Source organism: Dipodomys merriami, unplaced genomic scaffold (assembly GCF_024711535.1).
Source record: "Dipodomys merriami isolate MVZ:Mamm:240054 unplaced genomic scaffold, mDipMer1.0.p SCAF_11, whole genome shotgun sequence".
Classification (NCBI taxonomy): Eukaryota; Metazoa; Chordata; class Mammalia; order Rodentia; family Heteromyidae; genus Dipodomys; species Dipodomys merriami.
In genome coordinates this window covers 28887112-29009007 of record NW_027202382.1, presented here as the reverse complement: position 1 = coordinate 29009007, position 121896 = coordinate 28887112, and the positions used below count along the sequence as shown (strand labels likewise).

The window sequence follows — 121896 nt, the reverse complement described above, 5'->3', positions numbered from 1 at the left end:
GGGGCTGCACAGCTGGCAGGCTCAGGGTCGAGAACCAGAGTGCCAGGGCCGCGGCTGCCCGTTGCCCAGCATGGGGGGAGGGAACCCAGCAGCCACTGGCCTTGCTCCTGTGGACACAGGCCTTCCACCAGTCCCCAGGATTCCTCACCCCCGGTGCCCAGGCAGAGGCCTGTGCCCACACCAGCCCCATCTCCAGCCGATCCCCACCAGCCTGGCTGCCAGGCGGCCCTTCAGGTCAGCAGCACAAGGTTCTCTGCTGCTCTGACCTTCAGCAGCCACGACCAGCTGTGGCCAGCACACTGGTGCAAGACCAGCATGAAGCATCTTAGGACGCTCTGGTCGCAGCCTGGCACCACATAGCCGAGGCTGAGGCCTGCTCCAGCCGGTCCCTTGTGCCAGCCACTGCCATGCTGCATGCAGCCATCGGCTCAGGCATCCAGTTGCTAAAACATCTCCTTAGGCTTCATAGAGCAATGCCAGGAGGACTAGAGAATACTCAGGATCTTCCCACCCCGGGGCACACAGAACACTCCAACCAGAGGCACAGACCAAGCCTCTGCTCAACCAGGACACCGTGGCCTCTGACCCTGCTCTGTGGCAGCCTAGGGTGAGGAGACTCCCTCTGGCCTGATGGGATTGGGGTTGGGCGAGGGGGAAACGCTGCGCATTCCACCCCCGGATGGGGAGGGCTGCAGCTCCCCACTTCCTCCACCTGAAGGGGAAGCCTAGCCAGAGGCCCTGCCTCCAGTGGAGGACAAAACACTTCCTTTGGGGAGGACATTGGCCAGCTGTCCCGGGAGTCCTGGGCAGAGCTGCTGGGCATTGATGCAGCCTGGAAGCCAGTCCCTCGGTGCCCCTGCCTGTTCCCTGGGTCCCCACAGAACAGCCGGGCTCTGTGACTGGTGCATGGATGGGACCAGCCGTGAAGGCCCGGCCCCTCTTCAAGCCCAGCTGGCTCGCTGCAGCAGACCTGGCGATCCACGGGGCCTGCAAGGTGCCCACACTTCCACACTCCCCAACCCCAGACGGGGCAGGGCCACCTGCCACCTCCCAGGCCTCCACGCGTGAACTCCACACACACATGTTCGTCATACAGGTCACATGGCTGCAGGTGGGCCTCGTGAGTGGTCCTGTCACCCTGCACATGAGGGAGAAGACCAGCAAAGGCCACGCCCAGGCCCGGACAGTCAACTCAGCATGGCACTGACTGTGCGGACTGGCCCTTCCCACACCCCCATGGAGGCTGAACTCTGAGCCAGCAGCTCAGATTCACACCTTTGTCACGCCTCACCCTGACCAGCCCAGCATCCTGACCACAGGGCTCGGTAGGAGTCCAGACATTCAGCTGCTCTGCCCACAAGGCGCAGTGGACAGGCACGGGGTAGCGGCCACGTGCATCCTTGGCTGAGCTGCGGGGCGTGGGCACCCGCTCCCTGCTAGGCCTGTGTCCTGTCTGTGGTAGACCCTTGCCTGTGGCAGCCAAGGCTCCGCTGCCTGAGCCTCTGGAGCAGCCGCCGGCCGCTCCTTTCTGGGCCATTCCGTCCCGGCCATGAGGACGCGGCTTCCCGATGCAGCCGCGAAGCAGCCCTGCGCCAGGTTCTTCCCGCTCAGCAGCGCGCATGAGCCCACAGGCTTCCCTCAGCTGCCGCCTCTTGGTGCTGCCCACAGCACAGCGACTGCAGAGATTCGGCCGGATGACAGGCCTGTGCACCTTCTCTTCAGGCATCAACACCACCCAGCCCACAGGAGGGGTGCCAGCCCAGATTTACTTCTGGGGCAGGAAATCCCCCTCCCTCCTCCTTGTCCCTCTTCACAAGGGGCATAGGCTCTTGTCCTCCACCCACAGCTGGCCTTCGGCATGGACAAGCCCCCCACCCGGCGTCTTCTGTGGCTCAGCACAGCCACATGGGGCGGGATGGGGGGGGGGAGGTTGTGGGAAGGGAGGTCCCTTCCCGCACTCTGGGCTCTCAGACCACATGCAGAACTTCTCATGGAAGAACAGGGAGGCACTGCCCAGCCAGCCTCCGACACTCTGCCAAGGAGTCTCAGCAGTTTCTCATCCCTGAATACAGACGTCCTCCAGTCCAGCCTGGTCCACAATGCAACATGACCTGGTGGAGAGAAGAGCCAGGATCAAATGCGGCAGCTAAAGGAGGCCCACCGGTCCCGCAGTGACCCTGGTCAGCACACACTGAACACGGAGCCCCTGTGTCTCCACACCGACCACTGTGTCTAAGCTTGAGGTGGCGGGGACAGAGGGGCCCCTCAGAAGCCTGGCCACTGCTGACTTCTCAGCTCCTCATTCTCCCTACTACTCAGAAGAAGAAGCAAATTTTTCTATTCTCTGTTCCCACGGAGGAAGATAGACAAGGCAGACTGGACAGTAGATGACAGGAAGGAGAGAAAGAAGAAAGAGAAAGAATGAGAGGGAGGAAATATATCAATTATAGGTCTATTGGTTGACATACTGGATAGAGGGAGAGTATGGAATGAACGGATGATAGATATACATGTTGAGATCTATCAATAGAAGATGATAGGAGAAAAGGTAGGTATATAGGTAGGTAGATGGTAGATTCATGTCTAGAAAGATAGACAGGAAGGAAGGATTCAAATGGGACCCATGGCATGGGGTTTCTTTCAATCTGCTCCCATCATTATTTACATCAGTCCCCAGATTGCGCAGTGGGCGCTCCTCACAAAGCACTTCAGTGCCCGGCTGGGCTTGTGCCCCGCAGGGGGGGAGCTCTCTTTCCCCTGCATGCTCCCCTGGCACAGTCCGGGCACACGCCCCGGAGCTGTGGAAAGCGCTTCTTCCCCATGTTCTGCACACATCATGCTCACTCTCTGGGAAACATGAAATCCTAGGCCACCAAGACTCCTTGAAACCTCTAAAACACAGATGGAGACTGAGAGATGAAAACCCAGTAAGGTAGAGGGGCTGTATCTGATCAATGTTCGTTGTACGCATTGTGGTAAATACCACAATGAAACACCTTGGTGCAATCAATGTGTTAATAAAGATAAGTAAAACTGGAGATCCAAACGACTCCTCAGTATTGCACAGTGAGAAACCTATCCAAATATGGGATGGCCCAAGCGGCTCACACCTGGAATCCTAGCTACTCAGTAGACTGAGAGCTGAGAATGGAAGTTTTCAGCCAACTTGGGCAGACAAATCCAGGAGACCCTTCTCCACAGGTAGTCAGCAAAACACTAGAGCCAGATCTGTGGCCCAAGGGGTGGAGCAAGAAAGCTGCCCCAAGAGTGGCAGGCCTGAGCTCCAGACACAGTACCCAGCAGTGCACACATGCGCACACATACAGTTTACCCTGTGATCCTCAGTCATTTCAGTTCTCTGAGAGTTTCAGGATGTGGTTGGTAAGTCAAGCTGGATACATTCCCCCACTCTCTGCAAAGCCTTTATGAAACGGAATGTCCAGACCCCTCTTGTCAACACGGCCCCAGAGGGCTGGGACGGATCCCTGTGCCCCAGGCTCCCACCGGGCACTGCTGAGCCTCTACCTGGCGTCCTCTCCACGGACCGAGGAAAGTGGGGAGATTTTTCTTTCCCGGTGCGCAGGCCATGGCGTCTGTAACCACGTGCCTCCAAGGCCCTGAGCACCGTTGCTGCCCAGAAAAGGTGCTGCAGGAATGGCCTGCCGCCAAGCCCTATTTCAAAACGTGGAGCAAGCATGACCTTCAGTTCTGGGTGAGCGTGCAGACCGGCTGCGCGAATCACCGGGCTATTGCTCCAAAACTGGTGACGCGGGAGAGGAAGAACCCGAGGCCCAAGCCCTCCGCGTGGCATGAGCCTGGGACTGAAGTCAGATTCAGATACTCCCTCAGACTGCCTGGCGATGTTGGAAATGCGAGTGTCGGGACTCTACTCACTGTTGGTGTGTGGCGCGCCTCCTGGGGTCCAGGACAGGCGGTAAACTCTGCTTGGCCCTGGATGTGGGGCGCCCGCCCCAACCCGCAGGTGCCTGGCCAGGCCCCCGCAGGCCGCGGTCGTTCGGGGTGGGCGCGCGCCCTCTGCCGGCCGTTGTGCGCCGTTACAGGTCCGCACCGTGCGCCCGGCTGCTCGCTCAGGGTGGTAGCATTCATGGCCTGCCTTTAGGTTCCTTCCGTGAATACAGGAGGGATTGGGCAGGTGTATTAGTCTGTGTGGACAAAAGCTTTGCTGAACGGAAAGAAAACCCAGCCAATGCATATTTCCTACATACTTTGTCATACTGTTTCTCAAATTTGAAATGCCCACGGGATGGGCACCTGGGACCCGCACAAGCACCAGAGGGCGCGGCCCTGTAACGGCGCACAACGGCCGGCAGAGGGCGCGCGCCCACCCCGAACGACCGCGGCCTGCGGGAGCCTGGCCAGGCACCTGCGGGTTGGGGCAGGCGCCCCACATCCAGGGCCAAGCAGAGTTTACCGCCTGTCCTGGACCCCAGGAGGCGCGCCGCACACCAACAGTGAGTAAAGAGTCCCGACACTCGCATTTCCAACATCGCCAGGCAGTCTGAGGGAGTATCTGAATCTGACTTCAGTCCCAGGCTCATGCCACGCGGAGGGCTTGGGCCTCGGGTTCTTCCTCTCCCGCGTCACCAGTTTTGGAGCAATAGCCCGGTGATTCGCGCAGCCGGTCTGCACGCTCACCCAGAACTGAAGGTCATGCTTGCTCCACGTTTTGAAATAGGGCTTGGCGGCAGGCCATTCCTGCAGCACCTTTTCTGGGCAGCAACGGTGCTCAGGGCCTTGGAGGCACGTGGTTACAGACGCCATGGCCTGCGCACCGGGAAAGAAAAATCTCCCCACTTTCCTCGGTCCGTGGAGAGGACGCCAGGTAGAGGCTCAGCAGTGCCCGGTGGGAGCCTGGGGCACAGGGATCCGTCCCAGCCCTCTGGGGCCGTGTTGACAAGAGGGGTCTGGACATTCCGTTTCATAAAGGCTTTGCAGAGAGTGGGGGAATGTATCCAGCTTGACTTACCAACCACATCCTGAAACTCTCAGAGAACTGAAATGACTGAGGATCACAGGGTAAACTGTATGTGTGCGCATGTGTGCACTGCTGGGTACTGTGTCTGGAGCTCAGGCCTGCCACTCTTGGGGCAGCTTTCTTGCTCCACCCCTTGGGCCACAGATCTGGCTCTAGTGTTTTGCTGACTACCTGTGGAGAAGGGTCTCCTGGATTTGTCTGCCCAAGCTGGCTGAAAACTTCCATTCTCAGCTCTCAGTCTACTGAGTAGCTAGGATTCCAGGTGTGAGCCGCTTGGGCCATCCCATATTTGGATAGGTTTCTCACTGTGCAATACTGAGGAGTCGTTTGGATCTCCAGTTTTACTTATCTTTATTAACACATTGATTGCACCAAGGTGTTTCATTGTGGTATTTACCACAATGCGTACAACGAACATTGATCAGATACAGCCCCTCTACCTTACTGGGTTTTCATCTCTCAGTCTCCATCTGTGTTTTAGAGGTTTCAAGGAGTCTTGGTGGCCTAGGATTTCATGTTTCCCAGAGAGTGAGCATGATGTGTGCAGAACATGGGGAAGAAGCGCTTTCCACAGCTCCGGGGCGTGTGCCCGGACTGTGCCAGGGGAGCATGCAGGGGAAAGAGAGCTCCCCCCCTGCGGGGCACAAGCCCAGCGGGGCACTGAAGTGCTTTGTGAGGAGCGCCCACTGCGCAATCTGGGGACTGATGTAAATAATGATGGGAGCAGATTGAAAGAAACCCCATGCCATGGGTCCCATTTGAATCCTTCCTTCCTGTCTATCTTTCTAGACATGAATCTACCATCTACCTACCTATATACCTACCTTTTCTCCTATCATCTTCTATTGATAGATCTCAACATGTATATCTATCATCCGTTCATTCCATACTCTCCCTCTATCCAGTATGTCAACCAATAGACCTATAATTGATATATTTCCTCCCTCTCATTCTTTCTCTTTCTTCTTTCTCTCCTTCCTGTCATCCACTGTCCAGTCTGCCTTGTCTATCTTCCTCCATGGGAACAGAGAATAGAAAAAGCTTCCTCTTCTGAGTAGTAGGGAGAATGAGAAGCTGAGCAGTCAGTAGTGGCCAGGCTTCTGAGGGGCCCCTCTGTCCCCGCCACCTCAAGCTTAGACACAGTGGTCGGTGTGGAGACACAGGGGCTCCGTGTTCAGTGTGTGCTGACCAGGGTCACCGCGGGACCGGTGGGCCTCCTTTAGCTGCCGCATTTGATCCTGGCTCTTCTCTCCACCAGGTCATGTTGCATTGTGGACCAGGCTGGACTGGAGGACGTCTGTATTCAGGGATGAGAAACTGCTGAGACTCCTTGGCAGAGTGTCGGAGGCTGGCTGGGCAGTGCCTCCCTGTTCTTCCATGAGAAGTTCTGCATGTGGTCTGAGAGCCCAGAGTGCGGGAAGGGACCTCCCTTCCCACAACCTCCCCCCCCCCCATCCCGCCCCATGTGGCTGTGCTGAGCCACAGAAGACGCCGGGTGGGGGGCTTGTCCATGCCGAAGGCCAGCTGTGGGTGGAGGACAAGAGCCTATGCCCCTTGTGAAGAGGGACAAGGAGGAGGGAGGGGGATTTCCTGCCCCAGAAGTAAATCTGGGCTGGCACCCCTCCTGTGGGCTGGGTGGTGTTGATGCCTGAAGAGAAGGTGCACAGGCCTGTCATCCGGCCGAATCTCTGCAGTCGCTGTGCTGTGGGCAGCACCAAGAGGCGGCAGCTGAGGGAAGCCTGTGGGCTCATGCGCGCTGCTGAGCGGGAAGAACCTGGCGCAGGGCTGCTTCGCGGCTGCATCGGGAAGCCGCGTCCTCATGGCCGGGACGGAATGGCCCAGAAAGGAGCGGCCGGCGGCTGCTCCAGAGGCTCAGGCAGTGGAGCCTTGGCTGCCACAGGCAAGGGTCTACCACAGACAGGACACAGGCCTAGCAGGGAGCGGGTGCCCACGCCCCGCAGCTCAGCCAAGGATGCACGTGGCCGCTACCCCGTGCCTGTCCACTGCGCCTTGTGGGCAGAGCAGCTGGATGTCTGGACTCCTACCGAGCCCTGTGGTCAGGATGCTGGGCTGGTCAGGGTGAGGCGTGACAAAGGTGTGAATCTGAGCTGCTGGCTCAGAGTTCGGCCTCCATGGGGGTGTGGGAAGGGCCAGTCCGCACAGTCAGTGCCATGCTGAGTTGACTGTCCGGGCCTGGGCGTGGCCTTTGCTGGTCTTCTCCCTCATGTGCAGGGTGACAGGACCACTCACGAGGCCCACCTGCAGCCATGTGACCTGTATGACGAACATGTGTGTGTGGAGTTCACGCGTGGAGGCCTGGGAGGTGGCAGGTGGCCCTGCCCCGTCTGGGGTTGGGGAGTGTGGAAGTGTGGGCACCTTGCAGGCCCCGTGGATCGCCAGGTCTGCTGCAGCGAGCCAGCTGGGCTTGAAGAGGGGCCGGGCCTTCACGGCTGGTCCCATCCATGCACCAGTCACAGAGCCCGGCTGTTCTGTGGGGACCCAGGGAACAGGCAGGGGCACCGAGGGACTGGCTTCCAGGCTGCATCAATGCCCAGCAGCTCTGCCCAGGACTCCCGGGACAGCTGGCCAATGTCCTCCGCAAAGGAAGTGTTTTGTCCTCCACTGGAGGCAGGGCCTCTGGCTAGGCTTCCCCTCCAGGTGGAGGAAGTGGGGAGCTGCAGCCCTCCCCATCCGGGGGTGGAATGCGCAGCGTTTCCCCCTCGCCCAACCCCAATCCCATCAGGCCAGAGGGAGTCTCCTCACCCTAGGCTGCCACAGAGCAGGGTCAGAGGCCACGGTGTCCTGGTTGAGCAGAGGCTTGGTCTGTGCCTCTGGTTGGAGTGTTCTGTGTGCCCCGGGGTGGGAAGATCCTGAGTATTCTCTAGTCCTCCTGGCATTGCTCTATGAAGCTTAAGGAGATGTTTTAGCACTGGATGCCTGAGCCGATGGCTGCATGCAGCATGGCAGTGGATGGCACAAGGGACCGGCTGGAGCAGGCCTCAGCCTCGGCTGTGTGGTGCCAGGCTGCGACCAGAGCGTCCTAAGATGCTTCATGCTGGTCTTGCACCAGTGTGCTGGCCACAGCTGGTCGTGGCTGCTGAAGGACAGAGCAGCAGAGAACCTTGTGCTGCTGACCTGAAGGGCCGCCTGGCAGCCAGGCTGGTGGGGATCGGCTGGAGATGGGGCTGGTGTGGGCACAGGCCTCTGCCTGGGCACCGGGGGTGAGGAATCCTGGGGACTGGTGGAAGGCCTGTGTCCACAGGAGCAAGGCCAGTGGCTGCTGGGTTCCCTCCCCCCATGCTGGGCAACGGGCAGCCGCGGCCCTGGCACTCTGGTTCTCGACCCTGAGCCTGCCAGCTGTGCAGCCCCAGAGCTCGCTCTTCTCTGGGCTCCGGCCTGGAGCAGGTTTCTACATGAGGTTTCTGCTGACTGTTGGTATGGTCATTGACACCCTTCCCGCTGGGCAGGGCCTGGCAGCTGGCCCAGCGCCTGCCTCAAGGTTGCTGGTGATGGGGGGGTGGCCTAGCTGTCCTGGCATTTGTGACCCTCGTGAGCGTCCGTGGTGCTGGTGACACAAGCGAGGCGCCATGGGTAGAAGCTGCCTGAGTCAGCAGAATGTGAGTTCATCTTTCTGTTGACAGCTGGAAGAATGGCAGGACCCACAGTATCGGGGTTCAGGGCTCCATCCCACATAAGTAGCGGGGAGGGCTCGGTTCCTGGGCTGGCTCCTCCCCCACAGGTGTCAGGATCAGTAGCAAGGTCAGGCCCGCCTTGCTCTTCAGAGTGTCAATATCCCTCTTGTCCATAGCAATGGCTCTGTGGGGGAGGCCTCGGGCTCTGCCCCCTGTATCCTGGGCTTCTCCTGTCCCTTGTTCCTGACCAAGCCGCTGAGCGCAAGGCCATGTTGGATTGGCTGCCAAGCTCCTCTGCTCCCACCCCTGGTGTGGTGGGTGGGCAGCCCCTGCCCTACAGAGCCTCCATTGAAGCTCTTGCTGAGTCTCTGGAGCTGGCTGGTACCCTTCTCCTCCTCAGTCTTGCCCACTCTGAGGGTCTTCTAGTTTCTGAGCAGAAGGGAGGAAGCTGTCCACTGGCCTCGTCTTGCTTACCCCAGTGCCATGGGCAATGAGTGTGATGAGGAGGAATTGTTATTTATGAGGAAAGGGCGTGGTGAGTTCTGGGACAGGTTCTTCTAGTCCGTGCCTCGGGGCTGGTGCCCTCAGAGCACGTGGACTGCGCACACGAAGCACAGACCTTGATTGCTCACAGTTCTGCAGCTTGGAAGGTCCAAGTGGAAGGACGCACGGAGACCCAGTGGAGGGGTGAGGCCTGTGCACGCGGGCCTCCTCTGTCCTGCTCAGTTCTAAGGCGGAAAGGGTGAGGGCGCCCAGCACAGCTCCTTGCTGTCATGTCAGGTAGTGTTTCCTCTCCTGATGAGGGCTGCCCTGACAAACCATTTCCCAAGACACCCCGCTGCAGGAATTTTGAAGGAATACCACGAGGTCAGAGCGGGCCCCAGGGCCTGGTCTGGTGTGGCAGGGACAGAGGTGCCCGCACTGTGGTGTGGGGCATGCTGGAGGTGGGGTGGGGTGGATGGGAAGGGGAGGCCAGAGGCCCCTGTGAGGGCCGCCTTCCTGGGGCACTGGGACTCGCCTGCCAGCAGCCTCGCCCCTGCAGGCCAGAGCCTCACCTGGCCCAGAGCTCAGCCGAGTTTAATTTGTGTAAACTCTGTAAACGTGGCTGCCGTCTCCTCCGGAGGAGGCTGTGTGGCAGACACCTCCCCACAGGGACAGGGCTGCAGGAGCTCAGCGTTCCCGTGCGTGTGGAGGTCACGGGGGGCTGGGAATGGGGAACCGCCTCCGGTTTTGTGTGGAGGCAGCAGGCTGCGATCCTGATTCCTGCCATGGCCTCTTTCTCTGGTGGAAGGTCCCGCTGTCCTGGATCTGCGTGGGGGTGGCGGGAAGAGGGGCTCTGAGGGGCGCTGGGCTCCTCGCGTTTCCTGAGGTGTTGTGTCCTGCTCTCAAGACAGCTCTCCGGCCTTGCCCAGGCCCAGGTATGCTGGGCGTGTGAGCAGCAGCAGAGCAGAGTCTCCCCGTCTGCAGAGGGACTGAAGACCTGAGCAGGGTCCCCGTTTGTTCCTGCTTTGTGCCACTCAGTGTCTGTGGTGAGCCTCCTCTTCACTGGAGTTCTATCATGGCTTCTTTTGGCCAGAGCAGAGGGGAGAAGCTGGCTGTCACCGGCTTCCTGGGTGGCCTGGGTTCTCTTCCCTACTCTTGTTGGTTTTCCTCATGGCTGGCACATTGGACGCCGAGGACTTCTACCATGACAGGGAGCAGATCCCAGGCCTGTCACCCCCTCCAAAGCAGGGACTGGAGTCATGGTCCAGCCAAGCCCACGGCCCCACTCCTCAGCCCGTCCTCCCAGGCCTGTCCCTTTCTCTGGGGCTAGGACCTGGGGACTTCTGATGGGACTTCCAGTCCCCAGGCCCTACCATGTGTTAATCACTATGGGTCTCCAGCATCTGGAAGGGACACAGCTCACCTGTGGCCCCTGTGTGGTCACTCGGGGGTCACTCAGCTCAGCTGAGTTCCCCCTCCTCCACCAGGTCACCGTGATCGCCGTGTCCCTCCACTCTTCACCTTCTGGTTGTGTTGTAAGTCCAGCCTCGCATGGCTTCCCCGTCATCCTGACACAAATACTAGAAGAACGCCACTCACCTCACAAGAGGACGAACCATGTCCCAGGGGCTCTTCTAATTTTCCAGTACTATTTCAGAATATCAAAGAATGTTTTGTTGTACCACAGTAACCTAGCACTGGGCAGAAGGTGGGGACGTCCTGGGCTTCCCCCGGGACCCGGGGCCTCCTCCCCCACCGAGTTCTCCAGAGATGCAGATGTGCAGGTGCCAGCGGTGCTCCTTTCTGGGGGGTCCTTAGGCTGGGGCTTCTCCTGTCCTTCACTCTTAGGACCTTCCTTTGTCCTGTCCTTCCATACTATTTGATATTCACAAGCACCTCTCTTGGGGACAGCACCTCTACTGATGATTCTGGGTTTCCAGAGGAGGACTTAGGACCCAAAGGTGGGCCTGACCCAGGCTCCACTGCAAGTAGAGGGCAGGGCCTGGGGTCCAGCAGGAGATCCAGTGAGCACTTAGGACGCGAGCTCTGTCTTGGCCTGAGACAATCTCAGGGCACTGTGTCCCACAGGCCAGCAGCGCAGAGCAAGGATGAGCGCTGGTGACCGGTAGAGCCTGGGTGGCTGATGTGCAGGCTCAGTGGGGCCCTGGTACTTGTGTTCTCCCTCTGGAACCTGGAGCCATGAGGAAGGAGGATGCTCAGCGTGGAGCAGAACCTCAGCAGGGCAGTAGGCTGCTCAGCGGCAGAGTCAGGCTTGAGCCCAGGAGAGAAATGGACCATCCTCTTGCCCATTACACAGAGGACCGGAGCAGAGAGCTGGGAGCTACTGGCTTGCATGTGTGGTCCCCTCTACTCAGGAAGCTGAGATGTGGAGAATTACAGTTGAAGGTCTGTTAGTGCAGAAATGTGCTCCAGACTTCATCTTTAGAATAAGCAGCAAAAAGCAGGGCTGGGGCATAGTTCAAATAGTAAAGTCCCAGCTCTGTAGGCTGGAAGCTCTGATTTCAAAAGTATCAAAGCAGGGAGGACAGGAAGAAGTAGACTCAAGTAGTGTCCCTGGCTTGTAGTCTCCTGGCTCCAATGGGTCCAGATCTGTAGTGTGTGTGCCTGAGGTTGAACCTGCAGCAAACAGGGGCCGTCTGACCCCTTCACCTGGGCTCTGCCCCTGTGTACATGTGTCTCTGTGCCTCCTGGCCTTGTTTGCCCTTTATATTGTTTTATGTATAATTAATGCATGTGTGCATGTGAAACATGTAATGTTCTTGTCTATCCTGAAAAACTTCCCAGAAATGTTTTAAATTGTGTTACGAAGTACAACCCTTTTTCTGTTCCATATTGTACTTAAATGAGAAAATTTGGATGTGAATCATATTCTAGCCCTGCAATGAGTATGTGCAGGTCCTGTTAGGAATTTAGTATCTGAATCCAGTTTGACCCAGTCTATTTTAGGATACTTTCTCATCACTAAATCCTGGCTTAAGACTTCCTTGTGTTTTTTCGTATATTAGTGTCCTCATGCACGAATTATTTTCAATGAATAAATGAGAAAATCAAATTATTAGGATCCAACATAGATCTTAGTCTGTGGATGGATATATCTGCCCCTCTCTGTCCCTCTCTATGCTCCACTCTGGCCTGCAGTCTGCAATGCCCAGGGTCCCTGGGAAACGGAGGCCCAGCCAAACCAACGTTTCTGCCAGAGGCCTGCAGAACCTGAGGACCTGTATGAGTAGCCCTTATCCCTGCACTGCTCCTGCCTGTGGTCCTGGAGCACCCTTTGTGAGCAAGCCCATCCCAAGCATGATGGAGATACAAAGGCAGCCACTCCTTATGGCTCCCTCTCCCACCTGTGCCTGTTACACTGGGAATGCCAACTCCCACACACGTGATGTTTGCCAAGGTGTTCACTGTCTTTGACTTCACACCGGCAGGGATGAGGTGGTCATTTTTCTACCCAAGGCAGTTGTATGTAGATACCTTCCTTCAAAACATCAAATCCAGATGCCAACCATCCATTTTGAGGGAAATCTAGTTTTTTGTTTTGTTTTTTAAAGGAAAAACATGTTTTTGTCTGTCAGGGGGTTTGAATTCAGCACCAAGGCCTTGTCCCTGAGTTTTTTTGCTGAAGGCTATCGCTGTACTACTTTAAGCTAGAGAAGCACTTCTGGTTTTCTGGTGGTTGACTGGAGATAAGTCTCATGGCTGGGTCCCTAAGTAGCTCAGGCCTGTAATCCTACCTACTCAGGAGGCTGAGATCTAAGGATTTCTCTTCAAGGCAGCCTAGCAAAGTCCATAAGACTCTTATCTCCAAGTAAATACCAGAAAACCAGAAGTAGAGCTGTGGCTCAATGTAGAAGTGCTAGCTTTGTGCACAAAAGCTCAAGGCCAGTGTCCAGGACCTGAGCTCAAGCATTATTATTGACCAAACAAAAAGTCTCACAGACCTTCCTGTCCTGCCATCAAACCACAATCCTCAGATCTCAGCCTCCTGAGTAGCTAGGAATTCAGGCATGAGTCACCAGCACCCAGCAAGGAAATTATTTAAAAGCAGGTGATTGTTCTTTTGGTTCCAGTCCTGCAGCTTGAACACAAGGCCTGAGGTGACCATCAGCTTCAAGGCTAGCATTCTACCACTGTAGCCATAGTGTGACTTCCAGTTTTTTCTAAGTGATTTATTGGAGACAAGAGTCTCCAAGGCTTTCTTCCCTAGGCTGGCTTGAACAGAAATCCTCAGATCTTAGGCTCCTAAGTATCTAAGATTGCAGGCTTGAACCATCAGTGCTCAGGTTTTAAAAGCAGTTAATATTTGTCCTTGAAAGGCTTCTGTCACTCATGCATGTGCTTGATTGACATGCGAACTGTCACCAGAGCAACAGTGCTGGGTCTATGTCAGGGACACAATGCAAACCCTGGAAGCCAGGAACCCTCAGAGATGATGCCCAAAGACCCCACAGCATCGTGGCCCTGGGAACACCTGGCTGATGGAGACACATGATGGGGTGGTGGCTGGCTCACTTGGCAGGTTGCTCTGTCTATAGTGCCCTGTGTTGGCATTACTGAACCCTCAGGGTTCCTCCACAGGCAGAGGCTGTGATGACATTGGGGGGAGGAGGAGAGGGCAGAGGACAGCACCTTCTTCAGGGCCAGCCTGGCCCTTGTCATTCAAGGAACAATTTGGTCATGTGTGACCTCATGGAACTTCTCTTCCATGTCTATTCACAGACAATGTTTGGGGTATATCAAGTTTGGTAGAAGTATAATGAATTCAAAAGTCCCAGTGTGAAGTTGCAATGTAAAGCACAGTGGATTTTATTCACCCAGGAAGTGTCCTTTCCTGGAGTCTGTCCCTGTGATTGTATGAAGACTTCTTTCCATAGGCTGAGTTTCTCCCAGTCCCAGTAGCTTTGTGGTGATGTCAAATGGCAGCTGTCTACACACGTTACCACGTGGCATCAGTTTCCATCCTTACAACTGACAGTATGTAGGGGCAAGTGACCAACTTTATGAAGAGGTCCAAAATTAATTATCACACAACTGTTCCAGAATCAAAATTATTCCACTGTACTACAGAACTGAAAGGCTAACCAAGCATTAAAACAGATGAGCTCCACAAACCCTGTTCCCATAGAATATTCTCACTCTGTGCCTCTGCTCCTTCTCTTGGAGTTCTGGATGGTGGAGTCAGTATGTCATGTGAGCTTTCTGATACCTTGTCCTGGTTTGATCAGGCCTAGGCAGCCGCAACCTGACCTAAAGTCCCATTGACAGGGTTGGAGGTGTCCTCTGGAAGGGAGATTGTGTAGTCACGCAGCATAGCCCTTTCCCCTTCCTCCCCAGTCTCTGCGGAACACAATTCAGTGTCCATCCCTACTCTTTGAAAGAGGAACAGTGAATTTATTCCATCACTAACTCTCTGTCCTCACTCAGAGGCCAAAGTCCATGTCCATGGTATGCTGGAGATGAATACCAGGTTGCATACAATGGCCAGTCCTTGTTACTGGCCCTCAGAGGCTGTTATACCTTTTTCCCTTACAGGACGGGGTTGGAAATTTGAGTGTAACTACACTCAATACAAATGAAGAAATAGAAGAGGGAAGGGACATAAGAGGACAGAAATAACTATTCTTTTGATGAGACACAGTTTTTTTTAAGCTTAAAAAATTACCTTTAAGCCATTGTACAAAGAAGTTCCAATTCAACATATCAGTTTATGAATATAATGCATCTTGATCAGTGTCACCCTTTCATTGTTCTCTTTCATGGGATGTAAGTGTGAGTGGTGGTTAAATATTCAAGCTTATCTACCCCAAGAAAAACATCAAAAGTTGCCTGCCCAATAGAGAGAGTAGAACTGACCCTTACTCATTGTGTTCTTTCCTTGGCCATATGTCCTGGGCCTCCTCCCATGAACCTGAGATCTTTTAAGTGAGAATGAGACTTGAGAAACTATGTTTCACATAATGTAGAAATTTAGGGAAGGGAGACAATTAAATTTTAGACTCTGTCCTAAGGGTAGGCAGTCTAAGAGGGCCTTCTTTTTTTTCTTTTAAGGAATCATTTAAAAAAAATCATTTTTGGGGGCTGGGAAGGTGGCTCAGTGGTAGAGCGCTTGCCTTGCATGCCAGAGGCCCTGGGTTCGATTCCTCAGCACCACAAAAGCAAAAAGAAAAAAGCCGGAAGTGGCGCCGTGGCTCAAGTGGTAGAGCGCTAGCCTTGAGCTGAAGAGCTGAGGGACAGCGCCCAGGCCCAGAGTTCAGGCCCCACGACCAGATTCCCCTCTCCCCCCCCCCCCAAAAATCATTAGCATACATCCGTTCTATCAGGGGGAGGTGGACTTCACTGTGACAATGTATTTAAATCAATCTTCCCTCTTTGTGTATGTGTGTGTGTGGGGGGGGGCGGTGGGACTTGAACTCTGGGCCTGGGTGCTGTCCCTGCGCCAGGGCTGGCTTTGAACCTCGATCCTCAGATCTCAGCGTCCTGTTTGGGGTATATCAAGTTTGGTAGAAGTATAATGAATTCCCGCTCCCCTTCCTCCTAGGGGAGGAAGTGGGGCTGAGAATCGCACTCAGGGAACAGGCGGGAGAAGCCAAGCACCGCGCCTGCGCTCACCGCGGGCCGTGCGGGGACGAAGTCCGACCCAGGGAAAGGCAGGACTCCGGCAAAGCTCTCGGCTCTCGGCCCCGGCGAGGTTGCGCCCGGGAAGCGAGGGTGTGCGGGCGTCCCCAACTGCACGCCTCGGCGAGGCAAGGCCGGCGGCGGACACGAGCGGCCGCGCCCCGGGAGGCGGCGGGCCCTCCCAAGCGGCTCCACGGGGTCCCGCGAAGGCCGGCGCGGCCCCCAGACAGCGCCAGCGCTCCTTCCCACCCCTGCCCGCCTTTCCCCTTCCAGTCCCCTTTAGAAGCCGACCTCCCGGCCTGGAGTCGGGATTCGAGACGCTCCCCGCAAACGGCTGCACCGACTTTCTTGGAAAAAGCACCTCCACGTTCGCTGACAGAATTCCTGAGGCCAAAAGGCGTCTCTCGGGGTTGGCCGGGAGCGAGCGCCGGGCGGAGCGCCCACCTCGCGCCGTCCGAGCGCTTCCCGCGCCAGGAACGCGACTGGCTGCGGGCCTCGGCCCCGCCCCCTTCCGGCTGCCAGCGTCCCAGAGGCCCCCGCGCGCCGTTGTACGGAGGAGGTCTTCCAAGATGGCCGCACCCGTGGACGACTGCCTGTGGGAGCCGCCATCGCGTCTGTGCGACCCCGCTGAGGCCGCGCTCCTGGAGGCTGCCATCTCGGCCTCCGGCTGTAGTCAAATCCTAACAAAGCCGGAGGTGGGGCATCTGAAGAGTGCCGGGGTGCAGCCAAAGAGGCCGGGCATCCGCCCGAGATGGCTGTGTCCCCTCCCGGGGGCAGCGAGAAGGCGAAGGTGGGGCGGCTTGGCGGTGCTGGAGCGTCACCGTAACCTGGGAAGCCCAGATGCTGAGGGTTCTTTGGGAAGTCATTGGTGATTGCTGTGGTTTTAGGAAATCAACATTTTGGGGATCTGTGGCGACAGTGTGTGTTGTGTGTGTGTGTGTGCGTGTCTCTGTGTGTGTGTGTGTGTGTGTGTGTGTGTGTGTGTGTGCGTGTGTGTGTGTAGCAGTTACTGACTGCTCAGGGTTTGGAGAGCTGGAGGGGTAAGGGGCGGTGATCAGAAATGGAAGCTTTGTGATGTACCAGAGATTGGGAAGGGCTGTGAGGTTGGCTACCTGTGTTGGTGGTTCGAGATTGGACTGTCAAAAGACCTGCAGTGTGGAGATTTGGAGAGTTGAGAGCCTGAAAATACCTGTGACCGTCAGAGATTGGAGCCCTGGGGTCGGCGGGGGTGACGTCTGTGGATGTCTGATCAGCAGCCTCTGAGAGTCAGTGGTTAGTGTACCGTGAGGGACGGTGGGGGAACCTGTGGGTTGGGGGGTGGGAGGAGTGATAGGAGTGAGGAGTCAGTGTTGAGGTTTTTGTGAGCATGGTAAGGTGAATATGTGTGCGATCTGGGGAGGAAAAATTGTCAATGAATTACGTGACATCCAAGAGTCCTGACTGAAACAGAGCATAAGGGAAAAGAAGGATCAGGATTAACATCTAGACTTTTGGCCTCAGGAAGTGGGTGGGCAAGGAGTCCACTTTCTGAGAAAGGATGGTACAAGTATTGGACGTCACTTTTTGTTGTTGTTGTGGGGATTGAAGAGCGCTCTACCGCTTGAGCCACAGTGCCACTTCCGGTTTTCTAGTGGTTTATTGGAGATAAGAGTCTCATGGCCTTTCCTCCGCGGTCTGGCTTGGAACCTTGATCCTCAGATCTCAGCCTCCTGAGTAGCTAGGATTACAGTCGTGAGCCACTGGTGCCGGGCTGGACATCACATTAGGAAGATGGAAATGGGATTGAAGGGGGATGAGTGAGTCTATCTTTGCCACATCAAGATGACCATTACACATCCTAGTAGAAATGTTGAGTGGCCACTAGACTGTATGCATATGGAACCTAGGCAAGGTCTGGGCCAAGGGAATGGTATTTGAAGACAGCAGTGTAAAGATGATATTGAAAGTCCTAAGACTGACTGAGGCCACCTAGGAAGAGAACAGCACATAGGGGAATTAAAGAGAGCCAGGGGTAGAGTTTTGAGTCATTTTTGTATTCAGAAGTCTGGTGGGAGAAAAAAAAAAACAGAAAGAGAATGAAGGGTGCTCACTGAGGTGGGTGGAGGGCTACAAGTGTGGTGTCAGAGAAGCATAGGGAAAAAAACGTTTCAAGATGAATCGATTATCTCATGTGCTTTTGTGAGTCCGAAAGTATGATTGTAGAGAATTTGATTTTGACAAGATGAAGCTCAGTGGTTATTTTGACAGTTGAGAGCTCTTTTATTGGAGTGACAAGAGTAAAATCCTGTTGGAGTGAGTTGAAAGAAGGAGAAAATAATGAAGTGGAAATAGCACATCCAGAAAATGCTTCTAGAAATGTTGTAGATAAAGAAAGCACAAGAGGGGCTGGGAAGGTAGCTCAGTGGTAGAGCGCTTGCCTTGCATGCCTGAGGCCCTGGGTTGGATTCCTCAGCACCACATAAGCAAAAAGAAAAAAGCTGGAAGTGGCGCTGTGGCTCAAGTGGTAGAGTGCTAGCCTTGAGCTGAAGAGCTGAGGGACAGTACCCAGGCCCAGAGTTCAGGTCCCACGACCAGACCCAAAAGAAAAAAAAGAAAGCACAGAATAGATATGGGAAAGACAGGAAATCAAAAGAGGGTTTTCTTCAGATGAATGACAGTAAGGCAATATTGTATGTCAGATGGAATGATCCAGTACAAAGGGAGAAATTAATAGTACAGAGGAGAAACAGGTAATTGTGGGGTAAAGTTCTTGAAGAGTAATTGGGGATGGGATCAAGAGCCCAAAATGGAGAAACTAGCCTTAGGTAAGAGAAAGACTCTCTTCCACTTCAGCAGAGAGGGAGGCATATTATATAAAGGTCTGGAAAATAATTAGTAAAATTGGTGGTAGCAGGGAAGGTAATTTTTCTCCGATTTTCTCTTTGAAGTATGAGGCAGATTTGTCAGTTGAGAGTAGGAAAGAAGGGATATTTGAGATTTCAGAAAGAGGAAAATGTTGGAAGCAATTATCCTGGAAAAAAATGAAGGTGAATAGTAAGATTGCTTACAATTTTGGATACCCATTTGAGATCAGTATTATAAATATGAAGTGAATCCAGACAGCATAGTCGTTTGATTTCTTTCTTGCCGTGTTTGGTTTCCAGACTGTAGAAAGATGTTAAAAGGCAAGCTGGGTTTAACCAAGGTTGAGGCTTTGATAGGTGAGCAGAGAGGAGGAGAAGAGGGATAAGAAAATGAAAACTTTAATGTTTGGAATGGAATGGAATGTGTATCGTACATATTTTTGGAATAAGCATATGTTGGGGTAAAAGGTTGTGAAAAAGTGGCTCATGGACCAGTGATGAATAGGTTGCTTAGTGTAGATGGAAGAAAAGGTTGTTGGCATCAGGAAAGAGATAACTGGCTGTTGAATGGCTCTTCTACATTGATCCAGAGGTGATACAGGGATAGTACAGAATGAAAAATGGCCAGATCTGGCAAAGAGGAAGTTAATGCTATTTTTCAATGACTGAGGCAAGGTAACTACAAAACTGAGTTAATCCAGTAGGCCTAAAACTACCTGCTTGGAAGGTTCACCTGGGAAATCAGGTTTCAGCCATTCCCAGAACTCTAAAAGTAGCCCCTATGGCTAAAACATAGAAAGGATGTAGGTTAGGTTGAACACTTGCTTTTCTTTTGGGTGTCTGGAATTCTTGTACATGTAAATCCAGGTTTCTGTATGACTAGTTCCCCAGTAAGCACCTTGGGCTTGAGCTTTCCTAGCACTTAATATTTCACATGTGTTACAAGAATGCATTACTTCTAGAGGAATTAAACATATCCTGTGTGACTCCCCTAGCCTGGATGCCTGTGCCTGATTTTGTCTGGACTTCCATCTCATGATTGTTAACTAATTTGCTTTGTTTTATTTTACTGTAAAAAAAACCCACATAGCTATGAATACGTGTGTAGGTCGAGTCCTGTTGAATCAATGAACCAAGGAAGATGAACAGGTCAAAGTCTGGTGATACTATAAAAAAGTTTGGAATTTTGGAAATACATAAGAGATGGCTGAGGTAATTATTTAGCTCATCTTCAGATCTTAAGGTACATATGTCATGGTGGGGGAGGGGACTCTCCACTTGACACCTGTATAAAGAAGCAGGTTCCTCAGATGACAGGCCAACATTAGTTAAAGCAAGAAAGTGATGGGACTGGCTAAACAAGTTGAGGATAGAGTAGGGTTTACTGACAGTGATCGAGGTTTCTGTATATGAATGCTGTTGGGGAGTTCTGTTTGTGTCAGTGTTTAGGTTTGGTGGATGAAGTATATTGGGACATAAAGGTGACAGAGTTCCAGTTGTCCAGTGGTCTTAGTAGTGGAGGGACCTGGAGGAATATGTGTTTATCTGTGGGGACAGAGGTGATAATGCTGCAGGTTGGTTTGCTGCAGTCAGTCATTTTGGAATTAGAGGCTCAGTGATTAGGGAGAACTATACTGGTCCAGTGATCAGGAGGCCAATGGCTGGCAAGGATGGCAGGTATTAGGAATCCATGACTGGAGGTGTGTAGGGCTAGAGACTAGTAACATATGCAGGTCATGAATTAGTGTTCTGTGGGAATAAGGGGTTATCTTTTTATTTTCTTTTGTTTGTTGTGGGGCTTGAACTCGGGGCCTGGGAGCTGTCCCTGAGATTTTCTGTTCAAGGCTAGTGCTCTACCATTTTGAGCCACAGCCCCACTTCCAGTTCTGTGGTGGTTATTTGGAGATGTGAATCTTATGGACGTTCCTGCCTGAGTAGCTTTGAACCACAATCCTCAGATCTCAGCAGCCTGAGTAGCTAGGATTATGTGTGTACCACCAGCATCCAGCAAGGGATTATCTTTAAATGTTAAACCAACATGTTTCAATGTGTACTTATCAGTATCAAAATACCCCCAAAGCCATACCATCTTCTGTTTACCTGCCTCATATAAAAACTGTAAATTTAGCTGTGAATTTAATATTTCTCCCCTCCTCCAATCCCTTCCTCTGATCATAGTCCTGTTTATCTATCTATCTATTTACTTATTTTTCATCATACTTTTTGATTTTAAGGGTATTTTTTTCACAGTTACACAAATTACTTAAACTTACCTAGATAGCCGGATGCTGGTACCTTATTTCTGTAATCTTAGCTACTCAGGAGGCTGACATCTGAGGACTGCAATTTGAAGTCAGCTGGGGCAGAAAAGTCCATGAGACTCTTTTTTTTTTTTTTTTAAGACTCTTATCTCCAATAAACTATTCAGAAAAAGCCAGAAGTGATTCTGGCTCTGTGGCTCAAGTGATACAGTGCTAACCTCGAAAAAAAGAAGCTCAGGGACAATGCACAGGCCCTGAGTTCAAGCCCCAAGACCAGCAAAACCACAAAATATTAACAAAAATTTACCTAGTCCTAGTCCATAGTGAGTGGTCAATGTAGGCTCAGAGTGTTGTCTTGTCCAAATCACTCACCAAATGGAGGAACCTTGGACTAAAAGCAATTTGTTGTTACAGGGATCAATAACATTTAAAGATGTGGAATGGGAAAGAGTGGATCCTGCACAGAGGGACCTGTATAAGGATGCCGTGCTGGAGAATTACAGCAATCTAGTCTCAAAGGGTGAGGACAAGTTCCATGTCATTCAAAATGTGTTGACTCTGATGCCATCTTCCTAAAGTCTTGGTAGGTTCAGCCTTAATTTTTAGTGGATCGAAGCATTTGAATCCATTCTGAGTGCTAAGCAGGATATTTGACACCCCCTTTAAAAATGAGGGGTCTGCTCGGTTGAGTTATAGGCTCATTCACATTGTGAAACTTCAGAAGACTAATGTGTTTATTACTCTTGAAAGGCCCTGAAGGGCAAACATTGATTTCTGGGATGGTTGTTCTAACACTGAATTTCTACCATTCTCCTGAGCAGAGTATCAAGCTCCCAAACCAGACATGGTATCTGAGTTGGAAAAAAGAGAAGAGCCATGGCTGGGGAAAAGGAAGAGACCCAGTCAAAGTGATCTGAATAAAATGGCAAGACCCAAGCAAATAAGGGCCAATGGAAGTAAGTTCCTAATTTCCTGGTAGTAACATTGGAGTTCTTCAAATAATAATTTATTCTTAAATTCTTCTTAAAGATTTCATACCATATTTTCTTTTCTTTTTTTTGGGGGGGGGGAGGGGTCTGGTCATGGAGTTTGAACTGGGCCTGAGTGCTGTCCCTCAGCTCTTTAGCTCAAGGCTAGCACTTTTCCACTTGAGCTACAGTGCCACTTCTGGCTTTTTTTTTTTTTTTTCTGCTTATGTGGTGCTGAGGAATTAAACCCCGGGCCTCATGCATGCAAGGCAAGCACTCTACCACTTAGCCACCTTCCCAGCTCCATATTTTCTTTTAAAGATTTTTTATTAGCATGTATCAGTTATACAAGGGGATTTCATTGTGATATTTCCACGTATAGATAGATACAAATAAAATGTCCTCTTGTCAGACTCATCTCTATCATTCATCCTCATCCTCTTTTCTTAAAATGGTTTCAACAGATTTCATCGATCTATAGTTTCATATGAAGTATTTTGACCATATTATCATCACATTTTTTTCAATGGGTAAATGGTTTATTCCAATGAAATACTCCACTCAAATGAAAGTAATGTACAAGGATTGATTTAATTTTAGTTTTAGAGAACAGTAAGGCATCTTATCACTCACTTTTTCCATTCCTTAAAGGCTTCTGCTGGTTTCGGCACATTTACAGTGTTTTCATAGCTGGGCTTTGAAGTTGTTCTAGATATGTCAGTGTGTTTATCATCCATCCACCTCATCCGTTCTTTGTATCTTTCTACAATATTTAAGGCAAGAGCACATTACAACTTGAGCAAGTAGATAGGGCAAAGGTGTACAGTATGCCAGTTAGCTTCTTCCAAATGGTTGGAGACTTGCATTAGGCATACAAGCCACTTGTGTCTCAGTACAAGTTTGTGTCCAGTCTCATGGGTTAAAGTCTTACAGAATCACAGCAGTGAAACACCAGTGATCTCAGGAACATAGTATTATTAAAAATGGAATAGTCACTGGAAGATACTCTTTCAGGCTTGTTCACTTTGTCCTTATAGTGTGAGCTATAGAAATCCCCGCCATACTTGGCAAAGCTGAATATCCCCCTGCCATCCATCAAAGAGGCCTATCCAAAGACTAAGTTCATGGGGTCTCCTGGGTAACGATCAATTATGCTTATCCCCACAACACAGAAGGAATCTTCATTCACATTACTTCTTCTTCTTTTAAACAACTTATTATTAAGGTGTTGCACAGAGAGTTTACCATTTTCATATTTCTTCCTTTTGAAGAACTTTAGGGTATACCCTGCATGTATCTGTAGTTCTGTGTGTGATCACTGACTCAAAAGGATCACCTCAAAAAAAGATTTAAAAAACAAGCACGTGCCGGTGGCTCACGCCTATGATCTTAGCTATTCAGGAGGGTGAGATCTGAGGATCTCAGTTCAAAGCCAGTCTGAGCAGGAAAGCCCATGAGACTCTTATCTCCAGTGAATCCCCAGAAAACTGGAAATGATGCTGTGGTTCGAAGTGGTGGAGTGCTAACTTTGAGTGAAAAAGCTCAGGGACAAGCATGTCCAGGCCCTGAGTTAAAGCTCCACAACTGACCAAAAATAAATAAATAAATAAATAAAAGGAACATCTCCTGACAGAAATAGACTGTAGATACTGGTTTTAGGAGTTTCATTATCTGGCCATAGAAATATGCTTCATATAAGTTAGGCCCAGAGTGACAAAGGATACATGTTTTCCCTTATATATAGAAACTAGATTTAGCATGTAAACTTATAAGTAAATATGTTGGGTGGTATGCAAGTGTATACAGATGTATTAATTGAAATATGGTAGATTCAAGGGAGATCCCAAACAGGGTAATTCCTTAGAAAGTAAGCAAAAATTTTAAAATATCAGGAAGTGAGTACACAAAAGGAGTGGAGTGAGGACAAGGAGAAAGGGGTAGATGAATGAAGAGAAGAAAAGGGAAATGTAGCCAAGAATCCAACATATATCCTTCAAAATTAAGAAGAGTGAAGGAAGGGGTGGGTAGGTGAGATATGGGTGAGAATATTGAAAGGGGTGACATTGATCAAAATATATTGTATTCATAAACTGCTTTGTTAAATGGCAACTCCTTTGGGTAACTATTTAAAGATAACAATAAAAAGAAACAAGTTAGCCAGGTGCTGATGGCTCACTCCTGTAATCCTAGCTACTAAGGAGGCTGACATCGGAAGATCACAATTCAAAGCCAGCCTGGGCAGAAAAGTCAATGAGACTCTCTCTTATCTCCAATTAACCACCAGAAAACTGGAAGTGGAGCAGTGGCTTAAGTGGTAGAATGCTAGCCTTGAGCAGAAGAGCTCAGAGAAAGTACCCAGGTCCTGAGTTCAAGACCCACAACCAACAACAACAAAATAAATAAATAAAAATAAAGTAAAAAAGAAAAAAGAAGACCGGACCCACCCCCTAAAAAAAAAGAAAAAAGAAAAATGCCTCATAGTAGCCCCTCAGCCATTTAATATATTCTTTGCCTGATAACTCTGGTGTTTTCTAGAGATCCTATAGACTGTATATAAATAGTGCATGAGGAAGCTCTGGGTGAGAGATAATATAATGTGACTGTGATTGCAGGTAATAGGTTTAAAGAGATCAGTGGCTGGCTGGAAAGCTTCATTCATTAAGCATTTTCCCCCAGAATCTAGTTTCTCCTACTGTTCACAAGCACTGGGTTCTTTGAGGCTGTTTTTAGTATCTGTTCAGAGTGCTGGACTACTTGCATTTCGCATTCTTATGTAGAGCTCTGATCCTCCAGTTGAATGAGTCAAACAGCTCTGACATGAGGAAGCTTTCTTTATAAAGGAGAAGATCACATTGAAGTTTGTTTTTGTTTTTGTTTTTAACTAGCATAATTGGGAAAGTGTGTGGAGGACTTTGGAAAGGCAGTGTGTAAGGTCAGGAGGCCCGAATGGCCAGGTCTAATAATCATGGATAAGTTCACTAGGACAGCCTTTGCCTAGGTGCCACCCTCCCAACTCCTGTAGCTGCCCCTGCACACAGGTGCCCCACTGCCCTAACAGCTTAAAAAAAAACAGGAAATAACATTAATTATAATTAGAATCTCCCACAGAAGAAGAGTTCAAATTAAAAAAGATTTCCTATCCTTGGAGAGTCTAATATCGCTTTCTTTTATGAATCTTTGTATATAGAAGTTTCTCTAGTGAGGTTTCTTATGAGACTTTAGTTATTCTACTTGTATCCATCAGCTTAAACTGTGTTTTGTTCCATTAAGGAATGATCCTAAACCCTTAATGGCTTATAAGAAAAGGTTTTTGCCTAGTCTATACCCCAACTCTGCATAATTTTCATTTGGGAACTTAGGGTAAAAGATTGTTTTTTTGTTTTTGTTTTTTTTTTTTGGAAAATTCTGATCATGTGGCAAAGGAGGAAAATGGTAAGCAGAAACACATGATAATTTTCAAAAACACTGTTTGGAAGTGATTTTTCAGCTTAAATGTTACTGGTTGGAGCATTACTAGGTTACTTCTAGTCCAACAGGGTGGAAATAGGTCATCTTTTCGCGAGGAAGTGTGCTGCAGTTCAAGTGGCTGTGCTTTTGAAGGGCCTAGGAGCTATAATCATTCCATAGAGAACAACAATATAGTCTATAATGCTTTCAGATTGTGGCAGGTAAAAGTATAAAAACCAGGGCTCTATTCCTCTAATATTGGCCCCTCAGAAAGTTAACTGATCCCTTCATATAGCCCCCTTTCCTTACTCATTCACTCTTTTGCTCAGCTTTCAGAAGATGCCTTTTAGCTCTTCTCTCAATCCCATTTATATTTACCTTCCTTAAAGTAATGCTTAAAAAATCCTCCTGTTTTCCTTATATCCTCAATTATTCTACCACACTCCATCTGCACTCTAATTTCCCAAGGTGTCAAATTCTTTCCTTATATACTCAAACATTCTTAGGTCTTTCTTCCAAATGTCTTGGCATAATGGTTCTGCCTTCAAATGACTTTATTTCCCCTCTTTTCACTATGAAATGCTCTAGGTCTGTGGTCTATGACATATAATCATGTCCATTTTCTCCTCCATTTTTACAGTCAGATTCCACAGAAGTCTTCATCACCACTGCTTACCATCCAGTACATACTTTACTAGTTTTGATTAGCCTGAGGCTCTTGAACATCTAAATAACACCATTTCAGTGGTTTGTCCTGTGCCTCTAAATGCTTCATTACTATTTACTCACCAACTTCCACTCCTTTTCACTCTATTGAAGTGCCCCTGAGGTTGTGTCTTCCACTATCCATTCCTGTTTTCTATTATATTCCCATCAAATAGATAATTTATTATGCAACTACAGCTGCTTATCCAACTCTGATGACTTTAAATGGACATCTCCAATTCCTTCGTCTATATTCCTATTTAACTTCTTGTTTTTTGGGTTTTTTTTTTGGGTCTGGTCGTGGGCCTGAACTCTGGGCCTGGGCGCTGTCCCTCAGCTCTTCAGCTCAAGGCTAGCGCTCTACCACTTGAGCCACAGCGCCACTTTCGGCTTTTTTCCTTTTTGCTTATGTGGTGCTGGGGAATCGAACTCAGGGCCTCAGGCATGCAAGGCAAGCGCTCTACCACTGAGCTACCTTCCCAGCCCCCTATTTAACTTCTTATAGAAAAGTTTGTCTTAAGGCATCAGAAATTGCAAGTTTTATCTTTAGAGGTTCCTTTTACCTTCCCTTCTTTTTAAAAAAAATCAGAATTTATTCTGATAACTGCAGGATAACTGCAGGACTGTAGACATGGCTCAACAATAAGAGCACCTGTTTGTCATGTGCAGTGCCCTGAGTTCAAACCCCAATACCATCCCTCCCTTAAAAAGCACTAACTATAATCCTAATCTCTTTAAACTTGTTATTCCTTATTTGCTGCTACTTGTATTTCTGTCCCAGCCTACAAGGTTATATTTTCAAGCATCCAAAGCTGTTTCTCATCACTATTATCAAGTTTCTTTTCTTTATTTTATTGTAGCATTTCCCCTTTAAGTCCAGGAAGATAGAGACATTTGCTATTGATATATATTTCACTTTGAGATATGAGAGTTGAATAAAGATTCAACCCTACAACCAGACATTTCCTTGTGAAACTTACAAAGATGTTAAATGAGAGTCCAGAAATTCACAAGAATCTCATTGAATTTCATTTTAGAAGAAGTCCAGCAAGATGATGACCAGCCAGAGAATACCCAGAAATCTCAAAAGGAGCTCATTGGGAAAGTTACATTCAAGAAGAAAATTCCAAATAAGAAAAAAAGCAATGAAGAAAGTGGTTCATTGGGGGAAAAGAATAATGTGAGTACGAAACATGCACCATCAAAAAAAAGACTTCTTAAATTTGATTCACGTGAAAAAAGTTTGAAACAGAATTTAGATTCACCTGATGAGATGAAAAACAATGCAAAAAAGAAACCTGATACAGCTAAAGAACATGAGAAATCATTCAGGCATGGCTTCTCTGATACAAAGAAAGACAAAAAGGAAGTCGGAAAGAAATGTGAGAAATTATCCAACCATAATTTGTCTGGTAAGTGTGACAAAACTCAAATTGTCAAGAAAAGTGACAAATTATGCCATCCTAGCTCATCCCCTGCTAAGCAAGACAAAATTAAAACTGGAGAAAAACGTAAGAAATCATCCAGCCATAGTTCATCTACTAAGCCTGGCAAAACGGAAGCTTCTGTGAAACCCTATGAATGTAATCAATGTGGGAAAGTTCTTAGCCATAAACAAGGACTCATTGACCACCAGAGAATTCATACTGGGGAGAAGCCTTATGAGTGTAACGAATGTGGGATAGCCTTTAGCCAAAAGTCCCACCTCATTGTACATCAGAGAACGCACACAGGAGAAAAACCGTATGAATGTACTCAGTGTGGCAAAGCCCATGGTCATAAACATGCCCTCACTGACCACTTAAGAATTCATACTGGAGAAAAGCCCTATGAATGTACTGAATGTGGGAAAACCTTCAGACATAGCTCAAACCTTATTCAACATGTGAGATCTCATACAGGCGAGAAGCCTTATGAGTGCAAGGAATGTGGGAAATCCTTTAGGTATAATTCGTCTCTTACTGAGCATGTGAGAACTCATACAGGTGAAATACCATATGAATGTAACGAATGTGGCAAAGCCTTTAAGTACAGCTCATCCCTGACTAAGCATATGCGAATTCATACGGGCGAGAAACCCTTTGAATGTAATGAATGTGGGAAGACATTCAGCAAGAAGTCACACCTCCTTATACATCAGCGAACTCATACAAAGGAGAAACCTTATAAGTGTGATGAGTGTGGGAAAGCCTTTGGACATAGTTCATCTCTTACGTATCATATGAGAACACATACAGGTGAAAGTCCCTTTGAATGTAGTCAGTGTGGGAAGGCCTTTAAACAAATTGAAGGCCTTACTCAACACCAGAGAGTTCATACTGGGGAGAAACCCTTTGAATGTAATGATTGTGGCAAAGCTTTTAGCCAAAAGGCACACCTTATTGTACATCAGAGAACTCATACAGGGGAGAAACCTTTTGAATGTAATGAATGTGGAAAAGCCTTCAATGCAAAGTCACAACTTGTTATACATCAGAGATCCCACACTGGAGAGAAACCCTATGAATGTAGTAAATGTGGGAAAGCTTTTAAACAAAATATATCCCTTACAAAACACATGAAAACTCATTCAGAAGAGAAACCTCATGAATCAAGTTAATGCAGGAAAGTATTTTTGCGTTTTTATTAGCATATCTTAGTTGTAAGTGGGGGTTTACTGTGATATTCTTGTACATTCATATAGTATACCCCAGTCAAACTCACCTCCTTCATAGTGCCTCTTCTCTCCCACTTCTTAAAACAATTCCAATAAGTTACAGTGTTCTATTTTCATACATGTATATAAAGTACTTGGATGATTAGCCCTTCATATGAGAAATTTGATAGCTGAACTGATGGTTTTATTTAACCTTAGAGATAGTCTGAACTTGAAAAATGTTAGAAAACCTTTAGACATTGCCTTGTTCTACATGAGAGAATTCGAATACAGATCTTACAAAGAAGTAATGGATGGAAATGAGAGATTAGCTTGATATCACACTCCAACCAAAAAAATAGTTTTATGATTCTCAACTGTTGTACATGAGCTTAGATGTTAAGATTAAAACATATTTTAAAAGCCCTAAAAAACATAAAAAGATTAAAACGTAAAGTTCAAATTGTGAATCATTTGAATAATCAGAGCATTGAAGGAACAGGTTAACTGTGCCAACAGTTCCTAAGTTGTTTGGATGCTGTGTATTTATACACCATATATTAGAATTGCATTTGTCTATCTAGTAATTACCATGCAAACACACGAACTCATCGCCATTAAAGATGTTATCAAGTAGCACTTAATGTGTATCCAAGTTTATAAACAAATAAAAAGGTTTATAAAAGGCTTTTCATTTATCTCAAAATTATTAACATTAACTTAAATAATAGGAGAAATGCGGCTGAGCATAGAAATACACAGGAAATGACATCCAAGATACACTGTTACTAAAAAGTAGATTGTGGAACCATGATCATTGTTGTGTAATAATAGGTATGTGTGTATTTCTCTGTTTCTCCTTGTGTGTGTAGGTGTGCATATATGTTTATATATTTGTATGTGATTTCGTTTTGTTTTTAAAACAATCCAGAAGAAACTTATTAACGGTTGCCATTTAGTGGAGGAATACAGGATTGGGGAGTCTGAGCTGGGAGTAAGACCTTCTTTTATGTATACTGCTTGAAGTTTGTATCATGTACTTGTATTATTTTCACAGTTACATTTTTTTTTTTTTGGTCAGTTTTGGTCAGTTTTTTTGGTAAAGGCTTGGCTGCTGTCCCTGAGCTTTTGTGCTCAAGGCTAGTACTCTGCTATTTTGAGCCATAGCACCACTTCTGAATTTCTGGTAGTTACTTGGAGATAAGAGTCTCACAGACTTTCTTGCCTGGGCTGGCTTTGAACCGTGATCTTTGCTTCTCAGCCTCCTGAGTGGCTAGGATTAAGGTGTGAGCCACTGGCACTCAGCCTCCCCCCTCTAAAAAAAATACAGGGCTGGGTGCTGGTATCTCATGCCTGTAATCCTGACTACTTAGGAGGGGGACATCCGATAATACTAGTTTGAAGCCATCCTGGGCAGGAAAATCCATGAAACTTTTATTTCCAATAAACTACTCAGAAAAAGCCAAAAGTGGTGTTGTGGCTCAGGTGGCACAACACTGGCCTTGACCAAAAGAAGCTCAGAGATAGCACCAAGCTATGAGTTCAAGCCTCAGGACTGGAAAAAAGGGGGCTGGGCCATGATTCACGTAGCTTGTAGGAGACTCTGTTCAACACTCACCCTCACCTTCTACACTGATACAGTTCAACTCTGGGGGGGTGCAGTCCTTGAACTTTCTATAGGCCTGCTTGCTGCTACCTTCTGCATATCTCCTCTTCCCTCTTCTTGGAAGGCCCTTTGCTTATCACCTGATTGTTTCATAATCCTCCTTCTCCTTTCAGTCTCTCCCACTTTTTTTCCTTCATTGAGGTGAAGTGATTACATAAATTTCACAAAATTCACAGTATTTTGGGATAGTGATGCTTAGTTTAAGTCACAAACACATTTTAACTTTCACAAAGTCTCTTCCACTTTTCTTTATTCTGTTAATATTTATTCAGTGCTAGCCATATGCCTCGAAAAACAAAAATAAACACCCCAAATTGTGAGCATGCAGCAGTGAACAGGCATTGTCCCTGCCCTCAGCAGGCTGACAGGTTTTCCTAATTGGTGTCTTCAGTTAAACCTCCTTGTATTACTATGTCCTATGACACTTGCCTGGTGGCAGTACATTTATTTGAGGTGTTATGTTTCCTATTAGACTTCTCATGGCTGTGGTGGCAATTGTATCACGTGTATCACTTCAAAACAAGTGAAGAGAACACAGGTTGGTTGGAGCGGACTCAGGACGAGGCTAGTTGACCTCACACATTCTCCTGAATGCTGTAGCTTACTGCCATTGCTGTTTTGGTCATGAAATACCTTATTCTGCTGAATGTACTGTGGCCTTTAATGACACTGTGGTTCTTTGAATCAGGCCTGGGTACTGAGTAATGACTAGCTCATTCCCAAGAAAGGTGCTCTGGAGCAATCTGTGATTTAAAAAGAATCTGCTCCACCGGGTGCTGGTGGCTCATGCCTGTAATCCTAGCTACTCAGGGGGCTGAGATCTGAGGATTACAGTTCAAAGCCAGCCTGGGCAGGAAAGTCCTTGAGACTATTTTTTTTTTTTTGGTCCGGTCATGGGGCTTGAACTCTGGGCCTGGGCGCTGTCCCTCAGCTCTTCAGCTCAAGGCTAGCACTCTACCACTTGAGCCACAGCGCCACTTCCGGCTTTTTTCTTATGTGGTGCTGAGGAATTGAACCCAGGGCCTCATGCATGCAAGGCAAGCACTCTACCACTGAGCCACCTTCCCAGCCCCAGACTCTTATCTCCAATAAATCACTAGAAAACTGGAAGTGGTGCTGTGGCTCAAGTGGTAGAGTGCTTGCCTTGAGCTGAAGAGCACAGGGAAAGCCCCCAGGCCCAGAGTTCAAGCCCCATGACCGACAAAAAAAATCTGCTCCATGTGGCAGGCAGCAGCAAAAAGCAAGAGTTAGCCTTTAGACAGGAGCAGGTCAACAAAATGGGACGACATTTCAGGCATGAAATTAATTGTTTAGGGAACTATTAAAGGGTTAGAAAGAACATACTTTCCTTAACTAAAATGGGTCTCAGTAGCACTGTTGCCTACCTGCCATCCTTTGAAGAAAACACTAGAAGCATCCATTTGTTGTCAAATGGGGAAATTTTCCAAGGCCCACATAATATGCAGTGTTTCTCAATGTGGGTATTGTAGACGTGTTAGATGACACAGATCCTTTCACCTTTGGGGACTGGCCTTGGCTTTCCACAGGCTTTCTTGTCTCAGGATCCTGGAGAGCCAGATGTCAGTGGTGTTCTCCAGTTAATGAAATAAAGAAAAGATGTTCTCTCTGTCCATTTTAGAACCAGTCTTCTCATTTTTCTCATGACTGCACTGAGGCCCAGAGAAAGGAAGGAACTTGCCTAAGACACAGACAAGATAGGATCTAACCTCAAAAGAAGAGAGGGACAGTGTGAAGGAAATCATATTTATTGGGAATCTTACATTTTAGTATTGTCTAAGCCCTCTCTCCCTCCTTCCTTCCCTCCCTCCCTCCCTCCCTCCCTCCCTCCCTCCCTCCCTCCCTCCCTCCCTCCCTTCCTTCCTTCCTTCCTTCCTTCCTTCCTTCCTTCCTTCCTTCCTTCCTTCCTTCCTTCCTTCCTTCCTTCCTTCCTTACTAACTAGGGCTTAAACTGAGAAGCTGGCACTGTCACTTGTTTTTTCTTTTTGCTGAGGTTAGCATGTTATGTAACATGGCCTGAAAATGCCTTCAGTATTTTCAGTTAATAATTTGTCCAATTATTCTAGAGCATGATTGGGTGCAAGGTCACTAATTCCATTTCCAATAAGCCAGTGAGTTTTATCAGGTCATCTGGCTAAAAGTGGACTGTTAGCTGGGCATGTAAGTACTCCATAAATTTCTTCTCCACATTGGCTAGTCATTTCTCAACAACCTGATATAGACTATTATCCACCCCTTCCTTTGAATCACTCATAAGATGCTGCATTTGTAAAATTGGGTGCACAAATCTTAATAGAGTTGGTGGCCAGACACTTGCTTTGAGGCCATGAATACAGAATTGTTGTGAATTTTGTTATGGAAACATTTTCTCATTCCTTATTAGAAAAGCAATGATTCTGAAATTTTCCATCAAATATTTAAATGTCAGAAGAGAGGTATTATTCACTCTTCACTTAATCAGACCCTTACAGCTACACCCATAATGCGAGAATCCAACCCAGCCATCCTAGAAGACCGTTCAGAGGCAATCACATATAGGAGAAGGAGGTTTATCAAAGTTGGTGACATGGTCATCTCCCTCATGGGAGTGGGAGCAATATGGCGCCTGCCCCTATCCAGGTGGCTCCTTGTAACACTGGAGCTAGAGGTGGGAGTTACTCTGTATGAGCAGCTAGGTCTGGGATGAGAGTGGGAATGCCAACCAATCCCAGGAGAGTTCTAGGGCAGGAAGGAGTTCAGGTCTGGGTGGAAGGCATTCTGTGGATGCAGCTGGGGGCTACAAGCTGCCCCAGGAAAATGAAGTGGGAGGGGCTGAGGGAATGCTAACACATAGTGCCTTGTGTTTTGAGAAATCTTCAGACAGTGTCTTTACTAGCAATTCCCAGGTAGACACCTCCCACACTCTACAGCATTGCCCACCCTGCTCCTTCTACGGCACCATCCTCCTTCTGCCTTGACCTCTGGAGTAGACTAAGAGGAGGGGCTCTGAGATTTGATAGTCTAGGTCCAAATATTAGTTCTCCCATTTATTGGCAATGTGACCTTGGTGTGATTACTTAACCTTTTCAAGTCTTCCTCCATACCACTGTAAAAACAGGATAATATTACATAGCTATTATGCGGATTAAATGAAATAATATCTGTAAAGCACAACCATTTCTTATGTTCTTTATTCTGAATATCTAAATATTATTTTTATAGATCTGGCCCAAGGCTGATGAGATTTGTGATACCATAAAGCATGTTCTCATTGTGTCTATTTTCTTTGTAAGTAAACCCGAAAAATCCTAGGCTTGGCGCTTCTTCTACAAGTGACCTTGAACAAGACTTAGTTTGATCACCAGATTGTTTCAGGTTGAACTCTAAAAGGTCTCAGATGTAAACTAGCTGATACATTTTGACTTTCAATGTAGCAGTTTGGATTCTGCTGTCAATTCTATATCCAAATCTGGGTCCAAGTGGCAACTCTAGGTTATTCACTATTTTTCTTGAGAATGTGTTTTCCTGGTTTTGCTTTTTGTTTTTGATATTACGGAGGTTTGAATTCAGGACTTAGTGCTTTTTTATTTGAGCTACATTTCCCAGCCTGAGAACTTGTTCTGATAACTGTATAAATAAATCTAAAAGAGACAAATTGCCAAGTTTCAAAGGCAGCAACAGTCTTTGGCTTCACTGAATCAAGGATTATTTCTTGGAAGGGGAGGATGGAAGGTGGAAACTTGCAGTTTAGTACTGGATTCAAGATGTATATGAAGACCAAAGCACTTCAGTATTGAACCACTGCTGAATCCACTACAAAGAAGAAGCTGCTGCTCCTGTGTCTGGGGCTGACCTTGGTCTGTATCTACAGTGAAGGAAAAATGGAAGTTGTGAAGAACTTTGATCCATCAAAGGTAGAGTCATGGAGTACCTCAATTTCTGACTTTGCTGGGGAAGGGAAAGCCTTGGGGAAATCTGAAGCCAGATAGGTCCTTTGAGGGCTCAGAAATTCTTTACATTTGACAAAAAGGGGTGGTTTCAAACCTCCAACTAAGAGCATTTGTACCATACTGAAATGTGACAATGCTTGGGGCAGCCTCTTTTGCTGGAAGGACAATGGAAAAGGGCACAGGTGCTGTGCCAATGGACCCGAGACAATTCCAACTGCAAATCACATTATAAGTCCTGGAGAAATCACATTATAAGTCAAGGAGAAAGTGTACATGTGATATTGCTTCTCTTTTCTCAATCATCTTACTTATTTTTTGCAGATTACAGGGACATGGGTTACCGTTCTATTGACCTCTGACCAAAAGAAAAATATAGAAGAAAATGATGGCATGAGAGTTTCGTGGACTATATTGATGTTTTGAAGAACTTTTCCCTGTTGTTTAAATTCCATACCATCTAAGTGTGGTCTGTTTGTTTGGGAATGAGGAAACAGAAACCTGGTTTTTAGCTTGGACCTCTGCATACCTAAATACATACAGATACAAGTTTAGGTGCACATATGGACATACAAACATATGGACATACATGGACACAGGCAGTGGTGTACGTATATGCTGAGCCTGAATCCAAACCAGAGTCCCTCATCTGATATTAACCAAGGACTTGATGCATTTGGGGTTTTGTAGGAATTGAGAGTTGGTTACAGGAATAAACTTACTAGGAGTAGACTAAGTTAAATCATATTAGTGTGCAAATATAGCATAAGATTAGAGCATGGAATATAGAATGTGAATTTCTTACTAGTAGTTGACTAACAAGATGCATACCTTTCCATATTGATTTTCTGGGGCAAAAGGGTATAAGAATGAATCTTCCTTATGAGTTTTTGGGAGGACCAACTCCCAAAAGTCATTTGTAAAGTCAGTGACATTTGTAAAGTCAGCAAATGATGAACACTTAGCTAAGAGAAGTGGTTGTAGTATAGTAACAGTGGGAAATAGTGACAGGAAAAGGTTGGTTTAGTCATTCTTAAAGTATCAAATTGAAGCTCAGTTGCAAGTGGTAACTAATATTGAGTAAAAATGATGAGGGACAGTGCCCTGAGCATCGAGGAGTGACTGAGGACTAGCAGGAGAGAGAGTGGTGGGAGGGGAAGAGAAGCAGAGAGACAGAGAGAGACAGAGACAAATAGTATAAATATAATCTGTTTGGTAATTGTAAAATGTGTTCAAATAGAAATGGAATCAGAAACTGAAGATACGATTTGAGTAGAGGCTGGGAAAGCAGCTTCAATCATGTATCCAAGGCATCAACTCATTCTGTTTTACAGTGTAACTGGACAGTATACTGAATTCTTTGTAACATGTGATAAAAAGAGAAGGATGGTGTATATACTGTTCAGTGTAAGGATACAAAAAGTCTTTCTAAACTGTATATCTAAGTGCATGGGATTTATTAAAGTGCCCTATTTTTAGGACCTTGACCAATTATTATTACTTATTTTCCTAATATGAGGAGCCCATTCTATTTGTCACATTCTGAATTTAGGGAACACGTGAGCAAAAGCCAATACCTAACACGTAATCCCATCAGATAAAGAGGGCAACGTGGTCAAATGTACTTCCTGCAACAAAAATGAGTTGGCAGGAAAAAAATGTCAAAGTAAGTTGGACAGGATAGATTCTCATTTGTTGAAATGTTTTATCACTTCTGATGGCCAATTTCATTGCATGCTACCCAGTATGTAGCTTCATGTAGGTGATACCAGTGTCCTAACAGAGACCACAGAGGCATGTGACCCACAGAAATACTAAAAGACATGCATAGGTCTCAGGGTGATGGAGGAGAAGTTGCTGCTGGTGAAAAATGCTCACTAGTGATCACTTCAGTTAGAAATTCCTTTATGAAGCTCAAGGAAATGCAAAAAGAAGAGGGCTGGGAAGGTGGCTCAGCGGTAGAGTGCTTGTCTTGCATGCATGAGTCCCTGGGTTCAATTCCTCAGCACCACATAAGCAGAAAAAGCTAGAAGTGGTTCTGTGGCTCAAATGGTAGAGTGCTAGCCTTGAGCTGAAGAACTGAAGGACAGCACCCAGGCCCAGAGTTCAAGCCCCACAACTGACACACAAAAAAAGGGCAAATAGAAGGCATTAGGTATTTTCACACTATTTCTTTCAGAATATGCATTTGCTTTTGTGTGTGGCTGGTAAATACTTTGCATTACTCATGTGTATTTAAGAAATTCTGAGCCCTATTCTGCTTTCTCTGCAGATGGCGGACACAAGGTATTTACTGTAGCTGATATGGAATATAATGAATATCTTAGATTTCTTGTCAAGAATGAGAACACCTTTCAATTGGCTGCACTCTGTGGTAGAGTATTTGCATGATGATGCTTACCTGGGAGTGGAAGGGCAGGAACGAAAATAATCTTAGCTATAACATGATCTTTCCAATGATCTCTGGTCATCTCTCCCCCATTGAAGAACTGATGTTTACCTCTGGTCCTCCCTCCAGACTCAGTGCTGGGAAAACTATCAAATCTTCTATCATACCAGAAAGATACCCTACTGAAGTCAAATTCAGCATGCGCGCCCAGTTGTTGCCACCCTCCTGGATCCCCGCTTCTTCATTCATCTCTATGACCAACACCCAAGACACTCCGGTTATTGCCACTCTCTTTCCAGGCTGACAACCAGATGGGAGAGCAGAAATTAAGGAAAAGTTTGTGGAGGTTTGTGAGAAATGGAATTGTTGAGGGAAACATGGTGGACCTGACGAAAGTTGGTAAGCCAACCTAGCTCACTTTTTTCTTCCTGAATTTTATGCCACAAAGAGGAAAAATTCTAGGGAAGTAATCATTGTTACGAGCTGGAGGGTCATCTAGTTTCTCTCAAAGAAATACATAGAAGCCGGTATCTAAATGTGTCCTTTTCTACCTCAGCAGGTCGTTGTCTCCAGGTCCGAAGCGGCAAAATGGCCTAAGCCTCTAGGTTGTGGTTACTGGAAGGAGAGTTGAATGGGACACGGGCCTTCCATAAGCATATGGGGTGGTTGCCAAAGATTCCAATGAAAATAATTTGGTAGGGAGGTTTGTGTGGAGAGTTTATGCTAGACTTTGGAAACCATGGATTCAGGACCCAGTCCTGCCAGGAGCTTGGGAGCAAATGACTTCAGCAACTAAAAAATGAAGAAAAAATGGCTGTTACTGTAAAGTTTTGCTGTGTGGATATAACACAGATGAAAAGAGGTCAGTGATTGATGATGGGGTAGGAATCAGAATGGAAAGGAATAGTAGGAGTGAATGCACTCAAGTGCATTCAGATTGGTGTTTGTGGTCCTTGCAAAAGCTGAGGAGGCCATCTCCTAATTCCATTAAGATTACCATGTCTTCCTTTGAACTCTGCTTGCCCTTGACTTATCATCAGGAAATGTCTGCCCCCACCCAATTGTCCCCCAATATGGAGAACAGATTCTTAGTTATTTCATCCACTTCTACTTCAGACTTATTGTGAGACTTTATTCAGATAACATATGTGAAAGTTTCAGCAACTTGTATGAAATAAGCATAAAATAAACAGTGGATTTTTCCATTCGTTATTGATACATGAAAAGTTCTTCAAAACTTCTTATGCTAAAGATGGTAGACACAAGCCTCCGATTCTTCATTACTTTCTATTTTTCATAGAATCAGTTGGGGGAAGCTTAAGACCACATGAGCAATAAAAATATGTCACTCCGTACCTTGTGTTAAAATGCCGGGGAATTCTGTTACTTCACTGTTTGTCATTGTAGTGGAATTTCTGCTTATCTTCAATTTAATTGAAAGAGTACTTGGTAAGTTTCTATGTTTTGCCTTGGGTTCTGTGTTCACCCCTTTTTCATCTCCAGGGATCTTTTGAAAAGGTCTGTGATCTGAGTTCCAACACACATACACACACACACACACACACACACACACACACACACACACACACACACACACACACACACACACACAGATTTCACTCCTGCATCTTCAAATCTTCTGTGATCACCTAGGATGACTTAATTAATCAAAAATCAAGATTTTCTCTACATTTCTCTTTGCCATGTCTAGGGCAACTCTACTTGAATAAGTTCTCCTTCTACATGTTCAATAAATGATTAGCCTGCAGTCATGTGATTTGTTTTTGTGTCTGGGAGACTATGGAGCTGAGAGTAAGTGGATGAAGGGAAACACCTGGTCTCTGTACCCATAAGCCTCCCCCTGTGTTTTAGAATCTACATCGTTTCAAGATTCTCCTGCAGGAATCCTCTGCTATGTTGTTTCCATAAATCCCACTTGCCCTTTGATTTGCCTATTTTCCAGGACCCAATAAGACAAAAAGGTTATAAGACTTGTTCCATAACCTCTTTACTCTTGAATCTTGCGTGTGTATGAGTTGGTTGTGGGGCTTGAATTCAGAGCTTCAGCACTGCCCCTGAGCTTTTATGCTCAAGGCTAATTCTATGCCATTTTGAACCACAGCTGCATTTCTGGTTTTCTGTGGGCTCATTGGAGGTAAGAGTCTCATGGGCTTTTCTGCCCAGTTGGTTTTGAACCATGATCCTCTGCTCCCAGCCTCCTGACTAGCTAGCATTACAGATGTGAGCCACAAGTGCCCAGCTTCCTTGAATCTTTTTTCTCAATGGGGCACTGACAGATACTGTTGAGGTTGATGCCAGTGTGACAAAGTATAAGATGTGCCTCTTGCAAAGAAAGCAAGAATGAAATGCTCAATCATTATAGGCACCAAAGATAACTGAGAAGATTGTCTAGGAGTTTGAAGCTCTGTATATTTTGTTGTTTCCCCATTTTAGAAGCCTAAATCAGGTTTGGGCAGCTTATTACTCCTGAGTCGAGAATATGGTATAGCTTGCCAAAATATGGCAAAAGGCTATCCAGAAAGCCAGCCAGTTATCCTAGGTCCCACTCCTGATTTGTTTTGCTTTGCTTTTGGGCTGGGGTAATATGCTGCCCTGGCTGGCCTCAACTCCAGGTTTCAATCTTCCTACTTAAGGCTCCTGAGCAGCTGGGACTATAGGCATACATCACCATGCCACAATTCTCATTTTCCAATGTTGGTCTTTAAGAGGCAAAAGATGATGTCCAGATGTACACAACCCAGTGTGGCTAAGAATGCTTAGAAAAAAAATGACCATTACAATTCATTTGTTGATGGAGAAATGGCTGAGGAGTGCCACGTGTTAGGAAACTTCAGTCCAGAGAAAGGTATAGAAAGACTTTTGGCTATCTCCAGACCAACATGGCAGCATGAGCTCATTTTTGAAACCAAACCATTCTCTTCAACTCTAAATAGTCAACTCTAAGTATCAGTGAAGGCACAAATTAATAAGAATACTCAAAGGCAAGCTGGGCGCCGGTGGCTCATGCCTGTAATCCTAGCTACTCAGGAGGCTGAGATCTGAGGATCACAGTTCAAAGCCAGCCCGGGCAGGAAAGTCCATGAGACTCTTATCTACAATAAAACACTAGAAAACTGGAAGTGGTGCGGTAGCTCAAATGGTAGAACACTTGCTTTGAGCTGAAGAGCACAGGGACAGCGCCCAGGCCCAGAGTTCAAGCCCCACAATCAACAAAAACAAAACAAAACAAACAAAACAAAACAAAAAACAACTCAAAGGCAGAGAGGAAATGTCTATACATTTTGTTCTAAATAAGGAAGAAAGGAAACACCACATAGAAATAATAAGAGTAAACAGGGCAGTGACAGTATCTTCTGGTCTCTGGGGACAGATCTCAGTCAACCATACAGGGCTGGGACAAGCGTCACAATGGCCAGGCAGGAGTGTAGACTGAAGATGCACATTTCTGAGGAGCAGAAGCTGGCGAGGATGCCCTTGAGGACAGCTCTTGTTCCTTGTGTGAGGGTCACAGAGAAGCTGACTATCTATGGCTGCACAAGGACCATTGTCCCCTCCTTGAAAGACAAACAGCACCTGATACCTTGAGATAACCTGACTCTCACATTATTTCTGTAAGCTGACCTCAGCTATAGTGTCTTCCTGGACATTATCTCATAAAGGAGTCAATGTACATAATGTCATCACTCTCAGATCATAAAAACAAGATCATTCTCATTTTATAGACGTATCTCTTTTCTGCAAAAATGAATGACAGCTATTTCTTTACTAATTACCAACTTATCTTTCTGTCTCTATAGTATTCACTTTCTTCTAGTCTCTGAAGACACTCTCTGACACCTAGAATTTCCTGGGGACTTCCTGAAATCTTATAGCAGGTTCTTTGCTATCATTGTTTCTGAGATTCCATGACAGGCCTCATAAGTATTCTTTCCAGCTGCAATAGTAGACTCACTTCCTTGACTTACAGCTTATGTTCTTGGTGGCCTTTGGTGGATGTTAATGGTAGAATATCAATGTCACTTAAGGTGAGGCACAAGCTTGTTCCATGGATGGGAAGTTCTAGCCTAAGTTACAAAGGACAGATTTGGTTTTGATGCTGTGTTCCAATAGTGCCAGAACAATGAATGCCTTTAAAAATTTTCAGCATGAGCAAGTGGAAGGCTGGACCTGCCATTTAATCCAGTCTGTTAAAAGAGCAGATTTAGAGGGGAAGAATAAATACATCAATTTTAAATTGGTGTAGTTATACTTTATAAAAAGGGACCCACAGTGGAGTACTATTCAACCACACAGAATGAAAATCTGTCATTTGCACAAAAATGGATAGAACTGAAGATGGTCATATTACAAAGCCAAGATCAGAAAGATTAAATATAATGCTTTCTCTAATATGGACAATCTAGAGCTACAGAAATAGTAATAATTTGACACATTTCTAAACAGCAGCAGTTAGAGGAGACTGTGAGAGGGAGAGGGTTGTGAAATGCTTGAAGTTCATTGTATGTACTATATGAAACCTACTAAAAGAAAATAGGAGAGGGTAGAGGCTAAGAGAGAGGGTAAGTTTGATCCAACTATATTATATTTATGTGCACAAATTACAATGTAACCCCCTTGTATAATTAATATACATTAACAAGAGAGAGAGAAATGGAGAGAGAGAGAGAGATACCCAACTGTAAGTCAGTATGACTTAAAGCAGATGGCTTAATTTCTCTTCTTGTAGTCTTCAGGAATCCAGTTCTTTCTATGCACTATCTGCTGGGACAATGGTATAATCTGCATAGTCATAGCTGACTTGTAAAAGGCAAGTTAACAAAGACCACGGGGAACTGGGAAAGAGCAAGGGAAGGGGTAGCATTGTCAAAAGGAAATGCAGTCTTTACCTGACTTATGTAACTGTAACCCCTCTGCACATGACCTTTATAATAACAATAAAAATTAAAGAAAAAAGACCGTGGCAGAAGCAGGGTTGTCTGTCCACTGTCGTTTGGCCCATTTCTAGAAGATTCTACTTTCTTCATTATTACTTCACTACTCCCCACTTCTTGTATGTAGAGGTTTAGAAAGATTACTTGGAGAAATAGAGTCATAGATTTTGCTATGTGCCAGGGATGAATTTCTCTTAGCAATATCAATTCTTTACTTAGTAGATTTCTGGTGTATTTGCCTCATGACTTCTCCATGTACAGATAAACACTTTCTCAAATCTTATCCACACAGATTTAAACCTGGGAACTCAGGCTTAAATTCCTAGATTGGTCTGTATAATAACAATAAAAAATTTAATGAAAAGAAAAAAAGGGAGTTTACTAGAGGGTTTCAGGTATGCCTTAAAGTAGTAGAGCATTTGCTTAGCATGTGCAAGGCCCTAGGTCAGTATCCTATAACACACACACACACACACACACACACACACACACACACACACACACACACACACACACAGAGAATGTACTAGATCTCTCTTAGCCTTGTTAGCTTTCAGAACAACTTACTGTCACATGCACAGTATGATACCACATATAAACATTTGATGTGACATAAAGATTAGTGCAATACATTATTTGGGGGAGCCATATGTGAAGTATGAAGTGCTGCTCACAATGTGAATGTGCATCTCCAGGGATCATTGTAACCCTCAGGCTCAGATTCAATAGGTCTGCTTTCTAACAAGCTCCAAGGTGATACTGGCACTGCTGATCTGTGGTCCTCACTTGCCATAGCAAGGCATTAAAGTGTTAAAGTGGATTAAATGCATATCTACTAGCTCTCCAAGGTTAACCCCTGAGTATTAGGTAAAGCAAATGAGATGGAGAATTCAATGTAGTAGTCATCTTTATTACTGTTAATTTCTTATGTGTGTTCTTGTCCTGGGACTTGAACTCATAGCTAGGCCACTGTCCATGAGCTTTTTGTGCTTAGGACTAGTATCCTACCACTTGAATCACAGTTTCTTTTCCCTCTTTTTAGTGGGTAGTGGGTAGTAAGAGTGTCGTGAACTGTCTTGTCCAGACTGGCTTCAAACTGCAATCCTCAGATCTCAGCCTCCTAAGCATCTAGGATTGTAGGAGTCAACCACTGGTACCATGATACTACTGTTAGTTTTTAAGAGAGGAAATGTACAGATAGAAGGACTAGGAAAAGAAGACAGAGTTTGAGATGTTTCTGTTGGTGGACATGAGGGTGACTGTTAGCTTCCCATCTATAATACTTTATAAGTTGAGGTAAATTGAGTCATTAAGAGAAACTGTTTCTGTTAGCTCATAGATTAGAGCTTTCAGTCCAGAATCATTTGGTTCCATTAGCTGTTTGTCACAGGTCTCTTTAGGAGTCTCCATTCATTTTTCTCTACAGACTTTTGCCACTCTCCAATACAACCTCTGTGTACTTATATTTTACATTCTCCCTCTCTCTTTCTTTCCCTCTCTCCCTCCCTTGCTCCTTTCTTCTCCTCAATGTCCCTCCTCTCCCTTACTATTTCACATTTGGAGATAGAAGCTAGATCTTAGCCTAAGCAGGCCTGGAACTCACATTTAACCTATACTGTCCTCAAAGTCTTGATTTTCATGCCTATCTCCCAAGTGCTAGATTATAGGTGTATACCATCATGTCGGCGTTGTTAGTATCTTAATTTGGGCATTTTCCTAGTATTTTATAGAAAGTGGTGTTATGAAAATGGAGGAGAAAGGAAGGAAACAGGCTGGACTCAATCTGCCATTGGCAAGGACTGTTTATTAGACAGTGAGGAGCAGCAACCTTCCCAAGCGATTGGACTGTGCAAGGAGGTGGGGTTGGAATTACGCTTTTGTGGGGTTTGAACAAGGAAACAGAGGTTGAGTTCAGTACAGAAGTGACTGCAGGTGTGGGCAGAGAATAGGGTAAGTATCGTTAGTGATAACTGACTCCATTATCCAAGGTCTCAAGCCTTTTATTGTTCTAACAGCTCTCTATCTGTCTGGCCTTGATGGTTTGTCCTTCTCAGGGTCCAGTTCTCAGCCTTCTGTTCAATCTCTTAAACTTTTCCTGGTCTCATGGCTCACCCTCAGAGTTCCCTTCAGATTTGGCCCACAATGGAATGTTTCCAGCCAGGCTTAGGTCAGATTGCCCTGCCTGCATCCAGCGTATCTGTGAGTTTTGCCTGAAATCTGTATGCACCTGGGATAATGGGGGGGGTGTCAATCCTTCATATTCTATGTTTAGATACATAAAAAGATTGGGCCAAGAGGGGAGTGGTAAGTCTTTCAAATATGGTCTTTGGATAAATAAAAAGACTGGGCTGGAAGAGGAGATCAGGAAAGAGGTCTAACTCTTCTTTGGAATTTCTTTGCCTTGTCCCGTTGGGGATTTATTGTCCAAACTGTCCTGTTTGAGATTTATGGTATAACCTGTCCCATTCGGGGTTTTATGATAGGGATATCATCCTGATGCTGGTGGTCCTGCTTCAGATAAGGCCCATCCTGCCTGTGCTTTTAGATAAGGTCAGTGGTAAAGTTTTCCTGAGAACCAGGAGGGGTCCCCAGGGGCGGGTGGTCAGTGGGTCAGTGGTAAAGTTTTCCTGAGAACCAGGAGGGGTCCCCAGGGGCGGGTGGTCAGTGGACCATGGGAACAACGTGGAATTCTAAGAACAAAGCAGATTCCCATCAAGTAGCATGTTTCTTTTTTTCCTTCTTGTCAGAAAAAGGAGAAATTAAAACACAATTACAACATTACAGAGCTATCAAGGCTGTGTAATGAGAATTTTTAAAATATCCATTTGAAGAAAGCATATGGAAGATTTCAAGGTTCTCAAATCATTGTGAAGAATAAGTATCTTCAATAATAAGAAATTGACCAGTATACATAAAACACAGACCAAACATAAACTTAAAATAAAAACCTAAAAAAATAAAAAAATTGACCAGGACTGTGGCTCATGCCTATGATCTTAGCTACTCGGGAGCCTGAGATATGAGGATTGTGGTTCAAGACAGCCCAGGCAGCCCAGGCTGTGAGGTTCTTATCTCCAATTAAGAACTCCCAAAAATCCACAAGTAGAGCTATGGCTCAAGTGATAGAGTGCTAGCCTTGAGCAAAAACGCTCAGGAAAATAAATACCCAGGCCCTGAATTCAAGCCCCAGGACCAGCACTAAACAAATAAACAAATAATTGATCCCACATTCAATACTGTTATTATCATCTAGTGAATATTTAAATTAAGATAAAAAACAATAATTGTTTCCAAGTAATTTAATTAATGCCTCAAAACAAAGTTTAAGAATATTTTTAGAGCAGGGCCCTGATGGCTCACACCTGTAATCCCAGCTACTTAGGAGGCTGAGATCTGAGGTTCGTGGTTCATAGCCACCCCAGGCAGGAAAATCCATGAGACTATCTCCAATGAACCCCATAAAACAAGAAGTGACACTGTGGCTCAAAGTGGTAGAGCACTAATCTTGAGCTGAAGAGCTCAGGGACTCATGCCCAGAGTTCAAGCCCCACAACTTACCAAAAAAATAATACTTATAGAAATATAAAGGATCTAATCATATTGTCTGGTGTTTAATTTTGTAAATAATCTGGTGCACAGCCAGGCAAGCTAGCCCAAGTCCATAGCCCTAGGTATTTGGGAGTCAGAGGTCAGAGAATCAAACTCAAGGCCAGACTGGGTTGAGAGTTTGTGAGACTCCATCTCAACCAATGGCTAGGTGTGACTGCACACATGGGCTATCCCAGCTACGAGAGGAGTACAATGGATGGTCTCAGTGGCATTGTGGCTCAAGTGGTAGAGTGCTAGTTTTGAGCAAAAGGAGCTCAAGGAAAGCCCACAGGCCCAGAGTTTAAGCACTAACTCAAGAAAGAAAGAGGGGGGGAGAGAAAGAGGGAGGAAGGAGGGAAGGAAAGAAAGAAAAAAGAAAGAAAAAGAAAAAGGAAGGAAGGAAGAAAAAAGAAAGAAAGAGAGAGAGAAAGGAAGGAAGGAAAGAAGAAAGAGAGAAAGATAAAAAGAGAAAGAAAAGAAAGAAAGTAAGAAAGAAAGAAAACCATCATTCAAGAACTGTAGAGAAGCTGAGATTTGACCCTACTTGAAAGCTAACCAGTGAGCCTGCTGTAGTTTCATGGATGCTGGGCAGAAGACATGAGGCCCCTGGTTCAGAGACAAAAGATGCTTACTTCCTGCCTGGCAGCAGCCTAGGTTTCCTGTTTGTGTGGGGTCCCAGGAAACACTGTCGGCAGCCTTACTCAGGTGCTGTTGGGTCATCCTGACTCACCTGAAGATCTTCAATGTTAGGAAACCCCAATCATTTAAAGCAGCTCCTAGCAAGTGCCTGACTTGTGCTACCTATCAAAACAGGTTTCCTCAAGAATACTCAGAGAGAACTTGCTTTCAGTGATATAAAAATGAGTTGAGTTCTGGTCCTATGAGTATTTCATTATGAGATAAAGGGTCCATTGCCCTCCAACTCCCACTGCTCCACTCCCACATTTCAGTGTCTCCAGGCTGCTCAGCCAAAACCCAGAACCTGCTTGCTCTCTAGCAGGGGCAGTTGTGATGGGAATGCATTCTTGTGGAGGGAATTTCATCTCCTCCCCAATGCTTGGCTCTGACTTGTTCAATGCCAACTGTGGAGCTTGGGGCAGTGAGTTTGTATAAGTAGAAGCAGGATATTCTTTCTCTTGTCCTGAGGGATGTTCTCTAATGGCAAAAGCTTGGTATCTCGCCATGTTCTCACCTGACTTTTCCAGTCTCTCCAACATGAAGATTTCATTACAAATTGCTTCAGACTCTTAATTTCCTAGTCTCCTCAAAATCTGGTCTGAAGGGTCTGTGGGAAAATTTGCCATAGGCCTTGAATTTTGGCTAGCAAAATGGAGTTGATATTAAAAGGAATCACTGATATTTTAATCAGAGTCTCAACCTGAGCCTGTGTTTCACTCACTTTCCTTGAGGAGCAGCCTGGGAAGTGAAGTTGGGAAGCATTGCTCTGGATGATTTCCCCAAATAATGCAAAGTTCCATGTAGTCTGGGATTCATTCCAGTGAGATCACATGGCAACTTCGTGTGTGTGTGTGTGTGTGTGTGTGTGTGTGTGTGTGTGTGTGTATGTGTGTGTGTGTGTGTGTGTGTGTGTGTGTGTGTGTGTGTGTGTGTGTGTGTAATGGTACTGGGGATTGAACTCAGGGACTCAAGCTCTGGCTTAGCGTTTCACTTAAGGCTGGTGCTCTACCACTTGAACCACACTTCCACTTCAAGCTTTTTGCTGGCTAAGTGGAGATAAGAGTCTCAAGGAATTTTCTGCCTTGAACTTAAATCTTCAGATCTTAGCCTCCTGATGGATTTCAGGCATGAGCTACCCGATACCTAGCACATAGCAACTTTGGAGTGCCCAGAAAGAACTAAACTCTATGAATGAAATACAGTCTATTTACTATTAATTTACATAGGAAACAAAAATTTTCTGCCCCCTGTTCCTCACTATATTTGCTCTTATTTCTGTGCTCCTCTTCAAGTCACAAGCATCTCTAGGGACTCCATTTCCCTTCCTACATTATGGCGATGCTCCCAGTACTGAGGTGGCCCTCCATCATAATAGAAGAGCACTCTGGAGGGTAGGGGTCTGCATGGGCCTATCTTCTGGTCTTCACATGTGGAGCCACTGAAAGATCTACTGCCCAGCACTACACTGGGATGACACAAACAGTCCTAATGTTATAGGAGTGTGGGAGAGAATGCTTTAAACTCCAAACAAGAATGCTTCTTGGCAAGAATATTTTTGTCAGCAATTTCATAGGTCATTTGGTAAGAGCAGAAGGAAAGACATGTTGCACAATGGTGACATCTGGTGATTACCACCTTAACCAAGTAACTGAAATGAAGCATAGGTCATTTGAAAAGAATAACTGTCTCTTAAAAAAATCAAGCTGGATGCCAGTGGCTCCTGTGTGTAATGCTAGCCACTCAGGAGGCTGAGATCTGAGGATCATAGTTTGAAGCCAGCATGATCTTATCTCCAATAAACTACTCTTATCTCCAATAAACTACTGATAAAAAGCTGGGAGTGTTGCTGTGGCTCAAGTGGTAGAAGGGGAGCCTTGAATAAAAGAAGCTCAGGAACAACACTTAAGTCCTGAGTTCAAGACCAGGAAAAAATACAAACAAAAGAGCTGGAGGCATGATTCAAATAGTAGAGCACTTGCTTACCTTAGAGGGGACTCTGGGTTCAAACTTCCTTTCCCTACCCCATACCCTGATACAGTTCAATTCTGGGGGCCAGTAGGTGGCAACCATGCACCCTGCCGAGTCTTCCTCTTTGCCAGCTTCTATGAACTTCACTGGTGTCCTGAACTACTGACGGGAAATGTAGTGATGGATTCTCCCTCTCTCACCCACAGATGAGCTGAACAGATCCACACATCGACAGTTGTAGGGATCTTGGAGACTTTTCTGGATCAAGTTCACCCCATGTGAAGGCCATGTGAGCACACAGGAGAAGGTGTCCATCTACAATCCAAGGAGATCTCAGATTTCCAGTGCTGTGAAATTTAAACCTCTGCTGTCACAACCAACCAGAGCTTCTGTGAGGGCAACCATAGCTAATGAACGAAGCCCCCTCTCCAGTCCCTCTGCTGTCCACGCTCCAGCAACACAGGTTTCCTTCTGGTCCTTGAACTTTCTATAGGCCTGCTTGCTGCTAGCTTCTGCATATCTCCTCTTCCCTCTTCTTGGAAGGCCCTTTGCTTATCACCTGATTGTTTCATAATCTTCCTTCTCCTTTCAGTCTATCCACTTATATTTGTTCTACTAAATAAATTTGACCATCATATGCCTAGTCAAAAACAAAAATAAATACCCCAAATCCTGAGCATGCAGCAGTGAACAGGCATTGTTTCTGCCCTCAAAAGGCTGACAGTTTTGCTTAATTGGGGTCTTTAGTTAAACCTCCTTGTATTACTATGTGCTATGATACTTGCCTATTGGCAGTACATTTATTTGAACTGTTATAAGCTTCCTATTCGACTTCTCATGGCTGTGGTGGCAAGTTTATCACTTCAAAAACAAGTGAAGAGAATACAAGTCAGAATGAGACAAGTTGACTTCACGCTTTCTCCTGGAAGGTTGAGGCTACTGCCATTGCTGCTCTGGGTAATAAAATGTTTGTCTTAGTCCTGCTGAGGATACTGTGTTCTTTAACATCTTTGTGGTTCTTTGTACCAGGCCTTGGCACTCAGGAATGACTAGCTGATTCACAATAAATGTGCTCTGGAGTAATCTGTGATTAAAAAAATCTGTTTAGGGTAGCTGGCAGCAGCAAAACAAGAGCTAGCCTTCAGGCAAGAATAAGTCAACCTAACGGGACTTCATTTCAGTTGTCATTAATTGTTTTGGGGACTATTAAAGTGTTAGAAACAAAATGTATTTTTCATTAACCAAAATAGGTCTCAGTAGCACTGTTAGCTATTTTCCATCCTTTGAAGAAAATACCAGAAGCATTCATTTGTAGTTAAAAGGGGATAGAGTTCAAGGTCCACATGGGATTATGCAGTGTTTTTCGATGAGGGTGTTGTAGACATGTTAGAGGACAGACCCGTCCACGTTTAGGGACAGGCCTCGGCTTTGCACAAGCTTCAGTGTCTCAGGATCCTGGAGGCCAGATGTCAGTAGTGTTCTCCAGTTACTGAAAGAAACAAAAGATGTTCCCTCTGCCCCATTTCAGAACCAGTCTTCTCATTTTTATCATGACTGCAGTGAGGCCCAGAGAAAGGAAGGAACTCATCTAAGACACAGACAAGACAGGATGGAATCTCAAAATAAGAGAGGAGAATGTAAAGGAACTAATATTTACTGGGAACTTACTACTTTTTAGTATTGTATAAAACTTTCCTTTTTTCTGTCTTCCTTTCTTGTGCTGGTACTGGGGCTTCAGCTCAGAGCCTTGCATTCTCACTTGGCTTTTTTGCACAAGGCTAACCCTCTACCACTCCAGCCATACCTCCTCATCTGGCTTTTTGGTGATCAATGGGAAATAAGAATCTCACAGACTTTTCTGCCTGGGCTGGCTTTGATCTTCACGTCTCAGACTCTTGAGTATCTAGGATTACGTGTGAGAGTCACCAGTTCCCAGCTAACCCTTTGCAACAGCTGCTTCAGGAATGTTAGGCTCACAAAGATTGTTATCGGGTCTTACAAGTTGCACCCAGGTTTTCTTGAATTCAAAGCCAATGATTTTTCACTATTACTTTTCCAATCTGGTGTTCTTAAAAATCACAGCAAATTTGAGAAATGGTAAGACAACTTTGTGTCCTTTTGATGTAACACTAGAATTCTATCTAATAAGATGTCAGGGGGTTCATCTCACTTCCCTAGCAAGTATGGCTACGTTTAGCTTACTATTCACTACAAAATTCATGGAACTGTGAAATTAGAGATCAGTTTAAAAAAAACTTGAGAAAGTAAAAAACTGTTTTTGCCTAGTGGATATGTGATTTCTGTCCAATCAAAGGGATGAACACAATCTATAGGGGACTCCAGGCACTCAAACACAAACCGACCAATGGAGGAAACTTTAAGGGAGGAACCCTAAGGTATACTTAGAGTTACACCTTTAACTTCACATTTAAAGTACTGTTTATTAAAACGAATTCCAGGAAATAGAAACATGTTTTTGCTGTTGTTGTTTTTGGTGTTGGTGTTGGGTTTCGCTTTGGATTTGTTCTTTGGGGGAGGCAAAGTAGAGAGCAAAAAGGGAGGGAGGGAAGGTGAGCAAATGCAATGGAACTATTCAGCCTGCATTATGTGGAAACCAAACTGTACAATTTGTGGGCAGAGATGAGAGGGGGAAACTAGGGGAAAGTGCAGACATTGTCCAAAGAAGAAATATACCCATTACCTGCCTTATGAAATGTTAGTCCCTCTACATTATCCTAATAGCAATAATAAAATTATATTTCAAAAAAGAAAAACTTCATAATTGAAAAACAAAACAGAATGAACACAAATATTGTGAAATTATTGCCCTTATGGCTGTCACTAGAAAAAAAGATGCCCCATAAAACTACTCAGGTTTTCAAAGCCCCATGAACTTGGACTAATGACAAATTTTGAAGTAATCCACAAAGGAAGGGGGCCCACAGGGGAGCAGGCCAGCAGAGATGTACATTGCATAGGAAGACAAAGCACAGAGAAAGGGAAGAGGGAGAGCAGGCCAGATCTTCAGGCAAGTGGACTTTCCATTAACCTGTACCCTTACCATGGAGACAATGGGTCTGAGATGGTCTTACAATCAATGTGCCTTGGGACACAAGTTTTGTTTTGTTTACAGTATCCCTCCTGGCCATAGATTTTCAAAACCCTTTCTGTTCTCAGGCTCAATTAGTCATGGAGGGCCATTGTGTCTCATATGGTAGAAGACATTCCAGACTAATGAGGAGGGCAAAGAGGTTCTTCTGCCACTTCTCTCCCTCTCTAGATGGGAAGAGTACTAAAACACTTTCTGGAGAGTAGGATGGAATGCCAAACAAACAGAGGTACTGCTTAGATTCGCCCCTCCAGAAGAGACTCCGTGCCTGGTGGGAGTAGCTGGCTGGAAGGCACAACTGTTAACTCGTTCACGTTTGCTTCAACTTGTGAGCTGAGCTACTACTCCTTTCAGGGGCCACCCCACTTACTCTGTGACTGAGGAAGACTTTTTCCTAAGCAGTCTTCTGCCAAGACTTTTATCTTATTAGCTTATTAGCAGCTTCCCTTCCTAACTCTGCTTCTTCCATACACTTTCCCAAGTTATTCCCCATTGGACTTTTTGTGCTCCTCAGTACCTGCTTTTCAGAGGACCCATCTGATCCAGGTGGAGTTTGGTAGCTCCAAGCCTCCTTCTGCCACTGATGGGAGCAGATGTTTTAGAACTGGTTTTGAGCTGGTTCTTGTAGATAAGGGACCAGGAATATTTCCATCCTGGCAGGAAAACCGAACAAGCTTGTTTCTTGTTTTCTTCTGAACACTGAATGTTGGCATAATGTAATGAGACTTGAAAATTCCCACTGGCAAGAAACAACAACAACAAATCAATGAATGATTTGTTTAATTATTCAAGAGTGTAACTGGGGATAATGTCATGAAGTCTATTTCCAATAAGCCAGTTAGCTTTTGTCAGGCTATCTGATTAAAAGTGGACTTTTAAAAAAGTGGGTTGTAAGTACTCCATAAATCTCTTTACATATGGGCCAGTCATTTCTCAACAACGTGGTGTGGACTATTACCCACCCTTCCTTTGAATCTCTTACTGGATGTTGCACAAAGAGGGACAAATCATCTCTTCTGATACACAGATATTTGATGGATGATTTAGGAATCACTACTTTTCTAATATGGAATAAGGAAAAGCTTCAAAATGCACAGCAATTCTTTTCCATTCATGGCTTCAAAGCAAGTGTCTGGCCACCAACTCTATTAGGATTTGTGCTCCCTTTATTTAATCAGACTCTTATGGCTGTACCCATAGTGCCTTATTTTTCAATAAATCTTCAAGTAGCAGTTCCCAGGTCGACACCTCCCAAAGTCTACAGCACTGCTCCCCTTGCTCCTTCTATGGCACCATCCTTCATCGGCCATGACCTCTGGGAGGAGGGGCTCTGGGCTTTGATAGTCTAGATCCGAATATGAGTTCTTCCAGTGTGTCTTTGGTATGATTACTTAACCTTTTTGAGTCTTTGTCCACACCACTGTAAAAATAGGATAATACTACATACCACGTAGACCTATTATGTGGATTAAATGAAATATTATCTGTCAAGCTCATCCATTTCTTACATTCTTCATCCCAAGCATCCAAATATTATTTTTATATGTCTGGCTCAGAGCAGATGAGATTTGTGCTAAGATAAAGAATGTGCCCATTGTATCCATTTTCTTTGTACGTAAACTCTTGCAAATTTCTATGCTTGGAGCTTCCTCTACAAACATAACCTTGAACAAGACTTTGTTTGATTACCAGATTGAAGTTGAGTACATTTCTTTTTTTTTTTTTATTTTTTTTTATTTTTTTTTATTTTTTTGCTTATGTGGTGCTGAGGAATCGAACCCAGGGCCTCTGGCATGCAAGGCAAGCGCTCTACCACTGAGCCACCTTCCCAGCCCCCAGATTGAAGTTGAAATCTATTAGTCTCAGATGCAGACTAGCTGATGCAATTTGACTTTCCATATAGCAGTTTGGATTTTACTGTCAATTCTGTATCCCTTTTTGAGATGTCTGGGAATTTAACCCCTAAAATCCTTTTTCTATTATCTTCAAAATCTTTTAAGGTAAACTTTAAATGTAAACATTTATGGTATACAATATGATGCATATGTAATCTGGTGTTGGAATGACTCTTGACAAGAATCAGGCCCATACTCGGTTGGATCCAAGACCAAGACTAGAAGATTTGCTCTGCAGGCTGGTGGCAGATGATAGGGTGTTCATTCAATCCATCTGACACTGTTCTACCAACTGAGACTTGTTCGTTAGAGTGTGAACCTTCCAGCTGAAAGCAAGGAGTTCACTTTCCTATCTTACAGTCTGTCAGGAAAAGACACCGTCACCCCTTTTTGATCGCCAGATGCATAAAAATCTTTTACTTCCCCCAAACAAAAAAAAAATCTCATCCCCACTAATTCTTGCTTATTTTCTATTCCTTCATTGTGCTCCTGAGGTAATGCTCTTCTCCTCTGGTTCTGGACCACAAATTAGATGGTCAGTGATTGGTTGCATAAAATCATATTTTCCCTTTCCTTTTCTCCCATTTCTTCTTCATAACTATTGTCTCCTATAACTTCTAAGAGTTTCTCCACTTTATAGATTGTTTTCTAGTAACCCTTATTCTGGCCAGGGCCTTCTGAAGGGTGGAGTTCTCACCTTTTTGTCTTCAGAGCGCCTGCTATAGGCCTTGAAGAAAGGAGGAATTTGATAATGGTAATTGAATTAAGTTGAGTCATTAGTTTTTAAATATCTTTTCATCAGACAGAGGGGAGTTCACCTACAATCTCAGAATTTAGAAAGTGGAGGCAGAAAGATCGTGAGTTTGAGGCCAGCTTGGACTCCATACTGTGTTCAGGTGAGCCTGGGTTGCAAAGTAAGGTCTTGTCTCAAACAAAAGAAAATAAAACAAACCTATCTATACATATACATAATAAAAAGCATTCTAGGTGCCAATGCTATGTTCTGTATATCTTCAATTATAAAATAAATGAATTTCCAGTAGCTGCGGGAAAGACTTTAACCCAGAGCCTCATGCATGCTAGCCAAGAACACTACCACTAAGCCACATTACCAGCCCCGACGCAAGTGTTGTTCCACTGAGCTAAATCCCCAGTCCCAAGTGAAATTTTATAAAGTGAATCTTACTTCCATGTGCTTATGTCATCTGGTAGGTACCAACACCTTTTATGTTATTTATTTATTTATTTTAGGATGAGAGAATCATCCTACCTCATCTCCTTCCGCAATATAAAAATTCATTAGTATAATATTCTTTATTTTCTGTAACTTATGAAAGTTTTCAAATCATTATTCCACAATTTCTACTAGAAATATATATGTACATATATATATTTAAATGCAAAAGCAAAGTGTTAGTTAAGGAAATTCTATTATAAAGCAAAGGACCTCTCTGTGTTGACTGATTATTAGTTCATCTTTGGTTCTGTCTAGCTAGCTAGCTGGATTATATCACAGTGCTCAGGTGTTTCTGATGCTTTGATTTTGTTCACTTAGTGTTCACAGGCTATTCTGGGAATGCTTAAGCCAACCACCATATAAGATGGTAGACTTGAAATGGAGTGAGTGAGACAGCCAGAGTGGAATACAGTTAGACCAGGCCTTAACAGATAAGATCATCCAAAATACAGGCTTCATGTCTAGTTTTGTATTCTACCCTCTTCTCCTGTGGCCAAGTAATATAAAAATGAGTTACTACCTGGTTATAATAGACATACTTACAAAGGGATTTTCTATAAATTTCCTTCTTTTTGTTACAAGACTCATGCTTTAAAAAATAGCATTAGTTCTTGATAGGAAATGTTCTCATTACCTTACTCATGTAAATGTAACCGTCTGTACAGTATCTTAACAATAAAAATAGCATTAGTGTACAAGAATTTCAAAGATGAAGCTACTGATCAAGTATGCAGTAGGAATATGTGTGCCTCTAGAATGAAGTTAGCTTTCTCACAGGGAATGAGAACAGGAGTAGAAACTTACAATCTGGCCTTTACAAACAGAGTCAGGAATGAGGGGGTGAAAGGCATCAAGAGAATCTGCACAGCAAGAGCAGCCAACCCTCCTATCAGCCTCACATTCCAAGAAGAGCCAGATTCAGTTTGAAAATATGGTGAATTACAGGCAGCCAGCATTCTTGGAGAAAATCATTTTGTGGAATTAAAGTACGCAGTATTTCACCATTTGTCAAACTCAGTATTTCCAACTTGGGAAACCCACAGCCACTTGGGATATCTGAAGTTCCATATGTTTCAAAATAGAACTGCTTAAAATTGGTTGACCACATGTGGGAATGATCACACAAGAGTAGAGTGACTTTTAAATTTCAAAAATATAATTTTAAAAATGAAGCTAAGCACAATTTTGCCTATTTGCTTGAAACAAAGATAACTATCTGTACGACGGGGTTCTTGACTCAATACTATAAAAGTATCATGGATTATTTTTTACAGAAAATGTAGAAATAGTTGAGTCAAACTATCTTTGGGCTGAAACAGTAATTTACTCTAAGTGACTAGGCTGAATTGTGTGTGTGTGTGTGTGTGTGTGTGTGTGTGTGTGTGCACGTGCACACACACATACACATATTTACTTCTGGCCTTTTGCTGTTTAATTGGCTTGCTTGCCAGGCTGGCATCTCCCTCAGCCTACTGAGTAGCATGGACTATCGGCAAGAGCCACTGGTGCACACATGGATTAGTATCTATGGTATCAGATAAAGAGAGCAACTTGGTCATATGTGCGTCCTGCCACAAAATTTAGCTGTCAGAAAAAAATTAAAATTGAGGAGAACAGCTTCTTATTACTGCAATTTGTTTGGTTATACACAGTAGTCTTTGACATGGAATACTTCTTGGTAAATAGCTTAGTATATTTCTTACCTAAAAGAAATGTAATCATGTAAAGAAGCCAAAACAAACAGTTTCACAGACAGAAAGTCACAGTTCCTACTTTGTGCCCTCTGCCCCCAGCCTCTTCTCTCTACTTTGGGCAAGTCCATTGCACAAAACAGGAGGAGTGAACCTGTAGCTTTTAATAACGCAACACAGAATGCTCTTCACAACATTCCTCTACCTAGAGTGGCGTTTCCCCTTTGCACACCCTCCCTAATGTTCAGGGCCTTCCCTAAGTCTCACCTTGTTGGGGAACCATCTCTGATCTCATTGCTAGACCTCTCACTGAGGGTCTGGTGCTCATCCTCTCACTGAATCCCTGCAGCAATCAATTACCAGGCAGAAGTGGGATTGGTCAGAGAGGAGAGATGAAGGCTCAGAAAAAGCTCACATCTGCCTCTTCGATTTCAAAACAGGAGAGATGCAAATGAAACCCACGTCAGCACAGCTGCTTAGTGATGCTCTTATGCACTTCGCTGCTGTTGCTTCAGTGACTGTTCTATAGTTTGGTACCATTCAGCAGAGTTGGAATAGTAAGTATCTGAATAGATCATCCACTTCTTCAACTTCATTGAAGATATTTTAAGGAGGGGTTGACATTTTGTTCTTCTCCTTTGTTATGGGTCCATAATGTAGAGTACACATAGAGACTAAATACTTGTACTTTTCTTGTAGGGAGAAGAAAGACTGCAGTAGTTAGGATTAGTGGAAAAGGGAAAGTAAAATATACTGAGTTGAGAATTGGTGGTTCATACCTGTAATCCTACCAGTTCAGGAGGCTGAGATCTGAGAACCATGAGTAAAAGACATCCTGGGCAATAAAAGCTGTGAGACTCTTATCTCCAAATAAACACCAAAAAGCCAGAAGTGAAGCTGTAGCTTAAGTATGAGAATGACATTATATCCCAGCCCTATTTTAATGCTTTGTGTTAGTTGCCAAGTCATTTCTTTGATAGAAATAGATTCTTTGTTCCCGAGATTTCTAAAAATTGAGTCATTTAATTATTACCATCCGCATGTCATTCATAAACCAGATTATCCACACATTTCATTTCCCAGTTAATCTTTAGTCCTATTACCTTGGCTTTCTAATTCCAAGCCAGGGCCAATGCTAAATGCTTCCAAGTGGTCACTCTTTAGTGTACTCACTATTTTTCTTAGGAATGTGTTTTCTTAGTTTTGTTTTTGTATTGTTTTTGATTATTGGTGTTAGTGGAGTTTGAACTCAGGGCTTTGTGCATTCCATTACTTGAGTCGCATTTCCCAACCTGAGAATGTGTTTTGATAGCTGTGCGGTAACTAATTAAATAAATCTAAAAAAGATTAATTGCCAAGCTTCAAATGGCAGCAGCAATCTTTGGCTTCATGCTAGTGAATGAACAATTATTTCATGGAAGGGGAGGAGGGAAAGTGGAAACTTGTACTTTAAAACTGGACTCAAGATATATATAAAGACCAAGGAACTTCGAAGTAGAACCACTGTCAGGGAAAGACTGGTGCTTGTGGAGGACACAGTTTAATCCACTACAAAGATGAAGCTGCTGCTCCTATACCTGGGACTGACCTTAGTCTGTGCCAACAATGAAGGAGAAATGGAAGTTGCAAAGAACTTTGATCCATCAAAGGTAGAGTCATGGAGTACCTCAACTTCTGATTTTGCTGGGGGAAGGGAAAGTCTTGGGGAAATCTGAAGCCAGGTAAATCCTTTGAGGGCTTAGAAATTCTTTAACATTTGACAAAATGAGTGGTTTCAGACCTTCAACTAAGAGCAGTTGGACCATACTGAAATGTGCCAATGCTTGGGGCAGCCTCTCTTGCTTGAGGGACAGCAGAAAGGGGTGTAGGTGCTGTGCCAATGGATTCAAGACCTAATTCCAACTGCAAATCACATTGTAAGTTCTGGTCCACTGATGAGGGTCAAGGAGAAAAGTGTCCATATGCTAATGCTTCTCTTTTCTCAATCAGCTTACTTATTCAATTGCAGATTACAGGGCAGTGGTTTACCATTCTCCTAGGCTCTGACCAAAAGGAAAAGATAGAAGAAAATGGTAGCATGAGAGTTTTTGTGGAATATATTGATCTCTTGAAGAACTCTTCCCTGTTCTTTAAATTCCATACCATGTAAGTATGGGCTTTTTTGTTTGGGAAAGGGAAAACAGAAACCTGGATTTTGTCTTTGACCTCTACATACACAACTATACATGGAAATAAGTAGAGGCACACACATGTACATACAAATACTTGGATACACATGGACACAGGTGGTGGTGTGCTGGTACATGCTGAACTTGTATCCAAGTCATGTGATACTGAACCAGGACTTGATGGGTCTGGGACTTTGCAAGAATTAAGGGTTGGTTATAAGAACAAATTTATTAGGAATGGGAGAAGGAAGAGATATAAACAGTTGAACAATATTAGTGTGACAATATAGCATATCTTACTAGTTGTTGATCAAGGAGATGCATCCCTTTCCATATTGATTTTCTGCCTTATGAGTTTGTGGGAGTACCAAGTAAGGTGACATTTATAAAGTATAATTTGAGAGGCCAGCATATGGTGAACACTCAGCTAATGAGCTAAACAAGTGGCTGTGGTATAGTAGCAGTAGGACATAGCAATAGGAAAAGGTTGTTTTAGTCATTCTTAAAATATCAAATTGAAACTGAGTTTCAAGAAGTAGTTAGCTTTGAGTACAAATGCTTAAGGACAGTGCCCAGGCCTTGAGTTCAAGACCAAGGACTGGCATAAGTGAGGCAGGGAAAGAGAAACAGACAGACAGACAGACACACAGACAGACAGACAGAAGAAGTAGTATAAATAAAACTTGTTTGGTATATGTAAACTAGAAGTGGAATCAGAAACTCAAATTATGGTTAGAGTAGAGGCTGGGAAGGCAGCTTCAATCATGTAATCCAAGGTATTAACTCATTCTGTTTTACAGTGTAAATGGACAGTGTACTGAATTCTTTGTAACTTGTGATAAAAAAGAGAAGGATGGTGTATATACTGTTCAGTGTAAGTATACAAAAAGTCTTTCTAAATTGTATAGAGTATGGGATTTATTAAAGTGCATTATTTTTTAGGACCTTGACCAATTATTATTACTTATTTTCATAATATGAGGAGCCCATTCTATTTGCCACATTCTGAATCCAGGGAACATGTGAGCAAAAGTCAATACCTAACACATAACCCCATCAGATAAAGAGGGCAACGTGGTCAAAAGTACTGCCCGAGACAAAAATTAGTTGGCAGGAAAAAAAAAAGTTGAGGTAAGTTGGGTAGGATAATTTCTCATTTGTTGAAATCTGTTCAATCACTCCTGATGGCCAATTTCTTAGCATGCTACGCAGGCTGTAGCCTCGTGTATGTAATGCCATTGTCCCCAGAGAGACCATGCCACCTACAAAATACTGAGGGACATGGATAGATCTCAAAAAGGGTGATGGAGGGGAAGTTGCTGCTGGGGACAAATACTCGGCACACCAGTGATCACTTTAGGTAGAAATGTTTTATGAAGCCCAAGGAAATACAAACAGAAGGCATTAGATGTTTTCATCATATTTCTTTCAGAATATGAATTTGCTTTGGTGTGTGGCTGGGCAGAGAACAGGTAAATAGTTTCCATTATTCTCATGTAATTAAGAAATTCTGAGCTCTGTTCTGATTTCTCCACAGATGATGGGCACAATGTGTATAGTGTAGCTGATGTGGAATATAATGAATATGTAATAATTCTTCTCAAGAATGAGAAAAATTTCCAATTAGCTGAACTCTATGGTAAAGTATTTGCATGATGATACTTATCTGGGATGGAAAAGTGGGGAAATAAAGGAATCCTAGATATTAAATTGTCTTCCCAATGATCTCCAGTAATTTCTCCCCCACTGAAGGCAGATGCTTACCTTTGGTCCTCTGTGATGGGAAGATTATAAACTCTCTTAGCATGTTAGAAAGATACCCTAATGATGTAAAATTCTGCCTAAGTACCCTGCTGTTGCCACTCTCTTAGATCCTTGCTTCTTTACCCATCTCCATGACCAATATGCAAGACATGCTGGTTACTGTACCTCTGTTTCCAGGCCGACAACCAGATGTGGGAACAGAAATTAAGAAAAAGTTTATGAAGTTTTGTGAAAAACATGGAATTGTTGAAGGAAACATACTGGACCTGACGAAAGTTGGTAAGCCTATCTACCTCGCTTTTTTCTTCCTGAATTTTATGTCACAAAAAGGGAAAATTCTAGTGAAGGTGATCTGTCTCTTTTGTTGCAAGCTGGAGGGTCATCTGGTTTCTCTCAAAGAAATACAAAAGAGTGGGTATCTAAATGTGTTCTTTTCTACCTCAACAGATCGTTGTCTGCAAGTCCGAAGTGACAAAGTAGCCTAAGCCTCCAGGTTGGTGATTCCTAGGCTGAAGGTAGATTGGGACCAGGGCCTTCCACAAGCATATAGGGTTGTTGCCAAAGATTCCAATGAAAATAATTTGCTAAGAAGGCTTATGTGGAGAGTTTAATTTGGATTTGGGTATCCTGGATTCAGGACCCAGCCTTGCCAGGAGTTTGAGACCAAATGACTTCAGAACCTACAAAATGAGAAGAAAAGTGCTATTTCCCTTACAGTTTTGCTGTGTGGATATAACATAGATGAAAAGAGGCCAGTGATTGATAATTTGCTAAGAATCACTAAGATTTAAAATCTATAAGGAAAAGGAATAGGAGTGAATATGAAACTCTAGTGCATTCACATCAGTGTTTGTGGTCAATCTACAAGACATAGAGGCCATCTCCTGATCCCATTATGATTACCCTGTCTTCCTTGGAGCTCTGCATGCCCTCGACTTCTCATTAGGGAAGGTCTGCCTCCACCCAATTGTCCTCCAATATGGAGAACAGATTCTGAGTTACTTCATCCAGCTCTACTTCAGACTTTCTGTGAGACTTTATTCAGGTAACATTTGTAAAAGTTTCAGCAGCTTTTATGAAATAAGCATTCAATAAAATTAAGTGGATTTTGCCATTAGTTATTAATATATGAAAGTTCTTCAAAACTTCTTATGCTGAAGATGGCAGAAACAAGCCTCTGATCCTTCATTACTTACCATTTTTTATAGAATCAGTTGGGGGAAGCTTAAGACCACATGAGCAATAGAAATAATTCATTTACTTGGTACCCTGTGATCCCTTATCCTGGTAAATAATACAAGTTAGAGGGCCAGGGAATTCTATTTCTTCACCATTTGCCACTGTAATAGAATTTCTGTTTTCTTCAATTCAATTAATGGAATGCTTAGTAAGTTTCCATATTCTGCTTGTTTAGTGCTGAGTGTACACTTCATTACTTGAGTTCTAGGTTCACCGCCTTCTCATCTCCAGGGATCTTCTGAAAAGTTATATGACCTGAGTTCCAACACACACCAAGATTTCATCTCTGCATCTTCAAGATCTTCCCTAATCACCTAGAATGACTTAATCCATCAAGAATCAAGGTTTTCTCTAAATTTCTCTTTGCCATATCCAGGACAACTCTACTTGAATAAGTTCTCCCTCTTCATGTTCAATAAATATTAGCAGTCACATGACTTGTCTTTGTGTCTGGGACAATGTGGAGCTGAGAGTGAATGAATGAGGGGACACACCAGGCCTCGTTATCCATAATCCTCCTCCAGTGTCTTAGAATCTACATCAAGTTTCAAGAATCTCCTCCAATAATCCTCTGCTCTCCTGTTTCCATAAATTACACTTGCCCTCATATTTGTCTGCTTTTTGTGACCCAATGAGACAAAAAGTATGTAAGATTTGTTCCTAACATCTCTACCCTTGAATCTTTTTTTGGCATGTGTGAGTCAGTTGTGGGGCTTGAACTCAGAGCCTGGGCACTGTCCCTTTGCTTTTATGCTCGAGTAGTGGTCTGCCACATTAAGCCACAGCTCCACATCTGGTATTCCTTTGGCTAATTGGTGGTAAGGGTCTCATGGGTTTTCCTGCCTGGGCTGTCTTCGAACCATGATCCTCTGCTCTTAGCCTCCTGAGTAGTTAGGATTACACACGTGAGCCATAGGTGCCCAGCTTTCTTGAATCTTTTTCTCAATTGGGCACTGACAGACAGATACAATTGAGGTTGATGCCAGCATGACAAAGTATATGACATGTTCATGCTAAGAAAGCAAGAATGAAAGAAAGAAAGGCTCAGTAATTATAGGTATAAAAGATAATTCAGCTGGGCACCAGTAGCTCATGCCTGTAATCCTAGCTACTCAAGAGTCTAAGATCAGAGGATCATGGTTCAAAGCCAGCCGAGGCAGGAAAGTCTGTGAGACTCTTATCTCCAATAAACCAACAGAAAACCAGAAGTAGTGCTGTGGCTCAAGTGGTAGAACACTTGTCTTGAGCTGAAGAGCTCAGGGACAGTGCCCAGGCCTAGAGTTCAAGCCCCATGACCACACACAAAAAAGAGATAATTCAGAAGATTAGCTAGGAATTTGAAGCTTGTATATTTTGCTGCTCCTCCAATTCAAAAGTCTAAATCAAGTACAGGCAGTTAAATATAACTGAATCAAGAATGTGATGTAAATTTCTCCACACCTGGTGCAAGCCTGACCCTTCAGAAGCTCACACCCACCCCATATGCATAACCCCCCTCCCTCACCCCAGTCTGTGGAGAACTTGACAGCACAATGGCCAAGCTTGGGATAGTTCGCCCAGTGTGAGTTAGCCTGGGACAAGTGCTTGTCACCCAACATGCATGAGCCAGCCAATCCGGGGCAAAGAACCCACCAATCTGTAGTTGCAGCCCCCCACTCTATGAAAAGTAAGTGCCAGCGCAGGACTTAGAAGGTGCCAGCCTAGGATACAAGTGAGGACAATCTCTTGCACCACTCTGTGGGAGCATATCCCTCTGAGGCCCGTGCCTGTCCCAATCCAGGACGCAGGGACAAACTCCCCTTAAAGCAATATTGGGACCCTTAGCCCTCCCATCCAGGGCTCACATGAAGTCTGGGTGCTGGAACACTGCTCCTGGCCCCTCTGGAAATAGACACAAGTCCAGGACTTGGACCAGGATGAGTCCCCGACTACAACTAGTAGGAATCTGCCTACTCCAGATACAGAACTGTGCCAAGACACTAGACTGCTATATACAACATAAGAGGAACATGCAAGGGGGCCTAAACTTAGGACAGAACACAAGACCTCCTGGCAGACTATAGAATCTCAAAAACTGACCAGGTCGCATTACACTATCTGTACCACCCAGAGCTGAACATTGCCAAATCCAAACTCTGACAAAGATCCATTCAGCGAATCACCACAACCTGAATGACCTCAACAATCCCTGAACCCAAATGTGTAAATCACAACAAAAGATTACAAAATCCATGAACAATCAAGACAACAAACCAAATCCAAGAGCCCAACTACAATACAGGGAAGGACCCCAATGATAGTGAAGAAGAGATGGAGGCCAAAAGAACCACCAAAGAAATGATGAGAGAACTGGTTGACAAAATTAAAGGGGATATCCAAATGCAAATAAAGGAATGCAAGGAGGAAACAATAAAGAACATACAAGCCACCCAAAAGATATGGAGGCAGGGCTGGGAAGGTGGCTCAGTGGTAGAGTGCTTGCCCTGAATGCATGAGGCCTTTGGTTTGATTCCTCAGCACCACAAAAAAACAAAAACAAAAACAAAAACAAAAAAACAGAAAAAGGCAGAAGTGGCGTTGTGGCTCAAGTGGTAGAGTGCTAGCCTTGAGCTGAAGAGCTGAGGGACAGCACTCATGCCCAGAGTTCAGGCCCCACGACCAGACCCCCCCAAAAAATAAAATAAAACAAAAAAACACCTCATTAAAAGACAAAATTAACACCATGAGAACTGACGCCATCAAAGAATTTGGAAGCATGGAAGTTTCTATTTCCATATTGCAAACCACAGTTGAATGCCTAGGCAACGTAAAGTGAAATGGAAAATGATATCTGGACTTAAGGATAAACCAAAGAAATTAGAACAAAAAAATCAAAGGTATGACAAAGCACCCAGAACATGCCAAAGGGAAATCAAGAACTGGCAGACTTATCCAAAAGATCCAATTTACTCATAGTCAGGATTGATGAGGGGGAAGAATACAAAATTAAAGGCATTGAAAACTTATTCAATAAAATAATAACAACAAACGTCTCCAATCATAAAAGAGAAAATCTCACCCACCTGACAGGAGCATACAGAACTCCTAGTAAACAGGATATAAGAAGAAACACTTCTAGACACGTGATAGTGAAACATTGGGCGTTAAAAACAAGGACAGAGAAAGAAACAGAAGCAGAGATACAGAAAGAGAGACAGAGAGAGACAGAGCCCTAACTGCAAGTCAGTAGGACTTAAAGAAGATGGCATAACTTCTTGTAGTCTTCAGGAATCCAGTTCTCTCTATGCACTATGCCCTGGGGCAATGCTGTCATCTGCATAGTCATAGCTGACTTGTAAGAGGCACGTTAACAAAGACCATGGGGGAACTGGAAGAGAGTGAAGGAAGGGGTGACATACACCAAAAAGAAATGTACTCTTTGCCTGACTTATATAACTGTAACCCCTCTGTACATCACCTTTATCATGACAATTTAAGTTTATTTTTAAAGACCATGGGGGAAGCAGGGTTTTCTGTCCACTGTAGTCTGGTCCCTGGCTCTAGAAGATTCTTCTTTCTTCATTATGAACCTGACTACTACTCACTTCCTGCATGAACAGGTATAGAAAGAGTAATGTGAGGATTCAAGAGTCATAGATTTTGCTATAGGCTAGGTCTAAATTTGCTTTGGCAATTTTCACTTAGTAGATTTCTGGTGTGTTTGCCTCAAGTTCTCCATTTACAGTTAATCACTTTCCCAAAATCTCATCTACACTCATTTAAGCCTAGGAATTCAGGTAATTCCTAAATTGGCCTGTATGATCTTTATAACAATAAAAACATTAAAAAAAAAAAAGAAAACAGAAAAAGGAATATACTAAGGGGTTTGGTGGTATGCCATCAGTAGTAGGCATTTTCTTAGCATATACAAGGCCCTAGGTTAATATCTTAACACACACACACACACACACAGAATGTACTAGGTCTCTCCTAGCATCATTAACTTTCAGAACAACTTGGTGTCATATGCAAAGTCATGTTATGCCACATAAATATTTTATGTGACATAAAGAATGGTGCAATATATTGTTCAGGGTAGATATATGTCCATTCATGAAGTGCTGCTTATAATGTGAATGCAAATCTCTGAGGATTTTCACAAACCTTAGGCTTATATTCAGTAGTCTGCTTTCTAACAACTCCTAAGTGATTCAGGCACTTCTGGTCTGTGGTCCTCACTTCCAATAGAAAGGCATTCAATTGTTAAAGTGGAAGGGTATCTACTAGCTCTTCATGGTTAACCCCTAAGAACTAGGTAAAGCAAATGACATGGGGAAATCAATCTATCAGTTATTTTTATTACTGTTATGTTTTTATGTGTATGCTAGTCCTGGGACATGAACTCAGAGCTGGAACACTGTTTTGAGCTTTTTCTCAAGGCTAGTGTTCTACCATTTGAGCCAAAGCTCTATTTCCAGCTTTTTGGTAGTTAATTGGAAATACAAGTGTCATGAAATTTCTTGCCCAGACTGGCTTCAAGCCTCAGTCCTCAGATCTCAGCCTCCTGAGCAGCTAGGATTACAAGAGTCAACCACTTGAGCCAGGATATTGCTGTTAATTTTCTAGAGGAAAAATGTACAGATAGAAGAACTAGGAAAAGAAGACATAATGTGAGGAGCAGTTTCTGTTGATGGACATGAGGTGACTGTTAGCTTCCCATATAATACTTTATGAGTGAAGTTAAATTGAGTCCTAAAGAGAAGAGGTTTCTGTTGGCTCATAGATGAGATTCAGTCCAGGATCAGGCGGCACCATTATTCTGTTTGGCACAGGTCTCTTTAGGATTCTTCATACATGGCTCTTCACAGAATTTTGCCAGTCTCCAACATAACCTCTGTGCACTTATGCTTTACATTCTCCCTCTCCTTCCCACTCTTCTTCTTCTCAATCTCTCAATCTTCTCTCCCTCAGTATTTCATTTTTTGAGACAGAATCTTGATCTTAGCCCAAACAGGTATGCAACCCACACTGGCCTCAAACTCTTGATTTTCATGCCTCAGCCTGCCAAGTGCTAGGATTATAGGTATATGCCATCATGCTGGCCTTGTTAAGTCTTTTTGTTGTTGTTGGTCGTGGGGCTTGAACTCTGGGCTTGGGCGCTGTCCCTCAGCTCTTCAGCTCAAGGCCAGCACTTGAGTCACAGCGCCACTTCCGGTTTTATAGTGGTTATTGGAGATAAGAGTCTCACGAACTTTCCTGCCCAGGCTGGCTTTGAACCGAGGTCCTCAGATCTCAGCCTCCTGAGTAACTAGGATTACAGGCGTGAGCCACCGGCGCCCGCTGTTATTCTTTTTTGGGGGTGGGGGGGTGTTAAGTATATTTATATGATAGTTGCAGAGGCAGCAGTCAAACAAGCACTCTTCCTCCAGGGCCTGTGTTTGTGTTTTCTTCTTCTTATCTTTAAGTTGTAGTACAAAGAAGTTCCCATTCTACAAAACAGTAGATGAGTGCAAAGTGTCGGACAACTTTGTCACCCAGCTCTCTTAACCCATCCCTTCTCTCACTTTTTTTTCTTTAATTGAGATTAGGTGATTACATACATTTCACATATTTCACAGTATTGTGGAATAGTGATACTTAGAGTCACAAACACATTTTAACTTTCACAAGGCAAATTGTCATTACCATGGTCTATACAGTTTGTGAATTCTGAGCTTTGACAATACAAGTTATTTTTTCCACAAGCTGTTATTCTTTTAATTCAGGTTATTTTCTAGAAAGTAACATTTCTTTCTTTTTTTCCTTCTTGCAAGAAAAAGGAGAACTTAAAACACAATTATAATAAGATCTACGAAGCCTAAATAATAAGAATACTTAAAAATATCCATTTGACACAAATGGTGGGACAAAAGTGAACCAATTCCACAGTGATACTCACTTGAGACTATAGGATGAGAATGAATTATACATTTGAGTGAGGGTTGGGTCAGGAGGGTAAAACTCGGAGAAAATGAGGGAGAGGATGACAATGTTCAAAAAGAAATGTACTCATTACATGACTTGTGTAACTCTTATCCTTCTGTATAACACCTTTACAATAACATTTAAACTAAAAAATGAAATAAAATATCTATTTGAAGAAAGGATTTGGAAGATTTCATGATTCTCAAGTCATTGTAGAGAACAATTATCTTAAAAAAAAAAAAAAAGAATTGTCCTTGGGCACTGGTGGCTCACACCTGTGTCTACCTCAGGATGCCAGAAGTGGTACTGTGGCTCAAGTAGTAGAGCTCAAGCCTTCAGCAAATAAAGAAGTTCAAGGACAGCACCCAGCTCCAGAATTTAAGCCCTAGGTCTGGCCCAAAAGAAAATAAATAAATTGTTGGGCACTGTTGGCTCATGCATATAACTTAGCTATTCTGCAGGTTGAGATATGAGAATTGCCCTTTGAAGCTAGCCCAGGCAGAAAAGTCCATGAGACTCATACCTCCAATTAAGTAAAACAAAATCCAGAATTGGAGCTGTGGCTCAAGGAGTAGAGTGCTAGCCTTGAGCAAAAAATGCTTAGGGCCAATGCCCAGGCCCTGAATTCAAGCCCCAGGATGAGCACTAAATTAATTAATTATTTCTAAACTCAATATTTTTATTACTGTTAGTATCCATCTAATGAATATTTAAATTAAGACCCCAAAGGATCATTGTTACCAAGTAATTTAATTAATATCTCAGAAAAAAGATTCAAGAATATTTACAGGAATACAAAAGATCTAACCATGATGTCTGTGATTTAATTTAAAATTTAATTTCAATTATATTAAGTTACCTGGTGCACATCTCTCCAAGCTAGCTCAAGCCCATTGCCGTAGGTATTTGGGAATCAGAGGTCAGGGAATCACAACTCAAGGCCAGACTGGGTTGAGAGTTTGTGAGACTCAACCAATGGCTGGATTTGATGGTAAAACATCTGCTAGCTCAGCTTTGGGAGGAATACAATAGCTAGGCTCAGTGGAACATGCCTGTCATCTCCAATACATGGGGAAGCACAATCCACATACATACATAGGAGATAGGGGTTGCTAGAGCTCCTTAATATACCTCATGGATCATTTTCCTGTTAACTATGCTTCTATCCAAGCCTATGATTATGTTCTGGTAGATCCAACAATATCCTCCATGTTGCCTTATGACCAACAGAATCTAACAGGTCTACTATCTAGAGATTTAGAGAAAGTTTACGGTCCTCTTTTCTGTCAGGGACCACTGCTCTCCCTAAGAAGACTGAAGGCACTTGGCTACATGCAAAGGTGCTATAACAGGGGTGCCTAAGTGACAAGGGCCACTTGGGCAGAGCGTGGAGAGGCATGCCCAGGAGAACAGTGGCCTGGCTGTATCCCCAACCCTTCTCCCAAACCAAGATCAGAAGATGGCTAGTTTACTCAAGAAGGTTAGCTTACGAGCTTACCTTCAGCTTGGGGTTACTCTCTTGAAAATGACATGGGCTTTGTGTCACAGGAGAAACTTATTTCCTCATCACCAGTTATGTACAAAGTTGACTGCTTTTCCTGATACATCATGATGGTTAATAAAAACTGCCTGGGAGATGAACTAGAGGCTTTGTCCTGTGAGATGGGGTACCCTCTGGTCTCCTGGCTTTGATTCCTGAGATTGTCTTTGTTTCTTTCTCATATGGCACCGTCCCCACTTCTAGGTACCTGATCACTGCAGATCCTTACTAAACCTGACCAAAAAAAGAAGAGGACACACACAATTAAGTAAAATTAGAGATGAAAACAAGAACATCATGATAGAAACAAGCAAGATTCAGAACAGTAAAAGGGAATACATTACAAACCTTTATGCTAACAAATTGGAGAACTTGGAAGAAATGGAAGAATTCCTAGTGAATAGTGGTATACACAAACTAAACCAAGAAGATTTTAACCAACTACATAGACCCATAACAAGTAGTGAGATAGAAATAGCAATAAAAGACATCCTATCTAAGAAAAGCCCAGAAACAGAGGTACTCACAGCAAAATTCTATAAGGCCTTCAAAGGAGAAATCACTCCAATACTTCTCAAACTCTTAAATGAAATAAAAAGGGAAAGATCACTACCAAACTCATTCTGTGAAGCCAGCAAAATCTTATCCATAAACCAGATAAGGATTCACCAAAGAAATAGAATTATAGATCCATCTCTTCGATGAACATCAGTGCAAAACTTCTCATTAAAATTCTGGTGAGGGGCTGGAAAGGTGGCTCAGTGGTAGAGTGCTTGCCTTGCAGGCATGAGGCCCTGAGTTCGATTCCTTAGCACCACATAAGCAGAAAAAGTCAGAAGTGGTGCTGTGGCTGAAGTGGTAGAGCGCTATCCTTGAGCTGAAGAGTTGAGGGACAGCACCCAGGCCCAGAGTTCAGGCTCCACAACCAACAAAAAATAAAAATAAATAAAATAAAATTCTGGTCAATCCCCAGGTGTGGTGGCTCATGCCTATAATCCTAGCTACTCAGGAGGCTGAGATCTGAGGTTTGAGGGTCAAAGCCAGCCTGTGCAGGAACGGCCATGAGACTCTTATCTCCAATAAACCACTCAGAAAACCGGAAGCAGCACTGTAGCTCAAGTGGTAGAGCACTAGCCCTGAACTGAAGAGCTGAAGGACAGCACCCAGGCCCAGAGTTCAAGCCCCATGACCTCCAAAAAAAAAAAATTCTGGCCAACTGAATTCAACAACTAACAAAGAAAATCATATACTATGGTCAAATGGGATTTATCTCAGAGTTGCAAACCTGGTTCAATATATGCAAGTCAATTAATGTAATTCAACACATGAACAGAAAAAGATACAAGAACCACATGAACATCTCAACAGATGCAGAACAAGCATTTGACTAGATTCAACACCCCTTGTGATAAACACTGTGGAGAAGCTAAGAATCCATGGAACATTCCTCAATATAATATATGCCAACATTATACTTAATGGCAAAAAGTTAAAAGCATTTCCTCTGAAATCAGAAATGAGACACGGATGTCCACTCTACATTCTTCTCCAATAGAGTACTGTAATTCCTAATAACAACAATAAGGCAAGAGACAAATATAAAGGGGATCCAAATGGGGAAAGAATAACATGATAAATAGAAAGCCCCCAGAATAGGAAAAAAAATCCTAGCTACACATTAGACTAGGGCTTCATATCTACAATATACTTAGAACTCAAAAAATTAAGGCCCCCAAAACAATTCCTCAAAGAAACAACAACCCAATTAATAAATTGGCTAAAGACTTAACGAGGAGATTTCTCAGAATACGTAAGAATGTCCAATAGACACATGAAAAGCCAGTCAACATTTCTGGCCATAAAAGAAGTACAAATCAAAACAATATTAGGATTAAACTTCATTCCAGGTAGAATTGCCATTATTAAGAAAACTAACTAACAGTAACAGATGCTGGCAGGGATGTAGTCAAAAGTGAACACTACTATGCTGTTGGTGGGAATGTAAACTTGTTCAACCACTGTGGAAAGCAGCAGGCACATTCCTCAAAAGGCACACATACAGCTTCCCTATGCCTCAGCAATCCCCCTCCTGGTCATATATACAACTGACCACAACCCAGGCCACCAGAAAGCCACTACCTCAGCCATGTTCCTTGTAGTATTATTTACCATAACCAAGATATGAACTCAATCTAGATCTCCCTCCATGGGCAAATTGATCAAGAAAATGTGATATATCTAATGAAATTCTATGCTTCCATCAGAAAAAATGACATTACCCCATTTGTAAGCAAATGAAAAGACTCCGAAAAAATTTTATTAAACGAAGTAAGCCAGAGCCCAAGAGACATAGGCTGCATAGTTTCCCCTTTTGTAATCATTGGAATGTGCCTATAAATCTACCCAATGGATAGTATATAAATAAACCCAATGGATAGAAAAACCAAAAAAATACACTTGGACATGGCAAATTAAACAGGACTCTAAACACTCACACAGTGAAGATTATCTTAAGAGAGGACCAGAAGGGCTCAATACATATCATATAATATGATGCTTAATGAAATGAATTCCAAGAAATGGAAACGTTTGATTTTTAATTTTACTATTTGTGGTTCTTTTCTTTCTTTCTTTCTTTTTCCTCTTTGTCACTGTTTTTTATTTCTGTAACTTTTGTCTTGTATGTAAGTGTATCTGATGTGGAGACGGAAGAAGCACAGAAATGATCAAAGAATGAACTAATTCATCAGTGATACTCACTAGACATTATGTTGAAAATGAACTATACAAATTGGGGTGACAGGGGTCAGCAGGGGAAAAATCAGTAGAAAAATGAGTGAGGAGGTGATACTGTTCAAACAGAAATGTACTCAATACCTGACTTATGCAACTGTAACACCTCTGTCCATCACCTTTGCAATAAAAATGAAAGATAAGTAAATAAATAAAAACAATCAAGTCAGGTACTGGGCGCTCATGCCTATAATCCTAGCTCCTCAGGAGGCTGAGATCTGAGGATCATAGGTCCGAGCGAGCTGGAACAGAATAGTCTGTAAGACTGTTATCTCCAAACTCAGAAAAAGCTGGAAGTGGCTCTGTGGCCCAAGAGAAGGAGAACTAGCCTGAACAAAAGAAGCTCAGGGACAGTACCTTGGCCCTGATTTCATGGATTAGCAAAACAAACAAACAAACAAATGGGCTAGAGTATTTGTCTAGTTGTAGGAGATTCTGGGTTCAAACTCCTACCAGCCCCACCCCCCCGGCCAATACACAGATACAGTACAGTGGCCAGTAGGCGGCAACCCTGCCCATTCCTGCATCTGCTACTCTATGAGTCTTGCTCTTTGCTACCTTCTATGTACTTCACCCATGTTCTGAACTTTTGATGGGAAATGTAGTGATGGATTCTGCCTCTGTCACCCACAGATGAGCTGAACAGATCCACACACTGACAGTTGTAGGGATCTTGGAGACTTTTCTGGATCAGGTTCACCCAGTGTGAAGGCCATGTGAACACACAGAAGAAAGTGTCCATCTAAAATCCAAGGAGATCTCAGAAGATCTCAGACTTAGCTGGGTGCTGGTGGCTCACACTTGTAATCCAAGCTATTCAGGAGATATGAGGATCCCAGTTCAAAGCCAGCCCGGGCAGGAAAGTTCATGAGACTCTTATCGCCAATAAAAACCACTAAAAAACTGGAAGTGGTGCTGTGGCTCAAGCGGTGGAGCACTCACCTTGAGCTGAAGGGTGCACGAACAGCACCCAGGCCCAGAGTTCAAGCCCCACGACCCACACAAAAAAAAAGATCTCAGACTTCTAATGCTGTGAAATTTAAACCTCTGCTGTTACAACCAACCAGAGCTTTGTGAGGTCAACCCTAGCAAATGAACGAAGCCCCCTCTCCGGTCCCTCTGTTGTCCACGCTCCAGCAACACAGGTTTACTTTTGGTCCTTGAACTTTCTATAGGCCTGCTTGCTGCTAGCTTCTGCATATCTCCTCTTCCCTCTTCTTGGAAGGTCCTTTGCTTATCACCTGATTGTTTCACAATCTTCCGTCTTTTTTCAGTCTCTTCCACTTTTATGTATTCTACTAAAATTTGTTCAGTGCTGGCCATATGCCTAGTCAAAAACAAAAATAAATACCCCAAATCCTGAGCATGCAGCAGTGAACAGTCATTGTTCCTGTCCTCAGAAGGCTGACAGATTTTCCTAGTTAGGATCTTCTATTTGCATTCTATCCTACAACATTTGCCCGATGACAATGCATTTATTTGAACTGTGGTAAGCTTCCTATTAGACTTTTCATGGCTCTTGTGGCAAGTGTATCACTTCAAGAACAAATGCAGGGAAGACAGGTTGTTTGGAGCAGACACAGAATGAGGCTAGTTGACCTTATGTTTTCTCCTGGAATGCTATGGTCACTGCCATTGCCGCTGTGGACAGCAGAATGTTCCTCTTTTTCCTGCTGAAAGTACTGTGCTTTTAATGTCCCTGTGGTTCTCTGTACCAGGCCTGGGCACTCTGGTTCCTAATAAAGATGTTCTGGATAAATCTCTGATAAGAAAAATTGCTCAGGGGCTGGGAAAGTGGCTCAGTGGTAGAGCGCTTGCCTTGCATGCCTGAGGCCCGGGGTTCGATTCCTCAGCACCACATAAGCAGAAAGAAAAAAGCCGGAAGTAGCGCTATGGCTCAAGTGGTAGAGCACTAGCCTTGAGCTGAAGAGCTGAGGGACAGCGCCCAGGCCCAGAGTTCAGGCCCCACGACCGGACCAAAAAAAAGAAAAAAAAGAACATTGCTCAGTGTGGCCAGCAGCAGCTTTAAAAGCAAGAACTAGCCTTCAGGCAAGAACAGGTCAACAAATGACAGTAACATTTCAGACATGTAATTAATTGTTTAGGGAACTATTAAAGGGTTAGAAACAAAATGTACTTTCATTAACTAAAACAGGTCTCAGAAGCACTGCTGCCTATCTGCCATCCTTTGAAGAAAACACCAGAAGCATTGATTGGTTGTCAAAAGGGGAAATATTTCAAGGTCCACATGGGATCATACAGCTCTTATCAATGCAGGTGTTGTCGACGTGTCAGGTGACATAGATCCTTCCACGTTTGGGAACCACCTCTGCTTCAGAGGTGCTTTATTGTCTCAGGATCCTGGAGGCCAGATGTCAGTAGTGTTCTCCAGTTACTGAAAGAAACAAAGATGTTCCCTCTGCCCCATTTCGGAACCAGTCTTCTCATTTTTATCATAACTGTACTGAGGCCCGGAGAAAGGAAGGAATTTGCCTAAGTTACAGACAAGACAGGATCTAACCTCAAAAGAAGAGAAGGACAGTGTGAAGGAAATCATATTTAGAAGGAACTTATTATATTTTCACAATGTCAAAGCTTCCCTTCCTTCCTCTCTTCCTTGTTTCCTTCCTTCCTTTGTTCGTTCAGTACTGGGGCTTGAACTCAGAGCTTGGCACTCTTACTTGGCTTTTGTACATTATGTAATGTGACTTGAAAATTTCCACTGGCATTCCCAATGAGTGACTTGTTCAATTATGCAAGAGTGTGATGGGGGACAAGGTTACTAAGTCCTTTTCCAATGAGCAGTTAGTTTTTCCAGGTCATGTGATAAAAGTAGACTGTTAGTTGGGCTTTAAGTACTCCAGAAATCTCTTCTCCATACTGTGATCAGTCACTTCTCAAGAACTTGGTATGGACTATTACCCACCCTTCCTTTGAGTCACTTATAAGAAGATGCTGCATAGTTGTAGTTGGGTGCACAAGTCTTAATAGCATTGGTAGCCAGACACTTGCTTTGAGGCAATGAATGGAATTGTTGTGCATTTTGATATTGAAGCATTTTCGAATTCCTTATTAGAAACTCAATGATCCATAAATCATCCATTAGAACTCTGTGTCAGAAAACATTATTGCTGGGGGGGAGGCTGGGTAGGGATGTGAAGGGTAAACAAAGGAGGAGGCTGCAATGCTTGGTAAGAAATGTACGCATTATCCTGCCCATGTAATTCTAACTCCTCTGTACAGTATGTTCACAAATAAAATAAAATAAAATAAAAAAAAAAGAAAACATTATTGCTCACTCTTCACTTAATTGGACTCCTATTGCTATACCCATAGTATACTTTTTTTTTTTTTTGGTCCGGTCATGGGACCTGAACTCTGGGCCTGGGCGCTGTCCCTCAGCTCTAAAGCTCAAGACTAGCGCTCCACCACTTGAACCACAGCACCAATTCCCGCTTTTTTCTTTTTTTTTTCCCCCGCTTTTTTCTTTTTTGCTTATGTGGTGCTGAGGAATCGAACCCAGGGCCTCATGCAAGCAAGGCAAGTGCTTTACCACTGAGCCACCTTCCCAGCCCCTGTGTCCCTTTTTTTTTTTTAAAGAAATCTTCAGACAATATCCTTAGTAGCACCTGCCAGGTAGACACCTCCCACACTCTACAGCATTGCCCACCCTGCTCCTTCTATGGCACCATCCTCTGTCAGCCTTGACCTCTGGAGCAGACTAAGAGGAGGGCTCTGGATTTGATGATAGTCTAGATCCAAATATGAGTTCTCTCACTGATTGGCAGTGTGACCTTGGTATGATTACTTAACCTTTCTGAGTCTTTGCTCACACCACTGTAAAAATAGGATGATACTACATACCAGATGGAGCTATTATGTGGATTGAATGAAATAATATCTATCAAGCACATCCATTTCTTACATTCTTTATTCTAGGCATCTAAATATAATTTCACATGTCTGGCCCAGGGCAGATGAGATTTATGCTGCAAGAAATAATGTTCTCGTTGAATCAATATGGCTTTGTAAGTAGATGCTGGTAAAACCCCAGGCATGAAGCTTCCTTTACAAACATGAACTTGAACAACACTTAGTTTGATTCCCAGACTGAAGTTGAAATCTAACAATCTCAGATGTTGTCTAGCTGATGTAATTTGACTTTCCATATAGCAGTTTGGATTCTGGTGTCAAATCTATATTCCTTTTCAGTGTGTCTGGGAATTTTACCCCCCAAAGGACTTTTTCTATAATCTTCAAATTGTTTAGGTAAACTTTAAATGTACACATTTACAGTATACAATCTGATGCATATGTAATCTGGTATTGGAATGACTCCACAAGAATCAGGCCCATACCCGGTTGGATCCAAGACCAAGATCAGAAGACTTGCTGTGCAGGCTGGTGGCAGCAGACAGGGTGTTCATTCAATCCATCTGTTCTACCAACTGAGACTTGTTCATCAGAGTGTGAACCTTCCAGTTGAAAGCAAGTTCACTTTCCTATCTCTCAAGCTGGCAGAAAAACACATTGCTACCCTTTTTGATTGTCAGACACATAAAAATCTTTTTACTTCCCAGAAAAAACCCATCTAATCTCCCTGTCCACCAGAGGAGGAGAGAGCCAGAGCTTACTAAATCTGCCTTGTCTTCAATCCACCCTTGTGTTCCCTAGGTAAAACTACTCTCTGGACTAGAATTCAGATGATCAGTGTTTAATTACACCAAATCATATTTTATCTTTTCTCCTTTCCCATCTTTTTTTTCATAACTATTGTCTCTTATGTTTTCCTATAACTTTTTATTTTTTGGTTGGTCGTAGGGCCTGAACTCTGGGCCTGGGCACTGTCCCTCAGCTCTTCAGCTCAATGTGGTGCTGAGGAATCGAACCCAGGGACTCATGCATGCAAGGCAATCACTCTACCACTGAGCCACCTTCCCAGTCCCTTCTTATAACTCTTAAGAGTTTCTCCACCTTATCGATTGTTTTCAAGTAACCTTCATTCTTGCCAGGAGCTTCTGAAGAGCAGAGCTCTCACCTTCTTGTCTTCAGAGTGCCTATATAGGCCTTGAAGAAAGGAGACATTGGATAGTGGTAGTTGAATTAAGTTGAGTCGTTATATTCTAAATATCTTTTATCCAGACATAGTGGTGTATATCTAACATCACAGAATTTAGAAAGTGGGAGCAGAAGGATCATGCGTTTGAGGATAGCTTAGAGTCCATAATGTGTACAAGGTGAGCCTGGGCAGGTTACAGAGTAAGATCTCTTCTCAAAATAAAAGAAGCCTATCTGTCCATCTATATACAAAATAAATTAAAAGTAGTTTGCATGCCAATGCTATACTCTGTATATCTGCCATTATAAAATAGATGTATTTCCTATAGATGGGGGTAAGGACTGAATTCAGGGTCTTGCACTTGCAGGAAAGTGCTTTTTTTAAAAAGACTGTTTTCTAATATAATTCTTTTTTGTTGTTGTTGTTTACGTAGCACTGTGGAATCCCACCCAGAGCCTTATGCATGCTGTACAAGGATGCTACCACTAAGCCATATTCCCATATCACTAGGCAAGTGCTCTGCCATTGAGCTAAATCCACATACCCAAGTTAAATTTTATAACTTGAAACTTACTCCATATGCTTATGTCATGTGGTAGATAATAACACATATTATTTATTTTAGTAAGAAAGAATCATCCTACCTCATGTGCTTCCTCAATAGAGAAATTCATTTGATTGTTTTGATTTTCTGTAACTTAGGAAAGTTTTCAAATCATTATTCCACAACTTCTACTATATATATATATATATATATATATATATATATATATATATATATATATATATATATGCAATAGCAAAATATTAGTTAAGGAAATTCTATTATAAGGCAAAGGACTTCTCTGTGTTGACTGATTATTAGTTCAGGATTGGCTCTGTCTAGCTAGCTAGCTAGATTATATCACAGTGCTCAGGTGTTTTTAATGCTTCGAGTTTGTTCACTCAATGTTCACAGGCTATTCTGGAAATGCTTAAGCCAATCACCATAAAAGATTGTAGATCTGAAATGAAGTCAGACAGCCAGTGTGGAGTACAGTTAGATCAGGCCTTAAGAGATAAGATCATACAAAATAGAAGCTTCAAGTCTAGACTTTAGTTTTGTGTTCTACTCTCTACACCTGTGTCCAAGTATATAAAAATGAGTCACTACCTGATTATAATAGACATACCTCAAAGAGGTTTTTTTAAATAAATCTCATTCCTATTGTTAGAAAACTCCATAGTACTTAAAAATAGCATTAGTAGTCAAAATTCCAAAGGTGAAGCTATTTATCAGGCATCTAGTGGGTATCCATGTGAACAGGATAGATCTACACCTTTAGAAGATGGTTAGTCTTCTCACAGGGAATAAATCAGGAGGAGGAACTGCAGAGTTAAGAATGGTGGTGGAATGAGATCAAGAGAATCTGCACAGCAAGAGTAGTCAACCCTCCTATCAGCCTCACATTCCAAGAAGAGCCAGATTCAGTTTGAAAATAGGCCAGATTATAGCATGCCAGCATTCTGGGAGAAAATCAGCTGGTGGGAATAAAGTAGTACACAGCCTTGTCACCATTTGCCAAACTCAGTATGTGTTTTGATAATTGTAAGGTCACTGTAAAAGAGACAAATGCCCAAGTTTCAAAGGGCAGCAAGTTTAATGACGTGGTTTAATGACTGTGAATGCATAATTCTTTCTTGGAGGGGGAGGAGGGAAAGTGGAAACTTGTAGTTTAAAACTGGACTCAGGTATATAAAGACCAAGGAGCTTTGAAGTAGAACCACAGTCAGGGAAAGACTGGTGCTTGTGGGAGACACAGTTTAATCCACTACAAAGATGAAGCTGTTGCTCCTATGTCTGGGGCTGACCCTGGTCTGTATCTACAGTGAAGGAAAAATGGAAGTTGTGAAGAACTTTGAACCATCAAAGGTAGAGTCATGGAGTACCTCAAATCTGACTATACTGGGGGAAGGAGAAGCCTTGGGGAAATCTGAAGCCAGGTAAATCCTTTGAGGGCTCAGAAATTCTTTAACATTTGACAAAAGGAATGGTTTCAGACCTTCAACTAAGAGCAGTTGGACCATAGTGAAATGTGACCATGCTTGGAGCAGCCTCTCTTGCTGGAGGGACAGCAGAAAAGGGCCTACGTGTTGTGCTAATGGACCTGAGACTTAATTCAAATTGCAAATCACATTGTAAGGCCAGGCCCACAGGCTAAAGTCACAGAGAAAAATGCCCACGTGATATTGCTTCTCTTGTCTCAATCATCTTCCTTATTTATTGCAGATTATAGGGAAGTGGTTTACCATTCTCATAGCCACTGACCAAAAGGAGAGGATAGAAGAAGGTGGTACCATGAGAATTTTTCTGGACTATATTGGCGTCTTTAAGAACTCTTCCTTGTTGTTTAAATTCCATAGACTGTAAGTGTGGCCTCTTTTTGTTTGAGAAAAGGAGAACAGAAACCTGGCTTTTGTCTTGGACTTCTACATACACGAAAGCACACACACAAGTAGAGGCACACACATGTACATACAAACACATGGACACACATGGACAAAGGCAATGGTGAAGCTGTCCATGCTTTGCCTGTATCTAAACCAGAGTCCCTCATCTGACATTGACTCAGGACCTGATGGGCTCTGCAGGAATCAAGAGTTGGTTACAGGAATAGATTCAGTAGGAGTGGGAGAGGCAAAGGGTAGACACAGTTGAATCTCATTACTGTGACAGTATAGCAGAAGTTAAGAGCATGGAATGTGCAATGGGAATCTTTTATCAGTAGTTAACAGAGAAGATGCATCCCTTTCCACATTGATTTTCTGGAGGAAAAAGGTACAATAATGATTCTACTCCATGAGATTTTGAGCAAGGCATGTGACATCTATAAAGCCAGCAAATGTGAAAAGTCAGCTAATGAGCTAGACGAGTGGCCGTGGTATAGTAAGAGTTGGAAATAAGGGCAGGGAAAGGTTGTTTTAGTCATCTGTGAAGTATGAAATTGAAGCTGAGGTTCAAGTAATCTTTAGCCTTGAGTACAAATGCTCAAGGAAAGTACCCAGGCCACGAGTTCAAGACAAAGAACTGACATGAGCAGGGCTGGTGGAGAGAAACAGACCAACAGTGCGACAGAAACAGAGATACAGACAGAAATAAGTAGTATCAATAAATCCATTTGGGGATTGTGAAATGTGTTCAAAATGAAAGTGGAGTCAGAAACTCAAGTTATGATTGAAGTGAGGCATCAACTCATTCTGTTTTACAGTGACAATGGAGAGTGTATCAAAGTGAGTACAGCTTGTAATGAAACAGACGAGGATGGCGTATATACTGCTCATTGTAAGTATACAAAAATCTTTCTAAATTATATTTCTAGCTGCAAGGGATTTATTAAATTCCATTATCTTGGGGAGGAAAGGGATGGTAGGGGAAAAATAAAGGAGGATGTAACAATGCTCAATAGGAAATGGACTCAGTATCTTGCTCATATAACTGTAACCCCTCTGTACAGGATCTTTACAATAAAAATATATATTAAGAACAAAAAAAGTTGATAGAAAATATCCATTAAGCAAAACTAATATCATTTGCCATTTATCTTTTTTGATCAGAGTATTTTGGACACTAGCTCACAAATAAAGAAATTATAAAAATCATGTTATAAAAATCAAAAATCATTTTACAAAATCATTTATAAAAATACTACTTTTTTGAGAAAATGATTTACTCAAATCATAACTAGTGCTATGTACAAGTATGTAGTTGAGCACATATTTTCAATGTTGAATAATTACACATTATGTTTTGGTGTTTGAGACAATGTCTTGCTGTGTAACTCAGATTGGCCTCTAAGTCTTATTCCTATACCTACAATTATTTCCCTATTGCTAAGATTATGTCAAATATCACCATACTCAGCTATAAATGGATTTTATGTATCAGGACAAATACTTGGGGAGAAAAACAGCTATTAAGTAAGGATATATATATGAGATTATAATGAAGATATTATATCCATTTATTTGGCGTTCAAATTAAAGTGGGGTGGGAGAAAAATGAGGGAAGGGGTAACAATGTTCACGAAGAAATGTGCTCATTACCTTATGTATGTAACTATAACCCCACTGTACATCACCTTGACAATAAAATTAAATTATAAAAAAAAAACAAAAATTTCCATTATGTTTAGGCCCTTGATCAATTAATATCACTTATTTTCCTAATACATGGAGCCTATTCTAATACATTCTGAAGTTAGGGAATATGCCTGGCACATAATCACATCAAGTAAAAGAGGGCGACTTGGCTCAGTGTATTCCCTGCAACAAAAATTACCTGGCAGAATGAAAAAAAGGCAAAGCAAATGGGGTAGGGTAGTTTCTCATTTATTGAAATGTTTGATAACTCTGAATGGCCAATGCCATAGCATGCTCTGCAGTATGGAGCCTCATGTTTGTGATGAGAACACAGAGGCATGTCACCCACAGAAATGCTGAAGGACATGGACAGATCTCAAAGAGGGCGATGGAGGAGAAGTTGCTGCTGGGGACAATTACTCTGCTCACTAGTGATCACTGCAGTTAGAAATTCCTATGAAGCCCAAGGAAATGCAAATAGAAGGCATGAGATATTCTCACCCTATTTCTTTCAGAATATGCATTGACTTTTGGGTTTGCATGGGAAGAGGACAGGTAAATAGTTTCCATTACTCACATGTAATTTGGAATTTCTGGCTTTGTTCTGCTTTCTCCACAGATGATGGACAAAATCTGGTTAGTATAGCTGATGTAAAATATGATGAATACCTTATCATTCTTATGAAGAATGAGAACAATTTCCAAGTCATTCTACTTTATGGTAATGGATTTGCATGATGATACTTTTCTCGGGATGGGAAGAAAGGAATCCTTTATATAAAATGGTTTTCCAAATGGTCTCTGGGCCATCTTTCCCCCTCCTCGTAAGGAAAGATGTTTACATTTGGTCCTTCCCCAGACTCAGTGATGAAAAAATTAAAATCTTCCATCATGTCAGCAAGATACCTACTAATGTCAAATTCTGCCTGAGTGCCCAGTGGTTGCCACCCTCCTAGATCCCTGCTTCTTCATTCATGTCCAGGACCAATTCCCAAGACACTCAAGTTACTGACACTCTTTTTCCAGGCCGACAACCAGATGTGAGAAAAGAAATTAAGAACAAGTTTATGGAGTTTTCTGACAGACATGGAATTGTTGAGGGAAATATAATTGACATGACAAAAGTTGGTAAGTGTGGCTATCTAGCTTTACTCTCTCAATTTTATGTCACAAAAGGGGAACACTGAAGGGAAGCTGATCTATCTCCTTTGTTGCAAGCTGGAGAGTCTTCTAGTTTCTCTCAAAGAAATATCAAGGCTCTGGCATCTAAATGTGTTCTTTTTCTGCCACAGAAGATCCTTGCCTTCAGGCTGGAAGTGATGAAGAGTAAGCTCCAGGTTGGTAATTAGTGGGTGAGGGTGGATTACAACCAGGCCTTCCATAAGAATATGGCGTTGTTGCCAAAGATCCCAAAGAAAATAACTTAAGAAGGGAGAATTTACTTAATATGGAGAATTTACTCTGGACTTTGGAACCATGGATTCAGGACCCAGTCTTGCCAGGAGCTTGAGAGAAAATGACTTCAGCAACTAAAAAATGAAGAAAAATGCTCTTTACCTTACAGTTTTGCTGTGTGGATAACACAGATGAAAAGAGGTCAGTGATTGAAAATGGATAGGAAATACTAAGATTTAAAATCTGGAATGAGAAGGAATTATAGGAGTGATATAAAACTCCCATCCATTCACATCAGTGTTTGTGGTCCATCTAAAAGATGAGGAGGCATCTCCTGATCCATTATGATTCCCATGTCTTCCTTTGACCTCTGCATGCCCTTGACTTCTCATCAGGGGATGTCTGCCCCTAACTGATTGTCCTGCAGTATGGAGAACAGATCCTGAGTTAGTTCATCCAGCTGTACTGCAGAGTTAGTGTCAGACTTTATTCACATAACTTGTGTGAAAATTTCAGCAACTTCTATGAAATAAGCATTTAATAACTAACAGTGGATTTTGCCATTGGTCAGTAATAATAGTCATTACTTTCCATTTTTCATAGAAACAGTTGGGGGAAGCTTAAGACCACATAAGCAATAGAAATAAGTCATTTATTCAGTGCCCTGTGTTCCCCTATTCCAGTAAATAACACAAGTTACAATTCCAGGGAGTTCTATTACTTCACCATTGGCCGCTGTAATAGAATTTCCGTTTGTCCACCATTCAATTCAAGGAATGCTTAGGCAGTTTCCATGTTCTCCTCTGCTTCTTTAGTGCTGAGTGAACACAGCATTGCTTGGGTTCCAGTTTCATCCATTTGTCATCTCAAGGCATCTTCTGAAAAGCTCTGTGATCTGAGTTCCATCACACACACACATGCCATCCCTGGATCTTCAAGATCTTCCTCCCTGATCACCTAGGACGACTTAACCCATCACAAATCAAGGTTTTCTCTGCATTTCTCTTGGCTATGTCCAGTAACAGTCTTCCAGAATAAGTTTTGCCTTTACCTGTTCAATAAATGATTAGCCTGCAGTCACATGACTTGTCTTTGTGTCTGGAAGAATGTGGAGCTGAGAGTGAATGAATGAGGGGGAACACCAGGTCTCTGTACCCATAATCCTCCTCCAGTGTCTTAGAATCTGCATCAAGTTTCAAGACTCTCTTCTAGTAATCCTCAATTATCCTGTTTCCGTTAATCCCACTTGCTCATTGATGTGCCTATTTTTCCTGACCCAATAGGACAGAAAGCATGTTAGACTTGCTCCATACCCTCTCTACCCTTGAATCATTTTTTCTGTGTGTGAGTTAGCTGTGAGGCTTGAACTCAGAGCCTGAGCACTCTCCCTGAACTTTTATGCTCAAGAGTAGCTCTATCACTTTGAGCAAAAACTCTACTTCTGGTTTTCTGTTGGCTAACTGAAGGTAAGAGTCTCATGTATTTTCCTGCCTGGGCTGATTTTGAACCATGAACCTGTCCTCTCAACCTCCTGAGTAGCTAGTATTACAGGTGTGAGACACCAGTACCCATCTTCCTTGAATCTTTTTCTCAATGGGGCATTGAAAGACAGATATATTGAGATTGTCACCAGGCTGTCAAAGTGTAACACATATCTCACACAAAAAAAGAGAAAAAGAAAGACAGCAAGGAAGGAAGGAAGGAAGGAAGGAAGGAAGGAAGGAAGGAAGGAAGGAAGGAAGGAAGGAAGGAAAGGCTTAACCAGTATAGGCAGGAAGGTTAATTAAGAAGATTATCTAGGAGTTTGAAGCTCTGTATATTTTGTGTTCCTCCATTTCAGCAGCCTAAATCAGGTTCAGGCAGCTTATTACTCCTGAGTCAAGAATGTGATCTGGTCCTCAACATAAGGACAATTCTGTGAAAATATTACAGAAAGGGGTAAAGGAAACCCTAGACCTTGTAGGCATGGGACCAAACTTCCTCACTAAAGATCCAGAATCACAACAAATGAAGGAAAGCCTGGATACAGGAGAGTCTAGCAAACTGAAGAGCTTCTGAAAAGCAAAGGACAAGATATGCAGCAAGATATATAGAAATCCTACAGAATGGGAGAAAATCTTCACTAGAGATGCATCAGACAAGGACCTCATATTCAAAATAGACTTAGCGCTCACAAAATTAAACCCCCAAAAGGTAAATTGTCAAGAACTCAACAACCCAATCAATACATGGGCTAAAGACTTAAAAAGAGACTTCTCGTGGCTCTAGTGGTAGAGCTAGCCTTGAGCTGAACTGCTCAGGGACAGTGCCTAGGCCCAGAGTTCAGGCAAGAAAAAAAAAGAAAAAAAAAAAAAAGAGACTTCTCAGAGGAAGAAAAAAGAATGGCCCATAGACACATGAAGAAGTGTTTAAGATCTTGGCCATGAAAAAAATGCAAATTAAAACAGGATTGAGATTCCACCTCACTTCAGGGAGAATGGCCATCATCAGGAAAACTAACAATAACAAATGCTAGTGGGGATGTGGCCCAAAGGGAGCTCCATTTCACTGTTGGTGGGACTGTAAACTCATTCAACTCTGAAAAAGTGTATGGAGTTTCCTCAAAAGTGTAAACATAGCACTTCCCTATGACTCAGCAATCACCCTCCTGGGCATATATCCACTTGACCACAAACCAGGCCACAGTAAAGCCACCACCACAATCATGATCATTGCATCATGTTTACCATAGCCAAGATATGGAGTCAACCTAGCTGTCCCTCAGTGCACAAATGGATCAAGAAAATGTAGTATATATACATAAAAGAATTCTACTCATGAATCAGAAAGAAAAGTATTATATCATTCATAAGGAAATGGAAAGTCATGGGAAAAATTATACTGAGTGAAGTAAGCCAAAGAAACATAGGCTGCATGGTTTCCCTTCTTTGTGGTTACTAGAATGTGATTATAAATCTACAAATAAACCCGATCTATAATAAGAAACAAAAATTATACATGCACATGATAAATTAAACAGGACTCTAAACACTCACACAGTGAGACCAGAGGAGGATATTCTTAGGAGGATCACAAGGGCTCAATTTATGATCACGTAAAATGATGCTTATCGAAATGAACTCCAAGAAATGGAAACAAAGGTTTTTGTTTACTGTACTGTTTGAGGTCCTTTTTTGTTTCACTTTTTCCTCCTTGTCATTGTTTTTTATTTCTGTACCTTTATCTTGTACGTAAGTTTATCTAATTTGGAGAGGGAAAAAGGAAACATAGAAATGATCCTACAAAAGGGAACTAATTCAGCAGCTATACTCACTAGATACTATAGTGAAAATGAACTATACAACTTGGGGTAACAAGGGTCAGAAAGGAACAAACTGAGTGACAGGGGGTGAACAGTTTAAACAGACATGCACTCAATAACTGATTTATATAACTGCAAACTCTTTGTCCATCACCTTTATAATAAAAATTAAAAAGAAGTAAAAAATAAAAATAACAAAGCTGGGTGCTGGTGGCTCACCTCTATAATCCTAGCCACTCAGGAAACTGAGATCTGAGAATCACAGTTTGAAGCCAGCTGGGACAGAAAACTTCACAAAACACTTATCTTCAATAAACTAGTCAGAAGAAGTGGGAAGTGGCTCTGTGGCTCAAGTGGTAGAGTGCTATCCTTGAGCAAAAGAAGCTTCAAATCAGCATGTAGACCCTGAGTTCATGGACCAGCAAAACACACAAATACCAGAAAAGGGGCTGGAGGCATGACTCAAGTAGTAAAGCATTTGCCTAGGTTATAGGAGACTCACCCTGATACAGTTCAACTCCGGGTGGCCAGGAGGTGGCAACCCTGCCCATTCCTGCATCTGCCTGTTCTACATGTCTTCCTCTTTGCCTCCTTCTATGAACTCCACTGGTGTTCTGAACATATCGACAGTTGTAGGGATGCTGGAAACTTTTCTGGATCAGGTTCACCCAGTGTGAAGGCCATGTGAGCACACAGGAGAAGGTGTCCATCTACAATCCAAGGAGAGCGATCTCAGAAGATCTCAGACTTCCAGTGCTGTGAAATTTAAACGGCTGACAGCAGAGCTTTTGTGAGGGCAACCCTAGCTAATGAACGAAGCCCCCTTTCCAGTCCCTCTGCTGTCCACGCTCCAGCAACACAGGTTTTCTTTTGGTCCTTGAACTATAGGCCTGCTTGCTGCTAGCTTCTGCATATCTCCTCTTCTCTCTTCTTGGAAGGTCCTTTGCTTATCACCTGATTGTTTCATAATCTTCCTTCTCCTTTCAGTCTCTCCACTTTTATTTATTCTACTAAAATTTATTTAGTCCTGGCCGTAGGCCTAGTCAAAAATAAAAATAAAAACCAAATCCTGAGCATGCATCAGTGAACAGGCATTGTTCCTGTGCTCAGAGGGCTGACATATTTTCCTAGTTGGGATCTTCTATTTGCATTCTATCCTACAACATTTGCCTGGTGGCAATGCATTTATTTGATTTGTTGTAAGCTTCCTGTTAGACTTCTCTTGACTGTTGTGGCAAATGTATTGCTTCAAGAGCAAGTGAAAAGATGACTGGTGTTTGTGAACAGAGGCAGAATGAGGCTGGTTGAACTCAAGCTTTCTCTTGGAATGCTGTGGCCACTGCCATTGCTGCTGTGGGTAATAAAATGTCTTTTTCCTGCTAAATGACCTGGGGTCTTTAATACCCTTGTGGTTCTTTATACTGGGCCTGGGCACTCTGTAATCACCAGCTGATTCCTAATAAAGGTGTTTTGGAGCAATCTTATTTAAAAAAATCTGTTCAGTATGACCAGCAGCAGCAAAAAGCAAGAGGTAGCCTTCAGGCAAGAACAGGTCAACAAACGACAGTAACATTTCAGTTATATAATTAATTGTTTAGGGAACTATTAAAAGGTTAGAAACAAAATGTACTTTCATTAGGCAAAACAGGTCTTGTTAGTACTGCTGCCTATCTGCCATCCTTTGAAGAAAACACCAGAAGCATCCATTTGTTGTTGAAAGGGGAATAGTTCAATGCCCACAGGGTTTCATGCAGCTTTTCTCAATGCGGGTGTTGTAGACGTGTTGGGTGACATAGATTGAGAGACGAAATATACGTTTAGCAGTAATTCCAGACAAAACTAAAACATTTGTCATCTGTTACTGGAAAGTAAGTGTTAGATCCTGCACCAAGGCAAGATTACAGTAAGAATTATTAAGGGATCAGGCTGCCTTGACCAATCCAGGAATTTGGGCAGTCTCTCCCCCCCAACTCTGTCGGACAAGACATAATTCAGCATTCCTGTGGTTAGGCCCACTTATCCAACCAATGATGTATGATTTAACCTATCCTGTAACCGCTAAGCTAGAAAGGACCTACCCTTACTGGAAATGATCATACTCATAACCAATGAGCTTGAGACATCCTTCCCCCTGCTACACACTCAATAAAAACCCTGCTGGACAAGGGGTCGGGGCTCACAACTCTGACCCACTGCGTCAGTGACGATTGTGAGTCCAAGCTTGCAAATAAATGACTCTTTTGCTGTTTGCACTGGTCGTGGTCTCTGGGGGTCACTCGGGGGTCTCGAGATCGAGTCTAACAAGATCCTTCCATCTTTGGGGACCACCTCTGCTTCAGAGGTGCTTTATTGTCTCAATATCTTGGAGGCAAGATGTCAGTAGTGTTCTTCAGTTACTGAAAGAAACAAAAGATGTTCCCTCTGCCCCATTTCAGAACCAGTCTTCTCATTTTTATCATGACTGCAGTGAGGCCCAGAGAAAGGAAGGAACTCATCTAAGACACAGACAAGACAGGGAGAGGGTAAAGGACATAATATTTACTGGGAACATATTACATTTCAGTAACGTCAACGCCCACTTCCTCCCTTTTCCTTCCTTCCTTCTTTCCTTTCTTCCTTCCTTCCTTCGTTCGTTCCTTCCTTCCTTCCTTGTGCTGGTACTGGATTTGAACTCAGAGCCTAGTATTCTCACTTAGTTTTTTTTGCACAAGGACAGCTTTCTAACATTTGAGCCACACCTCTTCTTAAGGCTATTTGACGGTCAATAGCAGATAAGAGATTCTCACAGACTTTTCTGCCTGGGCCGGCTATGAATGGTGATCCTCAGATCTCAGACTCCTGAATAGCTGGGATTATGTGTGTGAGCCACCAGTGCCCACCTTTCCACATTATCTTTGCAACAAGTGTTTGTGGAAACTTAGGGTCTCAGATGTTGTTATAGGGTGTGAGCAGTTGTATCCAGGTATTTTTTTAATTCAAAGCCAATGATCTCTTCATTACTACTTTTCCAATGTATGGGTTCCTATAGAATCTAGTGTTTTTAAAATTGGTAGCAAACTTCGGAAATAGAAAGAAGATGACTTGGTGTCCTTTGATGTAAGATTAGAATTCTATCTAATAAGATGTCAGGGGATTCAGCTCACCTAGCCATTGTGGCTATGTTTAACTTATTATTCAATACAAAATTCATGAGATGTGAAATTAGAGATCAATTTTTTAAAACTTGAGAATATGAAAATTATTTTTGCCTAGTAGATAAGTGATTTCTGTCCAATTGAAGGGTTAACGCCATTTTTGAGGCAGTGACTATTTGTTGCTTGTTTAAACTATTGAAAGGTTAAAACCTAAGATAAGCAAATCATGTGAGCAAACCTAGATCACCAATTATCTCAGCTAGCAGAGCAGCACGTGGTGGTAATCCAAACACCTGGTTGTTTGCCTTTATAAGCCCTGCAAATCTTTAGCTCGGGGCTCTCCTCCTAGGCTCTGCTGTGTCAGAGTGCAGGATGAGCTGCAGCCCATCTAAATAAAACCTTGCTTTTAAATTTCGGAATGTCTGACTCTTGGTCCTCTTGGTGGGGGTCCTGCGACTTGGGCACTACAAAATCAAGAGAACACAATCTACAGGGGACTCTAAGTGCTCACACACAAACAGACTAATGGAGGAAACCTTAAGACAGGAACCCAAAGGTCCAACTGGAGTTACATCTTTAACTTCACATTTAAACTACTATTTGTCAAAAATTCCAGGAAACAGAAGCATAGATTTCTCCTTGTTATTATTATTATTGGTGGTGGTGTTTGTTTTTTGTTTGGATTTTTTTTCTTTTGAGGGGGAACAGGAGAGTGAAAAAAAGGGAAGAAGAAAGGTTGAACAAATGCAATGGAACTATTCAGCATGCATTATGTGGAAAATGAACTATATAATTTGTGGGCAGGGATGAGAGGAGGAGACTAGGGGAGAGCGAAGACATTGTCCAAAGAAGAAATGTACAGAAGAAATATACGCATTACTTGACTTATGAAATAGTAACTCCTCTGTAGAACATATTAGTAATTACAATCAAATTATGTTTTGAAAAGGAAAAAAGGGAAGAAAAACTTCATAACTCAAGAACAAACAGAATGAACACAAATATTGTGAAATTATTGCCCTTATGGCTGTCACTAGAAAAAAAGATGTCCCATAAAACTACTCAGGTTTTCAAAGCCCCATGAACTTGGACTAATGACAAATTTTGAAGTAATCCACAAAGGAAGGGGGCCCGCAGGGGAGCAGGCCAGCAGAGATGTACATTGCATAGGAAGACAAAGCACAGAGAAAGGGAAGAGCGAGAGCAGGCCAGATCTTCAGGCAAGTGGACTTTCCATTAACCTGTACCCTTACCATGGAGACAATGGGTCTGAGATGGTCTTACAATCAATGTGCCTTGGGACACAAGTTTTGTTGTTTTTTTTCAGTATCCCTCCTGGCCATAGATTTTCAAAACCCAAGCCCTTTCTGTTCTCAGGCTCAATTAGTCATCGAGGGCCATTGTGTCTCATATGGTAGAAGACATTCCAGACTAATGAGGAGGGCAAAGAGGTTCTTCTGCCACTTCTCTCCCTCTCTAGATGGGAAGAGTACTAAAACACTTTCTGGAGAGTAGGATGGAATGCCAAACAAACAGAGGTACTGCTTAGATTCGCCCCTCCAGAAGAGACTCCGTGCCTGGTGGGAGTAGCTGGCTGGAAGGCACAACTGTTAACTCCTTCACGTTTGCTTCAACTTGTGAGCTGAGCTACTACTCCTTTCAGGGGACCCCCCCCCACTTACTCTGTGACTGAGGAAGACTTTTTCCTAAGCAGTCTTCTGCCAAGACTTTTATCTTATTAGCTTATTAGCAGCTTCCCTTCCTAACTCTGCTTCCTCCATACACCTTTCCCAAGTTATTCCCCATTGGACTTTTCGTGCTCCTCAGTACCTGCTTTTCAGAGGACCCATCTGATCCAGGTGGAGTTTGGTAGCTCCAAGCCTCCTTCTGCCACTGATGGGAGCAGATGTTTTAGAACTGGTTTTGAGCTGGTTCTTGGAGATAAGGGACCAGGAATATTTCCATCCTGGCAGGAGAACCGAACAAGCTTGTTTCTTGTTTTCTTCTGAACACTGAATGTTGGCATAATGTAATGAGACTTGAAATTTTCCACTTGCATTCTCAATGAATGATTTGATTTCAAGAGTGTGATTAGGGACAAGGTGAATTAGTCTATTTCCAATAAGCCACTTGGTTTTGGTCAGACTATCTGATTAAAAGTGGACTTTTAGCTGGGTTGTTAAGTACTCCATAAATCTCTTCTCCACACATTGGCCAGTCATTTCTCAACAACTTGGTATGGACTATTACCCACCCTTCCTTCAAATCACTTATAAGATGCTGCATATGTGTAGCTGGGTGCACAAATCTTAGTAGAGTTGGTTTCCAGACACTTGCTTTGAGGCCATGAATGGAAAAGAAATGTTGTGCATTTTGAAGGATTTTCTTATTCCTTATTAGAAAAGCAGTGATTCCTAAATCAACCATCAAATATCAGTGTGTCAGAAGAGATGATTTGTCACTCTTTAATTATCAGACTCTTACAGCTACACCCATAGTGCACCATTTTTTTAAATTTTATTTTTTGTAAGATGCTGTGCAGAGGGATTACCGTTGCATGAATAAGGTAATGAGTACGTTTCCTGTCAAGCATTGTTACCCCCTCCTTTGTTTTTCTCCTACCATTCCTTCCCTCCTCCACCTTCCCCACTCCCCCCACCCCAAAATTGTAAAGTTCATTTCCAACATAGGGTCTTGTAAGTCTTATTGTTGCAATGGGTTATCCTGTGTCCTTAGTTCAGCATTGCCCCATTTTTTAAAAAGAAATCTTCAGACAGTGTCTTTAGTAGCAATTCCCAGGTAGACACCTCCCAAAGTCTACAGCATTGCTCACCCTTCATCCTCCATCGGCCATGACCTCTGAAGTAGACTAATAAGAGGAGGGGCTCTGGGATTTGATAGTCTAGGTCCAAATTTGAGTTCTCCCACTTATTGGCAGTGTGACCTTGGTGTGATTACTTAACCTTTTTGAGTCTTCCTCCATACCACTGTAAAAACAGGATAATATTACATACCATGTAGAGCTATTATGCAGATTGAATGAAATAAATCTGTCAAGCACATCCATTTCTTACATTCTGTATGCTGAGCATTTAAATATTACTTTTATATGTCTGGCCCAGGGCAGATGAGATTTGTGCTAAGATAAAGCATGTTCCATTGTATATATTTTCATAGACCTGGCCAGATCCTAAGCCTGGAGCTTCCTCTACAAACCTGACTTTGAACAAGATTTTGTTTGATTACCAGATTGTTTTTTGTCGAAGTTTAAAGGCCTCAGATGTAAACTAGCTGATGCAATTTGACTTTCAACATAGTAGTTTGGATTCTGGTGTCAATTCTATATTCCTTTTTCAGAAATCTGGAAACTTTACCCCTAAAATGACTTTTTCTATAATCTTCAAACCTTTTTAAGTGGTAAATTTCAATTTACCACTTTATTTATGGTATACCATATGATGTATATGTAATCTAGCCTTGGAATAACTATTGACAAGAATCAGGCCCATACTCAACTGGATCCATGGCAAAGATCAGAAGACTTGCTCTGCAGAGTAGTGGAAGGTGACAAGGTGTTCATGTAATTCATCTGCTACTATTATACCAACTGGGACTTGTTTGTCAGAGTGCCAACCTTTCCAGTCGAAAGGAAGGAGTTCACTTTCCTGGCTCATAGGCTAGCAGAAAAACAAAAAGTCTCCTCTTTTTCATTGCCAGATGCACAAAAGTCTTTTACTTCCCAGAAACAACTCTTCTATTTCCCTGTCAACCAGAGGAGGAGAGAGTCAGAGTTTACCAAATCTTGCTTATTTTCCATCCACCCCTTGTGCTCCTTAGATAAAGCTCTGCTCATCTGTTCTGGACCACAAATTAGATGGTCAGTGATTAATTGCAAGAAATCTTATTTTCCCATTCCTTCTTTTCCATCTTTTCTTCATAACCATTGTCTCATAATTTCCTATAACTTTTAAGAGTTTCTCCTCTTTATAGATTGTTTTCAAGAATCACTCATTCTGACCAGGGGCTTCTGAAGAGCAGAGCTCTCACCTTATTTTTTTTTGGGGGGGGGGTGTCCGGTTGTGGGGCCTGAACTCTGGGCCTGGGCACTGTCCCTCAGCTCTTCAGCTCAAGGCTAGTGCTCTACCACTTGAGCCACAGTGCCACTTCCGGCTTTTTCTTTTCACTTATGTTGTGCTGAGGAATAGAACCCAGGGCCTCAGGCATGCAAGGCAAGCGCTCTACCACTGAGCCACCTTCCCAGCCCTACTCTCACCTTCTTGTCTTCAGAGTGCCTGTGCAGGCCTTGAAAAAAAGGAGGCATTTGATAGTGGTAGTTGAATTGTTATTATTTTTCAAATATCTTTTAGCCATACATAGTGGTGTACACCCACAATCTCAGAATTTAGAAAGTGGAAGCAGAAGAATGCCTTTGAGGCCAGCTTGGACTGCATACTGTGTTCCAGGTGAGCCTGGCTGCAGAGTAAGATCTCTTCTCAAAATCAAAACAAAAACAAAATAAAAGTATTCTACATGCAAATGCTATACTCTATATATCTTCCATTATGCAATAGATGTATTTCCAGTAGACGTGGGCCAGGTGAGCGCCGAACTCAGGGAGGATCTGTGCACAGGTGAGGACTAAACTCAGGGCCTTACATTTGTACACAAGTGTTCTCTCTCTCTCTCTCTCTCTCTCTCTCTCTCTCTCTCTCTCTCTCTCTCTCTCTCTCTCTCTCTCTCTCTCTCTCTCTCTCTCTCTCTCTCTCTCTCTCTCTCTCTCTCTCTCTTTTGGTTAGTCGTGGGCCTTGAAATCCCAGACTGTGAAATGTCCCTTGGCTTTTTTGCTCAAGACTAGTGCTCTACCACTTTGAGTCACAGCTCCACTTCTAGAGTTCTGCTGGTTAACTGGAGATAAGAGTCTTGCGGACTTTCTTGCCTGGGCTAGCTTTGAACCAAAATCCTCACACTTAGTAACTAGGATTGCAGGCATGAGCCACCAGCTTTTTGTTCTTTTTATTTTAGTTTTGTTTTTTTTTTTTTGTTTTTTTTTGGGTCCGGTCGTGGGGCCTGAACTCTGGGCCTGGGCGCTGTCCCTCAGCTCTTCAGCTCAAGGCTAGCGCTCTACCACTTGAGCCACAGCGCCACTTCCGGCTTTTTCTTTTTGCTTACGTGGTGCTGAGGAATCGAACCCAGGGCCTTGAGCATGCAAGGCAAGCGCTCTACCACTGAGCCACCTTTCCAGCCCCCTATTTTAGTATTTTTTTATTATTTTGTTTATGGGGCACTGAGGAATCAAACCAAGGGCCTCATGCATGCTAGACAAGCACACTACCACTAAGCCAACTCCCAGCCCCTAGGCAAGAGCTGTTCCACTGAGCTAAGTGCCCAAGCCCCAAGTGAAATTTTATACTGAGTTTTACTTCCTTATGCTTATGTCTCCTGGTAGTTACTAACACCTGTTATTTATTTACTTTTATGAAGAGAAAATCATCCTAGTTCATCTGCTTCCCCAATATAAAGATTCATTTCATTGTGTTGTATTTGTTGATTTTCTGTAACTTATGAAAATTTTCAAATCATTATTCCACAACTTCTACCAGAAATATATATTTAATGCAATGGCAATGTATTAGTTAAGGAAATCCTATTATAAAGCAAAGGACCTCTCTGTGTTGACTGATTATTAGTTCAGGATTGGTTCTGTCTAGATAGTTAGCTAGATTATATCACAGTGCTCAGGTGTTTTTGATGCTTTGATTTTGTTCACTCAGTGTTCACGGGCTAGTCTGGAAATGCTTAAACCAACCACCATAAAAGATGGTAGACCTGAAATGAAGTCAGACAGCCAGAGTGAAGTACAGTTAGATCGGGCCCTAATAGGTAAGATCACACAAAATAGAGGCTTCAAGTCTAGACTTTAGTGTTTTACCCTCTATACCTATGGCCAAGTAATTTAAAATGAGTCACTACTTGATTATAACAGACATACCTACAAATAGATTTTCTATAAATCTCCCTCTTGTTATTAAAAAAACTCCATAGTACTTTAAAAGTAGTACTAGTAGACAAATTTACAAAGGTGAAGTTATTTATCAGGTGTCAGTAGGTATCTTTATAAGATGGTTTGCCTTCTCACAGGGAATAAATCAGGAGCAGGAACTGACAATCTAGCCTGTCCATGCAGAATTAGGAATGGTGGTGGAATGAAATCATGAGAATCTACACAGCAAGAGTAACCAATCCTCTTATCAGCCTCACATTCCAAGAAGAGCCGGATTCAGTTTGAAAATACGATGGATTACAGGCTGCCAGAATTCTTGGAGAAAATCAGTTGGTGGGAATAAAGTAGTACACAGCCTTGTCACCATTTGCCAAACTCAGAATTTCTATCTCAGGATCAAAAAAACAAAAACAAAACAACCCAGCCACTTAGGATGGCTGAAGTCCCACAAAGTGTGAATGATCACACAAAAGTAGAATGACTTTTAAATTTCAAGATGATTTTTTTTTTAAAAGAAGCTGATTGGGCTTGGAATGTGGCTTAGTAGTAGAGTGCTTACCTAGCATGTATGAAGCTCTGGGTTCGATTCCTCAGTACCACATTAACAGAAAAAGCTGGAAGTGGTGCTTCTGTGGCTCAAGCTGTTCAGTGCTAGCCTTGAGCATAGAGAGGCTCTGGAACAGAGCCAAGGCCCTGAGTTCAAGGCCCATGACTGGCAAAAAAAAGAAGCTAAACACAATTTTGCCTATTTGCTTAAAACAAAGATAACCAACTACCTATAAGACTGGGTACATTTACTCCTCGATACCATCAAAATATCATGAATTTTCCTTTGTCAGTTGTGGGGCTTGAACGTGAAATATTTTGGAGGAAAAATGTAGAAATAGTTGAGTCAGACTATCATTTGGCTAAAACAGTAAGTGACTAGGTAAATTGTGTGTGTGAGTGTGTGTGTGTGTGTGTGTGTGTGTGTGTGTGTGTGTGTGTGTGTGCCACTTAAGCCACATCTCTACTTCTAGCCTTTTGCTGATTAATTGGAGATTAGAGTCTCTCTGGTTTGCCTGACAGGCTGACTTCTCACTGGGAAGTTTCTAAGAACTTAGACTTGTAAGTGGCTAAGACTACAGGCAAAAGCAATTGGGGTCTACTTGGAATAGTATCTATCGTATCAGATGAAGAAGCAACTTTGTCTTTTGTTTGTTTGTTTTTTGTTTTTTGTTTTTGGGTCCGGTCATGGGGCCTGAACTCTGGGCCTGGGAACTGTCCCTCAGCTTTTCAGCTCAAGGATAGCGCTCTACCACTTGAGCCACAGCGCCACTTCTGGCTTTTTTTCTTTTTGCTTCGGTGGTGCTGAGGAATCGGACCCAGGGCCTCATGCATGCAAGGCAAGCGCTCTACCACTGAGCCACCTTCCCAGCCCCAGCAACTTTGTCATATGTAACTCCTTCAACAAAAGTTGGCTGGCAAAAAAAAAAAAGGTTAGAATAGCTTCTCATTAGTTGCAATCTGTTTGATTATACCCACCAGTCCTTGACATAGAACACTATTCAGTCAATAGCTTCATATATTTCTTATCTAAAATAAATGTAATCATGCACAGAAGCCAAAACAAAGTTTCACAGATAAAAAGTTACAGTTCCTATTTTCACTGCCCTGTGCCACCTCCACCCAGCCTCTTCTTTCTGGTTTGGGGAGTCCATTAGCACAAGACAGGAGGGATAAACCCATAGCTTCAATAATCCAGCACAGAATCCTAATTCACAGTATTCCTCTACCCAGAGTGGTGTTCCACCGGCTTTGCTCACCTGGTCACCACTCAGGGCTTTACCTAAGTCTCATCTTGTTTGGAAGCCATCACTGAGCTCATCCCGAGGGTCTGGTGCTCGTCCTCTCACTGAATTCCTGCAGCAATCTACTAGCAGGTGGAAGGATGTTAGGAAGGAGAAATGAAGGCTCAGAGAGGCTCACATATGCCTCCTTGACTTTAAAACAATAGAACTGCAAATGAAAGCCAGGTCGTCAAGTTCCACAGCTGTGCTCTTAGGCACTTCCTCTGCTGTTGCTTTAGTTACTGTTCTGCAGTCTGGTACCAGTCAGCAGAGTTGAAGAGCTAAGTATCTGAAGAGAACAACCATTTCTCCAACTTCATTGAAGGCATTTGTTCTCTTTTCTTATGGGCCCATAGTATAGACTTACACATAGAGGCTGAATACTTGTTCTTTTCTTGTAGGGAGAAAAAAGACTACAGTAGTTAGGATCAGAGGATAAGGTACAAAAGTTAAAATATACTGAGTTGGGCATCCATCTGTGGCTCATACCTGTAATCTTAGCAGTTTAGGAGGCTGAGATCTGAGAATCATGGTTAAAAGTCACCCTGGGGCAGGAAAGCTTGTGAGACTCTTACCTCCAATTAAACACCAAAAAGCCAGTAATAAAGTGGCAGCTCAAGTGGTAGAGTGCCAACCTTAAGCAAAAAAGCTTAGGCACGGCGCCTAGACACAGAACTGGAACACAATCATGCACACATGCATACACACAGGTATGCACACACACACGCGCATGCGCGCGCACGCGCGCGCGCACACACACACACACACACACACACACACACACACACACACACACACACAGCATGGAATAGAAGATACCTATTTCCAAGACATTATTTTCTAGTCCTGTTTCATGCTTTGTGATAGGTGCTAAGCAGCTTCTTTGACAGAAATAGATTATTTGATACTGAGATTTCTAAAAATTGAGTCATTCACTTACTTATTGCTAGTCCCAATGTTATTCATAAAACAGATTCTACACACATTCCATTTCCCAGTTAATCCCCACACCTCTCACCCTGGCTTCTAGTCCTAAATCAGATCCAATGTTAAATCTGGTTCCAAGTGGCAACTCTAGGGTATTCACTATTTTTCTTATTTATTTTTTATTGAGTCGTGGGGCTTGAATTCTGGGCCTGGGCCTGTCCCTCAGCTCTTCAGCTCAAGGCTAGTGGTCTACCACTTGAGCCACTTCTAATTTTCTGATGCTTAATTGGATAAGGATCTCATGGACTTTCTAGCTGGGGCTGGTTTTAAACAGCGATCCTCAGATCTCAGCCTCCTGAGTAACTAAGATTACGGGCATGAGCCACCTGCCCCCGGCTGCTATTTTTCTTGAGAATATGTTTTCTTGAGTCTTTTTAGTTTGTTCTTTGATATTTGTTTTTGGAGTTAATGGGGTTTGAACTTAGGGGTTTGAGTTTATTAGGGGCACTCCACTACTTGACCCACATTTTCCAACCTGAGAATATGTCTTGATAGCTGTAAGGTCACTGGATAAAGAGACAAAGTGCCAAGTTTCAAAGGGCAGCAAGAGTCCTGGCTTCATGCCAGTGAATGAATGATTATCTCATGGAAGGGGAGGAGGAAAGTGGAACCTTGTAGCTCAAAACTGGACTCAAGAAATGTATAAAGACCAAGAAGATTTGAAGTTGAACCTCTGTCAGGAAAAGACTCTGGCACTTGTCGAAGAGACAGTTTAATTCACTACAAAGATGAAGCTGCTGCTCCTGTGTCTGGGTCTGGCACTCGTCTGTGCCTACAATGAAGGAGAAATGGATGTTGTGGAGAACTTTGATCCATCAAAGGTAGAGTCATGGAGTACCTCAACTTCTGACTTTGCCAGGGGAAGGGGAAGCCTTGGGGAAATCTAAAGCCAGGTAAATCCTTTGAGGGCTCAGAAATTCTTTAACATTCGACAAAAGAAGTGGTTTTAGACCCTGAACTAAAAGCAGTTGTACCATATAGAAATGTGACAATGCTTGACAGCCACTCTTGCTAAAGGGACAGCAGAAAGGGGTACAGGTGCTATGCCAATGGACCCGAGACCTAATTCCAACTGCAATCACATTTTTAAGTACTGGTCCATAGGCCAGAGTCAAGGAGAAAAGTGTCCATTTCTCAAACATCTTATTTATTTAATTGCAGATTACAGGGAAGTGGTTTACCATTCTCTTTGCCTCTGACCAAAAGGAAAAGATAGAAGGCAATGGTAACATGAAAGTTTTTGTGGAATATATTGATCTCTTGAAGAATTCTTCCTTGTTGTTTAAATTCCATACCATGTAAGTATAGCCTCTTTTGGTTTGAGAAAGGGAAAACAGAAAGCTGGCTTTTGTCTTTGGCCTCTACATACAAAAATACACAGAGAAATAAGTAGAGGCACACACACATACATCCAAACACATGGACACAGGCAATGGTGTATCTGTAAATGATGAGCCTGTGTCCAAACCAGAGTCCTTCATCTGACATTGACCCAGGACTTGCTGGGTCTAGGACTTTGCAGGAATTAAGAGTCGGTTACATGAATAAATTTATCCGGAATGGGAGAAGGAAGGAGTGGAAACATATTAGTGTGACAATATGTCTCACTAGTTGTTAACAAAGAGATGTATCCCTTTCCACATTGATTTTCTGGGACAAAAGGATATAAAAGTGGTTCTGCCATTTGAGTTTGTGGGAGAACAAGTCTGGTGACATTTGTAAAGCATATTTTGAGAGGCCAGCAAATGGTGAACACTCAGCTAATCAGTGGGACAAGTGGCTGTGGTATAGTAACAGTGAGAAATAGCGACAGGGAAAGGTTGTTTTAGTCATTTGTAAACTATCAGATTGAAGCTGAGGTTCAAGTGGTAGCCAACCTTGAATATAAAGGCTCAGGACAGTGCCCAGGCCCTCCTGAGTTCAAGACTAGGGACTGGTCTGAGACAATCAGACAGACAGAGAGAAAGACAGAGATAGAAACAAGTAGGGTAAATCAAATCTGTTTGGTAATTGTCAGATATGTTCAAAACTGAAGTGGAATCAGAAACTCAAGTTATGGTTAGAGTAGAGGCTGGGAAGGTAGCTTCAACTACGTCTCCAAGGCATGACCTCAATCTGTTTTACAGTGTAAGTGGACAGTGCACTGAGGGCTTGCTGGCGGGTGATAAAACAGAGAAGGATGGTGTGTATACTGCTCAGTGTGAGTATACAAAAATTATTTGTGAATTCTGATTTCTAGTTTATTAAACTTCACTACTTATGGACCTTGATCAATTATTCTATTTTGCTAATATGTGGAGCCCATTGTAATGGGAAATTCTGAATTTCAGGAAGATGTGAGCAAAAGCCAATGCCTGGCACATAACCCCATCCGATAAAGAGGCAATGTGGTCAAATGTACTTCCTGCAACAAAAGTTAGTTGACAGAAAAAAAAATTGAAGTAGGTTGGGTAGGATAGTTTCTCATTTGTTGAAATCTGTTTGATCACTCCCGATGGCCAATGTCGTAGCATGCTACGCAGGCTGGAGCCTCGTATGTGAAACCCATGTCCTCACGGAGACCACAGAGGCATATCACCCACAGAAATGCTAAGGGACATAGATAGATCTCAAAGAGGGTGATGGAGGGGAAGTTGCTGTTGGGGACAAATACTCTGCTCACTAGTGATCACTCTAGTTAGAAATTTCTTTATGAAGCCTAAGAAAATGCAAGTAGAGGGCATTAGATATTTTTACCCCATTTTGTTCAGAATATGCATTTGCTTTTGTGTTTGGTTGGACAGAGAACAGGTAAATAGTTTCCCTTACTCTATGTAATGAGAAATTCTAAGCTCTGTGCTATTTCTTTACAGATAATGGACACAATGTGTAGCCGATATGGAATATGATGAATACGTTATATTTCTTCTCAAGAATGAGAACAATTTCCTATTGGCTGAACTCTACAGTACAGTATTTCTTGTCATGATACTTATCTGGGGGTGGGAAGGGAGGGAAAAAAAAAAGGGAATCCTAGATATAAAATGGTCTTCCCAATTATCTCTGGGCCATCTCTCCCCTACTGATGACATTTGTTTACCTTTGGTCTTCCCCCAGAGTCAGTAATGAAAAGATTATAAAGTCCCTCTTAATGTCAGAAAGATGTCCTACTGATGTCAAAATCTGCCTGAGTTCCCAGATCCCTGCTTCTTCATTCATCTCTATGCCAATACCCAAGACATTCTGGTTACCATCACTCTATTTCCAGGCCGACAACCAGATGTGAGAGCAGAAATTAAGGAAAATTTTGTGGAAGTTTGTGAAAAACATGGAATTGCTGAGGAAAATATAGTGGACCTGACAAAAGTTGGTAAGTTTGGCTACTTCACTTTTCGCTCCCTGAATTTTATGTCACAAAAAGGGAAAATTCTAGGGAAGATGATCTGTCTCCTTTGGAGAGACATCTAGTTTCTCTCAAAGAAATATAAAGGAGGTGGTATCTAAATGTGTTCCTTTTCTGCCACAGAAGATCCTTGTCTTCAGGTCTGAAGTGATGAAGAGGCCTAAGGCTCCAGGTCGGGACCAGGGCCTTCCATAAGCATTATGGGGTTGTTGCCAAAGATTCCAACAAAAATCATTTGGTAAGGAGGCTTCTGTGAAGAGCTTTACTTTGGATTCAGGACCCAGTCCTACCAGAAGCTTCAGAGCAAATGACTTCCGTAACTAAAAAAAATGAAGAAAAATGTGCTCTTGGCCGGGCGCTGGTGGATCATGCCTGTAATCCTAGCTACTCAGGAGGCTGAGATCTGAGGATCGCGGTTCAAAGCCAGCCTGGGCAGGAAAGACCGTGAGACTCCTATCTCCAATAAACCACCAGAAAACCGGAAGTGGTGCTGTAGCTCAAATGGTAGAGCGCTTGCCTTGAGCTGAAGAGCTGAGGGACAGCGCCCAGGCCCAAAGTTCAAGCCCCAAGACCGACAAAAAAAAAAAAAAAGAAAGAAAAAGAAAAATGTGCTCTTTACCTTATAGTTTTGCTGTGTGGATATCGCACAGATTAAAAGAGGTCAGTGATTGATAATGTCCTAAGAATCACTAAGACTTAAAATCTGGAATGGAAAGGAATAGTAAGAGTGAATCTAAACCTGGAGTGCATTCACATCTGTGTGACCCACCTTCCACGCTGAGGCGGCCCTCTTCCAATCCCACTATGATTACCCTGTCTTCCTTTGAGCTCTGCATGCCCTTGACTTCTCATCAGGGGATGTCTGCCCCCACCCGATTGTCCTCCAATATGGAGAACAGATTCTGAGTTACTTCATCCAGCTCTACTGCAGACTTACTGTGAGACTTTATTCAGATAATGTATGTGAAAGTTTCAGCAACTTCTATGAAGTAAGCATTTAATAAAATTAACAATGGATTTTGCCATTAGTCATTAATAATAGTCATTACTTCCAATTTTTTATAGACTCAGTTGGGGGAAGCTTAAGACCATATGAGCAATAGCAATAAGTCATTTACTCAGTGCCCTGGGTTCCCCTATCCCAGGAAATAACACAAATTACAATGCCAAGGATTTCTATTTCTTCACCATCCCCTCCTGTAATGGAATTTCTGTTTGTCCTCAATTCAATTCAAGGAATGCTTAGTAAGTTGCTATGTTCTGCTTGTTTAGAGCTGAGTGAACACCTCATTACTTAGGTTCCAACTTCATCCCTTTCTCATGTCCAGGGATCTTCTGAAAAGCTCTGTGACCTGAGTTCCAAGAAATAAACAGATTTCATCCATGCATCTTCAAGATCTTCTTCCCTAATCACCTAGAGTGACATAATCCATCGAGAATCAAGGTTTTCTCTGCATTTCTCTTTGCTATGTCCATGGCAACTCTACTGAATAAGTTCTGCCTCTACCTGTTCAATAAATGATCAGCCTGCAGTCACATGACTTGTCTTTGTGTCTGGAAGAATGTGGAGCTGAGAGTGAATGAATGAGGGGGAACACCAGGTCTCTGTACCCATAATCCTCCTCTAGTGTCTTAGAATCTGCATTTCAAGAATCTCCTGCAGTAATCCTGTACTATCCTATATCCATAAATCCCACTTGTTCTTTGATTTGGCTCGTTTTTTTTCCTGACTTGTTCTATACCCAGTATGGAGCCTGGGGAAGTGAGTTTGTATTAGTAAAAGCAGGGTATTCTTTCTCCTGTCCTGAGAGATGTTCTCTGATGGCAAAAGCTCAGTGTCCCACTATGTCCTCATGTAACTCTTTAGTCTCTCCAACATGAAGATTTCACTGCAGATTTCTTCAGTCTTAGTCTCTTAGTCTCTTCAAAATCTAGTCTGAAGGGTCTGTGGGAAAATTTGAATAGGCCTTGAATTTTGGCTAGCATAATGGAAGTATTATGGTATTAAAAGGAATCACTGATATTTTAATCAGAGTCTTGTCTTGAGTATGTGTTTCACTCACTTTGCTTGACAAGCAGCCTGGGAAGTGAAGTTGGGAAGCATTGCTCTGGATGATTTCCCCAAATAATGCAAAGTTCCATGTTGTCTGGGATTCATTCCAGTGAGATCACATGGCAACTTCATTGTGTGTGTGAGAGAGGGGCGGGGGGGGGGGGGGGGAGGGAGGGAGGAAGGGGGGGAGGAAGAGAGAGAGAGGGAGGGAAGAAGGGAGGGAGGGAGAGAGAAGGTACTGGGGATTGAACTCAGGGCCTCAAGCTTTTGCTTAGTGTTTCACTTAAGGCTGGTGCTCTACCACCTGAACCACACTTCCACTCCCAGCATTTTGCTGGCTAAGTGGAGATAAGAGACTCAAGGAATTTTCTGCCTTGAACTTAGATCTTCAGATCTTAGCCTCCTGATGGATTACAAGCCGAAGCCACCAGATGCCTAGCCTATAACAACTTTAGAGTGCTCAGAAAGAACTAATCTCTAAGAATAAGAGTCTATTTACTATAAATTTACAAAGGAAAAGAAAATCTTCTGCCCTTCAGCCCTCATTATATTTTGCTCTTATTTCTGTGCTCCTCCTCAAGTCACAGGTGTCTCTAAGGACTCCATTTCTCTTCCTACATTATGGCGATGCTCCCAGTACTGAGGTGGCCCTCCTTCATCATAATAGAAGAGCACTCTGGAGGGTAGGGGTCTGCATGGGCCTATCTTCTTGTCTTCACTACCCAGCACTACACCAGGATGACGCAAACTGTCCTAACGTTATAGAAATGTGGGAGAGAATGCTTTAAACTCCAAACAAGAATGCTTCTTGGTAAGAATATTTTTGTCAGCAATTTCATAGGTCATTTGGTAAGAGCAGAAGGAAAGAAATGCTACACAATAGTAACATCTGGTGGTTACCACCTTAACCAAGTGACTGAAATGAAGCTTTTGGTAGGACATTTCAGAAGTAGTATAGTAGGACAAGTTCCTGAAGGAAAGACATATTGTACAATGGTGACATCTGGTGGTTACTACATTAACCAGGTGACTGAAATGAAGCATATTATAAGACTCTTGGAAAAAATGACTGTCGTTTAAAAAAAAAAAATCAAGCCAAGCCAGGGGCTGGTGGATAACACCTGTAATCCTAACCACGCAGGAGGGTGAGATCTAAGGATCATGATTCAAAGCCAGCCTGGGCAGAAAGTGCATGGGACTCTTTTCTCCAAACCACCAGAAAACTGGAAGTGGTGTTGTGGCTGAAGTGGTAGAGCACTAACCTTGAGCTGATGAGCTGAGGGACAGCGTCCAAGCCCAGAGTTCAAGCCCTATGACCAACAACAACAACAAAAGTCAAGCTGGGCACCAGTGACTCATGTTTGTAATCCTAGCTATTCAGGAGATCTGAGGACTGGGGTTCAATTAACTACCAGAAAACCAGAAGTGGTGCTGTGGCTGAATGTGATAAAGAGCTAGCCTTGAGCAAAACAGCTCAGACACAGAGCCCAGACTGCAAGTTCAAGTGCCATGACCAACAACAACAATAAAAAATTAAGCAGGGTATAGGTGGCTATACCTATAATCTTAGCTAATCACATGGCTGAGACCTCTATGATTGTGGTTCAGGAAAAAGACAGTCTTGCAGAAAAGTCTGAGACTCTATCTCTAAAATAACTAGGGAAAACCAGATTGGAGACATGGCTTCAGTAGACAAGCAAGACAAGTGAGTGTGAGGCCCTGAGCCCAAGCTCTGGTGCACATGTGCATGCGTGCACATACATACACACACACACACACACACACACACACACACACCACACACACACACACACACACACACACACACACACACACACACACACACACACACACACACACACCAATATCATGAAGGGTATAAGAAACTTTGGGAGAAGACTATTCTCAGGCTACTGCTGACTTCTGACCTGCTACCAAAGGTTACAGTGAAAGTTTGCTATGACCAGCAGGACCCTTTATTTTTTGGCAGAAGAGGTAGAGAATTAATTGTGTGGTTTCTTTCATTGCTTCCTGCAAACAAACAAACAACCTTTCCAAAGCTAAAGAGTCTACTTCCTCTTAATATTTTATTTGTAAGATAACTACATTATCCCTATAATTTGGCAAAGATTGAGAAAATTTCACTACTATATATATAGTATAGAGTATATAGTATACATACTATATATAGTATATATATATACATACATGTGTGTGTGTGTATATATATACAGAGAGAGAGAGAGAGAGAGAGAGAGAGAGAGGAGAGAGAGAGTATGTTCTCCCTCCTTGTCTTCCACCCTAGAATGTGCTAGCATGCCCCCCAAAGCACAGAGTCTGGTTCAAGTGTCCCTCACTTCCCAAGTAAAAAAAACTCTCCCTTCATTATCTTGCCCATGTAAATGTAATCCCTCTGGATGGTATTTTCACAATTAAAAAAAAGTCTCCCTTCCCTCCCTGAGATCCATTCCACTTTTCTTCTCAAAACACATAGTCAGGTTATCTTCCCTTTCCCCCAGACAATGGAACTGCTCACTCACTACACACTAATTATCCTGCTAAAGTTCAAATGAAGAAATTGTTCTTTCTGAATATTTGATTGGAAAAGGAGTTCCTATAGATAACAGAATTCATGATACGAAATGACAGAGTTGGAGAAGCTAAATTATATACCATTTGAATTTCCTAGACGATGTCAAGTCCAATGAAATGCTGAGGAAATTTTGCATGGCCTTGCATGATGGGAGTATGAATATTAGTAAACATGTGCCTTCCACTTGAAGTACACATTCCCCCAAGGTAAAGTGAACTCTCAGGAAACGTCTACAAGCTAGAAGAAAGATGAGAAATATGGGCTGTTCCTGGCTGATCACACTGAGCCTGTTGGTCCAAGACCTCAAAGTACATCATGACAGGTATGGCTGCAGCCCAAGGAAGATAAGATCAAAATCAAGGAGGAAGGAATGGAGAAAGAAAGCTCTCCTCCTCTTGTCTGTACATCATGTCCTCATTAATAGTGCTCATTGAATAAAACACATCTTTATATGCCAGGGGGTTACTTTAAGTCACATACATAGCCTTGATTTTAAAATTAGAAGGCTCACTATAATATTTCCATGTTTGTGGCAAAAATCTCTCTTCTCCTTCATCTAAGACCACTGGCAGGCTTTGAGTAAGTATCTTTTTCTCTTGTTCCTATTATTTCTCTCTCTAATTTCTCGGAGGAGCTTTCTGGGGTTGGGTGCCAGGCAAGAGAATAAACTAAGATGTTTGGTTGAATTTATCCCAGAATAGCTTTGTGCTCACTGGAGTCAGTGAGGATTTAAAGCCGACCCTTTCTCATATGGTTTCCACTAAGCCTCTCCTAACCATCAATTTTCCATTTCTTCCTATCTATAAGTCTCATGCCAAATCAGCATCTTCCTGTGGGATAGCTCAGAAACTCCAGTGGCAAGCTTTCCTCTTGCGCAGGATCCTGTTGATCTCAGCTGAGATTCCTGCTGCCATTTTGGAGAACTCATGAGCTATGTTCTACATTTGAGGGAGTGTATCCAAATGTGTACCCCAAACCACTTCAACTTCTCTGGTCATATCTGTATATATTTCAACTAGCAAACTACTTCAACACCAAGATATCTATCTGAAGGGAGAGAATAATGATCATCGCTGGAAGATCCTTACAGAGTAAGGGGTTGAGGCTGGCCTGGAAGGCAGGTGTCACTGTCTTGAGATTCCGCTGGAGCTACTCCAATGTGGACACCAAGAGAGCAGCTGATCACAAAAGAATTCCAAAAACAAACAACCGCAACAACAAAACTTTCCATTCATAGTGAGCAAAGCTTCACATAGTCAAGAATGAAAAAGAAAAAGTGTTTTACCACTTTAAGAAATTTCAGGAGCCCACATAATCTCCACACTTCCACCTAGGGATAAAATAAGACCTTCCCTGCATATGTGATCATGTTATTTATGACCCCAAAGCAGAGTAAAGCCTATGGATTTGACATCAAAGCTGCCTTGGCAGTTTTGCAGATACCAAGAAAGTTTTGTCTTCTGTCTCCTTTTGTACCTTTGAGCTCAGGGACCTTGTGTCCTCATTAACAACTTCTTTGCTCCCCCTGTGTTTTCAGAGGACTCGCAGGAGGCAGCTGCTGCAGAATTAGCAGAGGACAGGGTGTTAACATGACAAAGAAGCCCAAAAGCACTCAAAAAGAACTTTATGTTCCTGTTGCATTTTAGTTTCTTCATGATCTGTTACAGAGCTTTCTTCTGTGAGATAATTCTGGCCTCAGAAGTCGCCAAAGAAGCCCAGAGTGGTGGTTCACGACTGTCAGTCAAAATCGATCAACAGGGTCCTATCCAAAAGGATAGCTTGCCAGAGGAAACTCTGGATGAGGGTGAGGGATATGGACAAGAAATGGAGTCTTGTGGACATTTCTGCACAGACTGGCTTAGAACTGTGATTCTCTGAATCTCAGTCTCCTAAGTAGCTGAAATGACAGACCTGAGCCACCAGCACCAGGATCCATGAGATTCTGACTACATCCTTTGATGGAAGCAATCCTTCTAGATTTGCAGAGTTAATGAGCTACAGGGAAGGGAAGCAAAAATGTCTACCTGGATAATATCCATCTTGGAGGATTCGGTTTCTTACAATACCTAGGATCCTCTCTGGGGGGCTATCAATGGTGCTTGCTAAAACAAAGAATGCTTTGCTAAATTGTTCTAGCAAGGGGCCTTGCTTGAGGTGGTCACTTTTTTTACTCTGCTTTCCAGCATTTGATCATGTGTTTCTTCATTATTTTGCATGAGATCTGGTGGAGGGATACGTTTTATGTGTCTCTCTGGCATGCCTACGGAGGATGAGAGAATACTGTCATTCTGTCATCAGATGTCAAAGCAGCTCTACTTTGCAATTACGCTCATCTGGAAGAGATGAATACGCAGATTTATGACAAACACAAGATAAAGCTCTGTTCTGAATCACAAGTAAATGCTTCAAGGTAGTTGTTTTCCATTTTAGTGCTGTTGCTGCTGTGGTGGTGCATCAAAATGTTTATCAGGTGGCAGAAAGAGAATTTAACTTTAAGTCTGTTTCTCAACACATGGATTATCATCACATGAGCCTGCCATCTTGCCTCTTCTTTCCTTTTTTTCCTTCCCTCCCTCCCTCCTTCCTTCCTTTTTCCCTCTCTCTCTCCTTCCTTCCTTCCTTCCTTCCTTCCTTCCTTCCTTCCTTCCTTCCTTCCTTCCTTCCTTCCTTCCTTCCTGTCTGTCCTGGGGCTTGACCTCAGGGCTTGAGCACTGTTCCTGCCTGAGCTTTTGTGCTCAAGGCTAGTATTCTCCCACTTGAGCCACAGCTCCTCTTTGGGCTTTTCGGTACTTCATTGGAGATAAGAGTTTCACAGACTTTCCTACCCAGGATGGATTTGAACCATAATCATCAGGTCTTATCCTCCAGAGTAGCTAGGATTACAGGCATGGGCCACTAACATCTAGCTACCTTTCCTCTTCTTTAAATATTTTGTCCTATGTCTAATCTTAATTTTCCTCTGAGTTGACCAATTGTACACTTCTTTACATGTACTTTTTCTAAGTGATCACATCTACTCCTAAGGCTTCAAGTACAAGTATTCCAAAAGCTAAACCAATCTAAGTGTCTTTAATAAATGTAATCAACACTAATTAGATGATTTTAAGACTTACCACTGGGTAAGTAGCCTATGGAGAAGGTGCTAATGGCAAGTGCCCCACAATGTACTTCAATAAGCTGTGGACACAATGTAGATGAAAAGCTTTATTTGGTTCATAGAACATGTGCTGTCTGAGTTCTGACATCCTCTAGAGGCGGTGGCAGAAATGATCACCCTACAATGTGATCAGGAAGATTTTGGTCTGTGGATATAGCCTACTTTCAGCCCCAGCTTCATCTCAGTTACCAATCTATAGGAACCTAGAGTCCTCTTTCTTAGCCTGGAAGAATCTTAAACTACCTGGCCTCTCTTTCCAATCTTAGACTCAACATTTCTCTCTCTCTCTCTCTCTCTCTCTCTCTCTCTCTCTCTCTCTCTCTCTCTCTCTCTCTCTCTCTCTCTCTCTCTCACACATACACATACACACACACATACACACACACACACACACACACACACACACACACACACACACACACACATACATACCACTAGTTTTTCCATAGCTATCACAGTGGCCAGTTTTCTCTCCAGAAAGCTTACTCTTACCTTTTCTGAGGCAAGGCTTCATGTTTGATATCCAGACTGTTGACCCAAATTAGTGTCAGTAACAAACTCCTAAACCACAGCTCCAGAGTCTGACCCTTCTCTCATCACAGGTACTCCATTGCCTCCGTCCTCAGAAGCAGGGTGACAGTGAGAGACTGAGCCCTCTCTCTAAAGAAAAATTGAGCTAAGAAGGGATGAGACCCAAAATAGCAAAACAGGGTGGAATGAGATGAGTTACTGGAAAAGGAGCATTGTGTACAAGTAGGCGATTGAACTATCCACAATGGGATATAAAGAGCAGTTATTATTTCCTTTGAAGACTAAATGCCTCCCTAATATTCGAGGCCTGGGTGTTACTAGTCTCCAACATGACAGAGAAACAGAATCAAGAATCTCTGATTTCAGGGATGAAGGTGAAGCCCAGTGGTACAGCATTTGCCTACCATGTGTGAGGCCCTGGGTTCAATCTCCAGCACTTGTAAACTAAAAGAATTAATTAGGTAAAAGAATCTCTGATTTCAAATAGTGATTAGAAAAGGTTTTACTTTTGTGCTAGAAAATTACAAAGTTGAGAAAACTTGCTTGTCTAATATTTACCTAAGGCGCATTCAGTGGGAAAGTATTTCTCTTGGAAAGGTTGAAAGGCTCAAAATGATTCAGAAAACAAGACAGCACTTTTTCCCAGTGTCCACCTCCCATGGGTTTCTCCTGAAACTAGTACCTTGCCCTGCAGCCTTTTCCAATTCAAATGGAGACCATCTCCAGGAGAACAGATCGTGATGCTTCATAAGCAGGATCATAATCTGTTCTCCATTCTAGTTCTCCAGTCAGTTCTTTTCCACTGGCTCTTTTCTCTGAACCTAAAATCCTCTCCAATAGCCACACTAAGCCATGCTGTTCTTGAAAAGACACCTCAGTATACTTGCTACCCTGTGAGCTTGTGTTCATCTGTGTTCATCCAAAACTTGCAAGCTCCCTGGGGACCAGAGCTGCCATGTTCCACAACTGTTCAGGACACACTGACACCAGTGAGTGGTGTAGAGTGGGTCATGGAGAATGAGTGCACAAGGATGAATGTGAAAAGGAACATTTCCTTCCCACACTAGATGGCGCTCGGGTATTTTTCAACTACATCAAATGGTGCCGGTTCAAGGGCAGAATCAGTTTCACTGCCATCTTCTCAGCCAAGTAAACCTTTATTCTCAAGGTCTTGGGATTCTAGATTCAGATCTGAAGATTGCATAGCCTCAACCTAAACAATGATGGTAATTCCCATGCAACAAAAGCTGGTTATGTGTTCATGCATTCCTTCCAGAAGCATGATTCAGGTGAAACTGAGAAGAAAAAGACACAGGGCTGGGAAGGTAGCTTAGTAGTAGAGTGCTTGCCTAGCATCCATGAAGCCCTCGGTTCAATTCCTCAGTAGCACATAAACAGAAAAAGGCAGAATTGGCACTGTGGCTCAAGAGGTAAAGTGCTAGCCTTGAGCAAAAGAAGCTCAGGGGGGTGTCCAGGCCCTGAGTTCAAGCCCCAGGACTAGCAAAAGAGAGAGAGAGAGAGAGAGAGAGAGAGAGAGAGAGAGAGAGAGAGAGAGAGAGAGAGAGAGAGAGAGAGAGAGAGAGAGATGCTCATGAACCTTTCAGGCATTATGCAAAACAATTCATACAAATGCCATTAAATTACAGCAGTGGAAATTACAGCATGTGCTGTTTGGAGAACATCTAATCAATAGAGACAGGAAGGTCAAGGAAAACCTTCTCAAAAACCCAATGGTTGAGTTAACATCAGAGAGAGAGAGAGAGAGAGAGAGAGAGAGAGAGAGAGAGAGAGAGAAGGCACTTACTAGGTACAGTGGAAGCAGAAGGCATAAGCAGGGATAAACATATGTTCTAAGGCCCTGTGGAGAGTTTAAGGACATGAATTCTGGAGAATCATTACTTTACCTTTGCCAGTAGAAGTGTCATGTGAGATAAGGCGAGAGAGATAAGACCTGGCAAGACCTGGTAAAAAGTCTTACCTGAGGCCTGGTGATGGTGTCTCATACCTGCAACCCTAGCTACTCAGGAGGCTGAGATCTGAGACTTGCAGTTCAAATCCAGCATGGGCAGAAAAGCCCCATGAAATTCTTATCTCCAATTAACCACTCAAAAACTGAAAGTGGCACTATGGCTCAAGTGGTAGATTGCTAGCCTTGAGCACAAAGAGGCTCAGGGAAAGTGTCCATGCCGTGAGTTCAAGCCCGATAACCAAATAAATAAGAAAAAGTCTCACCTGAAACAGACAGGGTGACAGTAGATGTAAAAGACATTTTTGTTGCATAAATCAATGAAAGTTGTTTTTCAAGGAAAATAACTATGTTATTTCTGTAACACAATTATAAAATGATATATAACTCAAACATACTGCCTAAATTACATAAGAATGTTGCTAAAAGTTGGTGAATGTTATACAGTAGTAGCAGCCACTGATTTAGTAACTCCCCTTCCAACAACAGACACATTATGAAAAGAAAACCAACTCCTAAGGAATTATCAAGGGACTGGCAACAAAGTTCAAGTGGTAGAGCACCTGCCTGGCAAGCCAGGGAGTGAGGGGAACCTCAAACCTCTATAGTGTAAAAAGAAAACGAAAAAGAGGGCTGGGAAGGTGGCTCAGTGGTAGAGTGCTTGTCTTGCATTCCTGAGGCCCTGGGTTTGATTCCTCAGCACCACATAAGCAAAAAGAAAAAAGTCGGAAGTGGTGCTGTGGCTCAAGTGGTAGAGCACTAGCCTTGAGCTGAAGAGCTGAGGGACAGCGCCCATGCCCAGAGTTCAAGCCCTATCACTGGACCCCCCCCCAAAAAAAAGAAAAAGAATAAGTTACAATATTTTACTATTCACAAAATATGAGTCATAACCAAGGTAGTCACTTAGTAAGCTACTGGATCTCCTATGGTAAATTTAAAGATGAAAACAGGCAGGTATCTAGGGAAGTCAAGGGGGCTGCAGCTTTCACTTCTAATTTAAAAAATATATTTTGTGCCGCATGCTGGTGGCTCACACATATAATACTAGCTATTCAGGAGTCTGAGATATGAGGATTGTAATTCAAAACCAGCCTGAGCAGAAAAATTCCCATGAGACTCTTATTGCCAATTAATCACCAAAGAAACAGAAGTAGAGCTGTGGCTCAAAGTGGTACAGCACTAGCCTTGAGCAAAAAGAAGCTCAGGGACAGCACCTAGGTCCTAAGTTCAAGCACACAGACACAGGCAAATGCCATTAAAAATTTAGCTGTTGCACTGGAAATGTTTCAAGCATTCAAGAGCCACATGTGGCTAGTGGGTATGCTAATCAGGTTGTATGAATATAAAACATTTGTATCATTGCAGAAAGTTCTATAGGGCACACGGTCATGGAAGAGGAGCTGGACTAGAGGACTGTGGTTGACTTTCTTGATGCAGTAACACAGATGCTAAGACCAGAGCCAGTGACAAGGCAGAAGTTTTGTGATTGGGTGTCAGTGGTCCTCCCTGATAGAGAAAAGTAGTTTACTATTTAAGTTAGTTGTAATTGTCAGGATATAGTTTCAATAAATTTTTTTTAAAGAAAAGTCGTATAGGCCATAATACAGATTTCAGTCTTTATTTCTAAGGACAATTGGAAGTCATTGGAGGCACATAAGCAGGGAAGTAACTATGCCTTCAAAGAGTTAATTGGGCTGCAATGTGGCTAATGTATTGGAGGGGCCTTACAAGGAATCAGCATATTATTATCATGGAGCAGGAGAGGGAAGATGATGGCAGGTTAGGAAAGCTCTGGCTATTCGATAGTCCTTCCTTATCAAAAGCGAAATGAACATTCAGTGGCCCAGCTCTGCTTTCTGGGACCACAAAGAACAAGTCAGCTCCATGTCAACAACAGAGTCCTCTCAGCTGCTGAGGCAAGCACTTGGAGTCACCAGCTTTTCCACTCCACCCCACCACACCCCTCACTTCTCCTTCTTCCTATTAAAAAAAAGCATAGTCTTTAATTAGCAGGCCTCAAGTGGCCTGAATATTAATTCCCTTCACTGCCCTTCCCAAAACAATCACAACTGGCCAATAAGGATTAAATTCTTCAGTGAGTCAAAGCATTTAGATTAGGATGAATACAAAAGATGGTGCTGATATTTTAAGGCCACAATTACAATATGAAACCCAATGAGAAAGAGTTCTATGTACATCCTGACAGGTAAAACATGATAAATTAATATTGGACATCAACAGGCTTATACTAATAGAAACCAATGTTCACAGAGGCTATTTTAAATATGTGACATGCCATACTCATTTGGTCTCAACAGCTTTTGATATAAATGTTAGTATTATTTTTACTTTACAGACAAGAAAAATATGCATGACAGAACTTGAGGTCACACGGTCATCAGAACTTAGATTTGAGTGCTTGTCTCACATTGAAACCAGGACTCAGACTACAGTACATACAAACTTTCAAAGGAAAGTTAACAAAAGAAATAAAATGCTTGGTGGTATGTGCCTACAATACTAGTAATTGAGAGACTGAAGGATTGAGAGTTTGAGGCTAGACTACATAGAGAATTCAAGACCTGACTAAGCCATATACAGAGTTCTTATCTTAAAAAAAAACAATTCTGTTAGGCTTTAGTAACTCACACCTATAATCCTAGCTACTCAGGAGGCTGAGATCTGAGGATCACGGTTCAAAGCCAGCTATGGAAGGAAAGTCTGTGAGACTCTTTATCTACCAAAAAAGCCAGAAGTGAAGTGAGAGTTGGCTCAAGAACACTAGCCTTGTAGGGAAGAACAAAAAATGCTCAGGGACAGGCCTTGATTTCAAGCCTCAGGACATTCACACATACCAAAAAAAGAATCTGGAGGTACTGTTCAGTGATGGACTGTTTATGTAGCATGTGCAAGGCCAGGGGGTTCAATTCCCAGCACTACCTAAAAAGAAAAGGAGGAGTAGACTGAGTAGGAGACTAGAAAATTTATAACTATTTGATTTAATTCTAATCTAACCCCACTGACACTGAAAGAAGTCAGATATAAACCCCAAACAACATCTTTAAGAAATACTGGAAATGGAGCTGGGAAGGTGGCTCAGTGGTAGAGCGCTTGCCTTGCATGCCTGAGGCCCTGGGTTCGATTCCTCAGCACCACATAAGCAAAAAGAAAAAAGCTGGAAGTGGTGCTGTGGCTCAAGTGGTAGAGCGCTAGCCTTGAGCTGAAGAGCTGAGGAACAGCGCCCAGGCCCAGAGTTCAAGCCCCAGGACCAGACCCAAAAAGAAAAAAGAAAAAGAAATACTGGAAGATGACTAGAAAGGCCCAACAAATTAAAAAGGCAAAATTTCAAAACAGACAAAGGATCAATTTCAGAATATTGATGTACTTTTTCTTTCTCTTCATGTTAACTCTCTCCTCTGTTGGCACCTCCTCCCTCTTCCTGCTGTTTTGCTTGAGGTAAGAAGGCTTAACATGAGCTGTAACCCACACATTACTGCCAACTTCAGATACCATGTTGCCAGGCAGATCTCTAGAGGTCTTAAGCTTAACTAAAACTTCTGCCCATCAACTAGTAACTTATTTTCCTTCTCTAGCCCCTGACAACCACTGTGTTGTTTTTGTTTCCATTTTAAGAGGTGAGATTGATGGACTGATTGATTTGGGTTAATCCTGGAGCTTGAACTCAGGGCCTGGACATTATCCCTGAGCTCTTTTCCTCAAGGCTACTGTTCTCCCACTTTGAGCCACAGTGCCACTGCTGGTTTTCTAGTGATTAACTGGAGGTAAGAGTCTCACAGACCTACCTGCCTGGGCTGGCATCAAACTATGATCCTCAGATCTCAGCCTCCTGAGTAGCTAGGATTACAGGCATGAGCCATCAGGGCCAGTGTGAGATTAATTTCTTATTAGTGTCCATTAATTTAGATTATCTGGCTCACTTCTCAATTAGTATCACAATTGACTAGGAAGTGCCATATTGCTGTGGAGAGGCTTTGAAATTCCGTCATTTATTTACTTCCTCATAAATATTTATTGGATTATTGCTTCAAGCCAGGTCAGATCCCTCAGTGCCAGGGAGTCAATGGAGGCCAGTAGACAGAGTTGGGAAATTCTGCATGAGAAAGATTGTTATTGGTGTAACAATCACAAAAAAATAGGTAAACCCAACCAAGTAGTTATTCACAGACTACCTTTAGAGCAGTGTCCAATTTTTTTTTTTTTTTGGGTCTGGTCGCGGGGCCTGAACTCTGGGCCTGGGCACTGTCCCTCAGCTCTTCAGCTCAAGGCTAGTGCTCTACCACTTGAGCCACAGCGCCACTTCCGGCTTTTTTCTTTTGGCTTATGTGGTGCTGAGGAATCAAACCCAGGGCCTTGAGCATGCAAGGCAAGCGCTCTACCACTGAGCCACCTTCCCAGCCCAAGTGTCCAATTTTTTAATGGCAGGCAAAAATTTAAATGATTCTTCTGTCATAGATTTTGTGTGTGTGCTGCTCCTAGGGCTTGAATTCAGGGCTTGGGCACTGTCTCTGAGCTTTTGTGCTCAAGGCACTGGTGCTCTACCTCTTGGACTACAGCTCCATTTCCAGCTTTTTAATACTTACTTTAAGATGAGACTCTCATGGGCTTTCCTGCCTGGGCAGGCTTTGCCATGATCCTCAGATCTCAGCCTCTTGAGTAGCTACAATTAGAGGCATGAGTCACGGGCACCTGGCTCTATCACAGATTTTTAATGAGATGTCCATAACATCATTGTATACAAAAATACTTGAGACCTTTCAGTGTTTTAAATGTTTGATTACAATTCTATCACTTAAATAATAAAAATAGAACCCTAAAATTACATATTATATAATTATATATAAATAAAAACATTACTGAACATCTTAGTAAAAGATCTATTTGTGATGTGTAATATATTGCAAAATAGAATATTGTTAACCACAAAGAAAAAAAAGAGAAATGTGTGCCTATAATTCTAGCTATTACTCAAGAGGCTGAGATTTCAAGGACATATTTCAAGGCCAGTCTTATCATAAAAGTCTGCTAGACCCTAGCTCCAAAAAAACCAGCAAAATGATGGGCTGGAGGCATGGCTCAAGTGGTAGGGTGTGAGCCAAGCAAGTATGAAACTTTGAGTTCAAACCCTGGTATCATTAAAAAAAAAAAAAGCAGTGAGGGGGTTAATGTGTAGGTGAAGTAATACACAAGTTTGTTAGCTTGTTTAGTGTCCTACAATGTTTGCATTTATCAAAACATCATGTGGTACATATACCATTATACTAATTCAAAACTTTTAAGAAAACCTCAATGAAATTGAATAGTCTGTAAATCATTTTTGTTTTGTGCAGTACTGGGGTTTGAACTCAGGGTCTCATGGCAGTATACAATTTCAGTGGATTTCAATAGAAGTCACCAAGTTGTGTAACTATCACATCACCACCAAAAGAAACTTCAGTGCAGAAAGTATGACTCAAGTAGTAGGGCACTTGCCTAACACAACAATCAAAGCTCTGAGTTCAAACCCTGTGAACACACACACACACACACACACACACACACACACACACACACACACACACACACACACACACACACACGAAGGAAAAGAAATCCTGGTCCCAGAAGTGGCACTGTGGCTCAAAGTGGTAGAGGGCTAGCAAAAGGAGCTCAGGGATAGAGCCCAGACCCCAGTTCAAGCCCAATGACCAACAAAGAAGAAAAAAAGAAAGAAAAGAAATCCTGCTCCCATTAATACTCACTTCCTACTGCTCCTCTCCATACTCACTGACAACCACAAATCCACTTTCCATCTACATGAATTTGCCTATTTGGGATATTCTATATGGATATAGAAATAAAATAATAGAATATGGACACTTTTACATCTGACTTTCTTCAGTGATGACATTGTTAAGGCTCAACCACCTTGTGATATGTATTAATATTTCATCCTTTTCCATGGTGGAATAATACTTAATTATGTAGATATAACCACATTTCATTTGTCTGCAGGTCAACTAGCAGATATCTGGTTGTTCTCACCTTTATGAATATAGGTGCTAGGAACATTTACATGCAAGTTTGGGCACAAACATATTTTCAGTTGGGGGTTATAATATGCCTAGAATGGGAACTACGTTTATATACTTTGTGTGAGAATTATCAGAATTCTTCCTAAAGTGATTATGCCATTTTGCATCGTCTCAGTGAGAGAGGAAGTAGGGGCACGAAAGGGAAAGAAGACTCCATCTTAGGCAGCCAATTCCTTGTTAAGGATGAACATAGAAATGGAGGGACAGTAGATAAACAAATGCAGCAGTGTACTTACTCACTGGACACTATGTTGCAAATGAACTATTCAACTTGTGGGTGGGGATGGGAGGAAAAAACTAGGAGATAGAGAGGAAAGGGGTGACATTGTCCAAAAAGAAATGTACTCATGACCTGACATGTAACTGTAACCCTTCTGTACATCACCTTTATAATAAAAATAAACAGAAAAATAAAAAGGACACTTTGATTATTATTAAATAATCCAGGCATTGAGAACTGGGTGGAAGGACCCGGATTCATGACAATATTGAGAAACAGACCAGGGGCTAAGATAAGTGGGGTGTGGACTTGGTGGGCTAAATGTAAACAAACGCCTCTTCTCTTGTTTTGCACAATCTTTTCCTGTTTTGCACACTCTTGCAAAATCAATGCCATCAGGATATGGGTCAGAAGCACAGAACAATAGGGGCACAACGTTAGCCCACTTATTTCTTCAATATATGTCACACCACAAGAAACCCACTTGATGAAAAGCTCCAAGTAATCCTGACCCCATAATGGACCAATCCATTTTTTAAAAGTGTTAGGAGAACCACCAAGCAGAAAGCATCTTTGAAGACGCCAGTTCTTCCTATGTAACCCAAAGTCAAGCCCTGTAGCCAGCAAGACAGAACAAGACAGCCTAAATATTGTCTTTACATGTGTTCTCTTTCGCTGTCATAGTTCATTTCTAATAAACTTTCTTATCACCTTCACTAGGTTCATATCTTGCCTAAATTCTTCTCTTGCCAGATACAAGATTTAACTGCCCTAAGTTTCTGATCAACACCAGCAGGATACAAGGGAATATATTTTTATTATCTTTCTGGAAGTAAAACGTTAAGATTATTGCTCACGATTTGAAAAGGCTCATCTTGAGGACAAGTTATTGGAGCAAAGAACCAGTTCTATTTACAAAGCTTAGCAAGCAGAAGATGGAGGTGACTAACAAAAACCATCTTGCCTGGGGCTGCAGGCACAAAGCTTTAAAGGGAGCCGGGGAAGGCTTGTTAGATGGGAGAGGTGGGGTTGGCTATTAGACAGGTGGGTACCAGGGCAGTTACAAATTGGAGAGTAGTTACAAATGTTGAAAGGTCCACTTTATTTGCCCCACGGGGCTGCTGCTAGCAGTAGGTCACAGGATGTGGAGGCTGTGTAAGCTGATTAGGAAGTCTGATGACCCCAATCTTTTTAGTTACTCCTACAGTTAATCATTAAGCTACAAAAAGCATACAAAGAGCATCTTTCACCAAGAGCCAGGGAAGAGAATGAATTGTAATTGTCAGGGACAGGTGGTAAAATGCAATTTTCCACAGAAGAACAAATTTAATCTGTTATGTGGCTTCAGTCAGGGGCATCATCTAGAGCAAGGCTAGTAGGAAACCAATAATGGATTGCTTAGGTGTGTCACTCACTGCAAAATCAACTGAAAGCCAGAACTAGAGGGTTTATTTAGGTTTCTGTCTCTTACATTTTTTAGTATGGCCATCCTCATGCAACATAGATGAGACATGGAAATAGTATTCTTTTTTTTTTTCTTCGTTGTTGTTGTTTTTGTTTTTTTTTAATTTAATTTTATTTTATTTGAGAACATACTGTACAGAGGGGTTACAATTACATTGGCAGGATAATGCATACATTTCTTACCAAGCATTGCAGGCTCCTCCTTTGTTTACCCTTCACCTCCTTTCCCAGCCTCCCCCCTCCCCCCCATAGTATTCTTTTTTTATTGTCAAGGTGATGTACAGAGGGGTTACAGTTACATAATTCCCTCCCCTTCAACCCCCCCCTTCCAAGTTGTATATATCATTTCCAACATATTGTCTTGTGTATGTCGCTTTTGCATTGGTTCCCCCTTGTCCTTTCTCTCACCATTCTGCTGTTCCCCTTCTCTCCCCTAATTCGAATAAATGTATATGCAATACCACGGTACCAAAATCAAGTACAGTGACAACAGGGGATATACTATAGGGGGAAGAACATACAAAAGAAACAAAAAAAAATCACATAGTACAGTATTCTTTTCAACAATATGCAAAGGACTGGACTCAGAAGTTAAAACCAGGAAGTAAAGTGATAAGGTCCTCTCCCATCTAACCACCTTTCCAAAGTTAAGTTAATAAGATTACGAGATACAGAGGGGCTAGATACATCTTTCTTAGAAAGGGTAAAAATCTGGAAACCCTTTCTGAACAGATAAAGGCAGAAAGAATGCAAGATGTATCTGTCAGGTGGGCCTCACCCATCTTACCCACCCCAAATCACTGCCAAGGATTAGAAGTTGCTAGAGGACTTAACCAAACATACTTGCTGACCAACTCAAAAAAGTATTTAACTGTCAGGGTGCTGGTCACTCACACCTGTAATCATAGCTACTTAGATCTGAAGATTTGGGTTCAAAGTTAGCCCAGGCAGGAAAGTCCTTGAAACTCTCATCTCCACTTAACTAGCAAAAAGCCAGAAGTAGAATACAGGCTCAAGTGGTAGAACACTTGCCTTGAGCAAAAAAAAAAGCCTAAGGGACAGTACCCAGGCCCTGAGTTCAAGCCTCAGTACCCACCAAGAAATTAATAATAACAATCATAACCATAATAGGCCAATATTTGCTGTGTTGTTCTGTTTTGGCAGTTCTGGGGTTGAATTCAGAAATTAGAGCACTCTACCACTTGAGCCACGCTCCAGCCTTTTTTGTTACTCTTCATTTTTTTGCCTAATACTGGTGTTGAACTATGCTCCTCTTACCCGTGCCTCCCACGAAGCTGGAAATGCAGGCTCACAGCACCACAAACGCTCACCTGCCTTGTTTTGGCCTTTGTTTTGTTGCTTTGAGACAAGTTATCAACATGTAACTGACCTCAGAATTCAACTGCCTTAGCAAATTCCTCCTACTTTAGTCTCCGGAATGCTGGGATGATCACAGGTATCACCCACATCCCAGGCTTTTTTTTTGCTTTCTTGGTTTCAGGTAAATAAATAAATAAGATAAATAAGATAATCATGGCTGATTAAAATAAAGTTTTTTTTAAAAAACTGCATCGGTTGTCAGAATATTGTCAAATAAAACCAGCAACTCTATAAGCTAGGAAATACTTTATAGTCTTTCTGTATTCAATGAGAATTTCAAATACTGTAGTCATGATAATGAAATTACTCATAATATTTACAGTAGTGCTATTTTCTTGTTGGATTATTTTCTTTTTTTCTTTAGAGTAGGTTTGCATTTTAACAGACAAACATATTTAGAGTTCTGAACTCAGTTCCTCACACTTGATACTTGGCCTTCTTGCTCATGACTGGTGCTCTACTAGTTGAGCCACACCTCCAGTTTGGTGTTTTTCTGGTTAATTGGAAATCACAGACATTTCTACCTGGGCTGGTTTTGAACTTCAGTCTTCCAGATCTCAGCCAGCATCTTAAGTAGGCAGGATTATAGGAGTAAGCCACCAGGGCCCAGCTTCATTTTTAAAATAGTATTCATTTATTTCTATGGAAATGGAGCTTACATGTGGTTATTATTAGAAAAAATTAGTAGAAAAAATTAGTATGGAAGATCTCTTCCTTTTTTATATACCTTTATCTTGCCATCTATTAACTCATAACCATGGCAAGTATTCTCACCCCACTGCCAACAGAATATGTTTTCTAATCACAAATTTTTAAGTGGTGAATCAAAAGATACAATTTTACATGCATGGTCAGTGCAATAAACTGCATTATTTTCATGTTTTTCATTTAATGTCTGAGCTCAGGAGTTGAAATTATATTATGCCCATAATTATATGATAGCATCTTATTATGCTCATAGTTGACATAAGTTAAATAAACCAAAAATTGTCATTATACATAATCCTGCATGAACTTAAGAGAAAATATGGCTTGTATCTATCTCAGTGCAGATATGTGCACTACTGTTAGCAGTGGATGGAGTGGTCCAGATGTTCCTTGGTTCTTGTGTAAAATGCCTAAGATTAGGATGCTGCTCCAGGTACAGCAAAAACAAACAGGAAGTGTAGGAAGACAGGAACAAGTAGTTTATTAGGAAAACAAAAGTATATGCTCAGGCACGAGGTGGGCTGTTGAATGAGAGCCAACTGCTAAAACAGAGGCCATGCACTTCAAGGGTAACCAGGTGGGTGGATAAGGCCAATGTGTACAGAAGCTGTCAGGTTTGAGGTTTTGCCTAATAGGGTGGGGTTACTGAATGGCACACAGCCAAGGGTCCTTCCCAAATGGTATGGCTACTGTGGAGAGGCTGCCCAGCCTGAGGAAGGCATGAGCTGGTGTATTTGATCCACTTTGCTCTTCTTGGCTTAATCTTGACATAGTGGTAGGCTCCAAAAGGCGCTTTATTACAAGCCAATGCTGTGAGTTATCTGGGGTCAGAATGAAGTCTGGAAGGTGGCCCCCTTCCCCACCCTCTCATGTCTTCCTCTTTGCCTAACATAACACTATCTCTTCCCCTCAAATTGTGGCTGCATGCAGAGGGACTATCAGGAGGTATAAACAGGAAGAACTCCAGTAAAGTAACGGCAAATAAGAGATGCCATCAAGCACTTCTAGAAGATGCTAAGGGAATAGAATTAGATCAAAGGTAAAATCCACTGAACAAAACAGTTCCAAAACAGCCTAGCAGAAGAGAAGATGGGCCTCTCTCTTCTTGGCCAAAGGGAAGTGGAATAACCACCAGGCCACACGGATGATGACTCACCATAAACCCGAGTATTGACTTGATTTCCAAAAGGGGAAGCAGATCTTTTTACTCTCTCCTACACTGCACTTCTACAAGTCGGGTAGTAACTACATATGGGTGATGCCTTTAGCTTCTTTTTCCCCTCTGGACTAATGCCAGTCTTTTTCTGAGGATATAAGTTTCCCTAACCTTTTCATTCCATAAAATCAGATTGTTA

General features: G+C 43.0%; 4 protein-coding genes and 1 pseudogene across 8 annotated transcripts; 4 read left to right on the top strand and 1 right to left on the bottom strand.

Moving 5' to 3' along the window:
* The first annotated feature begins 16393 nt into the window (after positions 1 to 16393).
* Zfp37 (ZFP37 zinc finger protein) lies at positions 16394 to 29279 on the top strand. The gene is made up of 4 exons (XM_070011867.1): positions 16394 to 16537; positions 21266 to 21371; positions 21673 to 21807; positions 27009 to 29279. The coding sequence occupies exons 1-4, from the start codon at positions 16499 to 16501 to the stop codon at positions 28568 to 28570; spliced, it is 1842 nt and encodes a 613-aa protein (XP_069867968.1). The 5' UTR covers positions 16394 to 16498; the 3' UTR covers positions 28571 to 29279.
* On the bottom strand, positions 22422 to 24579 carry LOC138820205 (archaemetzincin-2-like; annotated as a pseudogene).
* A 27933-nt stretch (positions 29280 to 57212) lies between the features above and the next one.
* LOC138820149 (allergen Fel d 4-like) lies at positions 57213 to 61326 on the top strand. Of its 5 annotated transcripts, none has more exons than XM_070011863.1 (7): positions 57213 to 57372; positions 57732 to 57868; positions 58692 to 58765; positions 59429 to 59530; positions 59833 to 59934; positions 60103 to 60148; positions 61126 to 61326. In XM_070011863.1, the coding sequence occupies exons 1-6, from the start codon at positions 57280 to 57282 to the stop codon at positions 60138 to 60140; spliced, it is 546 nt and encodes a 181-aa protein (XP_069867964.1). In that variant the 5' UTR covers positions 57213 to 57279; the 3' UTR covers positions 60141 to 60148; positions 61126 to 61326. The 5 variants fall into 5 exon arrangements, with proteins under 5 accessions (XP_069867964.1, XP_069867963.1, XP_069867962.1 ...); XM_070011862.1 differs by having other exon boundaries at positions 61103 to 61326; XM_070011861.1 differs by having other exon boundaries at positions 61097 to 61326.
* A 16655-nt stretch (positions 61327 to 77981) lies between these two features.
* Positions 77982 to 82819, top strand: LOC138820139 (major urinary protein 20-like). Its single transcript, XM_070011855.1, has 7 exons — positions 77982 to 78141; positions 78499 to 78635; positions 79478 to 79551; positions 80968 to 81069; positions 81375 to 81476; positions 81641 to 81685; positions 82559 to 82819. Exons 1-6 carry the CDS (start codon positions 78049 to 78051, stop codon positions 81676 to 81678), a joined length of 546 nt encoding a protein of 181 aa, XP_069867956.1. The 5' UTR covers positions 77982 to 78048; the 3' UTR covers positions 81679 to 81685; positions 82559 to 82819.
* A 14904-nt stretch (positions 82820 to 97723) lies between these two features.
* Positions 97724 to 101747, top strand: LOC138815567 (major urinary protein 4-like). Its single transcript, XM_070004989.1, has 7 exons — positions 97724 to 97816; positions 98157 to 98293; positions 99122 to 99195; positions 99868 to 99942; positions 100243 to 100344; positions 101233 to 101366; positions 101706 to 101747. Exons 1-7 carry the CDS (start codon positions 97724 to 97726, stop codon positions 101745 to 101747), a joined length of 657 nt encoding a protein of 218 aa, XP_069861090.1.
* Positions 101748 to 121896: the final 20149 nt, after the last annotated feature.

Bases quoted from the DNA above. Each gene is read 5' to 3' on its own strand.
- LOC138820149 (XM_070011863.1), top strand. From the start codon at position 57,280: ATGAAGCTGCTGCTCCTATACCTGGGACTGACCTTAGTCTGTGCCAAC. The intron at 58,766-59,428 runs GTAAGTATACAA...ATTTCTCCACAG, and splicing joins TGGTGTATATACTGTTCAGT to ATGATGGGCACAATGTGTAT. The intron at 59,531-59,832 runs GTAAAGTATTTG...CTCTGTTTCCAG, and splicing joins CCAATTAGCTGAACTCTATG to GCCGACAACCAGATGTGGGA.
- LOC138820139 (XM_070011855.1), top strand. From the start codon at position 78,049: ATGAAGCTGTTGCTCCTATGTCTGGGGCTGACCCTGGTCTGTATCTAC. The intron at 78,142-78,498 runs GTAGAGTCATGG...TATTTATTGCAG, and splicing joins AGAACTTTGAACCATCAAAG to ATTATAGGGAAGTGGTTTAC. The intron at 78,636-79,477 runs GTAAGTGTGGCC...TCTGTTTTACAG, and splicing joins TTGTTTAAATTCCATAGACT to TGACAATGGAGAGTGTATCA.
- Zfp37 (XM_070011867.1), top strand. From the start codon at position 16,499: ATGGCTGTGTCCCCTCCCGGGGGCAGCGAGAAGGCGAAG. The intron at 16,538-21,265 runs GTGGGGCGGCTT...TTGTTGTTACAG, and splicing joins GGGGCAGCGAGAAGGCGAAG to GGATCAATAACATTTAAAGA. The intron at 21,372-21,672 runs GTGAGGACAAGT...TCTCCTGAGCAG, and splicing joins CAGCAATCTAGTCTCAAAGG to AGTATCAAGCTCCCAAACCA.
- LOC138815567 (XM_070004989.1), top strand. From the start codon at position 97,724: ATGAAGCTGCTGCTCCTGTGTCTGGGTCTGGCACTCGTCTGTGCCTAC. The intron at 99,943-100,242 runs GTACAGTATTTC...CTCTATTTCCAG, and splicing joins CCTATTGGCTGAACTCTACA to GCCGACAACCAGATGTGAGA. The intron at 101,367-101,705 runs GTAAGCATTTAA...TCTCATGTCCAG, and splicing joins GTTTCAGCAACTTCTATGAA to GGATCTTCTGAAAAGCTCTG.